This window comes from Rosa rugosa, chromosome 5 (assembly GCF_958449725.1).
Source record: "Rosa rugosa chromosome 5, drRosRugo1.1, whole genome shotgun sequence".
NCBI lineage: Eukaryota > Viridiplantae > Streptophyta > Magnoliopsida > Rosales > Rosaceae > Rosa > Rosa rugosa.
In genome coordinates this window covers 18,510,754-18,653,951 of record NC_084824.1, presented here as the reverse complement: position 1 = coordinate 18,653,951, position 143,198 = coordinate 18,510,754, and the positions used below count along the sequence as shown (strand labels likewise).

Sequence of the window (143,198 nt, the reverse complement as noted above, 5' to 3'; positions counted from 1 at the left end):
CCCGAAGTAAATGACGCTTTTGCCCTTAATTTTTTCTTAAATTACATCCCTGCCATTCAGTCTGTTATAAGCACCCGCCGACAGTAGAATGCTAGAACTCCAGAAGGTTCAGGTTTTTTCGCTCTCTCGCTTCTCCTTATCAACTTGACAGTGGTCCAGATAATAGCAACTGGAGGGTTTGATTAGATACGCGGCAAATCTACCCTAATCCCTCAGACCCAAGTCAAAATCCACATAAAAACCCAAAAATCACTACCAAAAAAGAGTAACAGAGCAAGAGAGTTGTGAGCAACAAGAACAGTGTTGACGCCATAGCTTCCAAAACAGAGCCGACCCAGAAGCTGGTCTTCTCAGACGAGTACAAAGCCACCATCTTTGCTGCAGAACCAAGCTCAGAAGCACAGCCAACAATGCAAAAATCTCAGAGGTTATAGATGGTGCGATCTGGATTTGATAATCTGTGTTTCTTTCTTTTGGTATTGTATCCAGTAGTCTGCGTGTTGAGTAATTGGGAGCATCGCAAAAGCTTGGTGAGATTTCGATTTGGTAGAATCAATATCAACAGAGTTTAAGCTGATTTCCTTGAATTTGTTATGTGCTTTTTCAGTTTTGTGGTTGTTATAATCGGCATTTGTTTCTTTTTGTTTTGTATTCAGTGTTTTGCGTTTTGATTGGATCCAGTTTGTGATGAGACGATTGGGTTTAGAACAAGTAGAACAGGTGTGGTATTTGATTGTGTTCGTGTTTCTTTAATTGATTAGTTGATAATTGTGTGTTCTGAGGTTATCAAGGTCAGTCACTGAGATCAACACTAATAAAATTATATGGTGAGGAACTATAGTATGGTATTTTATCTAAGTGATACAAAGCAGGTGTTGAAACCGAAAAAAATTCAAAAGCCCATAATGGAAAATATTTTCCGTAAAGGAAAAAGTGTAGGAGAAGCACGTTGCTTCTAGAAGTTTATTTTAACTTTATCTACTGTTGGTATACTCTAGCTTTATTCAAATTCTACAAAGGAGAGAAAGTAGAACAATACAACAATTAATGAAGCTGAGGGGTACACGTTCAGCAGATAAAGATAAAGGTAGAGTTATTGATGCCAAATTAATCACAAACTCTCAGCCTTGATATGTTTGAGTCCAGCTCCATCACGACGTGATAATCTTCGCAAACCCAAGTTGCCTATATATAAAGAGACTCTACAGCAAAAAAAAAGGGGAGGAGGACCAGAGGACGTGAGGAGCATAGCTGCGTGAGGAGGACTGTAAAGAAGCAGAGGACAGCAGCCGAGGAGAGAAAGCAAGAAAGAAGAGGGTGAGACTTTCACCGATCTGCACCTTTTTCTTTGCTGTTCTCAAATGATGCAGGCCTCCAGCGATACCGTAGGGTATCAATATCATGCTCCGACACGGCGTGCCTTAGGGTGCCGATATTGTCGTTGAGCTTCGACTCGGCGTGCCTTAGGGTGCCGAAACTACTTTCAAAGCTCCGGTGGCGGTGCCTTATGGTGCCAATACTGTTTTCAGAACTTTGAAACGGCGAGCCTTCGGGTGCCGATATCATCCTCAAGTCTCAAGTTTGGGTTAATACACCCCGAGACTGGCAGAGGACCTCACACGAATCATCATCCAGGCCATGCTTTCATAAGAGGTCTTGGTTTAAATTAAAGATGATGATAAAAATAAGGAAACTCTGTCAATTTCACTTAAACACTACACGTGATCCACCTGCATAGCCAGGGAGAGAAGTTGTCAAAATGAATCCAATTCTGCAGCAGATTATAAACTTAATGCCCACAAACAAGTTGACATCAGAACTAACACTTCAAGAAGAAGCTTACCAAAGAAAGAAAAGCTTCGAGAGGCCTTTGAAGTTTTGATAACTACTGCTGCTGTTTACACCTGCACGTCAAAACTGTTCTATCAAATACAAGTTATGTTCAGAAAAGAACCTATCCAAAGCTTAATACCAAAGGACGACAACTGTGTGTTTCTGAGGGCCACAGGTCAAGATGCAGAATAAAAAGAAAAAAAAAAAGTTGAAAGCCTAGTGGTGGAATGACAAAATGACAATTTGAGACTCTATTTAAGTACACAAGACAATTTGACACTATTTGTCAAAGATGTGTTGAAGTGCAGGGGATATGTTAAAGCCACTTTCAACTTATTCCAAGAGGCTGTAGCGAGTTTTGATGCGAGTAATCGAAGCGGTGCCGACATGAAAACTAAAGAAGTCTTTGGCGGTGGCATCTTTGTGTATAGCATGAAACCATAATCTAAGTGGGCCAACATCATCAAAACCATTCCAGAGATTGACAGAAGCACAAAGCAATATATATATAAAGAAAGAAGAAGAGGAGTGAATGTTATGGTGGTGTTGCAGACTAAGAGATTATATTAATTAAGCTATGCATAAGACAAAAGGGCTTAATTAACAAAGTTTCCAACACAATTGCAGAAGCCGACAAAGTGGCATTGTAGACCATCAATTCATGCACAAAGGCTTAATCAACATATTCAAGGAAGGTCAAAGTTCAGCAATTCAAGTCAATTAGGCATAAAGAAAAGCGAGTTTAGCCTCACCCGCAATATGTCGACCTCTTGAATTGAATAGCTTGCTGGTGCACAAAGCTCCACTTTCCAAAATCACTGTGAAATGTTATGGAAGAAGAATGGGCGTCAGTATCTGGTTTTCTGGATTATAGTACGAGCTAGAAGCAAGAAGCAAAACAGAAGAGAGTCCTTACCCAATTTCTCACAGGAAGAAGCAATACAGAAAGTTTCAAGCTTCAGGAGTTGAGAAATTCCTTCTAGTTGAGGACCCAAATCGCACTCCATCTTCAGATCCCTCTCCGATTTGACATTCCATCTTCAGACCCATCTCCGATTCGACTTGGCGGAAGCACCGAGTTCGTGTTCTGTCTGGGTTTTGGGTAAGGACAGTGAAAACAAAGAAAAGAAAGTGAAGAGGAAAAGAAAATGGAGAATGGAAAAGAAAGCAGCTGGGCCTCCGTGCCTTTTAAAAAGGCCTTGATTGATGTGGACCAAGGAAATGACTTGCAACCAAAGCCCATCTTAAATTTGGGCCCATTCAAGGAGTTCGGCGACGCTCAGCAGAACGGGTGTCTGAATCAAAAATACCCGGACGTCAAGTTCTTAAAAAAATGCTTCAAAGCCCAAAATAAAATTTATTTTGGTACAAAACCAAGAAAGCTCAAAACCTCAAATTTCAGAACTACAATAGTTTGATCCCTTTACAGGGTATGTAGGCAATCTAGCGACCCACTAGATGCAACCACAAATTCAAATCGAATCCCTGACTCCACCAGTCAAATTCAGCCAATCCGAATCTCTGACTCCACCAGTCAAATTCACCCAAACACCAGAAAAAATAAAATCATTCCCAAATTATCCAAAAGCAAATGCAAAGGGCTCTAAACCCTCACAAATATCTCAAACACAAATCCAAAAATAAATGGGTCATCTACCCATTTAAATCCCAAATGCTGGAACTACATGTGGTTTGATCCCACAAGGGTATGTAGGCAATCTGGAATCAAATAATCTAGATGCAACCGCATCCCAAACACTATTCCTATTCCAAAAATCCAAGCCTTCCACTGAGTCATTCACTCATTGGAACTCTTGAACTACGAGTGGCTTGATCCCTTCCCGGGTACGTAGGCAACCCATTCCAAAATTCGGGTGCAGCCGCAAAAACAAACAATCACACACTGGTTTCTTTATAAATGGAATCAAAGGGTGTTCCCTTGTAACAAGGGATTGTAATTAAGAGACACATTCTGTCTTGAATGGGTCGAACCCGAAATAATTAAAACTCTATTCAGTTAATGAATACGAGTGAAATTACGTTGGGTGACATTTTACACTCTGTGCAATTTTTCTCGCAACAGCAGGAAAAAAAAAAAAAACTGAAATAAAATTAGAGTTTTATGTAAGCTGCTCTTTCAGCTTCTCTCTTCTTTTCTGAGCCTGAACTTGAACTTCCTAATATCCATGATGTTATAGTACTACTTTTCCTTTTGTTTTTTCTTTTTCTTTTTTTAAGCAGTAAAATGGAGGTGGAAGACTGGAAGTTGTACATATCATATATTAATTTAAGGATTAATTGCATGGAACTAGATTCCTAGAAGTAGTCGGAAAGGCTTAAAGCTTCCCAGTTTTTATTATACATATCGTAAACCATTCCCACATGCAAAGGGATGATCCATTATGCCTTGAGAAAGTAGGCATCAACCTTTTTATTGAGAATGATGACAAAGTCTAGATACTTATTTAGTTTTGATTGAGTATTTTTTTTTTTTTTCAATTTTATGTATCTCTGATTTCTAGAAACTTTGAAATTGGAGACCTTTAGTCCACTTTCAGAATCCCAGCAACCAAAAGAAGCGTTAGTTTTTTCCTAACCAAATATTAATTGGAATGGAACAACTGAACCAGGAATTGATATTGCTTTAGCAAGGTCTGTAGTCCTTTAGACTTAAAAATTGATTTTAGAACTTAACACTGGAAAGTTTGTTATTCTAAGTAAAAATCCACATGGGTTTACAATATATTAGACTTATTCTACATCAAGGTTCCACTATTTGAATTAGATACTCCCCTCCCGCTCCTGTTCCCTAACTAATCTATATCAGATGAAATGGTCTGTTAATGTTAATTGTTGAAATGAAATCAGACGATCCACTGTTCTAGTGCAAAGGTCCAGGTGGAATTTTGGCTAAATTTCGCAACCAATTGTAATTATGGGGTTTAGATAGAAATAGGGAAAAGAGTAACCTGTGGTCAGTGTAGTGTGTATGAGTTTATGCATTGGTGATAAACGTGAAATTCTGATCTTCATATACTCTGAACACTAAATGAATCAGATATTTGTATATGTCTAACTTCTGATATCAAATCAAAACTAAGTCTCCTTTATTCATCTAAAAATTGATCTAAACTTAATTTTCCATAATTTGCAGTCTTTGCAAAATCTCAGACACTGCAACAGAAAAGAGAAGAAGGCAAATTAGTTTGATCTGCAATTTCACAAGACTTCAATCTTTTACTCTCTGTCTTTTCTAATATAAGTACCTTGCTTGCTTTCAAAAATGATCAAGTAGTTGGTCCTATGTTCACCGGATTGAGAGGCCACAAATGTGACCATTTTGTCATGGCCATTTATCTTTTTTATATTTTTTTATATTTATATTATTATTATTATCATTATTATTATTATTATTTTCTTCTTCTTCTTACAGATAGCTTACATTGAGTTTAATTTTAGTTAACTGAGTTTTGCCATTTTATAGTTTCTAACTTCTGAAATTAATTTTTCATAATTTGCAGTCCTTGCAAAACCTTGGGCACTGCAATACAGAAGAGAAGAAGCCAAATCAGTTTGATCTCCAATTTGACAAGTGAGATGCCATCAAGTTGTACCGCATCGATCAAGCTCTGAGATACAGAGGTTGGGTTGAAAATGAGTACAAAATTTCACCATCTACCGGTACCAGGGAATCTCACTGTTTTTGCTTCCTTCACTGGTCAATCTGACCAGGTAATGGTTTCCGTTCTTGATTTGGGTTCAAAATATTGGTGTTCGGTGATTGGGTTTAGGGATTTGCTTTGTGTCCTGCAAGTATAGGAACTTTGATGGGGAAAAAATTGGTCTTTTTTTTTTTTTTTTTGGTGCTTTTCGTCATATAAACTGGTATATTGTTCTCAGTGGTTTCTTACTTCCTCCTCTCTGTTCAAAGGTATTGAATCAAATACCCGGATTATTATCTTTTGAAATTGCGTTGAGAAAAGCAAGAGAGCTCCAGGTCAGATACCCTCTCCTAGATTATCTTTCTCCTGTTTTGGTTTCTGAAATTGGTTCAATTTGAGGTCTGTATGACAAATGGATGATACCAATTTTGTGTTTGAACAAGAAAAAGAATGAGTGGGAATGCTTGGATGGTTTATGTGGTGTTATAAATTAGGTGTTTTGGCTCCGGGTTTCAAGTTTTTGTTTGTGCAAAAACTGATACAAAACTTCTTCTCTTCTGTAGTGAGTGTAAATTATAATTCAAGCAGTTAAAGTTGAGGAAGTTAGGTAACAATGCTGTAAAGTTTGGGTATATATTCTGACTATTCGGTTTTGGTGTCAATATCTAAAGTTCTGTGCTGTTTTGGCCCTTTATGAATTGCACTTTCAGTTTACTTGGTTTCAAACTTGACCGATATTGTTGTGAATGATTGGAGGGTTTTATTTGGGTGTCCTTATCATTTCTTGAGTGGTGTGGTGATGATGGTTTCTCAATTTTCCTTGCCTTGATGCTTCATGGAGTTGGTGCAGGCCTATGTTGACGTGGTTGGTTCCTGTACTGGAATGGTTCATTTACATAGTTGGCGTACTTATTATGAACGGTGTGAGATTACTACTACCAAAAGTTGTGCCTTTTGAAGATTATTGCTGGTTAGTATCTTTTTTTCCATGCTGGATTTGTCAATGTCTAAATGGAATGTGATTCACAAGCAGCTGCTCCATCTTTTTCGAATCACTCACAATTGGCCTCAGCAAAACCACGCACTCTGGAGGAATCAACTTTTTGGACATCCTCCATGACTAGCTATCAATAGGCTAACACCGTTTGAGAATATACACCTGCTAATGGACATCATACAACTATTTTTTGCAAACTATTGCAGCAGCAATTGTAATTAGCTTTAAACTATGACAACCTATTTTTTGAACACACTACCACAACATATGTATTGGTGGTTATATATGTTGCTAGAACATGATCTACTTCATCTTTTGTTGTAAAACAGATAATCTTTTGTTAATATAATGATTATGTCGACTATATTTTCTATGCTTTTGGATTATGTCCTTAAATAACATTATGTTAGCTTCAAAACCTGCGGCAAAGCGCGGGCACAATTTCTAGTAACAATAATTTTAGTTCAATCCCAGTATATTTCTTCCCCCGATATATCAGGCCACCTTGCTTCGTATTGATATTAGTCACAACCGCTTGGCACCTTGAAATGTTTTTGGCGCTACTAGGGAGCTAACGTTCTTTTTGGCTACTAATGTCAATAATATAGGAAACCTGGACGTCTTTAGCCGCGTCAACTTTCCTAGTTTGGTGAAATTAGAGCTTTACTGTACTATATGGGTTTACTCAACTGCAAGGCAATGAAAATGATAGGCAAAGTGAAATTTGGTAGGGGGGCTGATGAAGCAATAAGGTCGTTTGAGCGTGAGGTTCAAGTCCGCACCAAAGTGCGACATACCAAGTTACCAACTTATATTAATTGGTATCATTTCTAGGATACTGTTGGGATGCAGAAACTATGATAGTATTATATGACTATATGGCTCAAGGGAGTCTCGGAAGACATCTTTTTAACTGAAAAGATCGATGAAAGGCCATAACCTCTTGCTTGGACCACAAGACTCAATATTGCCTTAGATGTTGCAAGAGAGGTTGAATATCTCCACCAGTTTACGAACTAGAGCTTTGTTTATAGAGACGTAAAGTCTTCCAACATTTTTATGTGCTATTTCTTTTACGTATTTCATCAATTTTTAATAATATATATTCGCTAGGTTTTTAAATAAATTCTGGAAAAATTATTACTTTAAAACATCTTTAGCAGACTCTTTGTGTTGGTTTTTTAGCTATTTTTTGGAGATCATGTTTAGATTTTTATTCATTTTAGCAACTGCACTAGACTTAGATCGATCATCTTTTAACAAACTCTGATCTAAGCTCATTAGCTATTTTGGAGAGCATGTTTAGTTTTTTGTCAAATTTAACACATGCACCAAACTCCTAAGAGCATCTCCAACAATAATAGGTATTTTTATTAGAAAATCTTTAGCCATGCCATGCAAGCAAATTTTTAGTCAAATTTTAACTAAAGTAGCTAAGAAGTCATTTTGGCTAGCCACTTTTAAAATATTTTTGTATCAATTCTCTCTATTTTAGTTAGTTTTGAATTTATAAAATGAACAAAAAATAGCATTCTAAAAAAAAAAAAAAATAGTTTATATTTATTTATAAATTACATACAATAACTTAAAAAGAATGTTTTAAGTTAACAAAAACAATAGAGAGCCTCATCTCGCTTTTTAAATTTAGGAGCGAGATAGCTAAAACCTAAAATGGAGAGACACTTATGAGTGTGGTGTAGTTGTTAAAATGGATAAAAAGCTAAACATGCTTCTAAAATTACTAAGGAGTTAAGAGCATCTCCAACAGTAGGAATTACTTTTTAGTTAAATTTAGCTAAAGATGTGAAATATAGCTATTAATTTAACAATGTTGCTCCAACAGTAGTAGCTATTGTAAATAATATACTAAATTTTATTGAATCATAAACTGACATGTGGATAAAAGAGGAGAGAGAAATATAACTTTTGCTTTAGCTATGTAAGATTCTCTAGCTAAATATAGCTAGCCATTTTAGCTAAAGCTAAATTTAACTTGGGTATAGCTAGTCTGTTGGAGTTGATTTTTGCTCTAAAAATAGTTATATATAGCTAAAAATTGAATTTAGCTAGTCTGTTGGAGATGCTCTAAGATAGAGAGTCTACTAAAGATGCTCTTAGCTAAATTGGCTAAAAGTGAAATATAGCTAGCTAGTTTTTGAGTTCTATTCTAGTAAGACAAGCAAAATTCCAAGTTAAATGAATTTGAAAGTTGAAGAATTTTAGTTTTAGTTAAATTGGCTCTCATATCTAGCTAAATATTTTGATTAGGTAGGTATTCTGCTGGAGTAAAATTTATCCTAAAATTAGCTAAATTTAGAATTTATTTTGAAATAAATAGTTTGTTGGAGATGGCTTAAGTGACTCTCTATTTTAAATTTTAACTATCTGCTTGTTCCTAATAAATATAGAGAGCGATTTTTTTTTGGATAAGACATCATTTATAGTTATAAATCATTGAGTTTACCAAATTTGACCCTCTGGAATGGCGTAATCTGTACCTTCAATGGGGCTGCTTGGGCTGTATATGGGTGGTTCACTCATGACATGTACATCTTGGTAAGTTTATAATAAATAGCTAGTTTGATAGTCAGATAGTGTGTGCTTGATGATGTGTTATTTTATCATGGGGAAGGTTTCCAATGTCCTAGGTATGATTTTGGGATGCAACGCAAGACCCCAAATAAATAGCTCATGTCTTTTTATATTTTTTTTATTTCTAATTAATTAGTTAGACGAACGAGCTAATCATATAATAACCTAATATCTTGTTACTTTTGCGTTACATTTTTTATCATAGTACTCTATCTTTATATGTCTAACAATCTAACATCATATATTAGAGATACCTGAAAGCTTTCTTATACCTAAAAATGATGCAAATTTAGAATAATACTCTTATACTCAATCAAACAAGATACAACATATCTATTTCATTTGGTATTCAAGATTATATTCCGATAGTATGTGTTATTGTTTCATCATTCTTGTTATTGTTATCCCTCGAAGCCAATTTCTCAAGAAAATAAGTAGCAATTAATCATTGTTTTTCTTGTGGTTAAAATTTTCAATGTTATATATACTATAACTTGTCAGCTTCAAGTTTTTTTTTTTTTTCTCTCCCTCTAACTAATTGATTTAGACGAACGAGGTAGTCATTTAACATGTTGCTTTGAGTTATATATATCCTTGATCAAAGATAGAGCACTATGAAACCTGATCTTTCCTCATGTATATATTGATAATCACACCAATGGTTTAGATCTTGCCACAACAACGAGTGATTTAATTTTGTAGGTTTACCGAATTTCCGTATTCGCTAATTTTGTGGTGCTTGATAGACTTCATGAAAAGGTGGGTTTGGGTTATGGTGATTTCTGTTGCATGGTTGCTGATGAACTATAGGTGTGTTCCATATATGTGGTTGCTGCGTGGTCACATATATTTGCATGGTTACTGCATGAAGCTTCTTTCCATCAGTTTGTAACTATTGCTTACTGCTCACTTTGAGTACTTTACTTCATTTTGTTCTCAGAGAGGTTTTGGTTTATGTCCCCCTCTCTCTTCTTGTAATTTCTTTTCTTTTATTAATAACATAAAATAGAGGGATGGGCGGTGGGTTCCCGGTTGCGATTGCCCCTTTTCTTTCGAGATTGTGGGTGGGTGTCAGTCACCCCAAATCGGCTATCGCAGAGGAACTAATATCGCCTAATCCTCTATTTAATTTAAAAAAAAAAAAAAAAAATTTGTAGTATAACTACAAGACTTAAATTATAGGGTCCTTGACCCAAAGCACCAAAATGAGCAAAAATTATCTCACTTACCCCAGTAACAGATTTTTGTTCCCACCTACACAATTTAACAGCAAATAACCATTTTACCCCAACCCAATTAAAGAATTACAGCCACTGCCACTCTCTCTCTATCTCATCCCTTCGGCCGAAGCCTCTCTCTCTCTCTATCTCTCTCTCTCTCTCTCACCGATGACGCTCTCGCCCACCGTCGTGCTCTTCAAGAACGTCTGCTTCATCGACTTCATCACCGATCTCCGTGTGTTTGGCAAGGTCTATCTCCACCGATCTACCGCCGGAGCTTAAATTTCAGATCGTAACATGGATAGTTCCGAAGTCTTGAAGCTCCGGCGATGTCGCAGCTCCTTGGAGACCGGAGTTCCGGATCCGGCGAGGACAACGAGCTACAGCGGAAGCAAGTCCGACGAACCGTCAGGGAAAGAAGGCATAGCCTGCAAAATGAATTTGCTGCCACTTCTCAAGCCTTTAGGAGACCTTGACAGCAATTTCTCAGCTTTGGATTGTGGAGGTGACACGTTTCTGGTTTGGTGAACCGTTGGCAGCTTTAGAAGGTTCCTTCAGTAACTCAGGGATATCATCCTCCATTCGTTTGGCCCTTGATGATGATAAATTATTGGCAGTCAAAGTCCAATTGGGCAATGGTGGATCGCATTTCATGCTTTACAACCAGACCAAACAACTTCAAGAAAATAGCAAAAGTACAGAAGGCATATTAGTATACTAAATGTAAGGCTGAGCATTAATTCTAGTTTGGTGGACCTTTGGGGGATAAAACGTTCCTTACAGTAACTCATATATATCATCATCCATCCTTTCATAACTAGCACCATTCTTTCATATATAAGTTCTCCTTTCCCATATCAATTTTTTTTTTTTGGGTAAAATTGGGGCAGAAGGCCCAGAAGGAAAGAAAAATGGAAAAAAAAAAGTCCTATTGGGGCAATAGAGGTGTGTTAAAGGTCTATTGGGGGGCAATAGACGCTTTTCAATTAATATAATCTCTTCGTTTTTTTCTTTAATCAAAGTTTTATTTGTCTAATTTTAGGAATATAAATTCTCATTTCAGCTACCCAAAGTTCTATTGGAGGGCAATAGACGTCTATTGGGGGGCAATACATGGCCAATAGTCGTCTATTGGGGGGCAATAGACGTTTTGAATTGAAGTAATTTCCTCATTTTTTTTCTTTAATCAAAGTTTTATTTGTGTAGTTTTAGGAAAATTAATTATTATTTTGGTAATCTAAACGTCTATTGGGGGGCAATACATGGCTGATAGTCGTCTATTGGAGGGCAATACATGGCTGATAGTCGTCTATTGGGGGCCAATAGACGTCTATTGGGGGGCAATAGACGTCTATTGGGGGGCAATAGACGTCTATTGGGGGGCAATAGACGTCTATTGGGGGGCAATAGACGTCTATTGGGGGGCAATAGACGTCTATTGGGGGGCAATAGATGTCTATTAGGGGCAAAAAAAACTTTCCGGTGAGATTTTCAGCAATTTCCGGTAGGCGGCAGCCGGTGACCGGAATCCGGCGACCGGTGACCGGATTCCGGCGAAAGTTGGCCGGAATCCGGTCACCGGATTCCGGCGGCCGGTGACGGGCTCCGGCGAAGTCTCCTATAGTTTCTCTCTCTCTCTAAGTAACAAAGGGATGAGGGGTAAAATGGTATTAAAAAAAAATTAAAAACAAAAAAAAAATCTTAATGGGGTATTAGGGAAGACTCCCTTAGAGTGTATTGGGTAAGAGGGAATTAAAAAAACTTAATGGGGTGAGTGAGAAAAAAATCCCTAGAAATGGGGTAAATGGACAAAACCCCTAAATTATACTTCAGCTCGCATGAAACTTTATATTGTTTCAGTGGCCATTTGTGAAAGCCACAATGGTACGTTTTCAGAGAGAGTCTTCTGTCCACCGCGGTAAACCTTTATCGTAGTCAAATTCCGCATGTGAGCAACATGGCAACCATGGTTTATAGGATGGCAGAGTTGGCCAAAGTTAGAGGGTTGCATGCACGGATTGATCTCCTTATCCCCCAATTTGATTCAGCCGAGTCAGAAGCATTTAGAAACAGAGGCTTGATTTCTCACTCTCTCTTCTTCTTGTTAATTGCATCGCTGATCTCCAATTATCGGTTAGTCTTTGATCGGACAAACTAGAAAACAAACATTTTCACCCGGTTATTGATCCCATACATCTTCTTTAGCTTTCCTTCACTACTGTTCTTTATCTTCAGGGGAGAAATTGGTAGTTGGATTGCTTTTGTTAGGGTTATCTTGCTACTTTTCTACCCTAACGATTCCCAGATAAAGTTTTTATACTCTGGGGTTCTGATTATTGGTAGTTTGATCTACTTCAGGAGAAGCAGTTTATGTTAGATTGGCTAGCTGATTCATATTGTTGATTGCATCTATGGTCATGCTAAAGCTTATTGGTTGCAGTATTTGTTGAGTTGGAACATTTTGATTATTGAAACAAATACTGCAACAAACATTTTGCTAAAAAAAAAAAAAAAAAGTTACTGGTCATTTGCCATGAGTTTAAAACCGATGTGTTCGAATGCCACGATATCAAAATAATAGCATGCACCAAGAGAGTTGAATGTGAAAATTAGTCCTATAAGCAAAAGTTAACTTTCAATTTCAAAGTGAGAATGCAACTCCATAGAAATATGAATGTTTCTTTCTAAAAATATTAATCAGAAACAAAGAAGACTGTATACTACTTTTACTCAGAAAGACCTACCTATGCTGGAAGGCATTGAAGGTTGATGAACAAATTTTACAGAAAACTAGATCACATGAAAACTTTTACCTTAAAAGTTTTATAAACAATGCTACTAAAGAGGGAAACTTCAGAAGAATAACCACTACAATATGGCGCCAATCTCTAGTCTCAAAAGTTATTACCATTCAAGTAAACAAAAATGCTCTAGACTATCTTAATTATTAAAGCCAATCATGATGAACACATGCATGTTAATACAAAAGTTGCCTAGACAAAAGTTCTTGTAAACTAAAGATTAAGGGCTTCATGATCGTAATACAAATGGATCTAAAATTAAAGCAACCAATTTCTAGTATGCTCAAACTTCGGTAAAACGGAGGGGATTAAGAACATCAAGAATGCTGAGACAGCTGAAACCACGGGATAAATGTTTTGCAATGCACGATCTAAACCAAAAAGCATTTGCTCCGGCCTCAGATAGCCCCCGAGGTGGATGTATAAGCACATTTATGATAAATTGCATGTTCTTATTGTAAAACCTCTGCAATCGTTTCTTGATCTTCTTTATTTTCTTAATGTCATTTTCAGAAGTAGAGAGAGGAATGTTTTGTCCAATCTTTAAAAGCATAGAAGGAATTTCATGGTACACAGCCATACCATAATTAAGAGCATAAAATCATGCCAATGGTTTAGATCTTGCCACAACTACAAGTGATTTAATTTTGTAGTATAATATGTCTTAAATTATACTTCCGCTCGCATGAAAACTTTATATTGTTTCAGATACTGGCCAGTTGTCCATGAGTTTAAAACTAAGTAGGCTTTATATATGTGCAGTTATAGACGATGTGCACAAATTGATTAAAATTTCTCTCAGTATAGTTGTCATAATGATAAGGAAACACATTGATTTTTTCACAATGAAACAACATCGATCTTCTGAAAAAATGTTCGAACACTGTAAAGCACCTGTATATAATTGTGCTCCATAACTTTTATTTGAATTTAAAGAACAAGAGGAGGCTGCAAGTGCTACAGCAGAAGCAGCAAGCACTCATTGTGTGGGCTAGCTATCTCCATACACTTCAGCCCGCATGAAATCTTTTCATACATTTTCATTATACTCAATTTCTATTTTACTACCAATATTAATAATTATTTTCTAATTCTTCTATAAGGTTATAAATGTTAGGGAAATTAATCCCTCCGTCATGCAATACTAGAAATAGAGATAGAAAGAAGAAATGACCAAGCCAAGAAGACAACAAGATTTAACGTACGAGGTTCGGCCAATATCCTTGCCTACGTCCTCGGAGAGTTTTAAATTCACTAATGAGAGAATTACACAAGTACAAGATTATACCGCTCAAGTTTATGCCCAACCCAAGCTTTTGTATCCAAATGGATACCCCTTGTACACCCTCTCTCAACCTAGAATCCCTCTACCCCAAGAGCTATTCACACTCTTGAACACAACTCACTTTGCTTCTATACACGAAGATCCTTAGAGTTGCTCTTGATCTCTCCATGCTTGCCTCCACACAATAAGCATTTCTATCTCGTCATGATCACTCCTCCACGAGTTGTCCACGTCAAAGTCAGTTCCAGTGGAAACCGCCTTCATTTGGATAATTCAAGATAAATATTCGATGAGACGTTCATTAAGAATTTAAGGACTAGGAGAGTGGAGTGGTGATACATGACTTTAGGGTTTAGAGTTAGAGAATGTCCCTAGGTTATTCATTACGTTAGTTTGCTGAAGTATGTGAAAGCTCCAATGGAGAGGGTTGCTATATATGGAGGTTGTTTTACGCATTAGGTATTCATTATGATCTATAATTGTTCATTTTATTGCATACATCTTGAATATATAGTCACAGCAATTTACGTACTTTTTTTTATTCTTTACAATTTTGAATATGGATGAACATGAGGCAAAAACATCATGAACAAAACAATTTTCTAGTTAAGGTATTGTCAATTTCATTTGTGATATATACCCTAGAGCAAGTATGCATGATATTGAACCATTATGAAGTCTCATAATGTTTCTCAGTTGAAGCATAATATTGAGGTAATTATATAATGAGTTGATTCATATACAAGAAAGTGTCGAGCCCCTCCTCCACCGAGTCTTAAATCCGGCCCCTCCTGAGATCTCAAGTGGACAGTGTTGCAGGGCGAGGAGCCCCTCCTCTCCTGTCGGATGAAGACATCCAAAACCACCAGCAATACTTGGAGTATTATCTCGGCGGTAGACTCTGAGATTTCGGTTTTATTGCACCCTCAAATCCCCGTTGCGCCACTCCTCACCACGATCCTCTCCTCCACCACCGACCTCACAGTCATCTCCAACACCAACCTCACACTCCTCTTTGATCTAAGGATTCCCTAGCCGTGCAGGCGTGCAGCTGCTAAAAGCTTAAAATTGATAAAAAGCTAAACATACTCTCCAAAATAGATAAAGAGTTAAGATAGAGAGTCTGCTAATGCTCTAACATGGAGAATTATGTGCTTAAAAAAGTTAGAAAATCTAAAATATACTTTTGGACAATAATTTTCTTTTAATTTCTTTTTATATTTTATGAGAATTAAATATTCATATTGAACGACTATACTAAGTCACCGCCATGAAATTACATAGATTAGAGTTTATGCCCCCAAATCAACATTTCGATCTAACCGAAGAAAAAACCACTTTGCATACTTTTTTTTTTATTGTTCAATCACACGGTGCCCTCAAAAGTTTCCTAGGCCCAGAGACTAATCCGTGCTCAGGGGATCTTGTCAAAACGCTTCCTCCCCCCTGACCACCAAGAATATATTAGGATTTAACTTGAATAAGCGTACTTATTCAAAGTACTAAATAACAACGTAAAAAACCCCTACACTTACAAATCTTAGAGATCCAAAAAAGCTTGTCGAAGCCAATGTATGATGCAGTTATTCTAGAGGCCCTACCCAAGAGGCATGGAGAAAGTCATAATGCATATTCACCATCCCAAAATCCTGTCCTATTTAAGTTAGTTGTGAGGTTGGCAATTCACTCTAATCAACATAATGGTAAGCCCAAACCAGTGGAGCAATCTAACCAATTTAAGGACCAAGCTAGCAACAATCCAACTCCTAGTGCCATAAATATTTGACTGCCTTACCTGGCGGTTGACAGCTCCAACAACCCTGTGCACCAACATCAATTGTCGTCACCGCCAACTGATCCACCCGGAACGGCAAACCAACCCATCCCAAGTCCCTATGGCCACCAAACACCTCACACTGGTCTTGAGCATTGGTCGAAATCAGAGATTGACAATACAACGCAAGAATTCGCGACAACAAGCCGCCTAAATCTCACCAATATACTTGATGGATAAAGTTGCCGGTAGAGAAGAGCCCAAGCTTGAAAAGCAATAAAACCTAGCAATTATGCACAATAAGATTTTGTAGAATATGACACATTGTCAGGGAGACACATTGTCAGCGAGACACATTGTCCTAATGAGTTACGTATTGTAGAATATGACACTTTTTGAATAGTAAACTAGAATTTGTTTACTATGGGTTAGTAAATCAATTAACATGGTCATGTTGTAAATGATAATGACTATTCATGCAACATGTATTGCTTAATGTATGCGATTGACAGACTCGTAATGTGTGCGATTGACATACTTGTAATGTGCGATTGACAGACTCGTAATGTATTCGATTGACATACTTGTAATGTGCGATTGATTAGTATAGCTATTATGTATTGCCTTTTGTATACATGATGTAACCCTATATAAACCTCATGGTGAGATGAATACAAGATATATACAATTTTTCCAATTCTCTACAACACGTTATCAGCACGAGCCCTAACCACAAGAAAAAAACCAAACCAGAAAATTCTTCAAAACCTACCACTGCCACCTTCAAGCCTCACTGCCGCACCGCACCTCCTAGCCCACGCTGGCCTCACCTGCGCACCTGCCCCTGCAGCACCAACGCACACCGACTGCATCCTTCTCCTTTCCTGTACACGTCCATCTGCTTGCAGGCTCCGAAACATCTAGTTCGGAACCTCAGATCAAAATCCTTTCTTCATCAGAGTTGTTCGTCTCTGTCTCTTCCATCTGACCTCCAAATTTCAGCTTTATCGGAGTTATTTTAAGACTGGTACAACAATCAAAGTGAAAGATGTTCAGAAGAGAATCTGCTCCGAATTTCAACACGTAAGTTTTGTAATTAAGGTTGCTGCTTTCTTGTATTTTAAATTCCTTTTATTTTTTGTACAATTTTGGAATATATGAACAAGATTTTGAGTATTTAATAAAGCGGAATTATGGGGATTCACGCTTAACGAACTAAGAGTGTTCGTATGAACTAAGAGTGTTCATAATGCTCGGACTAAGAGCGTCCGCAAGCATCAAATTGTGACCATATTAAACATCATTGTTCGGTCTAATCCAAATATTCTTGGAAATCGATTTCTTGGTAGCATTAAGGCTCGAAAATCTTATATTAGTTGTCGTGGAAGTTCTTACTCCGAAACTAATCTATTCTCCTTTGTCTTTGAATGTCGAATGCAAACGTGCAAAAACTCGACTTCACTAAACCATATTCAAATGACATTTTTTATCACCGATGGGTGAATGACGTCAAGAATCACCTCACTACTAATGAGACTCTGTGGAGAAGAGCTCACAGACTAAAGATTAATTGAGAAAAATCCTCTCAACCTTCCCCGTCTCAGCGTTAATAATTGCCAAGCAATAGGCTTGTGTGCAATGCTAGATGGATTACGAGGTTTCATCAACTTATGTCAGTTACTGAGAAAGCTAACAACATACAATGAAAAACTATAATTCAAAGGCCCGTTGAAACTAAGAGCATTCACGAGGCGAATTATAATAGGGCACCTAAAGAAGGGCGCAAGGAGCGGAACCCTAAAAAGTTAGGGGCCAACGAAATGGACGTGTGGGTTCATACAACCGCCCTACAAAGGAAGGAAAACCGCGAGATTGATAAGCGGACACGTGGCAACATTGGCCAACGTGGGAGAGGCAAAACAGGCGCCGCCGGTAGTGGTGGTGTCGCCACCAACGTCCATGGAGGATGTCCAAATGCACAAGGTGCATCTCAATTAATGGGTGAGGTAATCCTATAGATGTGGATCTTTAAAGCATTGGTTTAAGCACTAGAATGTGAGTGGAAAAACAAAGCTGCACAATACAAGTGTATAAAGATATGAGAGAGCATGAGGCTCATCTCGCAGCTGAAGGAGATGATGGAAATGACAATGACGTCAATCTCATCATTACAGACTTCAATTCTGGTGAGGAAAACAACCATGTTGATGCCGTAGATTTTGATTAAATAGTCTTTTATTTTTCCAAGAATTATGTAATGACAATTATGCCTTAATTAATAAATGACAATTTTGTATTAACTCTTTCTCAAGTGGCGCATCCAATGAAGTATGATGTCTAGGAAAGTAATTGAGATTAGTGGTACTTAAGAGAGCCTCGCTCCACTGACATCTCTCTCTACTTCCCTGGTCATATTTGATTGAAGTTACCAAACGGATTGAGTGACTACAATCTGTCTAAGTTTGACTTTTATTTTTTGGACTAGACTTTGGTTAAGAAACTTTGATGTAATCATTGGCTATTAATAAAGTGTCGATTCTTTTACTTAATGTCTTGGACATACCTTAATTCAAACTTTATTTGAAAGATATAAGAGCCAATGGTTTTCATGTGGAAACACATTTTGAGAATAGACAAGAGTTCATTTGCATCACCTCTAATGACTACGGGCATAAACGAGTATTAGAAACTTATGTGTCGCTCTAGTGGGTTGTATGCAACCACTATTCGAGTCATTGAATCCAGCCATGTCATGAGAAATGATTTATGGGATTCTGACACATATAGGCTTTGACATGAACGTTTGGGACACCCAGGTCGTGATATGATGATTCGTCTATTAAAGACTTCACACGGACATCCATTCTTCAAAACGAAGAGAAGTAAGAACCAAAAATCGGTTCGAGGAGAAGCACATACGCCTCACGGCGCCAAGACTGTGCATGACCGGCCACTTAGGGCAGGTGTCATCTACCCCCTACGGCAACAACATGGCTTTGTCGCCATGGACTCCTCTTTGACTCCTTTTTCTACTTCTAAAGTCAATTGTGACTTCGTGGCTCAACCAAATTCTTATTTGGTTGCTTCTAAAGCCCATCTTTCGTTTTGCAAAGCCTGCTCTTTAACAAAATTAGGATCGAGACCATCCTTTGCAAAGGACACTAAGGAAATAATTCCATTCTTACAAAGAATCTAAGGGAATTCTGTGGATTGGATCAACCAACTTGCGGACCGTATAGATGTTTTATGGTGTTGGTTGATACACAAACACGCTGGTCACGTGTTGTGCCATTATCCACTCGTAATGCTGCTTATACGACACTCCTAGCACATAACATATGGCTACGGGCTCACTACACAGATCATCCCCTTCAGTCAATTTGACTTGATAATGCTAGAGAGTTTACATCGAAAATTTTCGATGACTATTGCATATCATTGGGTATTGATATCATGTATCATATTCCCATGTACACACCCAATTGGTCTCGCGAAAAAGCCACAATTAAAAGACTACGACGGTAGCCCGGACTTTGGTAATGCGCACCAATATTTCCTCTTGGGTTATGCAATATCGCATGCAGCTATGCTAATTCGTCTACGACTCATAGCAGCCACTCAACTTTAATTTGCGTTACAACTAGTGACTGGGTTCGAGTTTAATATCTCGTACTTATGCATATTTGAGTGTGCGGTTTATGTACCAATTGTGCCGCCACAGCGCATCAACATGAGTCATTTCAACGAATGCATATATATATATATATATATATATATATATATATATATATATATATATATATATATATTTGTGTTGGACATGAGTCTCCAACTATAAGTCCGCTATGTAGAACCCTTGACAGGCGATCTCTTTTTTTTTTCGCTGGATTTGCGGATTGTCACTTTGATGAGACAGTCTTTCCGTCGTTAGGGGGAGATTAGAACGTCAACGTTCAACAGAAACGATAGGAATTGTCGTGATCTGTCCCCACTATGTCTCATCTTGATCCCCTAAAAGTGATGAGATCACATATACCTGCTGTAAACATGCCTACAAGGATTGATGTCCCCACAAGAGGACATGGTGCCACCCAGAGAAGATGGGTACGGCAAAACCACCATGGATGGTGGTATGGTGACGCCACAAGGTGGCATAATGGCGTCATAGGCCATGGGTTCCGCTAGAGAGCGTAGGAGATTCATAGGTTGGATGGATTCTCGCCCTAAGAAGAGAGCGAGTTTGGCACAACTTGATCCATTGATAATTGATACTCAAAATCCGTCTCATGAGAATATTTTGGATTGTGGTTATGTCCAAGAGACATCGTTGGGGGACGCCTCAATGTTAGAACCAATTCCTGAGAATATAGAGATCTCTACGAACTACACTAGTGTATATGAGGACGTGGAATTATTGAGACCAATGACATCGAACCTTACTCCGTTGAAGAATTCCAACGTAGAGAAAATTGGCCTAAATGGAAAGATGTGATCCAGGTTGAATTGGATTCACTAACGAAAAGGAAAGATTTCGGGCCTGAGATGCCAACACCTCCTAACATAAAACCTGTTGACATTAATAGGTCTTCGTTAGATAGCGTGATGAGAAAAAGAGATGATAATATCGCCTTATGGCGCAAGGCTTCTCCACATAAGCTCCAACTTCTCATTCTTAGCCTTTAGTATCGCAATTTCATCTTCCCTTTAGTATCGCAATTTCATCTTCCAAATCTGCATTTTTGAGTAATGTGGCTTTTGATGCTTTATAGAGTTGTTTGCAGCGGACAGTAGTCTCATCATCTGAGGATTCTTCATCACTTTTAGACTCGAGTGAAAGAGATGACACAAATGCTACATTTTCGATCTCTTGATGTTCATCATTACTCCATGTCGAGAGAAGGGATTTGTTGTTGCTATTTCCATGCTTCCTGTTACCACAATCAGTAGAAATATGGCCGTAGCCACCACATTCATAGCATTTTATTTTTCCAGATTTATTTGCTCTAAAATTCCCTTTAACGTTGTTATCATTGTTAACAAAATTTTTCTTGGGAGCATTGAAATTTTGAGAAGAGGACTTATTTCTAAGGAACTTTTTGAACTCTTTAGTCAGAAGAGCAAGATCAAGTGATTTATATATCTTCCTCTTCTGTCTCTTTCACAGCCTTGAAGGCCACACCTTTGGATTTCTTTTCAGGTTTTATCCTTCGTTCATAAGTTTTTAGATTTCCAATGAGTTCATCCAAAGGGTATTCATCAATGTCAAAAGAATCCTCAATACTAGTGACTTTAGAGTGAAACTTTTCGGGTAAGGCTCTAAGAATTTTCTTAACAACCTTATCTTCATCAAAAGGGGCACCTAGACTACGACATTGACCTATAATTTTTAGAATTCTACCATGGAAGTCATCCACAGTTTCATCATCTCCCATGGTCATAGTTTCAAATTCATAAATCAGACCTTGTAGCTTTTGTGCACGTACCTTTTTGTTTCCTTCATATGTAGTCTGTAGCAAATCCCAAGCTTGTTTTGCAGTGTCGCAGTGACTGATCCTCAACTTTTCACGTTCAGAGAGAGCAGTGAAAATGCTATTTTTTGCTTTGAAATCAGCTTGAAGATCGCGTACCTCCACATCAGTCCAGTCCTTCCGTGGCTTAGGAATAGAGATTGATGAGCCTTCACCTTTAGCTGGAATTATAGGCGTCTTCCAGCCATTTTCCACAATGTTCCATACATGTTCATCTTGCGCATACAAGTATGATTTCATGTATATCTTCCATTGAGTGTACTTTTCACATCCTCCATCAAACCATGGAGGACTATTAACAGATCCACCAGCAGCCCTATCTCGATATTGTTCCATCGTCCCTGCGACCTACTAGAAAATTCTAGAACCCGCTCTGATGCCAAATGAAAATACCAAATAGAACAATATTGTACTATAATCAATAGAACTGATTAACAATGAAATCACTATATCAAGAAGGACACAGAAATTTGCTAACGCAATGTAAACCTCTCCACTGAGGAAACTTCACTGCGTGGCTTTTAACGTAGCCAACATGAAAAATCAATCCAATATGAATCAATTGAGTTTACAATATACAAGTAGTGTTGTTCATAACAAACACTTTCACTTAGCAACAAATGCTAACTTGATTTATAATTGTTCTAACTCCTAACTAGATCAACACAACATTCTAGACAATCTATCTTCAACCTTCCTTGCACTCAACTGAATCACTGATCTTGAGAATGAATTATGAATGTTAAAGATCAAGCAATAGAATACATGAGACAAGTAGAGAGAGTTTTCAGAAACTGATTTGAACAAAAATGAGTAGTTCAAAAGTGAACAATTTTATGCATCACAAACTCTACCTCTAACTGCAGTTTCAAAACCTTATATAGGGGAGGAAGACTCCCCCTTAATCAAAAATCTTTTTGCACCACCGAATAAGATATGTAAGTAAGGTTTTTTAAAACTGAAATCAATTCTTCCTATCTTTGTGTAAATCTGATCTCTACTTGATATGCATGCCGAAAACTTTTTAATGAAGATAAGCATATCAGATCAATTTATCCAATAGGCAAATCAATTTAATTTATGCACAATGATATGAAATGAATCCTACCATTAATTCAAGATCAGTGAGAGTGATTCTCCTTGATTTTCTCTTGGTGATCCGATCTTGCAGATTTCTTCGATTCTCTTAAGACTCCGAATCATGTAGGAGAGATACTCTCCTAGTGCTTTGCATTTTCTGATTTCCTTGTGGCTTTGGAAAAGTCATGTGTCGAATAGGGATAGACCAATATACTTACACCAACCAAACCGTTCCATGAATTGAACATAACCGAGCTCCAATTCCAGTTCTAGGACGAGAATTGTTGTTGGGAATGAACCCAAAAACACAAGAAAGCCGCCGTGAACAGTGAACTCCAACGACACCAAAAAACACAAATCATCAATCCGTCAATACCCAACCGAAATCGAAAACTAATTATACAGACATGTAGAGCTTGAAGAGCAGGTCACACTTCATACCTCATGCACGACAAACTCATGCTGCGGAACCGCCAGAAAGTTAGAAACTTTCGAGCCTCGATTTTCTCTCCTCGCTCCTTGCATGGACGATTCGTGATAAGAGGCACGTCGGCGTCGTCAAGACGAACCGAACGGTACCGGTGCGCCGTTCTATCGTCGCCGAATGGAGAGGTCCTGGTCGATCACTACGCAGTTTGTCAGGTCGTGTAAACGGGTCGAGAGCTCTGGGCTTCTTTCTACTTTTTCGAATTGTCGATCTAGTCTAGGCTATATATATGGTCCTTCCTTGAATGATTTTCAATAGCTCTGATTAAACAAATAAGACACAGATGGCCAAGATTGCATTGGAACATTTTCCTTTTCCTTTAATAATTTTCTAAATTTCAGAAATTCGTAATAAATAGCTCCCATATCCAAAAATTTCCAGAAAATTATCACGAACTCGTCGTGAAGCGTGCTTTAATATCAAACCTTTAAATCGAAAGCTTCACCTCAAGAAGAATTTAGAAAATATTCTCAAAGGTCCTTAGCAATTACCGAGACTACAGATCAAATATCGAACTGTTTCACTTTAGCTCCTTGAATATTTCCGGGGCTCACATTATTGCTCTACATGAAGCCGTGCGAGAATGCATATGGCTAAGGTCTGTGATTAGACATATTCGAGGAACTTGTGGTTTGAAGTCTACCACAGATGAACCTACTTGCATTTATGAAGATAATGCAGCTTGTATTGAGCAAATGAAATTAGGTTTCATCAAGGGCAACAACACCAAACATATATCGCCTAAGTTCTTTTACAATCAGCAACAACATTGATCACTTCTAAAGATTGAAGTGAATCAAATCCGATCTGAGGATAATGTAGCGGACTTATTTACTAAGTCGTTACCAAAATCCACCTTCGAGAAACATGTGAAGAGCCTCGCATTGAGAAAGTTATCCGAACTCCCATGATTGTAGCAATCAGGGGGAGACGTCGACATCAGGGGGAGGCATGATGTCTACATGTTCGATCTCGAAGAGTGAAGGACGTGTTGTGCTCTTTTTGTCCTTCGACCAAGGTTATTTTTGTTCCACTGGGTTTTTGTTACCTAGCAAGGTTTTTAACGAGGCAACAATCAAAGCGTCATCACCAAGTTTGAGCGGCACAAGGGGGAGTGTTGAAGGATATTCACGAGCGTTGTGCTCTTTTTCTCCTTCGACCAAGGTTGTTTTTTCCCACAGGGTTTTTATTACTTGACAAGGTTTTTGACGAGACAACTTAGAAGCACATAGCAGAGGCAACACTATTGACATGGAATATCCAAGGGGGAGTGTTGTAAATGATAATGATTATTCATGCAATAGGTATTGCTTAATGTATGTGATTGACAGACTCGTAATGTGTGCGATTGACATACTTGTAATGTGCGATTGACAGACTCGTAATGTATGCGACATACTTGTAATGTGCGATTGATTAGTATAGCTATTATGTATTGCCTTTTGTATACATGATGTAACTCTATATAAACCTCATGGTGAGATGAATACAAGATATATACAATTTTTCCAATTCTCTACAACAGGTCAGTAATTAACAGTGGCTGAACTCATTTCCATCCATCAGATTATTAACAATCATTCAAGAGTTCAGAACACACATTATTGCAAGGAAAAAAAAAAAAAAGTAAATAAGAAGAATTATCATAGCAAAAGCATAGGGGGCTTTGTGTTTGTGTCCCTCGCTTCATATCCACATATCAGTTTCTTGCCTCACAAAGCCACAAGCTTCTCCTGCTTCTCGGACTTGAAGGACTCAGAAAATGTCCCTGTGCTTCTCCTCCGCCGCATTCAATCTTCACTCAGCAAAAAACCAGAGCTTCTTAACGCGTTTCTCTTCTCACTTCACCAACCCAACTAAGGTAACCTCTTCTCTCTTTACTGGGTTCCCATCATCTCCGTTAAGCTTATCTGAAGTCGTTAAGTTCAGCAAAGACAGACTAAAACCCATTTCGGCTTCAACGACCCCAACTGTTGAAACGACCGTTACACCTTCATTCAGGAACAAAAGTCCCAAAGACATTAACGTTTTGGTTGTGGGTGCAACTGGGTACATTGGAAAGTTTGTGGTTAAGGAGTTAGTGGATAGAGAGTTCAATGTTATAGCTATTGCTAGGGAGAAGAGTGGGATTAGAGGTAAGTTTAGCAAGGATGAGACTTTAAACCAGTTGAAAGGAGCCAATGTGTGCTTTTCAGATGTGACCAATTTGGATAGTTTGGAGAAATCTATGGAAGAATTGGGTGTTTCAATTGATGTAGTGGTTTCTTGCCTTGCTAGCCGTAGTGGTGGTGTGAAGGATTCTTGGAAGATAGACTATGAGGCAACAAAGAACAGTCTTGTTGCCGGTAGGAATCGTGGGGCTTCGCATTTTGTGTTGCTTTCTGCAATATGTGTGCAGAAGCCTCTTCTTGAATTCCAGCGCGCAAAGCTGAAGTTCGAGGATGAGTTGATCAAGGAAGCTATGGAGGACAGTGGTTTCAGTTATAGTATTGTGAGGCCAACTGCATTCTTTAAGAGCTTGGGAGGTCAGGTTGAGTTGGTGAAAGATGGGAAGCCGTATGTGATGTTTGGGGATGGGAAGTTGTGTGCTTGCAAGCCGATTAGTGAAGCGGACTTGGCTTCGTTTATTGCTGATTGTGTGTTGAGTGAAAATAAGATTAACCAGGTTTTGCCTATTGGTGGACCGGGGAAGGCATTGACACCAATGGAGCAAGGGGAGTTGCTGTTTAGACTTGTGGGGAGGGAACCCAAGTTCTTGAAAGTGCCGATTGAGATAATGGACTTTGCTATTGGGTTGCTTGATTTCCTTGTAAAGATATTTCCTTCAATGGAAGACACAGCCGAGTTCGGAAAGATTGGAAGGTATTATGCGGCTGAGAGTATGTTGGTTTTGGATCCTGAGACCGGAGAATATAGTGCTGAGAAAACACCAAGTTATGGCAAAGACACGTTGGAAGACTTCTTCCAGACTGTGCTGAGAGAGGGGATGGCTGGCCAGGAATTGGGGGAGCAAACAATTTTCTGAGATTGTGCTCTGGTGACAAGTGTGTACATTCAATTTCTCAATTGGTTCAGCCAATTTTGTACTATAGTCTGCTTCAAGGTATGCAGTTCCTTATCTGTCCACCGATATTTGTATAAGTCACAAGCGAGTGATTGTGATTATTGTTGTTACATGCTTCACTGATTCATCAATGCAAGTCATTACATTGTCGAATCTGTTTACTTATACCTATTATGCAATCAATTATTAAATTTCAATGTCTTGCAAATTGCAACCTTTTCGGCTTGCCTATGAATGCATATATGAATGCCTTCCTGGCAAAGGGGGCAGACTTTCTCTGACATGCCTATGATCGAAAGCCATTGTTTAGTGGTTCTTTATTTAGGAGTTTTAAACGTAACATGTCTGATTGATTTGGGTTTTCTTAGTTTCATCTCTATCAACATGATGTGTCTAATATTATTCTTGGCAACCTACGGAAAAACATGAGCTGAAACTTCATTACTTCAAGTACACCACACCAATCTGAATATTTTACTAAGACAAATCATCTGCACTTGCATATAGAAAACCCAAGAGTCCATAATGACCATGGGTGTTTACTAACAAGTTATCTATGTAGAGAGCATTTAGTCTTTAGAATGATGTATAAGCATACCTGAGAAAAGCCATTAATCGATTTATCTATACAATCCCAAACACTAAGATTCTTTATCACCCGGAAGGGAGGTGGAGAGGACTTGATAAATGCATGGTCTTCCTGACAAAAGCCATTATCTATCTATATATACAAACCCAAGCACTAAGATTCTACATCACTGGCAAGGGGGGTGGAGAGGATTTAATAAATGCATGGTCTTCTTCACAAATTCCTATTTGAGTTTTCCTGTAGAGTGAGGAAGTGCTGAGCCAGACCAGAAGGACCAGAAAAACTGAGGCAAACAATGACGTATCGAGGGCACCTGCTAATGTTTACACTTTACAATACTAGCAAACCAGAACTCACCATCTGCCACTCCACATGTACATTGATCCAATCTAGGCAATGTCCTGTGCACTACTGGTGGCGACCGCAACCAGACCTAATGTCAGCTGCATCATCAGAATTGCACATATATAATCTGTCAACCATATATACCATAACAGGAATAAACAAACCATTCTAAGCTGTTTGGGTTTTAGGTATATTTCTAGAAGTATCAGCATGTTAAGTAATATCAAGGTTTATTCTTCTGTGTCAGATGTCTCAGTTATTAGAGAATATAGTAGAGCTTTCCACATCCTAAAATGCAAAATGCAGCAAGAACTTTGTTGGGCACTCTAGCTTCCAGATTGACAGGAAGAGCTGCCAGCATGTTCAAATACTGTAGACAGCTGCAACAAATAGTGCATCCACAAAGTCTGAAACATTATAGAGCCACTTAAGATTGTGAATAACTTACAGATCTAAATATGATACAGTATATATGTTGAACAAATTTTAAAAGACAAAAGGAATCCTTGCTTATTATTAAGGCAGTTTAGGATTTTTTTTTAATTTTCCCCCTCGTTTCGTAAGACCATGCTTGTTCTTTACATCACATTTCTGGCACCTGCTTGGTGCTCTTGTGGTAGAAAAATCTTCTATCCTACATCATTCTTATATCTAGTCCGTTCCTCACAGGTGGTGTGAGAGGTAACATTATATATATGTTTTTCTCCTTGTGGGAATAACAAATGATTGTGACATTAGTAGCCCCAGTTTTATGTGCAAATTTTTTCAATTGTAGGTCCTTTCTATCTCTAAGGGTTGTTAGAAAATTATGTTGTGGGTGAGTTGGTGATATTCATAAGTTTCATCCTTGATGCCAACTAATTTGTTTTCATGTTGTTATATCATATTATGGCTATGCTTCAACGCGAAGGGGGGATGGAGGGAGGTGGAATTAGCTTGCTTCCTCACAACCTTCTCGCCCAGTGAGTGAAGTTTGTCCCCAGTCAAGTTATAAAGGTTTTGGTGGTCTTAAGAATGGTGGTAGAACTCATTCGAAAAGGCTTGGTCGTCTTAAGAATGGTTCTGGTTGGGGTTCCCTTTTGATGTACTCTCTATTCCTGAAATACTGCTATGTAGGCAGTTGGATCCCAAAACTGAGAAATTAATCAAAAGACTTGAAACATTCCATTTCTGCACCACCAATTATAGTTCCAAAGTGTCCTTATTCTCACTGCAGCCTGGCAAAAATGCTGAGACTAAACAGATACTTTGTTTTAAGTTTAGTTTAAGGATATATGATATACATGTAGATAGCATTGACAGAGATTCTTTGACAGTGAAGAAACAAAAAACTCAGGATTCAGAGAGGTAGACAGGAAATGGGGTCTTACCTTTGGTGTCTCGGTTCCGGCCCTTGGATAGATTCCATGTTAAAGAAAACTACTTTATATTTTACAGTAACTTGATTAGAAACTTAGAAGAGGGAACTGTCTTTTCGTTATATCACTTTTGATTCCGGTGCAGCCGGATGGTTGGTGGTTGAATAAATTTCTCCTTTTTGCATAGAAAAACATCTGGATTCAATACAGATTCACATGCCTTGCTTGCCAAACTAAAAACCTGAAAAATATTAACACGTTTAATCTTATTCTGTTAGCAATATTATGGCTACCATAAGATAAGTAAGTGTCCCTCAGGTCTGATAATTAGGAAGATTAAAACAAGATGAAAGTGTATTTTTTAAAAGCATCAAGATTGTGTCTCTGTGAAGTGTGATGGTGACAAAGAGGGCAAAGGAATGGTGGTTTGTTTCAGAGGGCTAGAACATTGCTTCAAAAAGGGGTTCTATATGCCAAAGGGAGTCCAAGAAATCATGGTTTGTCAAAAAGGGCTATAATAATCTTCAAAGTTATTAGTAGAGACTTATTGAGTTGTGTGAGAATTATGTTTTGTCTCTAATCTTTATTGTATTAAAAACCTTAAGAGTAGTAGAATGCATTGGTGCTTTTGGTATTGATGAGGCTTATAATTGTTGGTTGATTATTTTGGTGGATTATCTATTTTTCTCTCATCTGAACGTAAATAAGTTTGTGAAGTAAATATATATATTTGACAGAGTTTTCTGTCTCTTTCTTTCTATCTTTATTATAAGATCTCTGCTGCATGTTTTATGTGATTTGTGTATAACAATGACAATGTTGATCATCAGTAGACAATTTAGGTGTCTTCAAGTCTGGAAATATGATCCAAGAAAGGTCCTGTCTGCCGGTTGAACAATCAAACACCTTGAAATTTTTTGTTTATTAACTAACTATTATACTAATAATTTGTGCAAAATTAAGAAGACCTTAGAGCGATTAATCTTGGCCTCAAATTGGATAGGACCTTGGAATATGGTTTACTTGCTAGTTACTTGTTAGTGATATTGAAAACAACTAAGATCCTAATAAGAGTGGCGGAACATGCTTGCTAGTTTTCAGCCGGCTGATCTGTGAATCCGTGTATCCCATGGAAGCTGCTGGGATATATTTGCTCAAGTAGGTTTAGTTAGCAGGCAAAAGTATCTTAGTGTAGTTGCACTTGTAGACAGTGGATATATCAAAGGTGCATAATGGTATTGTATATATAATGTTTAGGGAATAGGGGAGAGTACTATACTATATGGTTTCAGCACTCTGAGTCAATTCATTTGAAAAGTGTGGGTCTTTCACATGTTGAAGAACAGATCTTTCTTACAATGTGGGTCTTTCACATGTAATGTCTTGCATGGTGATCACAGATTAGACTGATTATAATAAGATGATCTTTTTCCACTGTAAAGAGCAAGAGCATAATTAAGTTCCCATCGTGAAAATCTAGAACTACGTCTTAAGTCAGTCATCAGTCAAGATCCTTGAATACTTCTCATTCTGAAAGTTCAGCCACTTTTCAATTTTGTAACACCCAGGTCCCAAGTATATAATTTTTGTTCTTTTGTTTCGGTTGGAGGCTTCCCATTTTTTCAATTGTTGGCATGAAATCAAGATCATTTTCATTTGGTCAGAGCTGTGTTTATTCTGATTTTGATAATCTCTGATAAATGATTATGCTTTTCTTAGTTTTTCAACAGTTCAGCATACATGATCTTATTCTAATCGTGCCATAAAAGAATGAGCTGAAGTTTCAGGCAAAGCATATCATCAATGCCTGTATATTTGCACTTGCACTTAGAATACCCAGGATACCTCTAGTATATATATTTACTGTACAATTACAGAATATTTAGAATCTAAAATAGCCTGTAAATTTAGTAATTTACACAAACTAAAACACCAAAACCTCACCATGAGTCTTAGAAATAGTAAAGACAAATCCGAATCAAGATAAATATACCCTATTTGGTGGCTGCTGTTTTTTGAGTTTGGAATGAGGGTGGTAGTGTGAAAGGCTCCAGTCATACTTAGTTGGCTATGATCCCCAAGAAGGCTAAACCCACTTTTGGGATGAAGTATAGGTTGAAGTTAGTGGCTAAGACATTGGCAAACAGGTTGAAGTTAATTGTGTTTCAAATTATTTGAGTACCAACTTGCATGCCTTTGTTATGAAGGGGCTTATCATGGACAATATTATTATAGCCTTTGAGTTCATCTATGCACTCAAGAAGAGAAGGAGGAATGTGAGAAAGAAAATGATTCTAGAGATTGAGATGGCCAAAGGATACAATGCTGTGGAGTGGGGTAATGCTTTCCTACTTCTTTGATGGCATGGTTGTGGTTTGATGCGAGGTGGGTTTCCTTCATCTCACACTGTATCTGAACTATCACCTATGAAGTCATCCATCTGGAGGACTTCCTGAAGTGGGTTTCCCCATACATTTTCCTTATTTGTGCTGATTACTAGATTCTCTTCTACGTGCAGAAGTGAAAGAGAGGGTTCATGGAGTTGAAGTAGCAGATATGAAGCCCCACACATATATGATGAACTTTTATTGGCCATCTCAATCTCTAGAATCATTTTCTTTCTCAAGAATAAGGCGGTTGAAGGAGATTTTGTTGCATCCATTTCATCCGCCTTATTCTTGTGTATGAGAAGCCTCTGGCAAAATATTTATTATGATAAATCAGCAATGTCTTTTACTGCAAGTACTGAGTCTGATTGCAAGATTTCTGAATTCAGGATGCCTATTGTGTTGTGCCAGGAATGTTACTAGGGCTACGAAGACAGAAGGTATAATAATAAGATCTCCAGGACAGTGAGGGACTGTGTGGTTATAAGAGTAGAGGGATGAAATGGAAGGTTGCTGTCAAGGACAGGTAATGAAATACTTATAAAAGCAGTTCTCAAGCATTTCTGACATACTCCTTCAGTTTGTTACTAACCAAAATGGATTGTCTCAAGTACTGAACTCTATGTTGGCCAAAAATTGGTGGGGGAGGGATGCCGGTCGTGGTTGGCATTGGAAGAAATGGAGCTTTATATGTCTATGGAGGAGTCTTTAATCCATGATCTATGGGGTGAATGCAAGCATAGCTTTGCGTATCTTTTTGTTAGAGCTCTGTACACCTGCTGAAGAGATTTGTGTCTCTCTGATGGTTCTTTGAAGAGAGCATATTCTGTTGTTACATGGTTGGGTGGAAGGCAAGGAGCCTGATAGTTTGGTTATGAAGGTTGTTGAGTTGTATGAGGTGTTTAGGGTAGCGAACTAAAAGGCACCAGAGCAAAGTGGTGGTGTTTAGTAGCCAAAAGATGATGTCCTCTGCAATCTGGGTTGCATGATGAATACTTTGCTACAGTGGATGTGACAAGTGGACAGTGAGGGCTTGGGGGAGTAGTGATGACTGGGAGCGATGAAGGTGAGCTCATGGGTGCAATGGGGCTGATTCTATCCTTGCTTCTAAATCAGTTTTGGCTGCTGAGTTGATAGCTTTACAGATTGGTTTTCAGTTCGTTATTGATGCTAGCATCTTTCCTCTGATGATCGGTGCTGGGTCTGAAGTATCCAATGTTGATCATCTCTAACGTGGTGATCAAATTACAGATTGGATACTTTTTGACAAGATAATTTGAAAGTCTAAACTTATATCTCAAGTACTTCTCATTCTGATTTCACTCTCAAGTATACGTGTCTTTAAGTTGTTGAGATAGCATCGAAGATCAAGATGGTTTGCTGAATCTGCAATTGTTTCTTTATGATTTTGGAGTTTTGGTCATCTCTAATTGATTATGCTTTTGTTAGTTGATTCTGCAATTGTGTCGTTATGATTATGGTAATTTTAATTGTTTTGTCATCTGATGCTCTTTCATTCATCAGTGGGAGTAAAGCCTCAAAACAACTCTTGTTTTTTCTTGAGAGATATGCTAAACTTCGAGTGGAAGACCTCTATGCAGAAAATTCAGAAAGTACCGAAAGCATTGACAGTATATGCAATGTATTAAAACTCTTAGGGACCATTTTTCTGTAGCTGGATTTTATATTCCCGATGAAGATATAGTGACTTTGATCTTGAATGGATTCCCTGTTGACTTGTCAACCATAAGGATTTGTCATTAAAGATTGTAAGATGCCGATCTCTGTGATCGAGCTTCGAACGATATTACTGGATGTTGAATCTGATACCTCTCATGAATTGCTCCTGTGACTGCACTTGTTTCCAATCATGAGAAGCATTCAAGATCTGAGGTCGAAAACTTTGAAGGAGATTCTTATGGTACATATCCAGTTGCTCATCCAATTGAGTCTTTCAAGAACAATTTTGATAATTACAAACGCTTCAATCAAAGAGGAAGAGGCTCTCACGCCTCATTCCAACTCCCAGAGGTATAGATCCTCAAGTGGGTTTAACAACTCATGTTCTCCGAATAGTCTAGACTTAAAACTGTTTTTCAATTAGCCACTATAATTAACTTATGCAGTCTCTGCTCCATATCTCAACATCGAAGATGAAGGCGCTTGTATTGTAGATGGTTACATTGGTCCTCATGGTACCTTCACATCTGAACTCTGAAGCTTGTCAAATCTACTATAATTTTGGCCACACTGCTCACACATGTTCTCAGAGATCTGCTCCAAGGCAAGTTATTGCTTATGGATCTTATATGCATTGTCAGATTTGCATGAAGACAGGTTACAATGCCACTGAATGCTTGCATTGACGCACAACAATAATATTCAGCTAATTAATAACTTTGTCGCACCTCAAGATATGACTGCTTCATTTTCCTCTCCTCCATTGCCACTCTCAAATACTACTTGAAGTCTTCCCTTACCTATTGACAATGCAACTTCAGTTCCTTCTGCTTTCTTGACTTCTAAGCCACCAACTTCCAGGGTTATTGCACCCACATTAGAATGTCAACAAGCTATGGTTCATGCAATTGAACATTGCAGGCACCAGGCACTTAAAGCTCCCTTCCTCTCCTCCGGACAGTATTGCGTGATATAGTTTCTGCTGCAGTTGTTAGCCACTTTTGTGCTGCAACCTGATGATTTGGTCCCCAACCATTAGGTTGGGCGGGATGTTAAGAGTACTATAGCTTGGACAAATGTCCTCAATTCATTGGTTCATCAATAAGTTAGAGAGGTTAAGCTTGCTCTTAATCCTCTGTTAGTATAAATCCGGTCTTCCCTTCTTGTATATTCACTATTCAGTTAGTCACAATCAAAGAAATACCAAAATTCATAGTGATTAGTTTCTGTCTGCTATATTTCATTGCTTTTAACCTTTAATTAGAAACTTGGTCAAAATCCTAGCAGTTGCACCCAGTCTCATTATTGGCATGCCATGGAACTAAAAATGAGCTGAAGCTAAAGCACGTCATGAATTTCCATATATACAAAATAACAAAAAAGATATATATATTATGTACTCGGAAAACTGATAAGTACTCTAGCATATATTACAGAAATCCACACGCTAACTCTCCACTATGAGTGTTACAAATAATACAAGACAATTTAGAATCAATAGTTCAATACCCTACTATAGACAACATTTACATAACATATAGAGAACTGTTAACTATATATTTCACCCAAATCCAATACTAAGATTCAATATGAGACACGCTCACAAGTCACAACACACAATTTGAAGCGATATATATATTTCACCGGCCAACTCTATTTGGGAATTTTCTTGTGGAGTGAGAAAGTTGACAGCCACACCAGAAGGACCAGCAAAACCGAAGCAAACAACGACGTAGCGAGGGAGCCTGCTAGATGTTTGCAGTACTTGTCAAAAATAGAGCAAACCTTGTTCCACTGCACATGTTCATTGCCCTTGTATCCAATATACGCAACTCCCCCGGCGGTACCCGTGGCAGAGGCCACTAGACCCAGTATCAGCTGCATCATATACAAAAGAAGGGTATCATAGTACCGTCCAGTTTGTTTGTGTTGTTGGTACAAATATACTATATACAGAAAGAATGCAGCTGAGCTTGCTTACCACATCCCAAAATGCAAAGTGGAGCAAGAACTTGGTTGAGAATATTGGCTTCCAGATGACTGAAAGGGATGCTAGTGAAGTAAGAATACCATAGAGGCCTGCAACTGATAGTGCCACTACAAAGTATCTGAAACATGAACCAACAGTAAACCAAGTCTTATTATTAAATAGTCCTCGTTTTTAGACTAATTTCTTTTTATACCATTTTATTCAAAGTTTTCCAATTAGGAAGTCATAAATGATTGGGTGACTAGGATTAGATTGAATGGAGAAAAAAGAAATAATAAGGTGCTTTCCAAGTCCACTGTAACATACAGGTAGCTGGTGGTAGGAGAATACCTACTTTTTGGTAGGAAAGCGTCATAATCTGTATTAATTGTTGTTCATAGCTAGGGGAACATCAATCAGAAATAAAACTAGGCTTAAGAACGAGAGAAGTTTTAAATACACACCCCTAATTACTTAATACACACTCCTTACTCAATACACCTATCATTTAATTACTCATTCTAATATTTTACTAAATACACAACCCAAATTACCTAAAATATCTTTAACCTAAAAGACCATGAAATACACTATTATTTAACTACATTAAGGCTACTATTCAATTTGATTAGTATATATTAACATATTAGTATTTTATAATTGACCATATTAATTACTTCTGTTAGTTATTGAGAAATCCATAAGGAATTATTATTGTTCCCTTCAAATAGATGCTTAGAAATAGGTTTTGTATTATTTAAGTTCTCATCCACCAAACACCATATTGATCAAGTATAAAATTTTGAGTCGAACATTCAACCAAGAATGTATCAGTAGTTTCTCCACAATGGTGGAACTACGAAATTGTCATTGGATGGTCAAACAAATTAACAATTACAAAGTCTTATACCTGTGATTTTTTATATTAGATAATAAATTGACTAAGAGAAATTTTAAATACACACCCCAAACTACTTAATACACATCTCTATTATTTTATATTTCAAATCAGATTTTATAGGTAGGTTAAATGACTAAAATAGACATCTATGTATTAGAAGAAAAATAAAAATAATCATATCTTCCTTATATTATTCTATAATTATAAACGCAATGAATTTCTATACATAACATCATCATTTAAAACAAGAATAAAGTTAGAAACCATATAATTTAAATTTTCCTTAAATAAATTGTAATTAAATAGGGCGAGAGACCATATAATTTAGAATTTCGAAATCAATGACATTAAATGTTTTTAAAACATATCGCTTTACTCCCACTTTTTAAGTTTTTAGTTTTTTTTTTTTCTTTCTAAAAGTTATGATTAGTCAATTTATTATCTAATATAAAACAGCACAAGTATAAAACTTTGTAATTGTTAATTTGTTTAACCATCCAATGACATGACAACTTCGTAGTCCGCCATTATAGAGGAATTACTGATATAGTTTTGATTGAATGTTCAACTCAAAATTTTATACTTGATCAATAGGGTGTTTGGTGGATGAGAACTCAAATAATACAAAACCTATTTCTAAGCATCTATTTGAACTTTGAAGGGAACAATAATGAATCCTTATGGATTTCCCAATAACTAACTTAAGTAATTAATATGGTCAATTATATATACTAATAAAATTAAATAGTAGCCTTAATGTAGTTAAATAATGTATTTCATGGTTTTTTTAGCTTAAGGATATTATAGGTAATTTGGGTTGTGTATTTAGTAAAATGTTATAATGAGAAATTAAATGGTAGGTGTATTGAGTAAGGAGTGTGTATTAAGTAATTAGGGGTGTGTATTTAAAACTTCTCATTGACTAATCATAACTTTTAGGAAAAAAAAAAACTAAAAGTGGGAGTAAAGCGATTTGTGTTAAAAACATTTAATGCTATTGAATTTGAAATTCTAAATTATATGGTTTCTCACCCCATTTAATTACAATTTATTTAAGGAAAATTTAAATTAGATGGTTTCTAACTTTATTCTTGTTTTAAATGAGGATGCATATATAGAAATTTATTGTGTTTATAATTATAGAATCATATAAGGAAGATATGATTATTATAAGGCCTGCTCACCTAAGGGACAGTTTTTAAGGGACTGTGAGGGACAAGTGAATCTGACGGCTGAAAATAAATGCACAGTTTTAAGTTGTTATAATTTTTGTTTTTATATTTAATACATGTGGTTGAGATGCATTTGTCCCTCACAGTCCCTTAAAACTGTCCCTTAGGTGATTATTATTATTTTTCTTCTAATATATAGATGTCTATTTTGGTCATTTAATCTACCTATAAAATCTTATTTGAAATATAAAATAATAGGGATGTGTATTAAGTAGTTTGGGATGTGTATTTAAAATTTCTCTAAGAACGATGACCAAATCAAGGAAAAAAAAAAATAGTGTTATTGCTACAAGCATGTAGATGGAAGTCTATATTTGTCGAAATTAATGACTAGATTGAGGCTCATTGTACCATATCAATAGTGATATTTCTCTTTAGTTGTTATAATAATATCTCAAGTTCAACTCAGATTTATTCGAATAAAAATAAAATAAAAGATGATAAGCTCTTAAGAATCGTAGATCATATAGTCAGTCCAACAAGAGATTGAGTATAGTATGCTATATTTTGTTTTGTTTTCGAAAACAAGAAACTATTAAAGTAAATTATTTGGTTATTATATTCTTTGTCCTAGTGATATTTCTCTTTAGTTGTTATGATAATATCTCAAGTTCGATTCAGATTCGTTCAAATAAAAAAAAGAAAAGAGAATTGTAGATCATATTGTCAGTCCTACAAGAGAGTAAAACTATATAATGATATATTTTGTTTTGTTTTCGAAAACAAGAAACTATTAAATTAAATTTGGTTATTATATTCCTTATCCATCAAGACTCCCATTTTGTGCAACTAATCTAAAAAGTTTAGTGATCGTAAATTATAAGAGATTAGTGATTGAACTCTTGATGAAAAACAGATATATATATTAGAACTATGTGCAAAGGTATGGAAAGAAACTAAAAGAACTATGTGAGAAGACCAACTCTTTGCTAACTAGTAGTATGTGCCTTCTTGTGTAACCGATACATCTAATTCATGTACTTGGGACAGTTCAAATAATAGTTAACTTTGTGGATATATGTATGTAAGAGACTCACATGAAGGCAGGAGAGTGATCAAACTTGGCTTTTAACGGGATAGGGCCTCGGAATACTGTCTGCTTGCTAGTTACCATGATCAATACACTTGTTAGTGATGCTGCAAACACCAAGAACCTAAGTGCCACATCGACTGCAAACAAGTCAACTGCTTTTGGAGGAGGAGGAGGAGGAGGAGGCGTGTCTCCGTACGAGGCCTTTGGTGGTGGAACTTCCTTACCGGTTTCCGGGTTAGCTGGCTTATCCGTCGATGCCATGGAGGCAGCTGCAGGGATATATGATGTTGGTTAATTTGATGGCAGAAGTGTTGGTTGTAGTGCTACTTGAAAATGGTGGAGGATAAGTATCTGCATTCTATATTTATATATGATGTTCGGGCCACACTAAACAGTCTAAACACAGTATATAGTTGGAGTTTCCTGCACGCCAACTGAATTGGTTTGGAAAGAGTTTAGTTGCTTATGTATATGATGATCATAATAATAACACAATTGATCATTATCCTATAATTAACTTCGTTTTCAAAAAAGATAATTCTTGATACTAGATGATTAGGTAGAACCGGAACCAGAGAAAGTTGATACGAATTTCTATATAATTGTAAGCACCAAAGAAAATTGATTCCTGTCTTGTCCAACTCAGCTCCCCAAGCTAGAAAGCAAAGATGCTCGGGCTGAGACTTTTACCGTATGCGTAGGCAAAAGTTTGGCATTCATCAAACTTTAACTGGTTTTCTATTATACTTACTCTCTAAATTAAACATTTAGTTGTGATAACGTTCTAAATTTGAATTTTTTTGGGTCAATGTTTCCCATCCTTCTCTCTTCAACTAATTCATCAATTATCCATCATTATTTATGAGTGAGATTTGGGCAATTGAGCTGTTAAATTTTGCAAGAAATTTAGTAGGAATATGTTGGAGAGGGACAACTAGGTCAAAATGGGTGAAATTTGATCATGGACAGTTAATTAGTATAAACCCAAACAAGGGTGGTCTTAAGCATGTTCGAGTGGTGCGGTCGCACGAAGCCTCTGAAAACAAGTCTCTGGTTTTCAGAGGCTTCTAAATTTTGATTATAGATTGTGAAGTTCACTGTTGTCATGAATGTATTAGGAGTTATAATATCGTGTTTAACATTATTTCAAACTTTCTTAGTTATTGTGGTTAGTTGTTCGAGGATAACTTTCACATACTGTTAAATGATTTTGTCATGACATTTGCTTTATTATATCAATTCAAACTTTTTAGGTCATTTAACAATTGGTGATTCTAGTTGGACCTCCATTTTTGCTATGTAGACCTCAACTTCATTATTTTCCCCTTTAAACTGACAATTTTGCCCCTTTATCATTATTATAGTTGTTATTTTATTTCTTTTCTTTTCTTTTTTTCTATCTCTTGCCTCTCCTTCTCTCTTACATCGTCTCTCTCTCTCATCTCCATAAGAAAATGGTGGGCAACGAGTTTATGCAAAAGAATAGCTCCCAAACGTGTAGATGCATCTTCCATCATAGAAGAGCCTTTCAACGAAGAAAATAGCGTCGGTGGCGATCACCACCACCATCATCACCCATCATCTTCGCAAAATTGATCATAATATATAGCCTTTGATCTAATTTGAACATGCTGACCAAATGAACTATTGAAGAGTGATAAAATTTATAATTTTGGATATGTGATAATAATGGTCAAATGAATTACGTAGGATATGTGAAAATCATAAAGCATAATTGTTGGTGCTATGCATAATGTGATGTTGATGTTGAATTTTTCTTTTTCTTTTATGGGATGCAAATGTTGAATATCGATCGAATATAGAAGATTCATTTAGTAATAATAATGAAAAAAAAAGAGAAAGATGAAAAGAAGAAAAAGGATCAGATGGATGCAGAGGGTGATGACTGGAAAAATTGCAATGCAAGGTTAGATTCATTAAGTTGGATTTTTTTTTTGTGCTGTTTTTTGGAGGGCCATTATAGTAATTAAATTTTTACAAAATTTCATGGAGGTCTATATAGCAAATATGGAGGTCTGAATAGAGCCACCCTTTTGCAATCAACATAAGAAAAATACTTTTTTAATTAGGTTATTCTTTGATTGCTATCTAAACCTTTATTATGTTCCAGGTCAATCATTATTTGGACCCCTTTCAAAAAAACAAAAAAAAAAGGCCTTTAGTTATCATGAATCATATGCATAACGTACCTTGGCAAATGGGGACTATAAACCCAAGCCAAGTTTTATACATGGTTACAATACCTACAAGTCACAATCGAATAGATAATTTGCGTGTGGTATGGTTCCAGCCTCTAGAACGTTCCCTTATCAGAAAATCAGTTCCTTTGGCATCTGGCCCAGATCTTAGCTCATCATATTTGCACTACTGTCAGTATTATGTATGAATAAACATATAGATATTGGGCTATAAGCATATGAATGCTAATCCTGCTTTGTTTCTTTTCCACTTTCTGATCAACCAATTAGCAATTTAGATGAATACGATATCAAGTTATATACTATTCTCGGCTTCTGTAAAAGAAAAGCAGGCAAATGTCTTTTTCTTTATCGGTCTTTTATCAAACTCAAATGATTGCCTGCAATTACGTACCAACTTTCTCGATGTAGTACATATATACCTACCATTTAACTAGTATATAACTATATACGTATTCTTTCAAATGGACTAATTATAGAGTAAAACTGAGCCTCTTGATTCTTCAATCTGTGTGCGGCAGTTTTGTCAGAAAGAACCTTCAAGAGATTCGATGATGAAATTGATTATATACTCAGACGTGTACGTCACTTCTGAAATAAATTCATCGAGCTTATCCCATTAGTTGAAGAAAATCTGGATCCGTGTAGATTATGGTTTACGTAATTAACTATCATTTAGGTCAATTCTGCTGTCGCTATCTCAACTACAACTTTGTTTTCTTTCTCTTTTGGTTATGGATATATAATGTTGCATAATATTCCTGCAATATGATGAATAAGTACTAGGTTTTGAAAGTAATTAATTGTTGTAATAAGAGGCGTACAAGACAAAAGAAAGGCGATCGGTTCATTGAACTCTTCCTGATGTAGTCTTGTTTTTTTGGCTTAACATACATGATGCTTCCTAGCTAGCTAGAGCTTCCACATTATTACCATAGTACAAGATACACATGTACAGGTCCCCTTATTCTATGAATCCACAAAGCAAGGATTAACAAAAATTAATTTTTGGAAAGCTAGATTGGTTAAGTATGTAATGATACTTCAACGTTAATTGCTATAGTAAGGTTTCTTGTTGGACATTGACGTCCTTCAAAACCGACTTTCTTCGACCAACTTGGTCATCACTAGATGTACATGCATTTGCCGACGACCAAGGTTAGGGTTTCTTGTTGGATTCGACATATTTCACTTATTAATTATGATGAGAAAGTTATTAGAAAATGAACGTCCGTAAATAAATTTTAGTGATCAAATGGGGCGAATAAAGTCGGTTTTGAAGCAAATTTATGTTTTCAGACCCAACCAAGTACATTTGCCAACGAAAACTTTCACCAACTTGGTCACCGGCAAATAAAGCACGGACATTTGGTGGAAATGGCTTCATTTTCTCTATAAACTAAAAAATATTGTCCGCTAGATTGGAAAAAAAATAGAGAAAATTAGAAAAAAAAAATTCAAAAAATGAAGCTCCTATTAGGAAAAACTCATTCCTATATTTTATTTTAATCTACACTCATTCACATAATTAAACCTTCTTTATAGGTTTTAATCTAAACCCATTCACATATTCAGGCTTTGGCTTGCTTGCGGCGGCGTGAAGTTGGCGGCGAGTTTTGGTGTGTACAGCGGTGCTGCACAGGGAAGGGATGATTGGAATTGGTTGGGCCACGGGTGGACCTTGGGTTAGGGTTTTCTTTTGGGCTTTAGGGTTTTTTTTTAAGGTTTTTTTTTTTATAATTCCAATAACTCCCTAGTTTGTTCGGGGAAAGTAGTGGGTTTTGGCCCAGTTTAGGCTTGCTTTATTCGTGGGCTTTAGTCTATATTGCTATGGTTTCTTCTTACACCAAGTTAATGAATCTCCTGGAGTACCACAATTGAGTGCATTGACGAATGGAGATTCAAAATAATTTTCTTAGTGTACGCTGAGATTTATAGTTGTGTAGGCTCGTAAAATTCAAATGAGCATCATTGTACTAGTGGATGGTACCCGTATTCCCTTACCTGCTTGACCACTGATTTAGGGTACAAGCATATAGGGTTTATTTGTATGTGCCGTTCTGGCTTTGGGATTAAATAAAATCTCTATTACTCTGTCAAAAAAAAATCTAATTATTATTTTTCACGTTTTTTTTAGTTTGATTATTTTACCCTTCTGATTGAATAGGTAAAATATTCCTCAAATATAGCTGTTGACTTTTTAGTAAAATATTTATTTCACCTCACTTACCGGAAATGAAATAGAATAATCCAACACCACCCTTGTCATTAACTTTCACTTGCTAATTTTGATATTTCTAGATGAACCATAGGTATAGCTGTATAATTTTTCCTATCGTACAGGTGTTAAATATCATGTGAGTTTTAATATAAGCAAATGATTTAGGTACCTATCATTTAGGAGTTTACAATTTGTACCTATCAATCAGGGAATAACTTAGATAGAATGAACCATAGGTAAAACTGCATAATTTTGTCTATCGTTCAGGTGTTAAACATTGTGTGGGTTTTAACATAAACAAATGATTTAGGTACCTATCATTCAGGGAGTTCACAATTTGTACCTAAATCATTCAGAGAATGACTTAGGCACCTATAATTCCAGCTTTTGAATGTGGAGATTATATAACCTCTAACCCAGGTATTGATTTAGATTAGGCTTTTGAATGTGGAGATTACATAACCTCCAACCCAGGTATTGATTTCAATTGCTGGAATCAAGAGTTGATTAAGTCTGGGCGATGTCTTTGCGCAACTGTTTCAAGACTTGCATCTGCAGAAAGTTTGGGGATGATGGCAGCTTTAGTAATTCTTAACAATAATGAGTTTTAATATTTATCCTATTTAATAGGTTTTTTTAGATAAACCTAATTAATAGGTTTGGGTGTATAAAACAATCTTATAGATGGGTTTAATCTAAAAGGTGTGTGAATTTGGGTGTAGAATCAAATTCCCAAAAAAAATATATACATATAATTTTTACATGGAAAAGTATTTACGCATTCTTTTCTCTTTATCGATTTCTTTATGAAATGTTAATTAATTCATTGATAGAATGGTAAGCAAGGTCCAAGTGAACATCTTTCCTTCAACCCTAGAATTACCATGGATACATTTGCCGACGAATACTTTCACCAACTAGCTCACCGGCAAATAAAGCATGGACATTTGGTGGAAATGGCTTAATTTTCTCTATATACTAAAAAATATTGTCCGCTAGATGGAAAAAAAAAAAAAAAAAAGTTATAATTTGTACATGGAAAAGTATCTACGCACTCTTACAACTAGTCTTTTTACTCACAACCTCCCACTTACAAATGAGAGACTTATGCCACTAGACCAAAGGGGAGACTTACATCTGCAGAAAGTAACTCTTTTCTCTTAATCGTTTTCTTTTTGAAAGGTTAATTCATTGATAGAATGGTAAGCAAGGTCCAATTAATGGAGCATCTATCCTTCAACCCTAGAATCATCACATCCATGGTAAAATAAGTTACTCGTTACAATCACTTGAAGACCCTAACATACAAACAAAAATCTCAATGCCTATTAGCTAACTGCTAACATATATCATCACTGCTACAGTGCTACCTCATTCGAGTTACGAATGGCCGAATTGACCTGCCCCAGTAAGGAGTTCACGAAACTGGAGAGGTCCAAGCTTCCATGCAATTGGCTAGGCTCTGAGAAGAGAATCCTGAACTTGCTAAGTCGTCACAGAGTATGGCAAGCCAAGAAACTCTCCACAAAACTCGTCACTTGGGGAAACTAACTACTCAGTTGACCCTGAAATTATGTATGTAATGTACAATGGCATATTAGCTTGGTACGTACCCGATGGATAAACATATGTATTTACATTTACAAGAAAGCTTCATTACGTATGAGCCAATAATCAATTTATTTTAGCTCGCACATTTCATCACATGAACCTAGAAAACCAACAAAACAAACGGGGAATTTGAATTCAAACCCACGACTTTTTAACACCCAAAGCTTCGACGATGATACCACATGTAGACAATCATCAATCCCAAATTTTTAAGCGGATAGAGAGTATGTCAAGCTAGACACACGATAGTTGTTTTTGGCCGGAGCACAAGTAAGGCAAGGCGTTAATATGCATATGTTTTAGTTCCTTCTTGTGCCTGTGGTGGAGTCTGTAAGGTCTGCGCTTGTGGTGGGGTTTGTAACGGAGACTGTGCAAGTGGTTGTGGTGTCTCAAAGGTTTGTTTGGGGATCCTTTTGTAGAGACTAATTAGGGAGGTCCATAGAAGAACGACAAGCAAAACTGAGGCAAATAAGGCGAACCCCAAGGCGACTCCTAGATGTCGACAGTAGCGGTTGTAAGTAGAGCAAAGATCACCCTTGAGTATGCTATATGCAACACTACCGGCACTCCCAGTTGCTGAGGCTACCACTCCCAATATCAACTGCATATATATCACCAAATTTGTTTACCAAAAAAAAATTGAATCATGTAGTGCGTACTAATACGAGCTTCACAACTAAAACTAATTGACAATAGATAGAGTTGATCCAAATTCTTTATAAACCTATATGCAAGGTCCTCCATTTTTTCATGTAGGATTCATATTCTCAACACATACTGTTTCATCTTTAAAAGATATAAACATGCAGAACAACCCTATTACAACTAGAGCAAGTAACCTAGAGTTTGGGCTAGACACATACTCTGGATTTACTTGAACACTCCCCTTGTGTCACCCAAACGTGGTGCTTCTCTCGTTGCCTCATTAAAAAAAACATTCCAGAGTAACAAAAACCTAGTGAGACAAAAAAACAACACACCCTTCATATTTTGAGATCAACATGTAGACATCTCCCCCTGATGTCTGCGTCTCCCCTTGATGACTACGATCATGAGACTTCGGATAACTTCCGCAAGCCAATGCTTGCAACATGTTTCTCGAACGTGGATTTGGGCAATGACTTGGTAAACAAATCTGCCATATTGTCCTCAGATCGAACTTGGTTCACTCTGATCTTGAGGAGCTTCTGTTGTTGCTGATTGTAGAAGAACTTAGGCGATATATGCTTGGTGTTGTCGCCTTTGATGTAGCTTTGCTTCATTTGTTCAATGCAAGCAACATTATCCTCATAAATGTTGGTAGGCTTATATGTGGTAGACTTCAAACCACAATTGCTTCAAACATGTGTAACTATGGATCTAAGCCATATACATTCACGAACCGCTTCGTGAAGAGCAATAATTTCTGCATGGTTCGAAGAAGTAGCAACAAGGGTCTATTTTGTAGACCTCCAAGATATCGCGTTCTTACCCATGGTGAACACACAACCAGTTTGGGAACGACCTTTGTGTGGGTCGGAGAGGTACCCAACATCAGCAAAACCTTCCAAAACACTTATGTCATTTTGGGATGGGGAGAGGAAACGCAGACCACTGTTGGTGGCGTTCCTGATATATGATGGGTCCGAATCCATCATCTCTCTGTAGGGATAGAACAAGCTCATATCAATCGTACCACATAGGTATCGAAAGATATCTTTAACACCAGTCCAATGGCGTCGTGTTGGCGCAGAACTATATCTGGCTAACAAGTTCACGACGAAAGAGATGTCCGGTCTTGTGCATTGAGCTAAGTACAATAATGCACCTATTGCACTTAGGTAGGGCACTTCTGCCTCTAGCACATCTTCGTCGACATCTTTTGGACGGAATTGATCCTTTTTTAGATCAAGACTACGGACGACCATTGGGTACTTGAAGGCTTAACTTTATCAGCATTGAAAACGCCTAAGCATCTTTTGGGTATAAGCTGATTGATGAATCAGGATACCATCTTCACGGTGCTCAAGTTCCAAGCCGAGGCAAAACCGTGTTCTCCCAAGGTCTTTCATCTCAAACTTGGATTTCAAATGTTCAGCGGTTTCTCTTAACTCTTTAAAGGTGCCAATTATGTTCATGTCATCAACATAAATCGCTACTATTGCAAATCTGGAACTTGTTTTCTTTATGAAAACACATGGGCATAGTTCATTGTTCACATATCCCTTCCCAGTCAAGTATTCACTTAGACGGCTATACCACATTCGTCTGGATTGTTTCAATCCATAGAGTGAGCGTTTCAACCTTATTGCAAACGCGCTCCGTGGTTTAGAGCTACTTGACTTGGGTAACTGAAGTCCATCCGGAACCTTCATGTAAATCTCTGTATCTAGATCCCCATATAGATACGCAGTAAACACATCCATAAGTTGCATGTCCAGTTTTTCAAAAACTACCAAACTGAAAAGGTAGCGGAACGTAATAACATCCATTACGGGAGAATATATATGTCTCCTCATAGTCGATTCCAAGGAGTTGTGAGAAGCCTTGAGCCACAAGACGAGCTTTGTATCTTACAATCTCGTTTCTCTCATTACGCTTTCTAACAAATACCCATTTATGACCAACTGGTTTGGTGTCGGGCGGTATTGGCACAACTGGCTCGAATACGTACCTTTCTCTTCTCTAGAGAATTAAGTTCTGCATGGATCGCTTCTTTCCATTTTGACCAATCAGCTTTACGTTGGCATTCATCAATGGAGCGTGGTTCTATGTCATCGGTCTCAATAATCTCACGCGCTACAGAATATGCAAATACATCATCAATGATGATGGAGTTTCTTTCCCACGTCCCAAAGACGTCTCTTGGACATAACCATAATCCAGAATTGTCATGGAATGGATTTTGAGTATCGATGACCAAAGGATTTGTGTGTGCCTCATTCACTCTCTTTCTAGGGCGAGTATCCTTAGAACCAATCAGTCTACCGCGCTTCCTCGCGGGACCTGTGGCCATAGGCGCCACATCACTGCCAATATGGGTAGTGGCGCCATCTCCTGGTACCTCAGGAGCGGCGTTATGTCCAGTATTTGGGACGTCAATCCTTGCAGGTACATTTGCAGTAGGTGTATGTGATCTTATCAATTTGGCAACATCAGAAAACGCATCAAGCAGAGTATCTGCTATGTTCTGGAGCTCGATAATTCGTCGCACTTCAAGTTCAGACTGTGCGGTACGGGGATCGAGATGAGACAGTGGGGACAGACCACGACAATTTCTGTCGTTCTTGTTGAACATCTGTGTTATTATCTCCCCCTAACGACGGGAAGATTGTCTCATCAAAGTGACAATCTGCAAATCTAGCAGTAAAGAGATCGCCTGTCAAGGGTTCCAGGTAGAGGATGATAGTTGGAGCCTCATATCCAATATATATGCCCATTCGTTTCTATGGACCCATCTTAGTACGCTGTGGCGGCGTAATAGGCACATAAATGGCACACCCACAAATGCTTAAGTGTGAGATATCAGGCTCGTACCCAGTCACTAGCTATAACGCAGAATAAGGTTGGGTGGCAGTGGATCATAGACGAATTAGCGTCGCTGCATGTGGTATTGCATATCCCCAAGCGGAAATAGGGAGATTGGTGCACATAACCAATGTCTGTGCTATCATTTGTAGGCGCTTAATAGCGGCTTCAGCCAGACCATTTTGGGTATGAACATGGAGAACTGGATGTTGTACATCAATCTTCAGTGACATGCAATATTCATCGAACATTTTCGATGTAAACTCCCTAGCATTATCAAGTCGAATTGACTTAATTGGGTGGTCCGGGTAGTGAGCCCGTAGACGGATAATCTGGCCTAGGAGTTTAGCATAAGCAGCATTTCGAGTGGACAACAACGCGACATGTGACCAGCGTGTCGACGCATCAACCAATAACATAAAGTATTTAAAAGGTCCGCAAGATGGTTGAATTGGTCCACAGATATCCCTTTGGATTCTCTGTAAGAACAGAATGAGTATTTTTGGATCCTTTGCGTAGGACGGTCTCGGTTCTAGTTTCCCTAAGGAACACGCTTTGCAAAATGAGCGAGGGGACTTAGAAGCAACCAATGAGGATTTTGGTTGCTCTTGAGCGTCTGAAGCGCTATTCGAAGCAAAATTGGTGACTACATCACCCATCATAGCGTTAGAACCATAGGAAGTGGCATTCATGGCACCACGGCCATGGGAATTAACATCCATGGCGTCATGGCCATGTGTGACGCCATCTATGGTGTTATCAAAGGGGACAGAGGCGGCCCTAGGGTGGCGGCGGCGCTAGAGGCGGCTGCAGTGGCGATCATACTAAGTCCGGGAATCAATCTTTGATTCTTGCTTTGTTTCACTCGAAAGAATGGATGTCTGTGTGAAGTCTTTAGTATAGGGATCATCAAATCACGACCAGGATGTCCTAGTTGGTCATGCCAAAGCCAAAATGTGTCAGAATCCAAGAGATCTTCTCTTATTACATTATTGGATTCAATAGGTCGAATTGTAGTGACATAAAGTCCACTTGATTGACACATAAGCTTCTCTAAGATGCGCTTTCATCCACAATCATTAAAGGTAATGCAAATGAACTCTTTTCTGTTCTCAGTATGCGTTTCCGCATGGAATCCGTTGGCTCTAATATCTTTAAAGCTCAATGAAGTTTGATTTGCCTTAGGAGTGTAGAGAGCTTCTGTGATATTTATCAAGGTGCCATTTGGCAAAAGGAATTGGGTCATTCCGTGTCCTTGAACTAAACCTGATGGCCCAGCCACGTATTCACAGAGGAATATGTATGCAACATCTCTAAGATAATTGCCTATGACGGAGAATGGTGTATGTAGTCGCGCTATCCGCAAGACATTACAGTTCTCTATAATCCATTCCTAAAAGAAAAAGCTCGTATTAAAAAGGAGTCATAATGAAAAGAACTCAACTTTTATTAATAACCCAAACGGAATTACATCATTGTCTCTTTAACTAAAGAAAATCTAATCCAATGAACTAGCTAATGCAAAACAATGGCAGTCGTCTAACTTCTTTCGGTAACTCCAAAATAAATGTGACCAGGTGAGTAGAGAGATGTCGGTGCAGCAAGGCTCGCTTAAGTACTACTAATCTCAAAACCTTCCTAGACATCACACTTACTTTGGATGAGCCTACTTTGAAGAAAGACTAAATCATTGGCATCTACTATAAAAATAATATGGCAATTGCCTACATCTCTTGGAAAATATAAAGACTTAATCAAAATCGCCAGCAAGGCCTTTGAAGTCTTCAACCCTTAGAGCGAGATCGTCATCTTGATCTTCTTGCTCCATGTAATATGCTTCCCTTGCTTCATGGTGCTGCTTGTAAGCCTTTGCAACATTCTGGGATGTTTTACATGCTTTGGCCCAATGTTCGGATGCTCCACACCGAAGACAAGCATCATTATGGTCAGGATCCCTTGATCGAGGCGCTTTAGGGTGCGCGTTGGGGACGACTTCTTTCCTTGGTGGCGTCACCACCATAGCCGGAGGCTTGGCCTCTCTCTCTCTTCACTCATTGACCTCCGCGGTTCTGTGTACGCCTATCTAGGCGGTTTCCTTCCTCTTTAGGGCGAGAACATGGACCAAAACATCCAGAATTATCCCTAACTTTAGGGTTTCGCTCCTTGCGTCCTCCCTTGGGGGCTCGATTATAGTTAGACTCCAAAATAGACTTGGTTCCCTTGGGTCTAGAGTTATAGTTCTTCACAAGGATGTTGTCGTGCTTTTCAGCAACGTTCATGGCCCCAATAAGCTCATGAAACCTTGTGATGCGTCCTGCATTGACATCAATCCGATAATTCTTTGCAATCATCAATGTAGAGACGGGGAAGGTAGAGAGAGTCTTCTCGATCAACATCATATCAGTGATGTTCTTTTCATAGAACTCCATCAATGACTTGATACGAAGGGCTTCCGAGTTATAGTCAAGTACAGACTTGAAATCACAGAAACGAAGACTATGCCGTCTCACTTCTAAGTCAGGAAGTAGGGAGTCACGAACGTTGCCAAATCGCTGCTCGAGTTCTACCCATAGCTTTCTAGGGTCCTCTTCATTGAGGTACTCATTCTAGAGCAAGTCATTCATGTGTCTTGTCATGAGAATGATGGCTTTCGCTTGATTCGCTTCCAAAGCGGCAGCTTGCTCAACCGTGAGCACGTTCTGACTTGACTCGAGGATCGTATTCAGAATTCCTCCAGCCTTAAGATGCTGGCGCACATCACAGACCCATTTATGGTATCCTGCGCCTGTTGTCTCCAGTGGAGCAAAATTCAACTTGTTCAGGTTACTCATCCTGAAAACAACAAGAAATTAGGGTTAGTTTCAAAGCGAAAAAGGCTACCACGAAAACATATAAAATTTCTGAGCGTAGTCGCTCCCAAGAAATTATGAATTTCCGAGCGTTATCGCTTCTAAGAAAATAGGGATTTCTGAGCGTAGTCGCTTCCAAGAAATCTGATTCCAAGAGGTATTGGATTAGATCGAAACAAAGATTTGTTTGTGGTCGATCATAACTTCTTAACAAACTCTAAGTTTGGAGGACTCTACAAGCTGCAAGCTTGGAGTGAGCACGAACCCTCATAGTTAGGCTTTTGGTCTCCCCTATGAAGAAGAAATGGGGGTAGAAGAAGGGAGATTGCAAGTCCCCGAGAAAAAGAAAAGAAATTGATATTACGAAAGCAAAAGGGCGAAATAAAAGAAAAATACCTTTTTTTCTTTGACTTTGACAAAATGTGTGGGCATTTTTTTTCTCTTTTTTCGTCTTTTTCCGGCAGTGGGTCGCAAGCCTCTTTCTTTTTTTCTTTTTTTTTTTTTTTCTCTTCTCTTCTTCTTCTACCAACAGGTGGGCCGCGTCTCCTTTTGTTTTTTTTTTCCTTCTTTCTGGGCCCGCTCTCTTTTCCTTCTCTTTCTTTCTTCTTTTTTCTGGGCCCCGTCACTTCTCCTTTGTCTGGGCCGCGTCTTTTTTTTCTTTCTTTTTTCTGGGCGTCTGACAGTTCAAGGGTGTGCAGCGGTTCTGCAGGCCGGTCCAGTAACTTTACCGCCGGTTCTGGGAGTTATTTTTCCGATTCCCGGATTCTAGAGTTAAGGCGCCGGTGGTGACAAAATTTGACAGTAGAAAGCGGTCTGGAAAGGTGTGAACCGTGTAGGAAACATTTTTCTCTTCTGGGGACCGATTCGGTACTTTTCTGGCCAGTTCCGGTGACTCCGCCGCGGGTTCTGGGCTCCTGGGATTGGAGGCTTCAAGGTGTGCGGCGGTGGTTGCTGGGATTTGAGGGCTACGAAATTAGGGTTTCAGGGTTAAGGCTTCGTACTGATAACGTGTTTTAGAGAATCGATATTTGGGAGAGAATTTGTTGTGCTTTCATTGATAATAGGGGCCTCTTTATATAGATGATTACAAGCAGTTGTGCATGGAAACATAATCGTATATTGATTGGATATCTACTAAGATTCTCCGAGATTATCTCTAATACAAACCCTATTACAACTAGAGCAAGTAACCTAGAGTTTGGGCCAGACACATATTCTAGATTTACTTGAAGAATAAATTTTCTTTTTCTATTATATTAATTAAATTGGTCAACTTCGAAGAAATGAATTTTCCTTTTCAAAAGAAATAACCCTTTTTCATTGAAAGAGTAATTATCCCTTTTATTTGGCAATAACGAAAGGATTACTAGTAATCCAGGTCATTCTCATTAAAGCACATACCCATATGGGTATCAATATATCACTCATGGCTCTGTTACAACACGCTAATTTGAATCTAAATTCTAAATTGAAAGGGTTAGAATAAAATCATAAAAATATGTATACATAATAAACCCAATCTTGAGCAAAATAATTACCGCTGCTTCGGTCTTTTTCAATATAATCATCACGTAGTTAACAAATATCATGTCCTTCTACTAAAATGGGCTGGAACGCTTGTATGCCTAATCTATGCAGAGTAGGTGCCCTATTCAGCAATACGGGATGCCCTTGCATAACTTCCTGAAGTATTTCCCATACAACCGGCTCTTTTTCCCGAATTTTACTTTTAGCCACTCCTATATTCGAGGCAAAATGCTGTCTAATTAAACCACGAATTAAAAATGTCTGAAAAAGCTCTATTGCTATTTCGCGAGGCAATCCACATAGATGTAATGAAAGTGAAGGACCTACAACAATGACAGAATGCCCCGAATAATCGACTTGTTTGCCAAGCAAAGTCTCACAAAATCTTCCCTTATTACATCTAAAAACGACTTGTAAACCTTATTATGATCATCTCTCATTGGTTGTCCACGGATTCCCTTATCAAGAAGTGCATCCACAACTTCTTGTACCAATTTCTCCTGACACATTACTAATTCTCCTCCACATTTTTTCAAGTGGTCATGCTAGAGACATAAACAACCATAGATAATTATGAGATGATATCTTTCCGAATGGGCTAAGATAATTCCTACTATATATTTTTAGTATTTATTATTATTTTTTAATTAAAGAAATAATTAGAAAATAAAACAGCAAGTAAAAAAATGAGTAATAACCCCAATAGAGACTGGTACGAGACAAAATGAATAAAGGAAAATTCTTACAAATGAGTCCTTTGCATTTGGTATCAACCCCCTTACCATTGTATATTGTTACTTATCGGGTGTAGAATAGGTCTGCTTCTTTTTGTTCCTACGAACAAAATAATTTCGTTATTACTAAAAGTAATTATTACGAAAAGCATCAACAAATATTAATCCTTTTCCCGAGACTAAAAAAGGTGTCTATAGCATAGCTTTTTCCAATGCAATAAAGTTGCATTGTGTCTATTTTTCCTTGATAAAGGGGTATTTCCATGGGTTTGCCTTTCTTTAAGAGGCTTATCTAAAAGATTCGCTATATAACTAGGAAAACGTTTCAAATACCATATGTGGGTTACTGGATATTAAAAGATATTTAATAAAAGATATTTTTGGCTAGTAAAAAATAATTAATACTTTTGTCATTAAAAGATATTTTTGACTAGTAAGAGCATCTTTAGTAAACTCTCTATTTTAGCTCCTTAGCTATTTTAGAGAGCATGTTTAACTTTTTATCTATTTTAGCAGCTGCACCAGACTCCTAAGTGTCTCTCCATTATAACTTTTAGCTATCTCGCTCCTAAATATAGAGAGCGAGATGAGGCTCTCTATAATTTAAAACATTCTTTTTGAGTTATTTTATATAAATTATAAATACATTTAAACTATTTAATCTTCATTTAAAAAGTAATATAAATTCAAAATTAGCTACAATAGAGAGCACTACTACAGACGTATTTCTAAAGTGGCTAGCTAAAATGACTTTTTAGCTACTTTGGCTAAAATTTGACTGAAAAATGGCTAGCATTGCTAAAGATGCTCTAAGTATTCAAAAAAAAAAACTATCAATTCGGCAACAAAACCGCTCATGCCCAGTAATGCAAGCGAAGCCATTGATAAGATATTGAAAGTCGTGAATATTTTTGGAATTGTGATAGGTAATGGCCCTTGGATTTCAAATTAATGGATATAATTATAAATGAAGAACAATCAAGGATGGTAAGCACTCAAGGGGAAAGGCTTTGTTTTTTTCTTCGATCGTCTTCTTCATTGCCTCGGTTATTTTAAGTGGCACAAGAAAAAACCGACAAAAATATATATATCTAAACTTTTAACTAATAATTGCGGCATCTGTATATTTCATAAAACTAAATGACGTTCAAAACAAGTCGATGACACACTATTTATAGTTATTGAGCTACAATATTGTAAAATGTTGCAGCATTGCTCTTTTCCCAAATAAGTACGTACGACTCCAGAGTCTCCAGTTGTTACATTAATGATTGAGATTCATTTAGAGATGGAAATGTATGAAAAGGAGAACTGACCAAAATACAATATCAAAAAATAGAGGATGGTGATCAAAATTCTGATCGAGAACCCTGTATTACAGGACATGAGCTGTAACATGGGGCCTTTTGTATATTCGTCATTAAATTTTGACAGAGCAGGAGGTTGGCTTGTTAAATTCCAAACAACCACTTGTTTGTTTCTTGTTCCTTTGCTCAACAGGTATGGCAATGGTTGGCATGTTGCTTTGGTTGCTCTTTGCCATCTCATGGTACAATTGTTGATTTATGGAATACAATCAAGGGTAAAACATTCTCACCTCAACTGAAGAATCTTTGGATAGCCGGATGTCTTTATGCACTCATGGCAATTTGGAAAGCGCGTAACAAGCTTCGCTTTGACAATAAGATTCCTTCTTTATTACGTGTTTTTCGCTCCATTAGAGCATGGCTTCGATTTATTGCACCTCATACACCAGGACACACTATTGGTTTGGTGGATTCTCAGTTGCTTGTGGGTTTGGGTATTCAACCGATTTCACGAAGACGAGTAGCTCCTCGCTGGGTTTTGTGGCATCCACCAATTACTCCATGGATCAAACTCAACACAGATGGCTTAGCTAAGGGTAACCCTGGACCAGCTGCATGTGGTGGAGTTTTTAGGGATGAGAAGGGTCGTTATCTTGGTGGTTTTTGTCAAGGACTTGGTCATCAGACAGCTTTTTTCGCTGAACTAATGGGTGTCATTATTGGAATTGAATTCGCGTTTCAATTTGGATGGAATAACATATGGCTTGAAAGCGACTCCACTAGTGTTCTTGCTTGCATTGTCTCTTCTTCATTTGTCCCTCCTTGGCCTCTACGGATTGCTTGGTCGACTTGTTTAGCGCGTATCCGTTCGCTGACCTTTCATTGCTCTCATGTGCTCCGTGAAGGGAATACAGTTGCTGATAGGTTGACAAACATGGGTTTGGCATCCACTGCATTAGTTTGGTACTCAACCGCACCATCTACTCTGTCTCCTTTCTTGCTTAGGGATGATATGAGCATTCCTTATCAACGTAATGCTTGATTAGAGTTGTGCTTTATTTACTTCTCTGGTTTTCTGGGGTAAGGTTTATGTCCCCCCCCCCCCCCCCCTTCTTTTTGTATTTTTCCTTTTTTTGTTTTATTAATAAAATATGAATAGGGGGACGGGCGGTGGGTTCCCAGAGTGTGGCAGACCCTTCTCCTTCGAGATTGAGGGTGGGACTTGCTCCCTACATCGTCTGTTTCCGAGGAACTAATATCGCCTAATCCCTTATTTGTTTTAAAAAAAAAAAAAAAAAACAACACTTCTAACCAGCTACATTTAAGGTGGTGTTCACTGCATGTGGTGTGCCAATTTGATATTTTCTCTAACTTGTTCATATTTTTGTATTCATGACTAAATTATCACCTTATATGAATGAATATTAAGTTCAAAATTTAGTGAAATGACATAGCCAAATCAACTTGTTCTCACCTAATTATTTCAGTTTACACAATTGCACGATATCTTTGTCAACTTTGCAAAACTGATAGCTTTCGATTAATTTACAATTATTCTCCTTTTATCTAATCAGACGTGGGTGCATATGACACGCATTTATGAAAACCCATATTTCATTACTATAATTACGGTTTAAACAATCTGCATCATAAAATATATGCTTGATTGGTCCATATGTGAATGGCGGAAGCAGAATAGTTTAGAAAGCTCCATAATATGTAAATATATAAGAAACTTAAAGGATTTCTACACAATTTATATAAAAGTTTCATAACGTCACTCGGTCTATAGCACAAGGGAGCCACCCACCGGCTCCGCCCTTGATATTATATATCTTGAGTTAGCCAAAGAATTGAATGCAATTAGCTAGTTTATAAGGGCTTAGGCCAATAGAATTAGCTAAAGTTGTTAGCAGTAGTGCAGTACGTTGTGCTTGTAAGAAAAGATTGCTGGTACATGGATATGAGCAACCAATGAGCTTGATTATTCATTCCCCTAGGTCCTAACCGTACCCTTGTAATCCATTGATTCATATATATAGAGCTTTCAGTTCCCTTCCTTCTCTTTCAATTTTCTGGCCGAGTTTTATGGTCTAAGCACATCCCTGATGCCAACCCAGTGTTATGGTCTAAGCAAGATAGCCTAATATATGAATCTGAAAGAAAAGAAAAGGAGAATTTCTGATATTGATGATGGACTTGTGGTATGTTAGCTAATACCAAAACTGGACCATCCATTTAGGTATACAGATCGAATTGGAAAGTTAGTACAGCCACATCAATCAATTCTTTAGTAGCGGCTCTTCAACCCATTAATGAATTACAATCATTATCACAAATATTGAAACTGTTAACCTATTTGGTGTAGCAATTAATTGTATTTGATTTTCCAGTCACTTGTCAATGAAGCATAGTGACCAAACTATCTAATTAAGCAACCACCACAAGTGGTGAATTTGGTAAGAATATTTAGGTGTGGAACCTCTATATCCCGGTTCGATGATCCGCCGACACTGATTGTAGTTTAAATCTCAATCTATTTTTGGTGGTCAGGGAGAAGGAAGCGTTTTGACATGACCCCCCATGCACGGATTAGTCTTTAGGCCTAGAAAGCATTTGAGGATACCATGTAATTTCAATAAAATAAAAAAATAAAATAAAAACTATCTAATTAAGCAAATCTTATCATCTTCATGTTGTTCTTGCATACCTGTCAAAAAGAATGGTTTTAATACAGTTGATCATATCGGATGTGGAGATCCATATTTATTTCCATAAAAATAAATACGATTAAAAAAATTTCGACAAAGCCATGAATAATGTTGCAGCATTACTCTTTTCCGAAATGAGTCGACTCCATTATGTACAATTTATAATTAATATGAACTAAGAAATTTCTCTTGTATTTCATTTTATTCATTAATAACTAAAAATTAAATAGAGAGATGAGAGGTCCCGGATATAATATCCCCCATTTATTTGGGAATGTAGATAGGGCTTCCACGCTCTAAATCGATTACTGCAGAAGAATGAATATCAATTGATTTAAAAAATAATAATAATAATTCAGACATCTATTCGGTATAAGGAGATGGATCGAAAGTGACAAAAAACAAAACATAGATTGTGAGGCGATGATTGTTTTAACTGGCAGTTCGGAGTTGGTCGGGGGTTGTATGATACATACATGATACGTACATTTTCATTCATTAGTGATAACATTTTGAGAGAAGCAGTTGGTTGGCATATTGAACTTCAATCAACCACTTCACCAATGAGTCGAGCAGGAGTCGGGACCAAGAATTATGATTTACCACTAGATAACGAGTTACTAATTAATGATCGAGTTCAACATTTTTATTTATAATACTAATATTGAATGAGGTTTTGAGTTTAAATATTTTCTTTTGACAATGTATAGTTAAATTCTGTTGATATAATGTAATGATGACTTCAAGCATATAAACAAAAGTCAAAAGCTCGAAAAGAGGCATAATATGCATGGTATGAGTAAAAGGAATGGGCAAAATGTTTTCTTTGAACCGTCAACAATCATATGATCTTTAAGCCAAACTAATCAATGGAATGAAGCCCTAGTAATGTAGACAAGTTTAGCCCGGTCCTAACAAGTAGACAATATAGCTTCCTTTATATTTAAGTCATTGCTTAATTTCATTAAAAAGTGACTCTGTTTAGTGAATGTAAAGGTTGGTTCACTTGGTTGGGATGCCATGGATAAGAAGCAAACCAAAAGCCAATGCTAAGACATGATATTATAGTTTACCTAACTGCATTGCACAATGCTAACAAGAACTCTATGCAACCAACTTAAGAGACTAATAATCAATTGAATGATGTATAGGCTTCTACTCAACTTGAATTCAGCCTCCCTATGGTCCCCTTATTTTAGAGAATATGGAGCATTTTCTCTTATTTGAGGGAAAGTCATGAAGCCATGAACTTTGGAGTTTTGAGTTTTTCAAGATTGCTATCAAAACCCCCTAAATCATCCAATGATACAATCTGCCAGGGGACTAGATATAATGATAAAAACGATGTAAGTGAGATATAAATCCTATTACTGTAAGAGATCGATTGTGATTTTATTACTCTAGTCATATAATGGTATACAACTACTTTGATTATAATGCATGTGCAATTCACTGTAGGACGAGTTGGGGAATATATAGACCAACTTTGTTTGTACTTTATCCTTTCAAAAGTACGTTATTGAGTGGTAAAAGCAAGTTCACCCGTAGTCAAGAAAAGGCAAAGTCGAGAAGTCAAGAATTCGACCAGTCAAGATACTGTTCACTGCCACTGGACATGGGTTTACACCCGTTGTTTTTCTTGACCGGTCAAGACTGTTCATCTTTCACTGTTCATCAATTTTAACTATTCACACTGTTCATTTAGTGTTTTAACTGCTCATTTTTATTGTTCATTAATTTTTTTTTTGGATGATGAGAGCTATATGAAGAGGAGGAATGTGTAACTATGAACTCTAATTTTTTGGTTGTGAGATGTAAAGAAAATGCTAGGTATTTATAGAGAAATTTTTTACAATTTTTTTTCTTACCGTTTCTTAACGTTACAACCCTATACATAGCTATTAATTCCATTACCGTCGGATCCACCCATTTAATTGAAAACAACGGCCCAGATCAAAGGACCGTTGCTTTCAAATTTGCTATTAATTCCATTACCTTCGGATCCACCCATTTAATTGAAAACAACAGCCCAGATCAAAGGACCGTTGCTTTCAAATTTGGTGATATCCAACGGCAACAATCCATGCGTCAACTGCCTGCGTCCCACTTGTTGTCGCTAGGCGACAAAACTGCTCTGCCTCCACGCTGTCAGCTGCTGATTCGTGTGTGCCCACCACTCTAGCTCTCCTCCGCGTCTCTCTCTGCGTCTCTGACGCTGACGTCCACAATAAATGCTTCTCCACCGAGCTGGCAGCTGGGCAAGAAGGGTCAAACGAAATGTCATGGGCTTGCCTTTTATTTTGACTAGGGTCATCAAAAGCCAAAACATGGTTAGACAAATCTAGGCCGGTGGAGTTGCAAAAACTGTCTTGCCCGGTCACCACATCAACATTCCATCCTTTTGCCCGGTCAAACACATACCGGTGGACTTGCTCTAACAATGGATGAATCTCAATACTGGTATTGGAGGCCAATTAATGCCAAGACAAGGGTCAAAATCTGCCAAAATACAGAGAAATGAAAATTTTCATAACACAAAAAAAAAAAAAAAAAAAAAAAAAAAAATTGTAGATAGTGACATAGTGTAAAAGCCAATCTTGCATTCCTTGACTACCAAAAAAGGACTCGGAAACATGCATGGTGGGTGTGTATGTGTATGAATTCGATGTCCAACACGCACAACCTTGAGCGGATAATATTGCAGATTCCTCGATCAGCTGATTGATCGACTCTGTCTGCAAATTGCAATGGGCAGCTGGATCTCGATCTAGTGTATCACTAATTGTCTAATTGTCACTATCAATGACCTAGCTAGCAAATTAGCAATCAATGGAGGAACTACCCAAGTGACCAAGCGACACTATCAATGACCTGGCAATAGTGAATTTGATGAACCATATTGAAAATGAAATACTCTGCAGATCGATCTGATTATTTTGAGAAATGTATTTGGAAATGAGCGTTGATTCCTCATTAAACTACTTCTAACACAACTCATAAATCATAGTAATCGAGTATCTATACTCTTGACTACAAACCTCTTTCGACTTTTGACTCCTTAAAATTCTCTAAAATTTCTTGTATTTGACAAGTGGTTGCCTAATAGCATGTTATTATTGTTATATCATTTTCGCCAAAGATATAGAGTTTAGCTTTTAGGTTTTGAATGTTGCATTCAAAATGGAAGGAATACCAAATTCAAAATTTAAATATATATCTCAATGTTCTAAAACTCGGCCGCCTAGGCGGTGTCTCTCCACCTTGACTAATGAAGAATCGGTGACTCTGGGCGACTAGATTTTAGGTGGGCGCCTAGGCGGGCTCCCAGGCAACCTAGGCGGATTAGGCGAGTGCCCAGGCGGATTAGGTGGCTAAGCGCTAGGCTCTAGGCGGGCTCCCATGCAACCTAGGCAGATTAGGCAGGTGCCCAGGCGGCCTAGGCGGATTAGGCGGCTAGGCGCTAGGCGGACTCCCAGGCAACCTAGGCAGATTAGGCGGGCTCCCAGGCAACCTAGGCTGATTAGGCGGGTGCCCAAGCGGCCTAGGCGGTAGGGGCTGCGCTTGGGCTTTTTTTATTATTTGTTTTTTTAAAAAAAAAATTATGAGATTTGTATAATTCTATATTTTAATACATGAGGGTATGAAAGGAATCTTAATATGATTTAATTTACTTTCCTTGCACAAATCAAACACTAAAATGGAAACACACATACATATTTTTTTTGTACTCCATTCTCTCCTCTTCCTCGAGAAACCCTAACACCCAAGACCGGTTCCTTTCCGATTGATAACTCGAGCTCGTCCGGCGGCGACCCGACCAGTGTGGGCCTCCGGCCTCGCCGGTGTTGGGATCTGCTGCCGGACGGGTCTTCGACCCGATTTGTTTCATGAGGGCTCCATGGGTGGTTGAGCTCGAGGTAGGTCCAGGCGGCTTGCGGCTTGTGCTTTGTGACCGGCGGCGTGACTGTGCTAATCAAAACCGGTGTCTGGTTCTGAATCGGTGGTGGTGCAGACAGGGGGATGCTAGACCGACGCGATTCGGAGTTGGGCCTTCACGACGGCGTGCGCTGGGATGGCGTGGTGCGCAGCAGTTCGGGTCACAACGGCGGATGGTCGCGGTGGAAGGTCGTGGCGGGTGGTCGTGGTGGCCTAAATCGAGGCGGCAAGGGCCATGGCAGTGCAGGTCGGGTGGAGTCGCCGGGCGGGTGACGTACGACATGTCGTCCGGGATGATGGGCTGGGGCCAAGGCTGCTTAATGGGCTCTGGAGTTGGATTACCATTTTGGATGCTCTTGGGCCTACAAATTAGGGCTGGGGTGTTTTCCCTAGGCCCATCTATATGTTTGTAGTTTATCTATTTACAATAATTCCTTGTATTAGGAAACTAGGCATTTTTATGCTCTATGTCTCTCTAGCGTCTCTGGAGTAGTACTGAAGGAGGTTATTCGCTATTTCTACGTCTTAGAATGTATAATGAGTAGGACTATATGTATGTACCACCTGTGGGTACTACCACTAGCTTCTTGTCTGTCTATCAGCAGAAGGGTATGTAACGGTCTATTCTGACTTGTGAGGAATATAAATGTTGAATTTCATTCAAAAAAAAAAAAAACATTTCCAAACAGCGGAAAGGAAAACAAATTTCTCACTAATTTTCATTTTCATTTTCCATGGAAAATACAAAGGAATTGATTTAATTTTCGTGAACCAAACGAGACATTAAGAGAAGAAGATAATGATAATCGCCCCGCATTAGATTTTTGTAATTAAGTGAATATGTGATGGTCTTCTATCTCTCTTCTAGAGAAGATAATTCTGTAGTTATATATGGACATATTCAAAAGAAATGTGTCACGTATATATATAGAGATATCGCCATCAGTAGCATGGCCGTAGACGTGTACCTTTCACCCACTCGCCACATTCCCCTCTTGGTTTCCTACACTTACCCATTGTCCGAGTTCCCCTACTATTGTAACCTATTCCCACCTCTCCTACAACTCCCAACAATGTCAAAAATTCCAAGCCTCTCTTTCCCACAAACGTTCAAGGTACTTCACCCTCCTATTTAAAGCTTCACACTACACTATACTCTCAGCTCTCTCTCTCTCTCTCTCTCTCTCTCTCTCTCTCTCTCTCTCTCTCTCTCTAATAGTATACTAGCTAAGATGGAGAGCCAGTACATAGGAGGCAGAAGCAATACCGATGGCGGTGGGATGCCGGAGAAGGAAGTGAGGGTAGCAAACCGGAGAAGAGTTGGGAGTTGTGAGTCACTTGTGAGGGTTTTGGCCGTATTACTAACTCTGGCCGCTGCTATAGTTCAAGGGTTGAATAAGCAGACCAAAGTTGCTCCAATTAAGGTGGTTCCAACCTTGCCAGCCATTTATATTCCACTCACAGCCAAATGGCAAGACTTATCTGCTTTTGCGTAAGCTCTCTCTCTCTCTCTCTATAACCCAAATCACAAATATATATGGCTTCAACGCCATAATTAATTGCATCATGAATTTGCTTGAAGTTTTGCATAACAATATTATGCTAGCTAAGTGATGAACTTGCACTAGGTCAGATTCTTGCTAACACTTTCCGTCCAAATTGCTTTTACCTATCAAATACATGATAGAGAGACTTGATACTAGTGTGTGTTCTACTTGAAGTGATGAAACATCCATCACGAAATCTACCCAGTATGAGAAGAGAGAAGTTGTCAAGTAGTGTAATTTGGATGGAAAACATTAGAATTATTGATTTTGACAAAAAAAAAATGTTAGAATTATTTGACATGCTGAAATTGACATGTATGTTAAGTAAGAAACTGGTTCAAATTGGCTATTTAGCCAAGTCAGGGTGCAGATTGACATTCTCATAGGCAAAGTGGCAATTTAACCAAATATTAGATCCTATATGATCCTTAGCACACTGCAATTTCTAGTGACTAATTTACAAACACTGCTGACTGTGTGCTAGGTACTTGCTGGTTGCAAATGTCATAGCAAGTGTATACGCAGCATTTTCCCTAGTCCTTTCCTTTGCAAACCGGGGCACAAAGAAGAGCTCACTAGGGCTCTTCATCATTGTCCTAGATATATTGATCGTGGGGGTGCTTTTCTCAGCCATCGGAGCCGCCGTGGCTATCGGTCTGATCGGGTACCATGGGAATTCACATGTGCAGTGGAACAAGGTCTGCAATGTGTTTGACAGATTTTGTCACCAGGTGATCGCATCAGTGGTCCTGACTCAGTTTGCAGCTCTTGCATTTATCTTCCTAGTTGTGCTTGCTATCTTACGCCTTAACAGAGGTCCACTTAAGTAGGCAAACCTAGCTACAATGGACTATATATATCGTTTGTGAACCATAGTAGAGATTAAATATAGTAGAGGTAGTAGAGGTAGAGGTACCCTTCTCCTCAAAATGTCGAAGACTGTACCTTCTACCTGGTATGTGCGTATTAAGAAATTTGATTCCTTCAGTACACCAATTAATATTGTTCTTGATGTACTAGCATTATAGTTTGATGTCAATTGAGTTGAACAATATTTTCAATTTCAAGCATTGTCTTGAAGGAGTTCCGATCCTCAATAATGGCATCCGTTGATTTGCTCAAGTCTTTACTTAAGCCTTTGTATTACTTGATAACAAATGCAATCGACTTTAATCTCGAAGTCAAAGTGAGGGTACAATCATCTTAAAATACTTTCAATCTCATCAACACGGAGATCATTGTTGAAATAAAATAAAGCAACGGAAAACATTTCTCAAAACTGTATAGAATCACTAAGATGATGTATTGTTAGCTAAATGTTAGCAAAAAGAAGCATGATAAAATTTCAAAAGCCATTGCAGACAAGCAAGCAGATAAACAGAAGCTAAATGAACCAAAAAATGCACACCAATTTACTATCACAAGGCAATTGGCAGAGCCATAACAAAGGGAAAGCCTGGGGTTTAAAGGACCAAAATGTGAATGAAAACCGGTTTTGCACATATGCAAAGGGTGTAAAAGGAAAACTTCTTTTGTGTGTTTTGGTCTATATATCTACATCTGTTACCCTCCTCCTTCATATTTACTCTTTCCTGCCTACCAATATGTTGCAAAAGCATTTGGAACTGAAACCGATCAATTGGCGTTGCTGAAAATCATAGAATCCGTAACCACTGAAATGACTCCTTAATTCACCTCTGCAACTCATATGGGATTATATCACCTTACATTTGTTCCCTCTATTTTTCAAGGCTCATCAACCTTCAAAATATATAGCGCTTCTCTGGCAATGTTCCATGCAAGTGATCATTTGTTCCAATTCAGAATCTTAATCTAAGTTGCTACATGTTGGAGAGGAAACTTCTGGTGAATCTCACCTTCTGCTATGAACTTAGCATCATAAGGAGGCATATTGATTAAGCTTTTGCAACTTAATAACGAGAAAAACAATCTGACAGGATGTGCCACCAAGATGATCTATTGTTATATAAATGTCAGCAAAAAGAAGCATGAAAATACTTCAAAAATGTTTTTGCGCGCAGTTTGCACACAGGCAAGTGAATAGACAGAAGGAAAATAAGGAATTAAAGGTAAACTCACTGGAAAACAGTTGAAGGAGAATGTCTTGACTCTTCTGGTTGCAACTCATTACCATATCTGCTGCTCTCAGAAGGCTTATCAAAGTCCTTGGCGAAAATCCGGCAGCTTGTGAAACAGCAAAGAGCAATGTACCTTAGCATCATGGAATATGGTTATAACTAAACTGATATTGTAAGCTAAAACGTGTGGACTTGCTGAATGAGCAAGCTAGAAACATTCAAGGAAAATTGGAGAAAATAAGGTAAGCAGCAATGGATTATAAACATTTAAAAGCTCGAGTAATATGATTTGACAAGTTAACCTATCTACATCACGGAAGGTCTAGTTATCAATGAAACTCTTCGTAGACCCACTATTTTGCCTTGGTTTGCAAGACAAGGGTGCCCAGAATTTTGAGTTTTATGGGTACAGCACCTTCTCCAAAAGAAGAAATGATTAATTGTAATTCTCTTCAACGAGCTCTTCAAATTACATGCATGTGAGAGTATGCTTTATACTGATGACAATACTTTCAATCCCGTCAATATGCAGATGATTATTCAATAAAATAAAGCAAGAACAGAACACTTTAGCAGAGAGAAGCATGAAAAGAAATAAACTTCCAAAATGCTTTTGCACAAAAGCAAGCAAACAAGCAGAAGGGAAATAAACTAAAATTCATACCAACTATCAGAAGCAAATGGCAGAGCGAAAACAATTAGGTATGACTGAAGTTTAAAAGAGTTCGTTTTGCACAGATGCAAGGTTGTACAAGAGAATTGCTTCTGTGCGTTTTGGTCTATATACCTTCATGTGCTTAACTGATCGATTACCCTTTTCCTGCTTTATATGAAGGTACCTCTTAGCTACCAATGTTGCAAATGCATTTGAAAACGAAACCAATTTGCATTGATCAAAATCACAGAAATCATATCCACTGATCCACATGGGTTCTCAAACTCAAGAAATGACTCCTTAGTTCACTTGGATAACTAGTATGGGGATTATATCACCTTACATTCGCGTCCTCTCTTTTCTAAGGTTCATCAATCTTCAACATAACATCTTTCTCAGGCAATTCTCCACACAAGTTGATCATTTGTTCCAATAATTCAGAATCTTAATCCAAGTTACAAGAAGTTGGAGGGGAAAATTTTAGTGAGCCTCACCTCTCTGAGAACTTAGCATCATACGGAGGCATATTGATCAATCTTCTGCAACTTGATAACGAGAAAAACAATCTGACAGGAGCATTCCACCTTCCTTGCAAAATTAATTAAACCACAGCCTTTCTTAGCTGGTGGCGAGGCTCGAAACGCTTATCCTTTTTTGTTTTCTTTTTTCACTTGGACCATGCTAATCATATATCTGGTATGATCCTACCACATCCAATTTAACATATTATCTACAAACAGCTTCATACTCTTAACTACATGCCTAAGCTTTTTGTCCTAAGCTGGCATAGATGCATGTGTATCGGAATCATCAGTTTTAGGAATACACATGTGGCATATATCTATATAGCTTTATCTTATTACTCCGAAGTCCACACCCAAAAAGTAGCAGAAAATCGCAGGTATATGGCAACCCTGCAAGAATTTGGTCAATTTACCATATGGAAAATTACTTCAAGTATACATTTAGATCTATATCAGTTATATTACAAAGTAAAAGGATATCAAAACAATAAGAGAACAACTTTGTTATCAAAGGAAACCCCACTCTGATTGTCATGTTCCAATCGAGCACCTCTTCTTCTAAAAGACGTTTAACAGAGCTTCCGGGCACCATCCACCGTAACCTCCTGGAACAGTATCGAAGTCAGTCACCCAACTCACCCACAATGAATAATGAACAGAGCATCTAATAGTCGACATAGTAGAATTGACACGCACCAGAAAATAAGGTAATCAAGTTATGATGTTTCTTAGGTATCACAATATTTTTGCATGAGCAACCGGGTTATTCAAGGAAACTCTGGTTGGATTTCTCACATCTAATTTCTCCAACCCACCCTGCATACCAACGACATGTATGAGGACGTATAAAACACCAGGGTGTGAATAAATCAACCACTATTATGGAAAGTAATTGCAAGGGAAGTAAGCAAACAGCAAGGATGATTCATTGAATTTATGCATATAGCTAGATAGAACCTTTAAGCTTCTGAATAAACTTTTTGAATTTAAATGATGTTGAAACACTGATATGACACCGAAGCGTGTCCAAGCTCCTGGTCATGGCTTTGTAACTGATATCATATGGAAGTACTCAGACATCAGGCATGTATAACACATATTCACCAATAAGGAGATCCACTAGCAAAATACCCCCATCCAAACGTGCAGTTTACAGACACTAGAAGTGATCTTATTCGCCAGTTATTCACCTATTACCAATTAGATTTAGGCACAACAAAGTACAAACACAATGGTTTTAAGCAGAGACAAGAAGACAATCACTTTGGAAAAGGATATGACTTTTTCTAAAAAGATTCACATAAACTTACAATTATTGTAGGTATTCAACAAGATAGGCTTAAACTTTCAAAACGAACATTGTACAAGCATAGAGATTAAATTCCAGACAAAAAAAAAAAAAAAAAAAAAAAAAGCTGCACTTGAAAATAAAATGGAATACCTTCTTCACTTTTCTCTTCATTTTGGCGCTTGATACTCTTAAGGGCAACTCACCTCACCAACTTTTGAACTTCAACCACGATGTTGGACTTCTCTGCATCAGGTAAATTCTGGAATACATAAACCATAAACCTCAATGCACATGTAAAATGAGACCATAATATGGAAAGAACTAGCTAGTTGACCATAGTTATATTACACAAGGAAATTATGAAAAGAAACTCATTCAGATGCAACTTGAAATGCTTTGAACAATAGATCGGACACCATCATAAGGAATATTAACTGCTGTGGGTTGTCTATATATAAAAAGAACATATCAAGTGTACATAATACAAGAGAACTAAGAATATGTAGAGACATACTTTAGCAGAAGAATGCCAGATCAGTGATAAAATGCAGTTTGCCGTAGCTTTACTCAACTCCAGACTCGACAAACCTCTGAGTACTTAAATATCAACTGCCAATTACCAATACTATAACAAGTTTCTACATGTATTTTATGGCCAAGTTTGGGGGAATCTTTCTTTCAGGTACCCTTTTTTTCCTGATTCATGGTACTAAGAGTATTATTTTTGGAATAAACCCCAAAAATAAAAGCAGCCTTTCCATATATTCATCTGCTACTTTCCTTCTAATCCAAAGCTCTTCTTTTTGATGCAATTTGTTTGGTGTTTGATAACATGGACGGTCTTATATATGTCCTCTTTCTAAGCTTCCTAATCCTGCTCACCCTACTCGGGTCAACAATTCCCCTCTTTCTCATTTTTTCTAACTTCTCTTTCCTCCCCTCAATATCAGCTTGAATAACCCTTTCTCTTTTTTCATCAGATAGCAAAGCCAGTCTTGCAAATTTCTTGGGCCTCACTAATCCAAGCTTCTCATTTATTTCTTTAAATGCAGGAACAAGACCACGTCTTAAGAAGCATCCATCAATGAGCTGCATTGAGTTTGATTCAGGGAGTGCTGGGGCATCTTTCAACTCAAGGTCCAAACAAAACGGGGAGTCCTTTAACCACATTCTGAGGGAGTGTGCTTTTGCTACAAGTAGACCACTTCGTGTTTTACACGGCAGAAAAGGTGAACCAATTTCCCAAAGGCATGCCTTTAATGTACTATTAAGTGAAACCATGTTGTACTCAGATGTCCCTGTTATCAGAACGACTGACTTGGGAGACTCTGGATAACCCTCCAAGGATGCATCCTGCCACAGAACAAGAACCTCTATGTCAGACTCACAAATTAACGACGTTGAACTTTGTATTATGCTTTTTGTTTAGTCAACAAAAAGCTATTTCTTTTCAAATAGAAAAAACTGAAACGAAACTACGGAGGAGAAAGAGAGTTGCCTGCATCTGATCAAGCCATAAAGTAAGACCAACAAGAGCAGAACCAGCTGACAACTTCCTAAAATCAGCACCCCAGTCCTTGTCAGCGACTCTGCATTTACAAGATTCTGAGGTATAAGCAAAAACGATAGGGGGGGGGGGGGGGGGGGTAATCCTTAATAAGGAAAACAACAATTTCTTTTGGCTACCACCAGATGGTTAATAATTACCAACCCATACCTGAACACATCATGGTTATAGATGCCTCTCTTTACTGCCAGTTGGAAAACCCATGAAGCAGTAGCCCGGAGTTCATATGCCCACAAGAGGTCCTCCAGAGCATTGACAAAATTGAAGGCTGCATTGTCTTCTAAGGGTTCTAGGTTCTCTAGACAGTGGTCTACATCTGGAATGAGTGACTCAGATTTTTCCTTCAAAAGCCTACAAGAAGAGATATGATTATAAATGGATTACCCAAAAGAAAACATGGTGTTTGTGATGCCTCTCTAACTTGAGAAACTAGTAGAATACCTAATTGGGAGATCAAATCCAGCATCACGTAGTGCATTTAGAAGAACAAAGGCTTCACTTGTCTGCTGGGACAAACTTGCAGCCCTTATGAAGCATGTCCATATTCTATGATCTGGCTCCAGACCACCTTTCTTCATCTCATTGAGCTTTTGAATTCCAGTGTTATAATCTCCATTCCTTAGATAAGCATCAATAACTGAACTATAGGGTAATGTATCCAGATCTAAACCAGTTACTTTCAAATTGTCGAGCACTTTTTCTGCTTCCTGAGGCTGTCCAGAGCTGCCATAAGAAACCATAAGCAAGTGCATTGTGGCAAAGTTGGGTTCTATTCCAGCCTCCTTCATCACAGACAGCAGCATTTCAGCTTTGGCATGGTTTCCAGAATTTCTATATAGTTTCATCATCGTATGATAAAATGACCGATCCAATTTACATCCATTAGACCTTAACTCTTCAAAAAGTTCCTCAGCTTGATCCAACAACTTCTGCTTACCAAATGCTGAAATTAAGCTTTTGTAAGTGTTCAGCTTCGGTTCCAGGCCCTGCCTTCTCATTTCATGCATCAGAGTCAAACCTTCTTCTGGTCTACGATCTCTGCAGTACAATATAATTAATGTATTGTAAGTATCTTCATCTGGTTGAAGTTCAGCTTCTTTAATCCGCTGGTATACATTAACTGTCTTTTTGAAATCCTCAATTCCTGCATATAATTTAAGCAAGGAATTCCATATTGAAAGATCAGGCTTGAAACCCGCCTCTTCCATCTCAGAAACCATTGCTTCAACATCCCTTACTCGTTTCCCCCTGCACAATAACTTGATCATAATTCTGAAACTATCCATTTTAGGAAAATAACCGGCAGCCTTCATTCCATGATATATTTTCTTCACCTCAAATATGTTACCAGCTCGAGCATATGCTTCAAGCATCAACAGAATTGAACTCTTGCTTATTTTAAAACCCATATCTTGCAACTCCTGGATAAGAACATAAAGTTCGTCCAACCTCCCATCAACAATTAAAGCCTGCAAAAGACCATTAACAGACTCTACCGTTGGGGAAGGACCATCTCTTGTCATTGTGTTAAAGATCACTCTAGCCCGCTCATAGCAACCACTTGCAGCATAAGCTTGTATCAAGGCATTCCAGACCTTCCTATCCACCGTTTTACATCTTTGTTTAAGACTTCCCACCAAACTTTCAGCTTTCTGCCATAGCTTCAATTTCCCATATACTTCAATAACATCAACATATATGGAGATACTGTCAAAAAGAATGCCTTTCATGTCTGCCTGCTCAATCAAATGGTGAGCTGTCTCGGGGAAACCCATTTTACAATATATCAGCACCATAATTTGGTAAAGATGCTCTGATGGTTCAATACCGTAGAATCTCATGTCAGAATAAACCTGTGAAGCTTCACCAAAGAGTTCATTCTTCTCACAGCCTTGAATCAAGATTTCATACATAGTACAACTTCTGCTAAAAGAATGGAAACCCTTGGAATTACTATATTCTGCCAAGGCAGCATTAAATTCACCAGCCTTGCATTGTATGACAACCATTGCCTCAGTTATCAGTTGGTTGGAACCGGGAGCATGTTCTTTCAAAAATGCAAGCAACTCACATGCCTCTGAGTGTCTACCACAAGAACTATATGAACTGAGAATAGAAAAAAGACTTTCCCGGTCCAGTTCATAACCACTGGTGATGGCTAATCTTAACATTTTAGCAGCATGATCATAGCATTCTCCCTTAACAAGAATTGAAGAGATGACCTGTGCATTCATACCACCGACCTTTTCCATGTCTCTAATCACTTTTTCAATAGTTTCCAATTTGTTTTCAGTTCCAAGCACCCGCAACATTACCTCGTAAAGGGCATTATCTGGCATGAAACCATCATGCAGCATTTCCTGGTACAATGTCATTGCCTTCTTTGTCTCGTTGGACCTGAGAAAGATATCAAGCATAACTGAGTATGCTAGATGATCTGGTCTAATCCCAGACTTAATCATGCAATCAAATGTTTCTTGAGCCTCCACCTGTTTGCCAGCCTTCGCATATCCACACATTAAAGCACTATAAGTCCGAAGAGTGGGTTTTACTCCACTGTCCAACATTTCTGACATCACATTTGCGGCCTCTGTAATCTTATTTTCTTTCCCAAGGGAATCTATCAAAACAGTGTACGTAACAGCATCAGGAATTCGACCCAACATTTTCATGTCCCGGTAAATCTGCTGTGCTTGATCATGCTTGCCCTGCTTGCCATACATGTGGATAATAGTATTGTATGTCATCTCATCTTTAGCAAACCCCATTTTCACCATCTCTTCACCAATATCCCTGACTTTTTCTATATTAAGTTCTCTTGCAAAAGCATACAACAAAGAATTATATGTCACTGCATCTGGGAAAAACCCTTTTGACTCCAATTCCTTAAAGAGCTGCTCAGCTTTGCTCGACTGCCCACATCTGCCATATACCGAAATCATGGCATTATAAGTCCAAAGATCAGGTTGACAGTTATGTGCTTCCATGTCAGCATATACCTTCACCGCCTCCTCCAAATTGGATTCACGAGCACAGCCGCTTATAAGAGTATTGTAAGTGATTATATCTGGCCTAAGACCCGACCTCCTCACCTCATTCAAAAGTTCAATAGCCAAATTTGGTACCATGGCACCTGACCTAAGACGAGCATTAATCAAAGTGTTGAGACTCACAAGGTCTGGCTCACACCCCCGCTCACGCATTAAGTTGAGCAGTTCTTGCACCCTCTTAAACCGACCACTTCGTGCATACACACCCATCATTGCATTGTACACTTGGACTGTATTACCAATTTCAGGCTCAGCCCTGGTGTATATCTCCACAGCCAAAGCTTCCTGATTAGCCTTTCCAAGAACAGCCAAGATAGTTGCAAGCATTCGTGCATTCGGGGCATACCAGTGGCGCAAATTCAGCCACTCGTACACCTCCAACGCCCGCTGCCAGCTCTTCTGCCCCACCCATTTCACCACAAAGCAAAAATCAGTGGGGGTCATCTGTACTTTCCTATCATCCAGCACATCAGCAACAAACTCATCAGATTTCAACCCCAAAATCCTATCAGTAAAGAACTTGACTCTCTCCCTCCAATCCTTGGCTCTCTTAAGAGCCAATTTGGTCATTTTCTTTGCCTTGGTCTTGCTGGGCCTCCCCAACACTAACTGGGTTTCATCATTCTTATCCAAAGATGATGCTGCTGCAAAACCCACATCCCCATTATCTTCCTCTTTGCCCTCAGACTCAGACTCAGAATCAGAGAGCTGGGTCGAAAACCCGGCATCCTCCACAAGAGGGGTGAATTGGGTCTGAGGAGGTGAAGGGTAAGTTTCTGAGAGCTTCAAATGAGGCCATCTGACTGAGGGTGAAGCTCTGCTATAGCTAAATTTCTTGTTGTTGTTAATTTGACTAGTATTACTATCATTAGGCTGCTCAGAACTAGAAGTACTAGAAGGTAGTTGAGTTAGAGAGCAAGAAAGACAAGTGCTTTTGCATACCTTATTTGAAGAAGAAGATGAGAGTGGGGACTCTGAATGGAATAAGGGTGAGGTGGCCAGGGACAGCACTCCTGTAAATGTCATGGTTTAGATTGTCTTCGTGAAATATGAGAGATGTTTGAGAAAGACAAAGTCTTTGTATCAAACACACACAGGGGTTGAGGTTTTGGGAAGATACATGAGATTATATTTTTGTTTGGAACCCAGTTCGTGTTTTATGCCACTAGTGGGGAAAATCTCAATTTCCTCTGTTTTTTTTTTTTTTTTTTGACAAGGAATAACAATATTTGTTAATCATAGAGATATTTGCGTCTTAAATCAATAGACGTCTATTGCCCCCCAATAGACGACTATCAGCCATGTATTGCCCCCCAATAGACGTCTATTGCCCTCCAATAGGACTTTCAATCGCCAGAATGAGAATTAATCTCCCTAAATTTAGACAAATAAAACTTTGATTATAGAAAAAAAAAAAAAATTACATCAATTCAAAACGTCTATTGCCCTCCAATAGATGTCTATTGGGGGGCAATAGATGTCTATTGCCCCCCAATAGACATTCAAAACTTTTTTTTTCGTTCACTGTCCCGTTACTTAAAAAAAAAAAAAAAAAAAAAATGGTTGGGCACCCATAAATGATCTGGGCACCCATGTCATCTTCTCCCATCTTTTCGACTGCAGACCCGGGATCGGAAGTAGTGTTCCGGCGACGCAAAGATCGTGGATGATGTCGCTGACGTCCTCAGTGGATGATGGCCGTCTGCTTCACCGTGACGGGATCGGCCTGGTCCAAATCAGTTCTCTCTTCGTTCTCTGTGACCTAAATTTCAATGCTGAGAGGTCAATTTCGAACAACAGTGAGTAATTGATTAACAGAGCTTGGATTACTTCACTTACTTTGAATTGAGCTTGCTTCATGTCTCTGGAGAGATCGACGATTTTTTTGTGGAGATCGGGGAGGTCCTCGAGGAGGGCGAGCCAGCCGGAGACGGTGACTGTGTTTTCGTTGAGGGATTTGCAGAGGGAGAGACAGTGGATGAGGACGAAGATTTTGCCTTTGGAGTAAGACGACATAGGGCGGCGATGCCCCTGAGGGCGGTGAGGACGGAAGGCGACACCACATGAAACCGGAAACGAAGCCGGTATATTCCTCCGGCGACGACGCAGCTGGAGGAGAGAGGGAGATGGCATGGGTCGAACGTTGGAGCTGGAGGGGAGAGAGAGAGAGGGTCGAGTCGAGGCCGGAGCCGGAGGAGAGAGAGGGCTGGGTCGATCGCCGGAGCTAGAGGAGAGAAAGTCGGAGGTCAGTTGGGAGAGATGGGGGAGAGAGGAGAGAGAGAGAGAGAGAGAGTCAGAGAGATTGATATTGAGTGGTGAAGCTGTAATTTGTTAATTGTGCTTAGGGCAAAATAGTCATTTATTGTTAAATTGTGTTGGTGGGAAGAAAAAACTGTTGCCGAGGTAAGTGAGATAATTTTTTGTTATTTTGGTGCTTTTGGTCAAGGACCCTTTTTTTTTTTGACAAGGAATAACAAATATCATTAATCATAGAGATATTTGCGTCTTAAATCAATAGTCAAGTGATTAAGAAAAAATTAGTCAGATCTAGTGGTACAGTAAAGCCCACTTATTCAATAAGCCGTCAACACTAATGCTCTTAACAGCTGACCATCTCTTTATTACATTTGGAAAGTCTCTTTAACTTTATGTAAATAGAACAACATAAAATGTAAACGAGAAATTTTAAATACACATCTCTAATTACTTAATACATTAATACACCACCAATTTAATTTCTCATTCTAATAATTTACTAAATACACAACCCATCCAAGCCCAGATCTCGGGGAGTCTGACGAAGGAGGTGGACGTGGGACTACCTTCGCATTGGTCGGCATGGATGCTTGGCCGGCCGGTGCCAATATTGTTGTCGGAGGCAGGAACAACTTGGGAACAGCTAGGTTTTGTCCTTGATGGGCTTTGCTGGTTGATGATTGGGCCTAGGGCTCTAAAATGGATGTTGGGCCTGCTCTCTCTTGGGTCCACAATAACAAATGGGTTTCTATACCCATTTTTTACTTAGTATTTTTTCAAATTTACTTGCCTATTACTATGCATTACTGTCCATAGTTAAATAGGCTTTCTTGAATAAGTGAGCATGGGTACCGTCAAATGATCGGACCTAATCTATGTATCGCTGTGGTTTCACCACAAACTCTTTATCTGCCCAAAGTCGGTAGAGGGAGGATATGTAATGGTCCTTTCTGGCCTGAGAATTATTAATATATCGACATGATATTCTTCAAAAAAAATACACAACCCAAAGTACTTAAAATATCCTTAATGTTAGAGAGATTTGTGTAACTGAAGATCTGTGCAATCAAAACTGATCATCAGTTTTGACTCTTTGTATTTATATCATTGAATAGTGTTTATAGCTGATTGTAACAGTAGTGTAACAGTCAATTAGCTTAGCTATATAATTGTACATTGTAATCAGATTGATTCAATACAGAAAACACATTTTCTACATGGTATCATAGTTTAGGTTGCTTACCTCTTTCGATCCGATTCCTCTTCCTTCAGTCCTTCTTCCTAATCAGCGCCTCCCCTCCCTCATGGCCACCACTGCTTCTTCCTCCTCTCCCAACACTTCCAGCTTTATCAAACTCACTGAAACCAACTATCTAGTTTGGCTTCGGCAAATCAAACCTTACCTCAATGGCAATGATCTCTGGTGCTATGTTGACGGTTCCAAACCTGCTCCCCCATCTACAATCATGTCCACCCCCTCTGATGGCCAACCTGCTGTCTCTATCCCCAACCCAGCCTACACCAAATGGTTCAAAGAAGACCAAATCATCGTCAGCACCCTCACCACCACTCTCACTGAAAATATTGCTCAGCTGACCATTGGTTTCGAAACATCCAAGGACATCTGGGATTGTCTTCAGCGCCATTTTTCCCAAAAATCTGTTGCCAGTGCCTCTACCCTCAAAATGCAGCTTCTGGATCTCCAGAAAGGCAACCAATCCGTTGATGCATATCTCCGTCAAGCCAAGACCATTGCTGATTCTTTAATCTCCATCAACAAGCCTGTCTCTGATGAGGACTTGGTTATTGCTACTCTCCACGGCCTTGGACCTGATTATGGCATGCTCCGCACTGCACTCACCCAAATCTCAAAAATCATGAAATATCCTACTTTTTTACTATATTAAGGTTACTATTTAATATGATTAGTATATTCTAGACAGTATATTGGCATTTTGTAAATGACCATATTGATTATTTGTGTTAGTTATTGTTGAGATATGCCAGCACTAGGTTCCCTTCTTTGACCCAAACTATGAGTGTTAAATGTAACAGGCATGGGCAATAATCCAAGCAAGCAATACAATTTGGGAAGCAAGTTAACCTTCCCAATATGATTGCAAGCTGGACTACAAGAATGACAGATTGTAACATATAACCTTAAAGTATGATTTACATGAAAATACATCAGAAAAGTCCACTTTCCACCACCTAGAATCTTGTCTTGAGGCAAAAGTTGGATCTCTTCTGACACTGGTAACCATGATTCTGTATCAAACTAACCACTGCAAGTGGCCTAGTGGTTCTTGCCTAGTTGGGTGTGCTCCCCAACCTAGGTTCGAACCCCAAAGCTGTCAAAGTGGCCAGGCACTGTGCTGCAATGCACAGTTGGAGCATTTTACATGCGCCGAAGGGGTTTATCTTGGGCCTAGGAAACCTTTGGGCTCCCCTTGACAAAGTCAAAAAAAAGTCAAAAAAAAAATGATTCTGTATCAAACTTGTGTGTGAACTAATATGCACACACCTAAATGCGCATTCGCAATAGCTTGCACCTATCTAACGGAGAAAATTTTGGATGCATGAAAGTTTCAAGTGTTGTTCAAAAGCAATCCCTGTTCTTCTCAACGCCACTAATTATCTAAAAAATATAGCTGTTAAATCTTGCAAAATCCTATAATATTTGCTAAATTCAATGATCCAAGGTCACAAATCATTGGCAACACCCACATTGTGTTACTTACACCACTGAACTTTTTGAAATGGTAATGAATATGTCCGTAAATTATCAAGCTCTTAACAGTGATTCAATGCACACACTTTATATAACATCACCTTCTGACCTTATGTAGAATGCACACATGATACAATATGAAATCAAAAGTTGTGTAACCAAATTCGCTAAATGCATGTGATTGTATGATTGATTCCTGATTAGGCCTTTTTCATGAAGTCAATAATGAAGTCTTACACTCAAGTGTTAAGGAAACATAGGAACTAACCAAAAGCAAATGAAACACCCCCAGAGTGTTTGTCCCAGAAGCCTCAACATGTTGCACACCTCCAATAAGTGTCAAAGCAACTAATTTGAACTAAGAAAATGTGAATGTATGTCACTTCTGAAAAAGAAAAAAACATTATAAGTTACTCACTCACCTATGTCCCTTACTGTAGCTCACCTAATTGGTGATCTGAGCTAGACTCGACATAACGAAAAACTGAACCAGTCTTGCAAATTTCCATTATGCATTCTTTAGATACAGAGCCCACCTCTGTAATTCTGCAGCCCGGATAGCATTCATAGCATGAGTTAACAAGACGATCTTGATAAATATAGATCTCAGAATAGAAGTACACTCTAATTCATTCAGAAGACTTGCTAGCTAAACTGATAATTTTAAGGATTATGAACAAAGCTGGCTTCATTGCACAAATGTACTTGGAAAATGGAACTTATCCAAAAATCATAAAAGGGCATACACAAAGCCTGATTGATAGAAATGAAAATTCCATAGTATTGCAAGACCATATATACATGGAGAAGTGACAAGCCACAGGACTAACAAAAGAGAGGTTGCAAATGTAAGGTGATATAATCCCATACGAGTTTCAGAAGTGAATTAAAGAGTACTCATTTCATGAGTTCAGGAAGCCATGGATCAGTGGTTATATATTCTATGATTTTCAGCAATGCCAACCAATCAGTTTCAGTTCCAAATGCATTAATTTACAATATTTGGAGGAGGGAAAAAGTTCATATAAAGTAGAAGGGTATCAGATGAAGATATATAAACCAAATCACAAAGAAGCAGCTCTCTTTTTATACCCTACATCCGTGCAAAACCAGTCCTCGTTTTACACTTTGGTCATTTAAAATTTTAAACTCTAGGCTTTCCCTTTGTTATGGCCCTTCCAATTGCCTTGTGATGGTATGAATTTTGGTTTATTTAGCTTCTGTTTATCTGCTTGCTTGTCTGCAAAGCCTTTTGGAATTTTATCATGCATGCTTCTTTTGGCTAGCATTAAGATAACAATAAATCATCTTGATGATTCTATTCACTTATTCAGCTTCAGTAAATGTTTACCGTTGCTCTATTTTATTTCTGTTGAAGGATATTGACACTTAGTGTGCCTAGTCAAACTAGGACAAGTTCTATAGTTGTAATAGGAGAGGTTTCCTACTCCAAGTTAGATAAGGAATCCTTGTATTCTTAGATTATGCACTTTGTAATCCCTATATATAGGGCTCCTATTCTCTATAATGATACACACTTCTCTCTACAATTCTCTCTCAATACCAATATACTTAAACACGTTATCAGCACGACTCTAGCCACAAAGCAAAAACCAAAAACAAAAACCCAATCAATCCTCTTCACCAAAATATGTCGAAGCCACCTAGCCCGAGCTAGCCCTACCACATCGCAGCAGCCCCTGCTGCCCTGCGCGCTGCACCTGCAGCCACACGCCCCTGCGTCGCTGCCCTGCAGCCTCGCGCCCGTGCGTCCACCCCACGCTGCTCCTGCAGCGTCCCTGCAACTCTGCTGCTCATCTGCGCGCCCGTGCGCCCACTGCTGCCCCGCGCACACCTGCGCACCCTGCTTCCCCGCGCACACCTGCGCACGCTGCTGCCCCTGCAGTTTGCCTCCGCTGCTTCTGCACCACTACTACCACCGCAGCCCCTGTTGCCCCGCATTCGCTGCACGCCTCTACTCAGATTGCTTCGCTCCATCACGCCTGCATCGACACGCGCGTGATCCAAAACCAACAAGTAAGTATCCAAAAGAGTAAGTTTTGAAGTTCCTAAAATTTGAAATTTAAATATTTCTTCTTTTTCTCGGGGACTTGAAAACCTCCCTTCTTCTACATCCCACCTTTCTTCTACATCCCACGGATGTTGAGAACCATCTCACTTCAAAAGGGATCCTACCCGTAATTCAAGCACCAAATCCCGACCTCATATTTGAGCGTACGGCTACAAATAATGCCACCGCTCTCATCTTGATGAGACGCCACATGGATAAATCACTCCGATTGGAGTACATGGCAATCAAGGATGCTAGAGAATTATGGGTTGCGCTAGAAGAGCGGTTTGGTAATGTAAAGGATACCCTCCTCCCTGACTTGAAAGTTCAATGGAACAATCTACGATTTGCTGACTTCAAGTCTGTAGCTGAATATAATTCAGAAGTTCTTCGCCTCAAGACCATGTTGGGGTTCTGTGGACAACCTGTCACAGAGCAAGAACTAATTGAGAAAACTCTCTCCACCTTCCCCGTCGCAGCTATTTTGCTATCAAAGCAATACCGAACTGAATTCAATACTGGACGGCTCACGAGGTTTCATCAGCTAATTAATATTATGTCTGTAGCTGAAAAACATGATAATATCCTCGTGAAAAATTATAATTCAAGGCCCATCGGAACTAAGAGCGTTCATGAGGCAAATTATAATAATGCACCCAAAGGAGGGCGCAAGGAGCGGAACCCTAAAAATCAGGGACACAACGGACGTTCTGGTCCATATAACCGCCCTACAAAGGAAGGTATTCGTCAGAATGAAGGACGATCACGTGGCAATATATGGCAACGTGGGAGAGGAGGCCGTGGGGCTCCAGGACGTGGAGGAGCCACCCAAGGCCGTGGGAATGGCGCCAACTCCTATAAGGGACGCCACCCAAGTGCAAACAATGCACCTCAATTAAAGGGAGGAAATCACAATGACATGTGTCATCGATGTGGATCTAGTGAGCATTGGTTCAAACAATGCAAAGCAAGCAAACAATTAGCTGCGCATTACAAGGCATTTAGAGACTTCAGAGAGCTTGAAGCAAATCTTGCCGAAAATATACAAGAAGAAGATGGTGATGATGCCAACGTCAATCTCACCATAGCGGACTTCAAATCTGACAAGGAATTGCACAAGGATGCTGCAGATTTTGATTAGTATAGTCCCTTATTTTTCCAAGAATTATGTAATGGCTATTATGCCTTAAATCAATAAAATGACTTATTGTATTAACTTTTTCCCTCTAGGCGTACTCAAGAGTACTTGTGATGTCTAGGCAAGGTTTGATCTGAGAGAACGGTTTTAAAAGTGAGCAACGCTCCACCAAAATCTCGCCTTACCTTACCTGGTCACAACTAAATTGAAATTACCGAACGAATTGAGTGACTACGATTTGTCTACGGTTTGATTTTTATGTTGGATTAGATTTTGGTCAAGAAACTTTGATGTAATCATTGGCTATTATTAATAAAGTATCGATTTATTTTTCATGTCATGGACATATTTTTCGAACTTTATTACTTAAAAGATATAAGAGCCAATGGTTTTCATGTGGAAACACATTGTGAGAATGGACAAGAGTTCCTTTGCATCACCTCTAATGACTACGGACATAAACGAGTCTTAGAGAAACTTATGTGTCGCTCTAGTGGGTTGTATGCAACCACTATTCGAGTCATTGAATCCAACCATGTCATGAGAGATGATTTATGGGATTCCGACACATATAGGCTTTGGCACGACCGTTTGGGACACCCAGGTCGTGACATGATGATCCGTATATTAAAGACTTCACACGGACATCCCTTTTTCAGAACGAAAAGAAGTAAAACTCGGTTTTTGGACACCGAAGGAGCCCATGCGCCTCACGGCGCCGTTCACCCCCAAATCCAGCCATCCTTGGCCGGCGCCGCCTTCCCCCTGCGGCCTCAGGGTGGCATTGACGCCACCAGGGCTCCTTTGTCTCCAACTTTTACTTCTAAAGTCACTTGTGATTTTGTGGCTCAACCAAAATCCTCATTGGTTGTTTCTAAAGCCCATCATTCGTTCTGCAAAGCCTGCTCTTTAGCAAAGTTAGGATCGAGACCATCCTATGCAAAGGACACCAAAGAAAATATACAATTCTTGCAAAGAATCCAAGGTGATATTTGTGGACCTATTCAACCATCATGCGGACCATTTCGATATTTTATGGTATTGGTTGATGCATCGACACGCTGGTCACATGTCATACTATTGTCCACAAGGAACGCTGCATTTGCTAAACTCCTAGCACAAATAATTAAGTTAAGGGCTCACCACCCTGATCATCCTATTAAGTCTATAAGATTAGACAATGCTGGACAGTTTACATCAAAGACTTTTGATGATTATTGCATGTCCATTGGGATTGATGTTGAACATCCTAATCCTCATGTTCACACCCAAAATGGTCTCGCAGAAGCCGCCATTAAACGACTACAAATGGTCGCTAGGGCATTGGTAATGCGCACCAATCTCCCTATTTCTGCTTGGGGCTATGCAATATTGCATGCAGCTGTGCTTATTCGTCTGAGGCCCACTGCCACTCAACCCTTTTCTGCATCCCAGATGGTGACTAGGTATGAGCCTAATGTCTCACACTTACGCATATTTGGGTGTGCAGTTTATGTGTCAATTGCGCCACCACAGCGCACCAAAATGGGTCCTCAAAGACGATTAGGTATTTATGTTGGATATGATTCTCCAACGATTATCCACTACATAGAACCCTTGACAGGCGATCTCTTTACCGCTAGATTTGCGGATTGTCACTTCGATGAGACAGTCTTCCCGTCGTTAGGGGGAGATAAGAACATCAATGTTCAACAGGAACGACAGGAATTGTCGTGGTCTGTCCCCACTCTGTCTCATCTTGATCCCCGAACCGCACAGTCCGAAATTGAAGTGCGGAGAATTCTCGATCTTCAGAACGTAGCAGAATCGATGCCTGATGCGTTTTCTGATATCGCTAAAGTGACGAGATCACACATACCTGCTGCAAACGTGCCTGCAAGGATTGATGTCCCTAAAAGTAGAGGACATGACGCCAACTCAAGAATGCATGAGCATGGCGCCAACGTCCCATCTCTCAATGATGGTGACGTTATGGCTAGGCCCACGGCTCCTGCCAGGAAGCGCGGGAGGCCCATAGGTTCGATGGATTCTCGCCCAAGAAAGAAAGCGAGTTTGGCACAAAATAATCCATTAATCATCGATGTGAATAATCCATCTCATGAGAATATTCCGGATTATGGTTATGTCCAAGAGACATCATTGGGGGACGCTCCAATGTCAGAACCAACTCCAGAGAATAGAGAGATCTCCATAAATTACACTAGTGTACATGAGATGATGGATAGAAATTCTATGGCGATTGATGATGCATTTGCATATCATATTGCGAAAGGGATTATAGAATATGATGATATCGAACCTCGCTCTGTTGAAGAATGTCAACGAAGAGCAAATTGGCCTAAATGGAAAGATGCGATCCAGGTTGAATTGGATTCACTAACAAAGAGACAGGTATTTGGGCCTGTAACGCAGACACCCCCAAGTGTAAAGCCTGTTGGCCATAAATGGGTCTTTGTTAGAAAGCGTAATGAGAAAAATGAGGTGGTAAGATATAAAGCCCGCCTTGTGGCGCAAGGTTTCTCACAACGCCCTGGAATCGACTACGAGGAGACATATTCTCCCGTAATGGACGTTATAACGTTCCGCTACCTTGTCAGTTTGGTAGTTTCCGAAAAACTTGACATGCAGCTTATGGATGTGGTTACAGCATATCTCTATGGGGATCTAGATTCAGAGATATATATGAAGGTTCCAGATGGACTTCAATTACCCAAATCAAGTGGCTCTAAACCACGGAGCGCGTTTTCAATAAGGTTAAAACGCTCACTATATGGATTAAAACAATCCGGACGGATGTGGTATAACCGTCTAAGTGACTACTTGATTGGGAAGGGATATATTAACAATGAAATATGCACATGCGTGTTCATTAAAAGAACAAGTTCCGGATTTGCAATCGTAGCAGTTTATGTCGATGACATGAACCTAATTGGAACTCTAGATGAGTTGAAGGAAACTGCTAAATACTTGAAATCCGAATTTGAGATGAAAGATCTTGGGAAAACACGGTTTTGTCTCGGTTTAGAACTCGAGCACCGTAGTGATGGGATTTTGATCCATCAGTCTGCATATACTCAGAAGGTCCTAAGGCGCTTTAATGAAGATAAAGCAAAGCCTGCGAGTACTCCCATGATCGGCCGTAGTCTTGAGCCCGGAAAAGATCCGTTTCGTCCAAGGGATGAGGACGAAGAACCATTAGAGGCCGAAGTGCCCTATTTGAGTGCAATAGGCGCATTATTGTACTTAGCTCAATGCACAAGACCGAACATCTCATTCGCAGTGAACTTGTTAGCTCGACATAGCTCTGCGCCAACACGCCGCCATTGGATTGGTGTAAAGACCATCTTTCGATACCTAAGAGGTACGATTGATATGGGCCTATTCTATCCCTACAGAGAGAAAAGGAATGACGGAAAGTTGGGATCGGACCCCAAAAGGCAAAACGCCCCCGTCCATGGAATGGCCGCCGGCCATGTTGCCGCCGCCGCCGCCGCCGCCGCTCATGGTGGCCGGCGTCCTCCTATCTCCCTCCATCAAAACGACAATGATGTCTTGATGGGTTTTGCTGATGCAGGGTACCTCTCTGACCCTCACAAAGGTCGCTCCCAAACAGGTTATGTCTTTACCATGGGAAGCACTGCGATATCTTGGAGGTCTACGACACAGACCCTTGTTGCTACTTCCTCAAAATCATGCAGAGATTATTGCTCTACATGAAGCTGTACGTGAATGTGTATGGCTAAGGTCTGTAATTCGACACATTCAAGGAAGTTGTGGTTTGAAGTCTACCACAGATGAACCTACATGCATTTATGAGGATAATGCAGCTTGTATTGAACAAATGAAGTTAGGTTTCATCAAGGGTGACAACACCAAGCATATATCGCCTAAGTTCTTTTATAATCAGCAACAACAATCACTTCTAAAGATTGAAGTGAATCAAATCCGATCAGAGGATAATGTAGCGGACTTATTCACTAAGTCGTTACCTAAATCCACCTTCGAGAAACATGTGAAGAGTATCGGATTAAGAAGGTTATCCGAACTCCCATGATTGTAGCAATCAGGGGGAGATTTCGACATCAGGGGGAGTTACTCAGTCTCGAAGGATCAAGGACGTGTTGCACTCCTTTCTCCTCCTCGAGTTCATTTTTATCCCACAGGGTTTTTCACTTGAGCAAGGTTTTTAACGAGGCAACGGATGAAGCGTCACCACCAAGTTTGAGCGGCACAAGGGGGAGTGTTGAAGGATATTGACACTTAGTGTGCCTAGTCAAACTAGGACAAGTTCTATAGTTGTAATAGGAGAGGTTTCCTACTCCAAGTTAGATAAGGAATCCTTGTATTCTTAGATTATGCACTTTGTAATCCCTATATATAGGGCTCCTATTCTCTATAATGATACACACTTCTCTCTACAATTCTCTCTCAATACCAATATACTTAAACAATTTCAACAATGATCTATTTGTAGACGAAAATGAAAGCATTGAATGCATTTTGAGATGATGGTACCCTCACTTTGACTTCAAGATTAATTAAAGTCGATCAATTGCATTTGTTAGCTGCTTTTGAAGTCAAAGTGAGGTACCATCATCTCAAAATTCTGTGCAGCTTGTCTTGAAAACCAAGGAAAAATAATGGCTCGACATAGAACTTCATTGATAACCTAACCTTTAGTGATGTAGAAAAGTTAACTTGTTGGATCGATTATCAACGATTTGCTGCTTACCTTGGATTTTCTCCAATGTCTCGTTTTGCTTGAATTTTTCTGTGCTCAATCAGCAAGTCCAATAGTGTCATTCAGTATCAGAAGTTAAAGTCATGCCAAGATACTAAGATACATTCCTCATGGCTGTTTCAGAAAAGAGAAGGATTTTCTCCATGGATATGTGAGAGCTCGAACAACAGTCATGGTATACCTGCAACAACTAGAGTCAAGACTATCTTTATCACCTTAATGTCTGCAGCTACTTTCCTTTGTTTGATTATCAGAGAATCCAAGAAATCTTGTTCAAAGCCTCTTAATCCATTCCTCCTCTTGGAAATAAATTGGCGATGCCTGAATAAATGGAACAGCAGATACTATGCCAGTATGGTTTCTGGAAGAAAAATTGTGTACATTGTTTTAGGATAGTGCTTACTTTTGTCATGTGACTATGTGAGTAAATTAACGTCAAGTTATACACTTGCTTTCAGGGAGGTATATGACAGGGATTTTAAATGAAAAGGATGCAAAGGAGAGGTTGAGTTAATAATTGGTTTGAAATGTCTCCTATTCTTTAGCGCAGCGGAAGCGTGGTGGGCCCATAACCCACAGGTCCCAGGATCAAAACCTGGCTCTAATACCATGTTAGCTTTAGCATAAGAAATATATAGAGACGTAGAGAGAATTGAAGAAGCAACGAACTGGTATTAAGTATTTTTGCAACTTGTTACAGAAATAGGAGTTGTTGCAGCTATTTATACCTGTAGCTAGAGATGTAGTACAGCTGTAAAAAAGTCTCCTAACTAACAAATAAAACTATACTAAATTTTTACTATTTTACTAATAATTATCCTTAACACCAAGCTCATTATCATGTTGCCAATCACTTTGGTAATGATCCACAGGAACAAATACAAGACTAGTAAGTTGTTTCTGCGAATAGTACTTGAAAAAAAAATTGTTTCTTTGACTTGGTAACCAAAACTAAATCTGGAGAAGCCTCTTCCAGAACCATGCAAGCCACTGTTCTGATGTTTCAATTTTATGAGAGTACTTCTCTGGCTGTAACCTTAATCATATATAGTTCTTATTTTGTATTTTCAGGTTTAAGCTTAAATAGAGCATCGGTCAACTTTGCTCAGGGAACTAGATGCCCCATAAGACAACCAAAATGAACAACGTACAGCTCCAATTTAAGGCTTCTTTCACCTAGCATTACAACCATATACACCCTCATCAGGCGCATCTAATTTTGAAGAGCCTTTTGAGGTCAATAGCCTTAATTATTTGGTTCTGGAGACAAAGTGTCATACCCTCAATCTCTACATTCTGGGCAGCTTGTCTTGCAAACCAAGGAAAAGTAATCCTTCTACAAAGTTTCACTAGGCTGAATCCCTCGGCAGCTTGTCCCAGATAATCCTATTTTAGTAAAGGGAATGCAGAGGTGGGGTTTGACTTCCTAAAAATGATCCTAGCTACGAGCAGATGAATAATTCACATTGCCTGTAGCATCTTTGGACATGAAAACCCTTGCAAGACTAAATTTGGCCAACTTAACAGCCATGAAAAAGGATCTTGGATTAGCAAATTTAGCTGTTAACTTTGATATAGAAGCATATCCTCTCTATGTATACTTTTTTTTTTTTCCTAATGTTTGCATGATTATAAGCACCACATCCTTCTACAATCAATGTGATTAAGGTGTGCAACATTGATATTTGTCTTTACCTCGCCATTAGTTTTGTCATAATATAAGTCGGCACATTAATTATAAAGTATCTGATCTCGCGAGGTAGATAAAAGTTGTCATGCATCTCTCTGATTGCATAAGAATACTTCTTTGGCTTTGACCTCAAGCATTGTTCTTATTTTGTATGCTCAATCTGTCAGTTTAATCAGCTCAGGCTTTCAGATTCTGCTCAGGGAACTAGATGCCCGATAAGATACCCAAAATAAAAAACAGATCCAATTTAAATTGAGGATTTTTTTAGCTTGTTGGTAGGTGGTAATTTGTAACATGGTGTTGGTAGTGATTCTGGGAATGAATTGCTAGCTAGATTATGTACAGAGTATGATAATGGTACATTGATAATTATTTTATATCTATATGGAGTGCCATCTTTGAAAGTAATGCAGAAATGCATCTAATGTTGCAAACCATTACAACAACATAGCTGCTATTTACATTTTCAATTATGTACATGTTACCACTTCCTTTCAAGGCTTGAGCCAAAGAGTCGCCGGCATTATCCTTTGGTTCTTCTGCATTGCTTCCTATTTGTTTGTGGTCCCATTGATTGTTAATCAAAAGCCACAGTAGGAATGGGTGGGGGTGATGATGTTGACAAAACCCAGAAAACCAGTCCTGTTAATTAACGAATTTACATATTATATGTCACAATTCACAGCAGCAAAAAGGGCTTTTCATGAACTATATGAATAGTGAAATCTACAATGCAATAAACCTACGATCCCAACAAGTAGTTACTGAATATATTCTATGCAGCTATATACATGCATCACCATGCAATTTGTGGTTTCTCTCACGAGACATGATGCTTAAGCTTAACCTGAAATTATGTGCATCTGTTACCACTTGGTTCAAGCTCATGTGAAGTGTGTAAAATTTCTCATCTTCATGTTTAATAATTTAGATTTCATCGACATGTCAAAAGATGCTCTGGTGCTTATCCTTCAATGCCTTTTCTGTTAATCACCAGCCCTGATGGCATACTGTTATTCTTTCACAATAGTTGTGATATTTGTGACGCTAATGTTATCACCATGGTTACTGGAAACCGCTTGTGTTATGGTGTTATCCCAATCCATCCTCAATGATACAATTATCAGATCACTGTGAATAAGTCCGAAGCATTAAAAGAATTTATTGGTTTTATACTTTTATATGGTAGTGGCGATGTAGTGGAATACTCAGTGAGGGCTTCCATGGTTCTCTTTCTCCTAGCTAATACTGTAATTTAAAGTTTTATTGAAGTTTTGGCTCAAGCTAATAACAGTACTGTTGCTGCTATCAAACCTTTGAAGTGAAGTCCTTGGTTAATCTCCTTCTCTCCTCTGACTTTGTTAGAGTTAATATTGACCGATCGATCTAGAATCACTCCCGGTTGGCATACTGCAGCTCGATCAGGGATAGTCTGATATTTCCATGGTAAAGTTTTGCTGCAAATCTTTATGCTACATAAGATAGTGATAGGTTCAAAACCTAAACCCTAAACAAAAGTATTTATGACTTTTACTATATAAGTAATAATAAATTAATAACTAATATTATATCCATGCGACGCATGTTATTGGTGAGTGGAGGAAAACCCTAGAAGGGGGAGTGAAGGATGTTGACATTTGTGTGCCTTATCAAACTAGGATTAGTTCTATGATTGTAATAGGAGAGAAGGTTCTAGAATTCCTAGTTTTATTCGGAATAGTTTTCCTTGTTTCATTAGAACATGCACTTTGTAATCCCTATATATAGGGCTCCTATTCTCAATAATGGAACACACAATTCTCTCATCAATCTCTCTCAATTCTCTCATTCTTAAACACAAAGGAGATTTTTCAAAAAAAAAAAAAATCTGCGAGACCAAGACGGTGACAAAGCCATGATCCGCATGAAACCTGGGAAGCTGAAACCAAAAGTGCTGGTCCGTGATCCGTTAAAGAATTGGGAGGAAAAATGGGTAACGACGGTGGAGAACCCGGAAAAACCAGGACAAATCATATGGGTGAAATACATGGAAGGGCTGTCGGAGGGCGATTTAGATGTACCTCCGTTGAGTAAGCTTTTGATTTTTTTCTTTTTTTTTCTTTTTTGATAAATATTTAGTAGAGTTATCGTAGTTTTGTTTCGTGTTGAAGAAATATATTTTATTGTTGTGTTATTTGTGGCTTCATCGATCTGGTTATCTCATCATCGATCTGTTGAAGAAATATATGTTATTGTTGTGTTATTTGTGGCTTCATCGATCTCATCAAACAATATTCTGGTCAATTTTGTCTCTTGAAATTCATGAGAGTTTTTAAGTAGGTGGCATGCCTTTGTTATTGGAACGAATTAAGCTATAGTTGAATTGTATTTTTATTTTTGAATAAAAATGGTTAGTGGCACTTTTATTAATTCATGTGTCTGGTAATCAAACAGGTGAGAAGTTCAAAGAAACGAGAAAAGCCGCTGATCGGTTCCTTTCAACTCGTGGGACCAAAACCGACCAGTGGATGTGTGGGGTTTGTTATCAGTGGGATGACCACTGGCCTCCAACGTGCCCATACACGGATGATCCTACACGACCACGACCCCACTCCAAAACAGCAAAACTCATACAGTCTAAGATGCAGGCTCAAGGTATGCTTTTGAACTTTGTTTAGGTTGGTTATGAAGATATGTTTTGCTTGTACGTGTTTCTTTAGTACGACAACTTAATTCTGTACAGTACACACCTTTTTGTTTTTATTTTGGATTACAAGTTCGATTTGAAAATTTCTACATAGCCCATGCATCATCCTGCACAAACCAGATAATTGACAAACTTCTACAAAGGCCTTGCATCATCCTGCATAAACTAAAATGACTTGGCTAGAGGAATAGTGAACTTCAGATACTGAATATTTCTTTCCACTATCATATGTATAACTGTAGCAAGCTAGTTGAATTCTGACTACTGTGTGGTCCTCGCGATTCTCCTGCATCCCCAAACACCACTATTTGAGATTGTCTCTGGATTTTGGTTTGCCCAGAGGTTATACGTTTGTTATAGAGTTAGGTTAAGAGAAGAGGCATAACAATTTATGGCTACTCTTATTTTTTTTTTCTTTTTGCTTTTTTGTGGTCTCATGACTGCTACCTTCTTAGAGGTCAAGTTGAGTACTTCTCCAGCAAACTCATTTTTGGACTGTGCATGGTGATGCTTAGAATAATATTCAGTAACTATTTGTTGATGGGATCGTAAGTTTATTGCATCCGCAAATTTGCTGTTCATATAGTTCATCAAAGCCATTTTTGCTGTTGTGACATTGTCTGTAAATTTCCTACAGTACTGGTTTTCTAGTTTTTTGTAAACTACACCACCCCAATACATTCTGACTGTGCTTTTGTTTAACAATGGGACCACAAACAAACAGGTAGCAATGCAGAAGAACCAAAGGATAATGCTGCAGACTGTTTGGCTCAAGCCTCGAAAAAAAGTGGTAACGTGTATAGCCATTGGCAATGTAGGATTTGTGGTAAGATAGATGACCACTGGCCTCCAATGTGCCCGTACAAGTGTATCTATCCCGAATTTGCTGAATACAGTGATAGCGCGTCTGCTACTGGCAAGAGTACAGTCCAAATGCCTGAAAGCTTTACCAAAGGAGGTGATGTTATGTTTTGTGGGATTTGTGGTGCGAGAGACCACATCCCTAAAATATGCTACTTCAGGCGTTTTGTCAAATTATTCACTGGTACACCTCCACCTGTCAAGACTATTGATGTTCGTCCAAGCTCACCAGAAAGGAAATTCACTTGGTCGACGGACTTCCTTGTTGTGCCAGAGCAGTTTTTACGTACGTACCAATGGGTGAAGCCTAGCGGTGAAGTGGATGAGGAATTCTTTGCTTCCCCGGCGGAGATGGTTGAATATATCATGCAGACAAACAGGAAGAATAAACCAACAGGTCGTATGGATGAAAAACCAGTGGTTATTGGAGGTGCGTTTACTTCTCCACGGCATCCTCTTGAGTACTGTAGGATTTGTTGCAAGTACATTGACCACTCATATTTAACTTGTCCGTACCTGGAATATGTCCCACCTGGTGCACCTGTTGGCCCTGGCTGTCTAGTAGTTTGTAGTCTGTGTGGTTCCGAGAAATGTGACGAATGTCGGGCCCAACGTGTTGCTTCCGTGTCTTGTCTGAAGTGTGGTACTAAGTTTGACCACCTCGCGAGAGATTGCCCACTCAAGAACAGCTGCCCACCTTTCTTCTCCAATCTTGGTCCCATCCCATTTCAAACATCATGACTTTATACCTCAGCTGATCCCCACCATGGCTCTCTCCCTCCCCTCTTATAACAACACCAACGCCTTGTTCTTCAGACTAAGCTTGAATTCAGTCAACTTCCCAAAGCTCATTACAACAAAGGCGGCGTCGTCTTTGGGCGAGAGTGAAAGTGCTAATGGGATTGCAGAGGACTCTGTTTCTGAGCTTTTGGACGAGGACTTGTTAAGTACAGTTTCCGCCTTTTCGGGTGCTGAAGATGCCCAAGAAGTACTGAAGATATTTGATGAAATGGCAGAGAGAAAAAATGGAGGTGTAGTGAGTGTTTCTGATTGTTGTGCTATTATCTCTGCCGCCCTCAAAAGGAACAACCCTGAATTGGCTCTCTCTGTTTTTTACGAAATGCGGGCCAGTTTTGATCAAGGTAGTTGTTTGCTTTGGCTCTGAAGTGTTAGCAGTATGGTAACCTTGTGAACTGGGTATAGGTTCCCAGATAACAATCAATTAAACTAAAACTGGGTACTATTTATATTTTGTTGTTCTTGATAAGGAGACTGGTGTATAACAAGGAAGGTGCGCGCTATCAGATTATCAAAGAAGTGTCACTGCCAAAAAATGTAGAGAGTATCAAAAAAGTGATGGCCCCTTCTCTGTAGTTTGTGGTTTTGATTACTTGTTTACCAATTGTAGTAGAGGATTTGCTCTTCATCCTTGTATCTTTATCTCTCCTTTGTTGTTTTAGTCTTTAAGATATTTACTTTGTTTTATAAGTGTAGTGCTAGTAGAGGTCTCCCAAATGTTCCGATGGTACTTACTTCATAATTTGTTTTTTTCTTTTTTAGCAATTTATGATTCATGATTTTGCTGATAGAATTCTAAGAGGGATAAGAGAGACCAAGGATTTCCTCCCATATTAGGCACTTAAATGGCTTGTTTGAAGTCCAAAAACCAAGTTGATTTATTGTCTCACTCAAAATTCTAAAGTTCGTTAGAAGTCAGAAAACCAAGTTTGTGTCTGAATGTTTGATTTATACAAAGGCTTCATCTACAGCCGCTACAAACATTTTAAGGGTTTATGTCTCTTGCAAGTAAGAGTCTTCTTAAAAATGTTTGCAAACACTTGAATTTTCCAAGTTATATCAGTGGTAAACATAGCAAGTTTAGTTAAGAAGCCCCCCAACTATTGGAAGCACAACCATGCAAGTTATCATGCAAAAGCCATATATATAGCTTGAAAATTTAAGTTACTTGTACACACAGGATACGGTTTGGCAAGATGCAGTGCAAAGAATAATCAATTAGAAGATTTCTATTTGTTGGGTACATAGAGGCGAACAGGCCCAGAACAAGAAAAACACAATTACAACTCAGAAATTGCCTTACTAAAAATTGGTAACAATCGATAATACATAGTTTGTGAGGGATGCAAGTTATCCATACCTTGCAAGACAGCAAGAGGCAACGGTTACTTTCAACCAAAATGTGATGACAATGGTTAGAGTTAGAGGAGTCGGGGAGTCGGGTTGCAGTGGGATGGAAGAGAGAGTGAGTAAATTCATTTGCAGTTCTCTGATGTACTCAGAACTAAACCATAGTTAACCATGGTTGTCTAGATCCATATATTAGAAACAAGTATAACAATTTAATCAATCAACTCAAATAAATGAACTACATCAGGACAAAATTTAAAAAAGGCAGTAGGATTCTAGTCCAATGCATAACCGAGAGAACCAGAAGTGTCTTTCTAACGAAGGCATTTATTGAAGTGCTCATCAACCAAACACATGGTTATCTCTTTTATTTTTCTCTTCTCTAGGTCTGAACACCGGTTCTTCTTCTTTTACAAGATACGAACAACAGCTGAGCTACAAATTTTTAGTCAGACCGCCAAGGACTTCAACAGAGAATGCCTTCTTTGCTGGTTAGGTCCTCCATATTTACACTCACCTCTAATCCAGTCTTTGATAGCATCACTGGAATATCAGAGTTTAAAGATACAGCTAATGCCTAGACAATATTCCAAACAAGGAGAACCATGTAAGCTTAAATTCGCAGACAGACTATTGAACTAGCATACTATTCTTTTTCTTAACTGTAACTGCATATGAAAGACAAAATGGTATACCTTCCTATCCTCTTCTTTTTGGCGCTTGATAACCTCTAATGACCACTCACTAACCAACTTTTGAAGTTCAACCGCAATCTTGGACTTCTTTGCATCAGTTAAATTCTGGAATGGAAAAACCTCAATGCTCTCAGCAAATAAGAACAGATGAAGTGACATAATGTAATAGAAACAATAAGTTAGACTGTAGTTAACTAGTTACAACCCCAAGGCATTTTTGAAATGAAAAGATCCATTTTGAAGACTACCGATACAAACGAAAATAGAAAATAAAAGAAAAATAAAAACAAGGACATAAAAAGAAAAACAGGATAAACTATTATGCCTCTTTGCAAGAAGTAATGTTCTTATGTTTTGTATATCAACAGGGTGGACACAATTCCAATGTGGCCATCCATTTCTTCAGATATAATAAACAAAGGAGATTAAAGAAGGTTGCTTCATTCATTCAATAGAGAGAGATTTTGTCATGATTTTTTATGCGTAAACATATCTGCTACGACTCTTAGATTCTAAATTAGCTTCATAATGCAAATTATGCTCTGGACGGCATCATAATATAAAGTGATGAAAACAATAACTGAACCTGGTTTAGTAGTATTTGAATGACGGCGGCAGCTTCCTCAGGCTTATGCTCTAATAGTAAACCCTGCAAAGAGTTTTTTTTAATTTTTTTTTTTTAAAAGGAAAAGAACAGGAAAAAGAAAAAGGCAAGGGGTGAATTGATTGAAAATAATACCTCAATGAACCAAATTATCCCACAAAAAAGTAAATGTAACTATATACGATTCACTACCAATACACATGTCAATCCACTCACAACAGCGTGCACTTGAGATGCTAAGCAATTTAACCAGATGTACAAGACATGTCAAGTAACAGGAGTTATCTTGTACTTTGGAAAGTATAATTCTACATCTCCAGTCCATTGCTTAAGGACCCCATTTATAAGTCAGTTTGGTTTTAACAATGAGAATGGAAGATGGGAAGGAAAATGTAACTATAGATGATTTATTACCTTTGCACATGAAAATCCACTCACAACAGTGTGCTGCTTCTGAGACTCAGATCTCAACTTCTCAATTTCCCATAAGGATTCAACATCTCCTGCAAATGAGAAAATTGAAATGCTTTAACAAGACATTAGAAATCATCTTATGCGACTATCAATTTGAAAAAGGAAAAAAAAAAAAAAAAAAGGTAAGTGGTACTTGGTTCGCAGATGAGTGGATGACTAGAAAATGAACATTATATGATGCAACACATTCAAGAGATCTGAGAATTTGTAGAGACCTATTTTAGCAGCGAATTCCATCCAGACATCAAATGCAGATCTTCGTAGCTTTACTCCAGCCTCGACAAACCTCTTTGAGTACTTAGACATCAACTTCCAGTTATCAGTATTGTAACAAATGCTGCAAATGAAAATACAAATTAGAACCAAACAAAATGTGTGACATTTTTTATTATTCTAATGATTATCTTGTTTCTTTGCAATCAAACCGCTACAGAGACTATTGTTCCCGCATTCTGAGTTTATCTCACAAAAAATTGTAAAATTTCAAAAGTAAAAGCTTTACTGCCCAAGTCTTTGCTTATAAACATAGATAGATACCTGAAAACAATATCTGCTGTACCAGATTGCAAAGGTAAGTTATTCTCCTTCAAAAGTGTCATTACATCCATCATAAGTTTAACATCATTGTGCTCTTTAGCATATGTCTGCAGTCAATTTACAGCAAGTATTAGATAAATGAATCAGAAGACAACCCTCAATAGTAAAGAGCCAACTGTCATTAGTACCAGTAAATGGTGAGCAGATCCGATACTAGGGGTCAATCCATACACATTGTGTTTCCACAAGCCCTTCTTTCCTGGAACATCGGACATATTATATCTGATAATACCACATACAACTAGACTAAATAGCATTTCAGGGTATATAAAAAAAAGGGAAAATGCTCATTTACCCAATTTTAGCTTAAAATGTGCCCACTTGCCCGACTAAGAGTTTTTAAACCCCATTTACCCAAAACACTCTAAGGGATTATTTCCCCTTTACCCAATTAATTCTTTTTATTAATTTTTGGGACTTTTTTGCCCTCTCCTTCAATCTCTCTACTCTCAGTTTCTCTCTCTCTCTCTCTCTCCCCCTCACTCTCTCTCTCTCTCTCTCTCTCTCTCTCTCTCTCTCTCTCTCTCTCTCTCTCTCTCTCTCTCTCTCTCTCTCTCTCTCTCTCTCTCTCTCTCTCTCTCTCTCTCTCTCTCTCTCTCTCTCTCTCTCTCTCTCTCTCTCTCTCTCTCTCTCTCTCTCTCCAGAAGACGTCGGATCTCTCTCTCTCTCCCTCCCTCCATCCCTCCGGCAGGTCGCCCACGACGCCTGCTCTAGCCATCGCCGCGCCGAAACTCGTCGTCGTGCTCTCCGCTGCCAGGCTCAACGCCAAGCCGACGGTCCTCGTCGCTGAGAAGCTCGGCGAGGCCGGGGTTGACCTTCTGAAGGAATCGACGACGGACTGAAAATGGCTATCTGCTATTGTGCAGTCATAACCATAAAAGTTGTAACATTAGTGCCCCCCAGTAGACTTTGTATTGGGGGCCAATGATGACTGCTTTATTTATTGACGGACTGAAAACTGCTATTCCAAAGTAAATGTAGTGTTAAATTGCAGTAGTTGATAAATGAAAAAAATTGTGTTGTTTGTGTCAGTCTAGTGGGGGGCAGTAGACAAAATATTGACCCTCATAATGTGGGTTTTTAGACATTATCTGTTGTTTTGAGTGTGAATAACTTGTATAATCTGCGAAACATAGGAAGCGGTGTAATGTTTGATGGTCTATTGGGGGGCAGTAGACACATTAGTGCCACCCAATAATGTCTTTCTTAGGAGACAATAATCATCTCTTGTTGATTTGTTTGTGATAAAGTGCAATACACTGTGAATCCTTGAAACTGGTGCAAGTTTTAATGGTTTAGTGGGGGGCAGTAGACACATTACTGCCCCCAAATAATGTCTTCATACGAAGTCAGAACCCTTCACTTAACTGGTGCAAGTTTTAATGGTTTAGTGGGGGGCAGTAGACACATTACTGCCCCCAAATAATGTCTTCATACGAAGTCAGAACCCTTCACAAAACTGGGGCAAGTTTTAATGGTTTAGTGGGGGGCAGTAATAATGGTTTAGTGGGGGGCAGTAGACACATTACTGCCCCCAAATAATGTCTTCGTGTTAAGTTTAGGGTTTAGGGGCAGCGTTAGGGGCAGTAGACACATTGCCGATGAACTGCGAAGAGGACGTTGGAGTGGCTGGATCGCCGATCAATCGAACGGCGACGAGAACGTTGGATCGCCGACTGGAGCTTCATCGTCGTGTTCAGATTTGGACTGCATCTCCGGCGCGGCGATCAGAGAGAGAGAGACAGACCGGAGGTGGAGATCATGGGGAGGAGAGAGAGAGAGAGAGAGAGAGAGTGGAGGTGGAGATCGGGGGGAGAGAGAGAGAGTTTGGGAAGGAGAGAGAGACTGATAAGAGATGGATGGGTTTTAATTTAATTAACAGGGGCTAAAATGTCAATAGATGTAAGATTGGGTAAATGGGGTTAAAAAACTCTTGGTGGAGTAAGTGGGCATTTTTTGGGCTAAAAATGGGTAACTGGTCACAGCCCCTAAAAAAAAATTAAAAAAAATAATAAAAAAAAAGTCTAGAACTCCAAACACCTAGCCATTTACATGCATGGGTTTTCCTAAAGTCTATTTTGCATATTAACAGTGGGGAAAAAAAAAAAAAAAACTTCAGTCATAAACAGCATATTGGTATGGTGTACCAAAGTTGAGGGCCCCCACGCGAGCGCATGCCTTAGCAACCTCTTGGCAGAGATTGCAATTAAAATTTGAATGGATGCGTAGATTTGACAGTCTCTACAATTAAAACCAAAGCACACAGCTGTGAACATAAAAGCCTTAAAACTTCACTTAGAAGATGTGAATTGAAAAAGGATTACCCAATCAAAAGCTGTGAGATTAGTAACTTACAAATCGTCGCAGGTTCTGCAAGATGTCAAATAAAAGCTTAATATCATCCTGATTTTTGCAATTCTCAATCAAGGACCACAACCAAGCATTAGGGGGCATCGAGCGTTTAACATTCACAGATTCCAGCATTTTATCATACAGCTCCTTCACAGCCTCTGCACTTAACAAGCAGAGACATTACTTCCACACAAACATAAAACAAAAATGTTGTGGCAATTTACACCAATTCAAAGCTACAACCTGTGGGAATAGCTTCAACCGTACTCGCCTCAGATGAAAAGGCTGCCCTAAATGCCATCATCATCGAGTGTTGCTCCGTCGGTGAAAGACAACAACCTCGAGTAATGCCTACATAATTCAGCATCCTAGTGTTACGAAACGGTTCATTCAAATTTCAAATCATATAGAATCAGTAAGGTTCGTATCAAATTAGTTCAGGTTAAAACCTATTCAATTCTCAATTTCCGGAAACCTCAAAACATCAACAAACAAACAAACAAAGGTGAATTTCTTAGTCTAGTGTTTAATTCATTCGACAATCATTTCCTCACTGTCTGAGATTGCAACTTTCATAAATTACACTTACAAAATAGAGAGACCAGAAAAAGAATTTGAGACTTGGAAACGAAAACCTAGAATCTGAGCAATGGTGAGATTACCAGAGGGTTGGGGAGAGAGAGTGGTGAGCTTCCGCCATTGGAGACAAGCACGTGGAGCTTCTGCGAGGGGCGCGTCGGGAGCGACGAGTCGTTCGGAGAAGATGAAGATTGGAGACTTGAGGACTCTCGAGAGCCTGCGAGTGTTGGAGAGCACTTGCATGGCTTCGGGACGACCGAGTCGGAGGCCGGTTTTGGGGTCCGAGTCGACTCGGCGAGTTCTGTCTGTGGTTTTGGAAGAGAGAAAGCTAAAGCCCCGGTCTTCTGAAGGATCAGGGTTTAGAGAAGAGAGAGAGGGACGTGTTTATGCGCAACGCCAGTCCATGGTTTGTCCCTGTGGAGCTTCATGTTTTTTTTTTACCCTCTTTTGGTTAAGAAAAAGTCATTGCTCTGTTTTTTATCTAGTTATTTGAGAAAAACTTAAGTTACCCTAGTCCCCCGAACTTTAAGTCATTCGACACTTTGATATCTTAAGTTTGTAAACCATCACTTTAATACTTTAATTAACTTTTATCTTAATTAACCTTAATCAACGTGTACATGTCTAAGTTAAGTCAATTTGTCGCTACAAGGAGATGATAAGCCATCTAAGTGGAAGTTTCATTAGAACCATGGCACAGCTTCTCTATAATTTCTGTATAATAGGGAAGCAAAAGTCAAAGCTTTAGCATCTTTTTCTTTTCCAACTCCAACACATTCCCTATTTTATAGCAATCTCTAAAATCTTCATATTCTTCCTTAAAATTTTAGAGATTGCTGTAAATATAGAGAATTTGGTTTTCTCTTTCCTCACTTTCCCTAAAATAGGGATAGTTATAGGGAATCTGTTGGAGCAAAAGATACTCATTTTTCTCTACTTTTTTCACCTAAAGTAGAGAAAAATCCAAATATGGAGAACCTGTTGGAGTTGCTCTAAACCAACAATTATAGGGTGGCTCAAAGGTCTAATAAGGGTAAATTTTACGAGCGATGTGATTATTGTTTTGGATATTTGAAAAAGTAAGTCGGAGGTTTAAGTGGTCATATCACCAGTTATTTTGATGGAAAATTGTCCTATTATGATCGGTCATACCATTAGTAACTTTTCAAATATTGTGGTTTACATCAGGTGCGTCATGCCGTCATCAGATGCATTAATGCATCCAATCGTATCCTTGCTAGATCTTATTTTTGATGCCTCATGATATCTTGTTTTATTCTTGTATTTCTTAATTTTGATGTAGTTTCTTTATCTACCCATTGTGATCGTTTTTTTTTTTTTTTTTTTTTTTTTTTGAAAGGGTGATCATTCTTTTTTTTTTTTTTTTTTGAATAAAGGGTGATCATTCTTATTATTAATAGAATTATCATTTTTAATAAAAAAAAAGAGGAGAAATATTTTGGATGTATAAATAGAAGTACTCGATTAAAAAATTTAGTGCAACAAATGTGAAAAGAAAATTGAAATATCTGATTTCTTTGGTTTCAGGCTTTCAGCATAGAAATGTGTTTGATAATAATGTACTGAACATCATCTCACAAAATAAAAAATTTAAACTGTTAGGGATTAGAATACACTAAGTTTTAAACAAATATCGCACATGCGCTAAGATAATATTTGTATTTGTTATTCATTTGACATGATTAGCAGTTAGGTTTACGTTCGGTGTAGTAGATCTACATAAATTTCTTCTAGCATTAACGCTGTGTCTCTCTCGAGAAGTTTTAAATACACACCCCTAATTACTTAATACACATTCCTTACTCAATACACTTACCATTTAATTTCTCATTCTAATATTTTACTAAATACACAACCCAAATTACCCAAAATATCCTTAAACTAAAAAACCTTGAAATACTCTATTATTTAACTACATTAAGGCTACTATTTAATTTGATTGGTATATATAATTGACCATATTAATTACTTGTGTTAGTTATCGAGAAATCCATAAGGATTCATTATTGTTCCTTCAAATAGATGCTTAGAAATATGTTTTGTATTATTTGAGTTCTTATCCACCAAACACCCTTTTTTTTTTAAAAGACCAAACACCCTATTAATCAAGTATAAAATTTTGAGTCAAACATTCAACCAAAATTGTATCAATAGTTTCTCTACAATGGCGGAGCTATGAAGTTGTCATTGGATGGTCAAACAAATTAACAATTACAAAGTTTTATACTTGTGATGTTTTATATTAAATAATAAATTGACTAATCATAACTTTTAGAAAGAAAAAAAAAAGAACTAAAAAGTGGGAGTAAAGCGATATGTTTTAAAAACCAATGACATTAAATATTTTGAAATTCTAAATTATATGGTATCTCACCCCATTTAATTACAATTTATTTAAGGAAAATTTAAATTAGATGGTTTCTAACTTTATTCTTGTTTTGAATGAGGATGTCATGTATAGAAATTCATTGTGTTTTATAATTATAGAATAATATATGGAAGATATGATTATTATTATTTTTTTTCTAGTACATAGATGTCTATTTTTGTCATTTAATCTACCTATAAAATCTGATTTAAAATATAAAATAATAAGGATGTGTATTGGGGTGTGTATTTAAAATTTCTCGTCTCTCTCCGGTTATTTTTTTAGACAGATTCTATTAATACCTCTTCATGCTACTAAGCAGAGTCATTCCACAAACGTCCATTTTTGTTCGTGCGTATGATAACATTACCCATCATCTTCAACAAATGCCGAGTTCTTATTTTACTCATGCTTATCATCAACCCAATACTGCATCTCACAAGTTAACTCACTATTTCAATCTTTGGAATGGGGAACTACGCGTCCTGCTTTTATTTCTGATGTAATCGCTAAAGAGTTCAGCTCCTAGTTCTAATAAGAGTTATCATTCATTAATTAGGACTTGGGAGGATGTTACATTCTGCATTGATGGTCTAGCAAGATAAAATTTTCTCAATACACGGGAACTTTAGTTCAAGAATCAACTTTCATTAGTCCAGAACAGAATTACAGTATATATAATGTTTACATCAACCCCAAGACTGATTACATGGGTTTTGGAGGAAAAATAGCCTGGAAAAAGTCTGATGCACACATAAAACATTACAATCATTTTAAATCAACCGTAATGCAATGGTACATGATTAATTGAGGATAAAAATTGAATCAATCAATTTCCCCTTTCCAGGGCACATTTGAGGGTACAAGCTTTCACTGCACCTACCGGACTGGACATATTCGTGGGAAACATCTTCTGATCATTGAGGAAGAACTGGAGGGGCAATTGTGCGGGTGTTGTATGATTTGCAGTGGTTGCATTTCTGGCCAATAATGTGGAAGTAAACTTCGGTTGTGTCATTGCAGTCATTGCACAGGATCCAAACCTACAAATTACCATTGCTTCTTAGACTTGTACAGGTATACGGTATAAAACAGAAAAGACACTTATTCCTCGAGACTCAAAAGTCTAAACCAATGCAAAAAGCAGTGTCCTGGGATTAGAACCACAGTGACCTTGTTTTTCTATAGGGAGACCTGAACAAGGATGAAAACAAGTACCTTCTTATTCCGATAATCCTCGGGCATAACAGTTGCTTCTATCTGGATAGTGTGCAAATGCTCAGATTAGTACGGAATCATCATTAATATCATGTAACCGGGAAAATTCAAATGACACAAGAAATATTTGATCCAATCTATAAGTTAACTGCAATTTTCCACAATATTATGCAGTTAAATTCGATAAGCCTACCTCTTCATCTATTCTCTTCCACGTTCTAGACATGTCAATCACTGACTTGGAGCATATTGGACAACAATATCTGAAAAATTAAAAAAGAATTCAGGTCAGGGAGAAAATGATCATTTTTAAACTTGTAAGCTGATGAAATTAAAAGAGCTGCCACTTACTTGTCCCGCTTTATCATTTCGTTGTAACATTCACAATGCATTGTGTGCCCACATTTCAATACAGTAGTGTCTTTCAGCGAGTCAAAAAGGAACTAAAGAAGACAAGTTTACTCAGTTAAGTTTGGACATGACAAGGTTTCCTATTCGTAACACTACTAGGGATATCTGCATACAAACCTCGTAACAAATGGGGCAGTGGTGCCGCATGGAGTTCTCTACACACAGGTGATTATCACGCAAGCCAATCGAATAGCAAGACCCTAAAAAGTTATAAATTAAAATGTGAATGTATGCTCAACAAAACTTAACATCATTGAGAGAAGTTTGTTTAGAAAAGAAAGATCCAGCATGGCATACGAAGTATGATATAAAATTATCGATTGACAAACTAAAACAGATGCAATCCCATTATTAGTATTTCCATGGAAGATAATGAGAAATATACACAATTGAAAAGCTTTAGCATCATCAATGACCGATCAAAAAGCATACATGTAGTTTCATAATCCCTAAATCAGAGTGATATAAAATCTTGCTTTACCACTCTTTCCATGTACAGGGTATTGCAGACAGAGGCTTATCACATCCATTATATTCCACAATTCAATTCCCAAAAATCAGAACTCGTCAAAACAATTGGAAAGACGTTTGATCAAGGACTGGTAGCACAAAACTCAACTAGTTTTCTAAAACTTAAAATGAGAAGTTTCTTAAGAAGACACATATAAAATTCTAAAACTTAAAATGTGTTTTCCAAAACTCATTGGTCCTAAGGATAGATGTAATAAATTCAAAGAAACGAAGCAATTGCAAGAAGTTCATTGAGAACACATATACAATATCAGAAACCATATTTGTCATAATCGTTGCAGGTACATACCACACTTCTTGCAGTGATAAAAATGTTCACGACCACCGATTCTGTTTTCCACATTATAAGTTAGTTAGAACACAGAAAATCCTTAAAATCTCAAACATATTACTGACAAATCAGCCATATAAAAACAGTAAGTAGATACTGAAACAGGACTAACCTGCAGATCCCACAATCATGACAGTGAAATTGCCCTTTCTCTGTCTGCAAGTCATATATGAAAAAGCTTACTTTAAATAATGGCCAAACCACTAGTCACGTACAAAGATCACACACCAATATCAAATCCGAATCCAGTAGACTCTAGATTAGAGACGGACAAGTCAATAACATGAAAGACAAAAACTTTCACTGGGATTGACAGTAATCAAAAATTCAAACTTACATCATCATCATAGAACTTGCAAATATCACAGAAATATTCCCCCATACTAACGCCGCAGTTGGTACAAACTTGAGCCACCTAAAACCAATTCAGACATTGAACAAAAATCAGAACCCAAAAGGCTTCTTCTTTTTCTCTTTTCATGGATCAAAATCAACACAAGAACACACACATACCGGCTGCTCTGTGTCACAGACTGAACAAATAACCTGAAACAGCATCACAATCACCACAATGAGACCAGAAAACCATAAATTACAAAACAGAGAGCTCAAAGTCATGAAATGAGTTCACATACTTGTTTAACATCGTGGCGAACGAGCTCATGGCGATCAAAGGGGTTGCTCAACATGCTCTGAAGAAATCAAATATGACCCGGATAAGATTGGACAAGACCAAAGCTAAGAATTGAAACAATGGTTCAGTAAATATATAAATTTACCGTGGCTTCATTGTGACAATGGCGACATGGGTAGATCTCGTTACAACACGGAGCTCGAATCTGGCATCTCCTTCTGTAATGCTTGCATCTACAAAGACAGAAAACCCAGAAAGATTAAGCAAAAACAAATCAAGCCAATTTGACAAAAAGCAACAATCTTTGAGAGAATGAAGAGGAAAGGATTAATGGGTAGATAGACGCACCCGTAACCCATCTTCCCAAAACTGGGACGTTCATTGCCTGAGCCTTCCATGAGAGTTGGAGGAAGGGAAGGGGAATTGCAGACAAAGCAAAGAAGAAGTTTCCCGATTTGGGAAGGATGGGAGTTTGGCTTCTCTGTTTGTCTGAATCCCCTCAATTACAAAGAGACAGAGACAGAGACAGCCACCCCCATCAACCTTGGGGGGGGGACTACTTCCCCCATTAAAATTTGTCCTTTTTATTTTTTATTTTTCATGAAAATATTAAAAAACTAAATAAATCGGTTATTTACTATTTGGGCAATGGCTGCATATGCCCACTTGGAATGAGGATAAGGTGAGGAGGGAGAAAGGGATAGGCGCCGTTTTTTGGGCGAATCAGAAAGCAGAGGAATGAGAGGCAGGGTAACCAAATGAAGCAAACACTTGCAGAAGCAAACCCTTGCAGAGGCACTATTATTTGCTTTTTCCCTTTTTCATGGAAAAGGGGGAGTGAACCCAAGAAGAAATGGCATCACTGACCAAAGTTTTAGCAACATTTAGGTTTCTGCTATACAGAGCTCAACATGATTCACCATTTTAATGCCATTGTGACAGTGGGGTCATTAATTTTTTGGGCTATTAGAGCAAAGGTTGATGAGCATTAAATTCAGAAAATAGAAGGGTTGGTCCAACCAGAAGGTACATGTTGATGCAGTAAGAAGGGTAGTGTGGCCACTCATTCTCTAATTCTACTATTGACTTTTCTTTCTATTTTGCTGTTTTTGTGTTAGGAACTTTTTGAGGCTCTGGAGGGTTTGAGAGTTTCAGCTAGGGATAGGATTGGGGTCCTTGGGGAACTTGGTAGGTGACTATGGTTATGAGAAGTTAATGCCTTCTTTGATGGACTTTTAATTAGAGTTATAGATGGAGATTCATGGAGCACCTCTGTGTCTTTTGTAAACTTTATCCTTGCAACTTTGTGTGATCAAAAACTTGAGGGGCCTAAGTGAGTTGAAGGGTTTTAACTTTCCATTCTAAGAGCGACTCCACCGGTTTGTTTTTGACCGGTCACCAGCTAGGAAAAGCTGAGGTGGTGACCAAAGAGGGAAAAGTCCAGTTTCCACCGGTTGCTTCTTAACCAGCTAAAGGATGGACTTTCTTGACCGAAGCCAAGAAAAAAAGGCAACTCCCTGACATTTTCCTTGACCCAGCCAAGGCCTCTGCCAGCTCGGCCCACACCCAAACGTGGGTGACGTCTGCGGAGAGAGAAGAGAAGGCGACGCGCTGATGAAGAGACTGAAGGAGGAGACGCTGACGCGTGGCGCCGCAGCAAGCATAAACTTAAGCCCAGTCGCTTGTCGCGTAGCGATAGAGAGGGGGCCGGCCTTTGCCACGTGGAAGAGAGCCGTTGGTCCACTTTGAATTCTGATTGCAACGGTCAATTAATCTCAGCCCTTCGTTTCAATTAAATGGGCGATCCTATGGCAAACAATTAACATGCATTATATATGTTTGTAACGTTAATAAACGGTAACAAAATGAACAGGTTTTAATGATAATCATGAAATTGTCAACAGAGGATATTCACCAAACGGTACCTATCATTAAAACTTGTTCATTTTTCATGGACCAAATAGGTACCGTTTGACTATCCAGCAATTGGTGAGTAAGGCAGCAATTATTAACTAATTGTTAATATGATCACATATTTGGTTTCCTTGACGAAGTGGTGTTAGCTCAGTGGTTAGAGCACCCACTACCTAAGATCAAGGTCCTAGGTTCGAGTCATCATGGGGGTAGGAGTGAAATCCTTTGATCATCTTTAAAAAAGATAAAAATATATATATATATTTGGTTTCCTCTGTTTGGTTCTAACATATGGTTCATTTTTTTTTTGTTGATCTGGAATATATGTTTCATATATATATATATATATATCTGAAATATATGGTTCATTTTAACAATTGGTTTCCTCTATTTGCTGCATATTTGGTTTCCTCTATTGACATCTTTTTGCTATATCCTCTGCATTTGTGTTAGAACCAAATAGTTGTGATCAGGTTTCTCGATTGGTTGCATATTGACTTCCAAACCTACTAAAAGTTGACTAAAGCATTAGATTAGACTAGTGACTTACCGGTTCATTTGTTGTTTTCCTGGTACTGATCTAGTCCATGATCTGAGATGCATTGCATTGACCACGGCTTCCCTCTATGTATTGAAGCAAAGAAGGGAGTGAAGAAGCTGGTGGACTTGAATACTGATTTCTTGAAGAACATATATCCTAAGATCGAGTTGGAAGGCCCTCATCTTTGCTTCTTGTATAATGGGTTTTGCGGAGCTCCCTGAGGAGGTCGATCCTTTAAGCTTGATTATGAGGATTTCCTACATTCTAAAAAAAAAAAAAAGAGCATGCATGTAGGGTGAACAAAGCAAACTTGAAACTAAAAAAACATATGTAGGGTGAGAAGAGCATGTAGGGAAAATGATATTTTCGGTACTATAAATGGGTGAACAAGGTAAACTTGAAACTAAAAAAAAGTATGTATTGTGGGAAGAGCATGTAGTGTGAATAAAGTGGTTCGTAGGGTGGCAATAGCCGCACCCTTAACAAAATCTCTTCCTATCAAAGCCTGATTTTGGGGAAAACGTGAACTTTAGTTAACTTTTTCTTTGGAGGATAAGAATTTATATATAGTATTTGATTATCATTATCAACATTCAACTTTTATTGGTTTATATGCACAGTATAGTTTTGAGGACTAAATCGCTTCTAATTAATTAGAATAATATTGGACGAGACATGTGTCAGTTTAGGAAACAAATAAGAGGAAAAAAAAAAAAATTAGTGGCACAAAATCAAGATAAGTGATTGGCAGATTGGTAATTCAAGCTAACTATTGGAATATTCAAAAAATAGTTGTTTAGGATACTTTGAGTGACTTGTGCAGAAAAATTAGTTTAGACTACGAATTCCAATAAAAAATAGCTGCAATGCCCGTTTAGCAGGTTAGGTATGAAACGTTCCTGCGTCAGGGTACTTTCGAGTTTCGGCGATGGCCTTTGTTTGGTGGGAATTTATGGATGGTCCTTCCCTACTACATTTTTGATATGGTGGAAATGGTAAAGATGGTCGGTTGCTATCGAGGATGTCTTGGTTCTCTATAGAGTGAGTTTTGTAGTTTGGAAGAATTGTTGGTGGTTGGAACTTCCAACTTGGAAGTGTTTTGAGTCTCTACTCTCTAGTGGTGGCTCGCAGAATGGGCGGTTATTAGTCAGAATCTATTAGGTCTTAGTGGTGATGGAGGCAACATCTGGTGGAGCTAAGGATAGACGATGGTTCCTCTTCTACACACCAGGTTGGTGGTAGGTATCTAGTTTCGTTAGGCCAGTCCGATCATTTGGAGGGGCTTTTGCTCTTGGGGTGGAGCCAAATGAAGTGATTATTAGGGTAGGCCAACTGGAATCTGTCTACATTATCCTCGACTACTACTTTTATTCTTCAAATTTAATTAAGTTGCTCCACCACCATGATTATAGTGTTTGACCTGACCTTACGTTCATGAATCACTTACTCAAGTTTAGGTTTCAGATCGCATATCTGTAGAGGCGTCATATGAATTTATCTGTAGGGAGGGTAACACAGTAGCGGATGTGTTAGCTAATCATGATACACTTAATGTTGGTTCTAGCTAGTAGGATTCTCTACCTGCCTTTATTGCTGGTCTGTATGGGCGTGATATGTCTTCTGCAAATGCTTATAGGTTTCATTAGATTTTTGTTTTATCCAACTTTTTGGTTGGAGGTGGTTTGTTTGGTTTTTGTTGTTTTCGATAGTGTATTTATATCCATTTTATTCTTAGAAATTATTCTATGCACCGACTGTGCAAATGTTCCAACACTTATAAGATGATCTCAACCTTTAATATTTATAATTAATATTTTTATTAATAACCTAAGAATGTATTTAATATAATTTAACCATCTATTTATGTCGGTACAAGTGCACGTCGGTGCACTGAATCCTCCCCCATCTATTCTTAATAGGGTTTTGGTTTGGCTCCCCAACCTTTTATAATTACATTTTTTTTATTATTATAATAAAATAAGGGGATGGGGGGTGAGTTTCCGGAGTGTAGCAGATTTTTCTCCTTCGAGATTGAAAGTGAGACTTGTTCACTACATTGTCTACCTCTGAGAAACTAATATCACCTAATCTTTTATTTAAAGTGATTATTACGTGTAATTTTGCTCGCTTATAATAAAATTAACGTCCACGTTTTTTTAAGAAAATATTTATTGAATAATTAAAAAGAAAACTTTAGATTTGATTGATTTCTTTAGAAATTAAATAAACATAAACAGTTCCCACCGCAGAGAAACTAACCACCACTTAATAATAATTCTGAAACACATAAAATAAGTTGAAACGAGATCTAGACAGAGGGAATATAGAGATCTACAAGAGAAAAAAGGTCTTTTTTACATTCTGAAAAATCTGAAGGTGGAGTAATGGGTAACATGACACCACATGCCTCTAGAGGTGTATGGGAACTGTTTCTTTCTTGTACATTTCCAACTTCGTCTGGATGGTGCTGGATTATTCATTGCCATATATTTAATCTCTCTGTTCAACGCTACCTCCTAGAGTCCTAGAGGTCTGTGCAATCGGATGTGATGCTGGACCCTGAGATAAATACAATTTCCACTGCTTGTGCTGCACGCTTTCATTGGTGCTTGTTTCCTTTCCCATCTGCCATCTTGAGGTCCCCAAAAATTGCAGAGTAGCTTTGGTGTACTTCAACTGATTTCAACACTTGGTAATTTCTCAAAATAGAAAAAGAAACCAAGGGGATGGTGATGATCTCAGAGTCTGGACTTCTGGTTTCCTTTGCATTACTCTATGACATTGGTGGATCTCTACTTTAATTTCTTCTTCTACCATATATCATATATAGCGGAACAAAGTCTTGCTCTATCACAGCTTTAGCTTCTGGCTTTGTCTCTGCCTGGCTATATAGTATATATGGTAATCACCCTATATGACAACTACTGCATTTATTTGCATGCATGTGACCAGCTTACAAGTATATGACATTCAATTCTATGGGTTTGGCCTTTGCAGGCTGGGTCAAAAGACATAACATGCCACAGGTACAATATTGCGGATTTGAGACATATGATGACTTATTTGACAACCCAATAGACTCTCATATTCAACACTAGGAAATAAAAGAATGGCTTTAAAAGAATAGTTTATCAAATTTTTAGAGATTATCTTTGCAGACATTAACAACTCGAAAATGGTCAATATTAGGTTTCTATTGAGACTGCAGTCCTGCACCGTGACATATGCCAAGGAGAGAGAAAATGTTTGGTGAGGAAGGTTGAAACTTGAAAGGATAGCTTTGATCAACATTATTCAGAAGTCTTCCATGTGCAGCATTATTAGAACGAGTTACTGAGTTACATATGAATATTGAGTCATTAATCCTGATCACACAACAAAGATTAAACAGATAAATAAAAGGTTGGGAAAGATTTGGTTCTACAAGGGTGTTTCTAAATTATGTACCCAGCAAAAATCTTTATACACCCGGCCCTAGCAAATATTTATCTAATTTCCAGATTTGCCCTTTTTATTAAACAACTAATAGTAACTGGAAAAAAGAAAGAAAAAAAAGAACTTGCAACATGCATCGTCTTCCCTTTCCCCCAATACGAGCCATCTGTTTTCTCTTCCAATATGAGAACTAGAATTAATTTCCAGGAACTAGATGTTTATGCATTCCAAAGAAGAATGGAGGAATATGTAAATATTGATGATGTACTCATTGGTAGATATAAATTACAGAGACAAGATGCCCAACCAAATCTTCTCTTATATAGAATAATAGGAGTAGAAACTGAAAATTGAATAAATAAACCTTCATCTGGTTTCTTGTTTAACAGAACAATTCTGAAATTCAGCGATGAAGTGCAGGCTGTGCAGCAAACCTTTTTTTTTTTTTTTTTCAAATAAAGGATAATATTGAAATAATTGGGTTAATTTTGTTAGGGCTGGGTGCAAAAAGATTTTTGCTGTGTACATTTAGAAAGACCGTTCTACAATCATTGATGGGGATACATACCATCTGTGTATAATTTGCCAACTCTCTCATTCTTCTCTCTCCCTATCATTTTGACTGTATAACTTTAGTATGTATTGACCACAAAAACTAACATCGATCAGTACCCTAAACATTTCTCTTGGAGTACTCCAGGGGATAGGGATAGTTATCCCCTTTTGCAAGCTATCGCGGATTCGCGGTTGATGATTAAATAGTGTTGGATGATACCATGAAGGTATATATTCTAAATGCTCCATTTTGATGTACTCATCTTGTAGCCAAGTTATAATTTATTACATGAACAGATTTGTTTTCACAAACCAATTATATTTGGTGATCAAATATTAAATATATAGGAGCTGCATTCAACTAGAGGAGACTGAGCAAGGGAATTCCAGCTACAGGTATGTGTAAATCTAACGATTACTAAAAAGACGCTAATTGTTATGCTCTTTGTACATTTTGTGCTGATAACGTTTTTCTACAGATCATTAAGGGTTCTTGACCTAAGTTTTTCCATTCCTATCCCCAGGTCATTGTGTCCCAGGGACCCTTCTTTCGGGGTTGTCCATAGTAAACTGTCTAATATATTTTCACTGGTTCATAGTTCATTAATATTATTCCTTCAATGAAAGCTAAAAGTTCATCTTCATTAGTTCATCAACTTTGGTTATAAGTATGACCACTACGCAACAGAATAGATTATTGTCTTGGTGAAATGCGGATATACAACCCGAAAACAAAGGAAAGACTGAGAGCCTAGCTCGATCTAATAGCTGGAATTGATCTTCCTAACTCTAGTAAAGCCACCCATGTCATAAAAGAGAGCGGAAATTAAAAACGGAGGAGGACCTGAATCTGTAATTTGTGGTTTGATGGAAGTGATCTTCCTAACTCTAGTAAAGCCACCCATGTCAAATGATGAGTGCTTCAAACCACCTAAGGTACCACCCATGTCAAAAGCATGAGGTCCAATGTGATAGGTCGACAAAATCACAAGTCGAATTTTGTCTCACATTGGAAATTTGGAAAGAAAGAAAAAAATCAGCGAGCAAAATGTTTCCTAAATTAATCCTAAGGGTGAATTCCACAAATGGTCACTCAACTATGACTCATTCGACACTTTGGTTACTAAGTTTCAAATATATCACTTTGGTCACTCAACTATTACACTGTCAATCACTTTAGTCACCCAAGGGGCATTTTATCTCACTTTGTTCACTTCTCCCAATCATTTTAATACATATTTCTCAATTTTTCACAATTAGTTGGACGAAAATATCATTAATATTGTGGCAAATAATTTTTTTTTAATGAAAAAAATTAATGAAGTGACTAAAGTGAATAACAAAGTTAAAGTTGAGTGACCAAAGTGATATATTTAAAAGGTGAGTGACCAAAGTGTCAAATAAGTAAAAATTGATCATTTGTGATATTCTCTCTAATCCTAATCAACCTACCATGCCACATTGATGTTGAGGTACCAATGTTAGACCATTGAAAACACGAAGAAACCGGTGCTATTTATATACTTTCATGACACCAAATTACATCCATGCAAGTTACAGCTCCAACACAAACAACTAACAAAATCAAACAATCAACATCTCTCCCCCATAATAAAGGGAGAGAGATTAATATTTCTCTGTAACATTCCTTCTCTCTAATTATATCTCTACCTCTCTGACCTCAAATTTCAAATTGATTATGGGCTGTGGGGATTCAAAGCTCGCCGTTGCCACCAGCAACGCCCTCGTGCGCCGCAAGAAATCCAATGCCGAGGAGACCACCAAGAACAGCAAAGACATCGAAATCAACCCCAAAACAATCACAGACTGCAACAACAGCATAGCAAACTCAACGCAACAACAACAACATGAGCAAGAAGCTGCAGCAGGCCGTGGTGAACAAGTTGTTAATAAGAACAATGTGGATGGTATGGTGGCTGATGAGGTGAAGGACATTAATGAAAACAAAAAGGAAAATGGAGATGACAAAGAAATAATAGACAAAGGTGACAACCAGGTTTTAGTGGTTTCGGAGCATGAAGCCGGGAGATTTATAACATCTGAAGACTCACCAAGGGATTTCTTTTCGTCAAGGAAATTAGATGAGGAAGCGATTGATGGGATCATTTCTGAGGGAAGATCTGGAGCGTCCGATTATTACACTCCACGCCATGGACCTGGAAGTAAGGGAAACTCGTTCTTCAAGGTGGATGAGGAAAGCAAAGTTGTAGAGGAGGACAAAGAATTGTTGCCTGCTGCTGAAGAAACAAAACTAGCTGTTGAGACGACGTCCTCAACAGAAAATAAAGGTTTGTGATCTTGACCTAAAGGTTAATTTATTTCATTACTGCATAATAAGTCATGCATTCACATATAGGTTTCACCTAATCATTGGTAAAGAGTAAAGACACAAATTTGGTATTGGCGAACGAGGGACGCGTTCCTCTTAGCTCATGAACTTTTGCTTTGAGGCATTTCCATCAAACACCTTTTCCAAACTCCTGTTTAGAAAAATTCAAGAAGAAGTTATTTAATGAGGTCAATTGAACCCAAACAGCATCATGTGGTTGCAAGAGCACCTACTTAATGGTGGAAAGTAGTGGATGATCAACATAACATATCAAACTCTCTAGGACGAAAGTCTTTTTCTTACATTGCAATGCTTATGATATCTCTTACCAGTGATTGGCTGGTCGTTTGCTAATTTAATTATCAGATTAATGAGTAATCAGTTGCTAATATTTCCTTTGCTTACATATATGTATGAAACTATGAATGTACAGGAGAGCCAGCAGTACTAGTGGAGGAGAAATTGGTAAAGGAAACTGCAGAAGTGGAAATCAAAACTGCTACTGTTGAAGCCAAAGTTTCTAGCCCTGCTGCTGAGGAAGAGAAGAAAGAAGAGAAGAAAGTAGAGAAGAAAGAAGAGAAGAGTTAATGTGAATGTATTTCTACATACAGGTTGTGGTTTAGTGGCTGATTTACCAGACGGATTTGAAAACAAGCTATGCATCTAACTAACATGTCGGGAATTGTATACTAACATAGTACTGTATGTCTTGTGCTTGGCATCACTTACGAGTTTCAGAATTTGTGAAATTTCAATCATATGTGACACATGTACGTAACAAGCAGCTAACCTCTTAATGAAAGTCTTTTTAGTCAGATTTGAAGAAACCTAGGGATTGATTTGTCTTATATATATGCTTGTTCACTATGACAAGAAGGAATTGTGTGTGTGTGTTTGTGTTTGTGTACTGATCAAGACCCTGTAAGAGCTCTCACTCCAGGAACATTGGAGTAAGGTGAGAAAGGCTGAAACTTAAACTCGACCAAGATGTATTAATCTACTTATAATTAATAATATTTCTATAAAGTGACAAGGCTCCAATCAGAAATGAACCATCTTATGATCTTTGTATGTATATGAGGATAGTATGAATGAAGCCTCACCGCAAGACAACGAGGAAGAAAACTTAACCAGAACGCAATTGTATGGAATTGTACAGAACAAGATATGACATGAAGCACCAATTTATTTGGTTAATTGATAGGATTCGATTGCAATGAGAAGGAAATGTAGTATCATATAGAGGTTCCATATATTTTTTGTTATAGATGAAGAAACCACAAGGAACAGTATAAGAAATTCATCAGAGTTTATGGTGGTGACCCTTTAATCATAGTACAACGTAACAGTATTAAGAAACTCATGTGTCGATTATTTACAGCAGTAACACGGCATCAGCATTATATTACAAAGAATGAACATGTACACGTACAGATTACTATACACAGTATGCAGCCCTGGCCCTCATATTCATCAGCTAAGGTGCTATGGCTTTTCTGAACACGAAAATGCTTCAAGCATAAAACTGGCACAGCTGTTTCAGGACAAAAAACTAGAACTGATCTCCATGTTTTCAATTTGATAACATGTATATACATTGGACAGAACAAAGTTAACTTCCAAATATGGTCTTTCATGCCTAGTAAACCAGCAGCCGTCACAATTTTGCACGGTCTTCATGTATTGGCCATTCATTCGAGACCAAAATAAACTAAATGGTCCAAAATGCTGTACCTGTTCCCTGACCTGCACAAGCATCTTAGAACTCATAAATATATAAACTGAGGTTGGCTGTTGTTGATGAAAAGAAAACTGAAACATCATAGATTTTCCCAACCTTATGAACAAGACTTCCTCGTCCAATGTTATAATGCCACACCTACAATATGAATGAGGCTCTCTCAATGGTCTAAAAGAAATGAACTTCCATAAAATGGTCGTAACACATGTTTGGGATCCAAAAAATGAGGTGAAGATGCCTTTGATTATCTTCCATGTGCAATTGTAAATCTATGTCATATTCATTAATCCTCCGGAAAAAAAAAAAAAAAAAAAAAAAGGTAAAATTAACATATAGAGATGAAGTACTGATAGACACAAATGAGATCTATGCAACACGGTTAGAAGTAATAGCTAGGCTATCTTGTAAATCAGAACTATTTCTTCTCTTGAACTGCGCAGCTGGGGCATCAGACAAACACAACATTAAAACAACACATAAGTACTATTGTACTAAACAAACTCATCTTAAAAGGGTCAACACAGCACAGTACAGGTATAGTGTGACCACCGTTTGTTTTCTGGAGGCAGCAACTGCGCTTCAAAAGCGGGAGAATTCGAACAAGAAAGAGACAATCAGATAAAACAGAATTGTGTTCTCTTACTAGGCAAAACCCACCCTTACTTTTACCATCTAAGTGCGATTGTGATTCTGATATTGTTGTTCTTTCTTTTCCTTTCTTTTTGTCTAACATGCTTTAAGTCAAAACTGAAACTGGCAACAGACCAAAGACGTTTGGCCAGAAAAATACTATGGCACTGAATCATCAATTTAGTTGGTTGATTGTAATCGTAGAAAAAGGAGAAACCTTTGTTGGTTAAATGATCAAACCCATTTTAAGTGAGTGTCATTTAGAGGTTCCTTATAGCATTGGGGCTGTCTATGAATTTGGAGTCACAACGGAAATTGACCCTTTTAAATTATAGTAGACATAATAGTATAAAGAAGTTCACACGTATCAGATTATTCATTATTTACACAAGTAAACACAGCCTCAGCCTCGGCCTCAGCATTGATATTCCAAAGAATGAAGATGTACACGTACAGATTAATATGTACACTAGCATCATTAAAGCCTCCATCTTCATTGCTACGGCTTTTCTTAAAACATAAAGGCTCTAAGCATAAAAATGGCACAGCTTCTCTTTCAGGACACATCTCTCACAGTTAACATTCTACAGAGGCTTTCCCCCGGCATCTGGCTGTGTTTTCAATTTGAGAACAGGAGTTGCAAGATCTCTGGACAGTACAAAATTTCCTTCCAGATCTGTTCTTCCATGCTCCAGTAAACCAGGACCCATCACAATTTTGCACGGTCTCCATGTCTTGGCCATTAAATCGACACCAAAATAAACTAAATGGTCTGAAATACTATTCCCTTTCACTGACCTGCACCAATGTCTCAAAAACTTGTAACATCTAAACCGACAATAACATTGTAATTTCCAACTTTTGTATATTTGTCTTCCAAGACTGTTCAAGCTAGCCATTATGTATCAGAATATGAAGAAAAAGAAAACTGAGACAATATCTCTCAATGATATCACACAGCAAAAGATGGATTACCTGCTGCATGTTGGGTCCTCGCCAGAGGCATCACATATTTTCTCAACCTTATAAACAAGACTTCCCAATCCAATGTTATAAAGCCACACCTACAATAAGACCAAGGCTCTCTCAAGGGTCCAAAAAGACAGAAACTTTCCACAATATGATCATAAACATGCATGTTTAAAGTTCCAAGATTGAGATTTCAAGGGGTACAGATAAAAGAAGGATTCAATTACAAGTGCCCATGTGCATATGTATGTTTGGGAGTCATATTCATTAATCCTCTCCCCCCATTCAAAAATTTTACAGAGATGATATACTGAGAATGTGCAATCACAACAGCAGTTAATGTAGCATGGTTAAAAGGTATAATCTATTCTGTTAACCAGAACTATTTCTTCTCTTGACTTGTAGAGGAATGCACCATATATAACATTGGGTGCACCAGGCATGTACAACAGTCCATCAACATATCAACTAAACTCATCTTTAAAGTGTCAACCTGACACAACACAGGTATAATGTAACCCCTGTTGATTCTGGAGGACACATGCAGACTAATGAGAACTGTGTGAAAAGTATGTTTGAAAAGGTAGACTAGGGAGTATTCAGAAACAAACAGGAAGAGAGCTTGAAAAAGATTAGCATGCCAGCAATTACCAGTCCAGAAACAAATTAACTAAAAGCAAAGTGGAAGATAAGCAATGTAATGAAGGGGGAACAAAGCATAAATTGTTATTATTGGTTTACTTATAACGTAAAATTATTCAGAAATAACTGATAGGATATGATTAAGGAGTCCAAAACATTAACAGCTCAAAGAGATATCGAAAGTTCAAAAGTAAATACAGAAGTAATCCACCAGTGTGGGCTAAAAGAATACCTCTCTTGCGAAGTGGTGGTATGTCTTCTGAGGAAAGTGAGTATAGTATGGAGGCAAATGAGGCACAACATCATTTCCATTTGTTATTCGTATAGTTTTTGGCACAAGTTTGCTATAGTAAGTAGCAAAGATTGCATTACCGATACGAGGTTGTCCAAATGTCATAACTTGAACATTGTTCTCTTTTTGATTGACCTGGGAATTCAAAATACAAAAAGAAAAGAGAAAAATTATCCTTCATTACTATGTCACTGCCTTGAAGAACATGCTTCCGGTCCAAATTACAATTATTCAATAAAATAACATGAGTATCAGTAACAACAAAACCAACAAGCACTAAAATGCAAATTACACATTCAAACTTCAAGTCAGGTAGGCTTCTGTTATAAGTTCACTCTTGTACACCATTCAAGAAATTTGTTTGACACATGGAAATATCTTGATCAGTAAAACCGAAAAACACAGAGTATATTTTCATTGAGGCCTATAGTAATAACACATTGACATAACATATGACTGGCACTGGCAGGATAAGATAACTATACTACTCAAGCGTTACTACAGCTATTGCATACTACGCCTAACAGGTCTTCAGTATACCTGCCAACTAAAATATGATAACTTAACTTTTGTCTGATGAACTGTCACAAGTTATCATAGTATATACCATCAGGTTGTGCCCACAAACTACTCCAGCAAAGACATCTGACACCCAGTCCACTCCCCTCCCAGAAAACCAAGACAAATTGAGCCCGATTCCCCAATCAATAGTTATGCAAAACCTCATGACATCATGCATTGAAGAATGAAAAGAAAATGGACTAACACTAAAAAATATACACAAGATGAAATATGATGGAGACTGGCTTAGTTATGATTACCCTTAAATCAAGAGCACAAAATGAAGCCATTGCCCCTCCCATTGAATGCCCTGTCACTATGATCCCAATATCTCCATAAAACTCTTTGGCTCTTGCAACAGCATTTAGAATTCCAGGGCGTATGGTGGTGTTGTGGTAAGCGCTGTAAAACCCATGGTGCACCTGAAACAATGCAAAAAGAATGAGAACCGAAACCTCACATTCCAGCAGGCAAAGAGGAGAAACTTCACTGCAATTAGTACCATTGCATCAGGCATGCCGGGGTAATCTATATCAAGTTGCTTCCAAAATAAGTCTTCAATCCAATTCTGTATGCTGCACGCATAAAATCAAGTATTAATCAACAAACAACTCTAGTAAAAGAACAGTTTAGATAGATTGCCCATGGAGATGCATATAATTAGAGGAAAACCCCACAACGAATAGAAATGTAAAATTGCCGCTAAGTTCTATAGAAGACAGATAAAATGTAGTTTGACTGCACAATTGACCAGCACAGAACTAATCAGGATGCCCACTTCTACTGGCCAGACAATAATTAGGGCTCAACAATAATGAAATTAAAAAAATAAAAAGATTAAAATAAAAATCAAGCAAGGGAAAGACATAAGAGTAGCCTACCTGTGTTCCTGAGTTCCTCTAAAGGCAATTATAATAGCATTAGGATCTGTTGCGACTCCAACATATGCCTGGATAAGTAATGATAATGTCAAAATGTGGCAGCTAAGATATGAACAATAACAATATAAACAAGAGGGAAGTGTGAAATTGCACCTGTAAGCAATGCTGGATGTCAACAATCAGCTCTATCATTTGAAAATCCTGTTTCCATTTAAAGAAGGATTAAGGTCCACAACTTTTAGATATAAGAACTCTATATTATAATCTAAATCTGAGTACCTTAATCAAGCCATTACATTCGTCGCATGTCCAAGAAAACAGCTCTGTCAAATCTGACAAATACACCTACAAGATAGAAGAATAATTACAATTGCTACTGAACATATAGCGGCTACATACTAGTGAATCAAATCTTAACATCCAATCCAGCAAATGTCTTTAGTTTCATTCCCATGTAAGAAGACAGATTAAATATTCCCCAAAACTAGCCTTTCTAAGTGTCACGTATACAGCACTCCAGGAAAATGTGAAATTACAAATGAAAAAGAATATCATATGCATTTACAATGAACATGGTGATACGCATATAAACAAAATACCCGTAAACAGTCCCAAAAACAGAAATTCAATGAAACTTACCGTAGAAGCATACCGAACCAATATTGTAGCAAGAGTGTGATTGTAGACGGGGCTATGGCTATGAATCTTGTGCTTGAATCTCAGTTCTGCATTAAGAAATAAAACTTCCCTGTTAAACATGCGTCCAAAAGTTCAACAACAACAAATCCTTGTCCCAAATGCTTGAATCTATATATTCACACCGCTACTAACTCAACCACATCCAAAGCCATTCTGCTCAGAAGCTCATAAAGAGCAATTGCCCTAAAAAATTTACATTGCTATAATTCTCAACCCTGACACCTCTCTACCAAACTAATATCAACACCACCCTTCAAGCAAATCATAGTAAGGTAGACCCAACAACCACATCCATCTTGCAGTCACTAGTTACTACCATACCTACTGTCCCATTTACTCAATTACAGTATCACTTCAACCAAATTTTCTCCAACAAATTACAATTCCAAATGTAAATTTATCCCAAATTTGACTCCCTCAACTTAACTATATTCTTAATTCAATTGAAAAGTAAGAAACTTTTACTGCAGGAAATTGAAGTTTTACCTCTCCCGGCAGAACAACCAAACAGGCACGCAAGTACTGCCAGCACTAGCAACCATCTCCTTCTCTCCATGATCTGCCCCAAATTCTCAAATTCTTGCAGCAAAGATTGAAACTTTAGGGCACAATTCACCACTAATTAGTGAAAACAACCGGACCCACTCGCCCGGCGGGCTTCGGGGCTCCGACAACTGCGCGACGGGTGTGACCGGAAACGCACCGTTTTGGGGGCTCTAGCGGCGGAATGAGACCGCGACCGTCCTATAAGGAGGAAAGAAAGAAAAGGAGAGTTAGTTGGGTCGGAATGGGAAGAAGGAGCCTTAGTTTTTGCGGAGTTCCGAAACTACCCTCTTTCCCGCTGTTCGTTTACCGTTAAATTGTAGCGTTGTGGATGAGGTGTCGGGTAAGTGGGGGTTGGGGGTATTATGGTAAGTTTGCCTACGTGGCGGGTCCGGCTGACGTGCTGATGTGTTGTTTATTCTAAATTGGATTGGGTTTGGGTCGCGGTCAGATGTGTCCATTACTATCTTTTCTTCATAAGCTCGTATTCCTGGAACGGCGTCGTGTGGTGCCAAAAAAGTGGAATATTTTCTTGGGATATTCTGTAATTCTCTAATACTAAGTCCCTCTCATTGGAACTTTATTAAAACTTGAACCATGAGGCAGAAGAACGTGTGAGAATAGTAAATTATGGGGGGCGAAAATATGAGTTAAGTCATGCCAACGACCAAGCACCAACTATAGACTTTTAAGTTTACTTATTGGGGTTATTTATACAAATGGGAAGAGTTATTCTTTTTTAGTTCTCGATTGATGTAAATGAAATCGAACTTAACTCTTAAAATTGAGAATGTGAGTATCGACTATCGAGCCTGGAGTTAATTAGCAACTAGGTGAATTGGCTCCGGTATTAATTGTATGTCGTAAAGCAAGACTTGTCACTTGTTAGGTATGAACGATATAACTTATATGGATAGGTAATGTGAAGTGAAGATATTACATGTCAATTAGACAATGTCTAAAAGTTACATATATATACTTTGTCAAACAAAGCCTCTTTTATTCATATACTTTGCCAACGCCAACATATTGCTGAGGCAAGGTAACATTCCGAATCAATCCGAAAGCGCTGCAGGGCGGGCCGTGCTCGTTCAACTGGGACTGTCATCAAGGATGTTCTTGCATATGCCTCCTGTTTTCGGGTCGGGTGGTGCGTTGGTAGTTGTCTTACGGATTGCTGAAAACCCTAAGTACATGCACACATCGAAAACTTAATTAGTGATCACGAGGAATCGGCGATCAATCAATCGCTGGCTAATTAGCTCCAGCTAGTCTGTTGGATTAATCCAATAAAGAGGATGGATGGTCGTTTCTTCTGTATAGCTGCATGTAATTGTATGATCATGTTGTACTAGCCTGCCTTGCTTCTTCTGCTAGTTTCTATGTCTAGTAGAAGCTAGCTAGCAAGATATGTATGTAATAATCCAACGACCCCTTCTTCGATGATCAACTCTTTTTTTTTATGATTTGTGCTGTTGTAGTTAATCTTGTTTGTGTAAGCTACGAGATATCCATCCTTGTAATTCTAAGAATAAAAATGATTCGAAGCGTTTAATTGAAGCAAGATGTTCATGTGTTTTGGGGCATCCTTAGCAAGTCGGAACATATATAGGCAACTTTGGTGAACCGAGCATTAAGATTCTAAACTTAAAAACACATACCAAATGTACCTCTATGCATATGAGTACGTATCCATGATATTCAAATGCCACCATCCTCAAGTCACCCCTGCCATTTGATGTCATCCCTACATCGATCAATCGAGAAACATATATTTCCATAGCTGCTTTAAGCCAAGTGACCTCCAAGACTTCCATGATTTATTTACTTTTTTCTTTCTCTGAATTACTACATTCAAAACCCTCCTTTAGATCAAGACCCTTCAATTGATGAGAACTTAAAACATTTATTATAAGGCAGCGAAGACAAATCATGAAACCAGATTTTATTGTACATCTTGGACACCTAGCTAGTTAGACTGTGTTGGTAGTATCCATGAAATATATGGTTCGTGTCACTTCGGCTACATATATAAGCTACATGTACAAATGCTACGTACATTCTACAAGCCGACACACTAATAATATAAATCTTGAGGAAGGAGATACTGCTGCGTTAGTAAAGGAAGGAATCAGAACGAGTCAATATTGAGTTAATTTGGTTGATTTGTGTAATCTGTCATAATTGTTTAGATACATTAGTGCTTGATTGTAGGCCTAGAATTGTGGATCGTGTAGTTGTGCACTTTGTATAAAGTCTGTATCTTCATACTGTGAATGATAAGAAAACATTCTTCAAATATTCTTCAAATATTGTTTCTCTTGATGGTATCAGAGCAAGATCTGAGACCTAAAACATGAGATCAACAACCACACCATATCAGAATTTTCAAATCAAAGCCTTCATGCCAAGGGACGAAGAACGATAAGTCATTGAACACGGCAAAACTTTGACTACGTTGAAGATGTCAGAACCATGGGAAAATTCCAATCACCCCTTGTTCATTCATCACTCAGATCAGCCTGGAGCAGTTCTCGTGGCACAGCCCTTAGTGGAAGACAATTACACCACCTGGGCTCAGTCTATGAGCATGACTCTTATGATTAAAAACAAAAAGGGCTTCATCGATGGAACCATTCAAAGATCAACCCAGAGAGTTGAAGAACAGTTACAATGGGACCGTTGCAACACATTGGTTAAAACTTGGTTGTTGGGTTCTATGTCGAAGGAAATATCCAACAGCATCATCCACTGCAAGACTGCAAGAGGTATGTGGCAAGAGTTACAGGAGAGATTTTCTCACACTAACACAGTGCAACTATTCCATATCGAAAATGCCATTCATGATTGTAAGCAGGGTACGAGTTCTGTCACTTCTTTCTTTACCAAACTCAAAAGCTTATGGAATGAGAAGGATGTGCTATGCGAAATTCCTCCTTGCATTTGTGAAGTTTCTAAGGAAATTAAGGCTTACATGGACACGCAGAAGACGATGAAATTCTTAATGGGCCTCAACGACAACTATGCAACAATCCGGAGCAGCATAGTGAACATGGAGTCTTTTCCCATAGTAAACCAGGCTTATTCAATGGCACTCCGCCAAGAGAAGCAAGCTGAGTTGTCCACCGGAAAAGCCATGGCACAGCCAGAAGCCACTGCATTTGCCATGAGGAGAGGCAACCGTGAAAATGAAGATGGAGAAGGAGCAGTAAGGTGTGAGAAGTGTAACAAGACAAATCATTCTACCAAGAATTGTCGTGCACATCTCAAATGCACTTTCTGCAATAGTAGACACCATACCTTTGAATATTGTCGAAGAAGGAAGGCTATCATGGGAGATGGTCAAGGAAGCTCTAAGGCAAACAATGCGGTCTCATTCAATGACAAGAAGGAGACTGCCATGAATTTCCCTTTCTAGCTCTCAAGAAGATTGCCAACAATTGTTGGGTATCCGTATCACTACTGTTAATCAAGTTGGTAATGTTCCCAATTATGAGGAACTCTCAGGTAAAGCATTTCACCTCTCTCAAAGTGGTAAAGAAACCATATGGATACTAGATAGTGGAGCTAGCGATCACATAGTCTGTCACACCAGTCTCCTTACATCATTTAAACCTGTTGCCAATCATTTCGTTAAATTGCCACATGGAACTACCACACAAGTCACACATATTGGCAAAGTCATCTTCTCTCCTCATTTTATTCTCCATAATGTTCTTTGTGTCCCATTCTTTTATTTGAATCTGATCTCTATTAGTAAATTGGCTTATGACTCCTTTTACATTACCATATTTCTCAGCTAAATTTGTTTCATACAGGACCTACGATCGGGGAAGATGATTGGGACGGAACATGAGAGGGAATGACTCTACTGCCTCGACTTGATCAAGAAAGGAACATGTCATGTCGTTCATGGTCACACTCAAAGTTTTTGGCACCAAAGGCTCGGTCACCCTTCGAGCAAAGTCTCTATATTATTTCCCTTTCCTGCAAATAAGGCTTGTGATACAAGCAACTGTTCTGTATGTCCTCTGGCTAAACAAACCAGAATGCCTTTTCCTTTGCATGTTAATTCTAGTGAATCTCCTTTTGAATTAATTCATGTCGATATTTAGGGTGGGTACCATGTTCCTACATACACTGGTGCACAATATTTCATCACCATGGTTGACGATCACACTAGGTGCACTTGGGTGTATTTAATGAAACACAAGTCAGAAGCACGCAGTCTCCTAGTCAACTTCATTCAACTAGTTGAAAATCAATTTGGTAAAAGAGTCAAGATTGTGCGTAGTGACAATGGTCCCGAGTTTAAAATAGAACACTTTTATGCGTCAAAATGGATAATCCACCAAACCAGTTGTGTCAACACACCACAGCAAAATGGTGTGGCAAAGCGTAAGCATAGACACTTGCTCAATGTTGCTCGCGCTCTTCTTTTCCAAGCTCATTTACCAAATTTTTTTGGGAGATGCTATTCTTACTTCTGCTTATCTCATAAATTGGACACCCACACCAATTCTCAAAGGCAAAACACCTTTCGAAATGTTGTTTCACAAGGTACCTAACTACTTACATCTACGGGTTTTTGGGTGTTTGTGTTTTACGTCCACACATCCTCACAAACGATCAAAATTTGATGCCCGTTCCACAAAGTGTATTTTCTTGGGTTATCCCCACGGTCAAAAGGGATTTAGAGTTTATGATTTAGAGAAACAAAAGATCTTGGTTTCACGTGATGTAGTGTTTTATGAGAATTCTTTTCCTTTTCAATCTGCTTCTCATTCACACTCTACAAATCATGATCCCATTTTCTTGCCACAAACAACTCCATCATCTTTTGATCATGAGACCTCACCAGACACTCAAGATTTTCTTCCTATAAATCCTCCAACTGACCAAACATCCAGTCCAAACACATCATCCGAGTCAATCATTCCTTTGAATACGAAATCATCATCAGAGTCTGTCATTCCTTCATCACCGCCCACTAATTCTGCTCCCGTGCCTCCTTCACAATCACCACCACTACGTCGCTCTAGCAGACCTACCAAAACACCATCCTTTCTTCAAGATTTCCACGTCGAAGCTACTCTTCCCTCTCGGCCTGCACAATCGTCTTCAACGAACGAGGCTCCTCAAGGTACTGCCCACTCTCTTTCTAATGTATTGTCTTATAATAAACTTTCCCCTAACCATCAAGCTTTTACCACTAAACTCACCATACAAAAAGAACCAACCTCGTTTTCGTAGGCAGTCAAATGTCCACAATGGAGAGAGGCGATGCATAAAGAGATTCAATCTCTTCAGTCTAATCATACCTGGAGTTTGGTCTCACTTCCACCGAACAAACGACCAATCGGTTGCAAGTGGGTTTACAAGATTAAACTCAACCCGATTGGGTCTATTGAAAGATATAAGGCTCGGCTGGTCGCTAAGGGATACAGTCAGATAGATGGCGTGGACTATAGGGAAACATTTGCCCCTGTTGCTAAGTTAACAACAGTATGAGTTCTTCTCAGCCTTGAAGCTATGAAGGGTAGGCACTTACACCAACTCGACGTGAACAATGCGTTTTTGAATGGTGATCTTTATGAAGAAGTCTATATGCAGCTTCCTCCTGGTTTGGACGAAAAGGGGAGACAAGAGTGTGCAAATTACACAAATCAATTTATGGCCTAAAACAGGCCTCATGGCAATGGTTCATCAAACTTTCAAGTGCACTCAAATCTGCCGGGTTTCACCAATCATGGTTGGATTTCTCTTTGTTCGTCCGAAACTGTTAAGGAAGGTTTACCGCTTTATTGGTTTATGTGGATGATGTGATACTGGCAGGGAACAGCTTGACATTTTGAAAACTAAACAATTCCTTGCGAGTTGTTTTAAGTTGAAAGACATGGGGCAACTTAAATACTTTATGGGAATAGAAGTGGCGAGATCAAAGAAAGGAATTGCATTATGTCAGAGAAAATATGTTTTGGAGATCCTTGAAGACACTGGTTTCCTTGGTGCCAAGTCCTCACGTTTCCCAATTGAGCAAGGTTTATCACTCACTCAAGCAGATGGAAGTTTGTTAAGTGATCCTTCTCAATGTCGCAGGCTTGTAGGGCGGCTCATATATCTGGCCATTATAAGACCAGATCTTGTTTACGATGTCCATATATTGAGTCAATTTATGGACAAACCACGGCAGCCACACCTTGAGGCAGCACACAAGGTTCTGAGGTATGTCAAGCAAACGCCAGGTCAAGGAATTCTATTGCCTTCCACGGGTTCATTAGAGTTGAAAGCGTTTTGCGACGTTGATTGGGCTCAATGCAGAGACACGAGGAGGTCCGTGTCAGATTATTACGTGCTCTTTGGAAATGCACTTGTTTCATGGAAGACGAAGAAACAAAGCACTGTGGCACGCTCTAGAGCCGAGGCAGAATATCGATCAATGGCGACAGCGTGTTGTGAAATAACTTGGCTGCGTAGCATATTGCGTGATTTGAACATACATCACAAGCAACCAGTTAAGTTATATTGTGACAATCTTGCTGCAATTCATATAGCTTCGAACCCGGTGTTTCATCAGCGCACGAAGCACATATAGATTGACTGTCATGTGGTGTGTGAGAAAGTGCAAAGAGGAGTGATCAAAACAGCTCACATTAGAACCAAGGAGCAGTCGGCCGATTTGTTTACTAAACCGGTGAGTGCAGCACAGTTTAAAGCTTTACTTGGCAAGTTGAGTGTAATTAACATACACTCCAACTTGAGGGGGAGTCTTGAGGAAGGAGATACTGCTGCGTCAGTAAAGGAAGGAATCAGAACGAGTCAATGAGTTAATTTGGTTGATTTGTGTAATCTGTCATAATTGTTTAGATACATTAGTGCTTGATTGTAGGCCTAGCATTGTGGATCGTGTAGTTGTGCACTTTGTTTTAGGCCTGGGCATTTTAACCCGAAAACCCCTACTGGACCGTCTGGTTCGAGCCGGCCTTTTAAAAAAAAAACTAAAAAATGAGAGGCTCGGACCGTTTATGAAAAAAAACGGGCATGTCCCGGGCTTGGGAATCCACCAATCAGAAAACCCGAAAAATCCGAATATATATATATATATATATATATATATATATATATATATATATATATATATATTCCACATGTCGTTCATTTATAGGTTGTCTGAACAAGAATTGTACACCTTACCACATGTAATTCCTTACCCCAATATAAATATTCTTCTATCCTCAGCCGCACGATTGTTCTCTCCTTCTGTCTTCTTCTTTCTCTTTTTCTTCTCTCTTCTTCTTCTTCTTCTCTCTCCTCTGCCAGTCAACCACTTTGCTCCTCTCTTCTTCTTTCTTCTTCTTCTTCTTCCTCCTCAGCCAGTCAACCACTCAACCCCGACGAATATGTTTTTGGACGGATTTCTTCGTCAAATTCCTCGACCTCCTCAAATTCCTTAGGTTCCTTCATCAGCTGATCTGTTTCTAGCCGGATCGGTGATAGATCTTCACCGGATATTCCAAATCTAGAGATGGTGCAAAAGGCCTGAAAACCCGGCCCAGAAAACTTCGGTCCGGGCTCTCTCCGGTCCCGACTTCCCGAAAACTTCATCTGAGACCGACCCGAAAACTTCGGGCTCGGTCCCGGGCTCAACATATTGACCCTCGGGCTGGGACCGTGCCCAGGCCTACTTTGTATAAAGTCTGTATCTTCATACTGTGAATGATAAGAAAACATTCTTCAAATATTGTTTCTCTTGAAATGCAAGCTAGTTGGAAATATGGTATAGTGATGACGTGTGTAAAGGAGGATAGACTAGTGGTGAATTTTCTTATGACGGCAGTGGCGATGGCGATGGTGCTTGTATTTATAGCCTGCTCAAGCTTAAGCTTTGCTCCATCGGTCTTCGTCGGCCATCCTCCGACCATGAGTAGTAGGACTAGTTATGATCCGCTGATGAAATCAATTGGCATAATTACTGATTTGGCCAGGGAAATTTGCAGGGGATGTATGCTGACTATGCTCAAGCATATCCGAGAAGTGTCGTCCCTGTTGTCGTTGTCAACCTATCCGTCAAGGAATCCCTATCGGGCTTTGCCTCGGCTCTTGTGGTTGCTAAGTCTACCCCACCCACGCATATACGAATACATGTAGTTATGTCGGGATGACGTAAAATAGGATTTTAGGATTTCGACTGTTACTGTGGATTTCCTTTAGTGTTAATAACGTATTTATATCAAAAGATTATTCGTCTTTAAAGTAAAACAGTTATTTTTTTTTCATTTTTTTTTGTCAATCTCTATTTACTCTTGTATTATGTTTCTGTAAAATAATAGTAGCTTTCCTGCAAGTGCGTATCAGCGTGCGAATTTTACTTTGTTTGTAAAACGCATTTTATATGTATGTGTAAATTGTTCTTCCTTTCTTGATATGTCGATCATGCGTGCAATATAATTATCTTGTTGTACATAACATAACTCTTGCCACGTGCAAACATTATGAACTGGGTGTATATACGTTTAGCAATCGTTGATATATAGAAATATATCAAAATTTAATGGCTAGAATTCAGTGGAAAGCTACACCATCACGCCTTTTAGTCTACTTATTGTGCAATTTCTTAAATAACAGAAAACAAAAACTTAACTTCTATACATGTGTATATACATTATGTACAATCAGAGATGTTTCCCTGGTCACTAGCTGACCAAGGATTATATGGTCAGTGACCGTCCGATTGAAATCGGACGGTTGACAGTTTTTATCTTTTAAAAAGTTAGAGAACTGTCAACCGTCCGATTTCAATCGGATGGTCACTGACTATATAATCCCTGGTCAGCTAGTGACCAGGTGAACGGGACCGTATGTACAATAAAGCTCACGTGCTTCTAGTCAACACTCATTGCCCAAACTACAAATTAAGAATAGAAAAAAAAAAAGAATAATATATAAGGTAGCATTTTTGGTTTTCACTTTAAAGTTAAAGGTGTCTATTAAGTGAAGTACGTGCCATCAAGTTAGAATTATCGCAAGAATCTGCAACACCCCTACTCCAATTATGGAAGTTGAAGCTACCAAGTAAAACTCTTTCTTTGGAGAGCGTGTAATGGGTTTCTACCTTGTGCTTGGGCTCTGGCTAATTGTAAGATTATTCATGAAGCTAGGTGTCAGAATTAATTGTGGACATAGGGAGGAGTCAATTATCTATTGTTTATGGGAATGCAATGAGGCCAGAGAGGTACAAAAGCTTACTTTTCTAACAGATGTGTGCAAGGGATGGAAGGAAAGGAGTTTTTCAGATTTGTTTTGTCATGTTGCTTCTGTGGTCAAAGAAGAAGAATTGGAATGGTTTGGAGTGGTGGCGTGGAATTTGTGGCATAATAGAAACAAAAAGGTACATGGTCAGAGGGGGATGCAAGCTGTTGAAATATTGGATAAAGCTACTCCTTGGTTGGAATTTTATAAGGCAGGAACAAGGACAAGTGGAAACAAATTGGAAGCTGGAGTTGGGTTGGAATATACAGGTGACAATCAACGCTGGGTTGCTCCACCTGCTGGGTATTGGAAGTTGAATTTCGACGCGGCAATTGACGCTTTGAATGGTTGCTTCGGGACGGGGCGGTGTGTAGGAATGAGATTGAGGAGTGTGTTGGTGTGTTAGCAGTTTTTGGAATTGGTACACCAACACCTCATGCTTGTGAGATAATGGCTTTAATAAATGGATTTCAGTTCTGTGTCCAAGCAGGGGCTACTCATTTGGTGGTGGAAGGTTTTGCAAAAAACGTCATTACAGCACTCTCAGAACAAGCTAGGAGGAGATCTCAGTCATGATGGGGCTTTGCTTGATGAAGCAAGACATCTTGTTAGTCAGTTTACCTCTTGTAGTTGGACTTATGTTCCTAGAATTTGTAATAAGCCCGGCCATTGTGTGGCGAAGGCAGCTTTAAAGTTATTGTTTGCTAATTATTGGTAGCAAATGACGCCAGATTGGCTCATGTCAACAATTGCAAATGATAGATAGTCTTAAGTTTGGAGTGTGGTACTCTTCCCGGGGACTTGTTTAGCTTGGGTTTAATGAGGCTACTAGAAACTCCTTGTTTGTAAGTTATTGCCAAAAGTTAAATGAATATTTTCTCTGATTAAAAAAAACACACACACACCCACAAATTAACTCATTCTGTAATCACCTCAATATTATGCTATTAATATGGTTGATGTAAAACCGTTACCAAAATTGGCAAAATCACATAATTAATTTGATACCAGGTATCCATGATGATTTTTTTTTTTTTTTTAATAAAGGGCTGGTGCGGCTGCCCTCAAGCCTAGATTAATAAAACTGTTGAATACAAAAGGGGGAGGGGGACATAGAGCCTAAACCCTTGATTACAATAAGCATCTAGAGTATTTCCCGAAATGATATCATGAATCTCTACAAAGTACATGTATTATAACTAGTACCAATTAGTAAAGAGTGCTCTATTGGCTACTCCATTTGCTTTGATATAGCGGTGACATAACGGAAAGATAACAAGTATACATAATGATTATTATAAATGAAATTTACAATACCTTAACTAAAAAGCTGTTATGTTAACGGTGTTTTCGCCTCCTAGCTCATATTTCAAATTGTAAAAAAAAATAAAAAATAAAAAATAAAGTAAATTGCTGTGATTATTGAAAATGCATGCAATAAAATGAACACAAACATTGTAGATCATAATGAATACCTTATGCACAAAATCTTTCTCCAAGTTCGTTTAATGTGACAACCAGTGTGTGTCATCAACTCTCTACGTGCATTTTGTAACGCCAATTTAAAGAATTACAAATAGTGACATTCAAGTCAATTACTATACTTAAAGAAAGAAAGAAAAAAAAGTTTAAGATTACATATTGTTAATGCTCAAAGTCTGGCGGTAGCCAAACCTCCGTTTAACGCAGGTCCGGTAGGCGGACCGCTACTCTGTCTACTTGATGATCTTTGCTGGCTACCAAATGAAAGACAGGGCGTCAGAGGGAGACCGCGTTGGGCGGTCTTCACTTCTCCGATGCCTAAGTCAGTTGACACATATAGGCAGCACAATAATAAATGAGTAGTTAATGCGTAAAAATGAAGAGAGAAGAGAGGACCTATTTATAGTTGAGGAGAGGTCTGATCTTCTCTTTGTTTTCGATGTGGGACTGATATGCTTCAGTTCTTAGTTTCAGTAGCTTCTGACGCTGTCTTGGCGCAGCGCGTGGCGGCGCGCCAGCGGTGATCCCGGGGTAATCTTGTGCTCAGGCTGTAGCCCGCCTGGCTGCCTATCCGTGGGTCACTCCTTTGGCGGTAGTTGGTACCTCTGGCGGTACAATGAGCGTGGCTCATTATAGCTAATTATGCTTTGCAAATGTACATGTAGGTACAAGTCCCCCAAGTCCCCAGTCAAGGAGGGCAATCTTGGTTGGGGAGTTGATCGGCGGTTCGAAGCGTTTTCTTCCGCTAGACTTTGCAAAAGCATAATTAGCGTCAGTGCGTTGTCAGCCATGGATTTTACTGAGCAAACGCTTTATACCCTTTTGGGCGGGCCCCTGCTAGGCCCCCCAGGGAGTCCCCCACTCCCCGGCTAAGATGGACCTTCGGATGGTCGCAAAATTGTTTGGTGAGGGGGAGCTGCACGGAGCAGAGGGTGTTGGGTAGCGAGCCCAATCTTTAGTACCCGAGTGACGGGGGTCAACGTACCTGATCAGGGCCGTCGTACTGTTGACTAGTCCCCGTGTCCCGTAGGGACAATCTGACTGTAACACCGCGTGGCGGTCAGTTGTCAGAATGAGGCGTGGCCTCGGGATCCGCCGCTGGCGGGTGTCCCCCCGCTGGTTATAGCAGTAAACAGCGTCCAGTAGACGTGCTTGGCGGTACTTTATTGAGCGGTACCGCGCTGAATAAAGTACGCGACTTGCCAGATAAAAGAGGGTTCCGCTAGAGGTGTGTAGCGGAAGGCGCCCCGTTTGCATGATGACAAGGGAGAAGTTCCGCTGTTGGGTGACTTCGAGAATGACAACTAGTAAAAAGTTCCGCTGGTGGGGTTTCGCTCAGCGGAGACCGTTACTTGGAGAGGACAAGTGAGAAGTTCCGCTGGCGGGGTTTCGCTCAGCGGAGACAGTCACTCAGAGAGGACAAGTGAAAAGTTCCGCTGGCGGGGTTTCGCTCAGCGGAGACCGTCACTTGGAGAGGACAAGTGAGAAGTTCCGCTGGCGGGGTTTCGCTCAGCGGAGACAGTCACTCAGAGGACAAGTGAGAAGTTCCGCTGGCGGGGTTTCGCTCAGCGGAGACCGTCACTTGGAGAGGACAAGTGAGAAGTTCCGCTGGCGGGGTTTCGCTCAACGGAGACAGTCACTCAGAGAGGACAAGTGAGAAGTTCCGCTGGCGGGGTTTCGCTCAGCGGAGACAGTCACTTGGAGAAGGGTGTACTTGTGATTGCTTCCATGACACGCCTCGTCTGACGGCGGTTGACACGTGGCAAATAACTAGAGGGTTAGCGTGTGGAGACGCGTCTCCTCAGTCTGGCCGTCTTCTCGCCATTAATGCGAGTAATGATGGATTTCGTAACCGAGGCGACGCCTCGGTTAATCCGGAGGGTTAGTGCGAGCAGGGGACACGTGTACGGCTGGGGTGTGATGTCGTTTTCTAGCGGACGGCCCAAAAGCCTCTGATGTGGACATAAAAGGGGGGGGAACGCATCGAGAATGGACACTGCGAAAACCATTCGAACCTTAGTCGTCTTCAAGCGCTGCCCATCCCAGATTGAAGAGAGAGAGTGCCGTGCGTTGGTGGGGTTCTCGTGGTCGGAGAGACGAAAACTTCTGTCGTCGGAGAATAGCGAGCATCACCACGCCAGAGAGGTCACGACTGAGGTTAGTGTTCTGGTTATCCTTCTTGTCGCATTCATTTTTGTCGATTTATGGGTTTGGTTGCTATTTCTGGGATTGGTGTGTGAACTCGGTATCTTGGTGTTCGTCGGGGGTGTAGGGTGAGATTTGGGGGTAGGTTATGGTGTTTGACAGAGGGTTGACACTTAGGGTTTTGCTAGATGGTGGAATCTGGGTTGAGGGGGTGTGTTCATATTTTGGTATTTTCTGGGTAGCTGTTCTTGGTGTTCTTTGGTATACCTGATGTAGGGATAGGTTAGATCCTTCTGTGGGCTAACTGATTTGGGTTTTAGGGTTTGGGATGGCCAACGTCGTAGAGATCTCGAGCAGTGAGGACTCCGGGTCTGACGTGTCAATCAGTGCGGCGGATAGGGTTTTTATTGACTCGTTGCGTTCGTCTGCCCGTGCAGGAACCTCACTGCCAGAGCCGCTAGACATCGAGCCGCTACAAACCATACCCTGGGAAGTAGTCATGGGCCGTACGTCGCGTCCGGAGAGTTCTAGGGCGGGTGAGGATGCTGCTGCGCGGAATAGGCGTGAGGAGCGGCTAGCAAGTAACAGCGCCGCCAGTGGTTCCGCTGACGGGGGAAATGTGACGGGGGAGGAAACAGAGTCGGCATGGGTTCTCCAGGATGGGACCCCCATTGACGAGGCGGGAGGGCGGATGACTGCCGCCGCTGTCAACCGGATGAAGCGGATATACCGGCTGCCGGGAGTGGTGAAACTTCGTCAACCGACGGCGGACGAGAAGGCCTCAATTCTTCCAGCGGGGTTCGCCGCTGTTCACGAGGCAATATTCCGCCAAGGAGTGACGTTCCCGCTTGTACCCAACCTTCAGATCTTGGTGTGCGAGTTCGGCGTCGCCTTTGGGCAGATCTGTCCCAACATGTGGCGGTTGATGCTGGCGATGAACTCACTGTGGCGGCTATCCGGGTGTTAGGGGCCGACTGTGGCGGAGGTACTGCACTTCTACGAACTGGTGTACGTGAATCGCCAAGGTTGCAGAGGGCAAGTAAATTTGAGCCGCCGGCAGGGAGCGCCCAAACTGATAGAGAATTTGAGGGATTCGATGTCCTACTGGCGGGGGACGTTTTGCGTGGCAATGACGGGGTGGGAGTATCAAGCGGAGTCCAACGAGGGGGAGCCGACGTTTAGGATTAAGTCGGAGTTTCAGCCAATCCGAGGTTGTCCGTCGATCTCCGCTGAACATAGCTGGCGGTTTATTGTATATGTATTACAACCGTTTTACTGACGCCTCTCTTCTTGTTTTGTAGCGGGACTGCGTTATAACCTGACACGTGAGGAAGAGTGTCGTGTTGCGCGTATCAAAGGCTGTTGGAGGAATCACAATTTGCTGGACTTCCGTCTCCTCACCGGCTGGGAGTTGTTGGTCGATCAACAACTAACGCGCGCTATTGGTAAGAGATCTCCGCCACATTGTATCTCTCGATAACTTGGTTAAAGCTGACGGGTGTTTGCATATTCTCAGATACTCCGCCAGGCAACAAAGCGAGCCGCGACGCTTTTGACAAAGCCATGGACCGCGCTGAGATCGACAATTTCTTGGAGGCGATGTATGCCTTAGGGGAGGCGGCCCAAATGACGGTTGTGAACCCGGAGACTCTGGCGGTGAGCGCATCCGAGGTTCCGGTGGTGCTGCCCATGCCGCACCACTCCCACCTAGCGGCCGACGGTCTGCCCACCGTGCAGGCGGGTGGAAATGCGGGCGGGGGTAAAAAGGGGTCCTCTACCGTGCCGCAGAAAGAAAGAGTGGTCGCCACTCGACGTGGGCCACAGAAAGAAAGAGTTGTGGAGCCGGGGGGGGCTGCCGCTACTGCGGTGGAGAGACAACCGCACAAGGGGCCCAGGCCTGCGCCCACCGGAGACACAAGGGGGATCCTGCGGAAGTGGCGCCAATGTGACTCGGCCGGGGAGGAGGATGATGACGAGACCCTCGGGGTCCATATGCAGAAGAAGGCCCGACAAGACCCGTTGAAGGCCCCCGTGACGGCCGAGAGAGAGATGCCTGTGAGCGATCTGGACTCCTTCGCCGCCTTCACCGAGTTCATGACCGACAGTGAGCAGGAGTTTCTCTATCATCTGTGCGAGCGGTTGGGGTTCGGCGGTCTAGCAGGGATGACGCGGCCAACGACGATCGAGCAGTCGCCCTTTAGCTCAGCCTTTGGGCACCTGGCGGTTGGGCTAAACGAAATGTTCTTGGCAGCCTCCAAGCAACCCCGGATTGAGGTACAGCTCCGGGAGGAGGTTAAGAGACTTGAGAGGGAGCTGGTGGATGCCAAGGACAGGCTGGCGGGTGTGGAGCGACGCCTGATGAAGGCGGACTGCGATGCTGCGGACGCTCGTGGCAAGCTAGAAGTGGCCATCCAGCGGGACGTAGAACGAAATGACCATGTCTCCAAGCTGGAGCAGGACATGGCCTTGCTGCAAGAGCGGGTGGCCGCCAAGGATAAGAAAATTGATATCCTGCAGCGGAAGTCTGCCGCTAGGCAAGGGGAGGTGAAGAGACTGGAGGGTGAGGTGACCCGGCTGAGGGACGAGGGAAGCCGAGCCGCCGCCGCCGCTGTGGAAAAATTCAAACAGTTGGCGGAGTACAAAAAGGCGATGAATGACTCGGCGAAGGCCGGCGCCCTAGCGAACGTGGAGATGCTGAAAGCGAAGGGTGCCATCGACTGGGCGAAGGCGTCCCTGCCCAAGGCGCCGCAAGCAAAGAATGTAGCGCCGACGAAGAAAATCCCGCCAGTACCCAGTCCCTCAGCAGGAGGCGGCAGCTCAGGCAGTGGGTATCATACTCCGGCGGATGGGACCATAGAGACGCCAAGTCCTACCGCTCGAGGGACTGACCAAGTAAGTTGCGTACAGCCGCCGCAGTCCGAAGGAGGCGATGTCGAGGCCAACCCCTGAGATGCCGGACTTGCTCTCTTATGATTTTGTGTAGCCGTTGAGGCTGAATATATATATATATATATATATATATTTTTTTTTTTTTTTTTTGAATGTAACGAATATTTTTGGGTGGGGAGTCCCAGCCCTGAATATATGAATTATGGAATTTTTGATGTTTTGTGATGACATGTCTATACCGCTAGAGTTTTGACTTAGGATTTTCTTTTGCAATCAATGAAACAGTAAAGGAATTAAGATTGGTCCAAGTGCACAACGTAGCGGACGTGGTCCGCTGACGATTACTGGCGTTGCCAGCTGCCCTCAGTGCTAGACTTGGTAACAATGGTTTGAATAATTCCTCGTTTCATTGATAACTGACTGGTCAGTGTTTACAAAAGTGGGGATGTACCCGTTGGGTAGCTTCCCTTAGCTAAATATTGAACAAAAATTTAGCTAAGTCGAGATGCTCCTGGGTAGCGACATGACTATTTGTAGTAATACCGAAGGTGTTCGGTATTTCAAGGGTGGGTCGTAGTGACGCCATCCTTGTCCATTAAGTAGAAGGTGCTTGGGCCAACGACTTCTACTATTTTGTATGGACCTTCCCAAGTTGGGCGGAGTTTTGTTGGCGGTGGAATGACTTCCTTCATTACCCAGTCCCCCAGTTGGAGGTTCCGGGCTTTGACTCTGGCGTTGTAGAAACGTGATACTCGTTGCTTGTTTTGCAGGTTTTGCAAATGGGCCTTGTGTCGTTTTTCCTCTAGGAGGTCCAAGTCCAGGTTGATGCCATCGCCGTTAGTCTCTGGGCGGTAGCACTCGACCCGAGCGGTAGGTTGAGTTACCTCCACAGGCAGAACGGCCTCAGTTCCGAACGTCATACAAAAAGGGGTTTCACCAGTGGCGGAGGATGGAGTCGTCCTGATGGCCCATAGCACTTCTGGAAGCTTTTCCGCCCACAAACCCTTGGCAGTGTCGAGTTTCTTTTTTAGCAGCTTCTTGATTATCTTGTTTGCTGCTTCGACCTGGCCGTTGGTTTGGGGGTGGGCGACAGATGCGAAGCTCATCTTGGTGCCCAGATTTGCGGTGAATGAAATGAGCTCCTCGTTGTTGAACTGTGTGCCGTTGTCTGTAATGATTGTATGTGGGACACCATAGCGGCAGTAAATGTTTTTCCAGAGGAAGTGAATGACCTTGGCGGTAGTGATGGTCGTCAGTGGCTCTGCCTCTATCCACTTGCTGTTGTAGTCGATAGCAACAATGATGTACTTGAACTGTCCTTTGGCGGTTGGGAATTTTCCCATCAAATCGAGGCCCCATGTAGAGTGAACCCATGGACCGATGATGATTGAAAGTGGTTCCGCCGGTGCATGTGGGAGATCAGCGAACTGCTGGCATTTGTGGCAAGATCTTGACACCTGCCGGGCGTCCTCACCAAGCGTAGGCCAAAAGTAGCCCTGTCGCATTGTGCGATTGGCCAGGGATCTGGCGCCCGAGTGGTTTCCACACTCCCCGCCGTGGATTCCTGCCAATACGACCTTTCCCTCCTCTGGGGTTAAACAGCGGAGGTTGGGGTGAGTGAACCCCTGGCGGTAAAGCTTGCCATTCTGAATATTGTAGCGGGTTGCTCTCCGCTAAAGTTGGCGTGCCTTGACCTTATCCTCTGGTAATGTGCCGCTGCGCTTGTATGCAGTGATCTCGTCCATCCAGCTGGGGTTGATTTCAATGTTGAAGATCTCCGCCAGGGTCTTTGTGATGCTTGGCTTGTCGAGGCATTCCACCTTTGTGTCCGCCGGACTTTGATGCGGCTGGGCGGTTGCCAGTCTCGCCAGTGAATCAGCCTTGGCGTTCTTTTCCCTGGGGATTTGTGTGATGGTGTGAAATTTGAACTTTTTTAGCAACGTTTTGACGTATCCCAAGTATGCCGCTAACTGCTGGTCCTTGGCTTGGAAGCTGTCGTTGACCTGGTTAACGACTAATTGAGAGTCGCTGAATATGTTGACGCTGTCAGCCCCTGAGTCAATGGCGAGGAGCAGACCGGCGATAAGTGCCTCGTACTCCGCCGTGTTGTTTGAAGCTTTGAAGTTGAATTTCAACGCGTACTCCGCGTTCAGTCCCCCGGGTCCTGCTAAAATGACTCCGGCGCCGCTGGCCTTGGCGCTGGCGGAGCCGTCCACATGCAGGTTCCACTCTGACTGTAGGGGAGTTGCCCCCTCAACGGTTACCATTTCTGGTCCGGGTTCTGGCTCAGTACCGTGTTCTGGCTGACGGTTGGTGAGTTCAGCGATGAAATCTGCCACTGCCTGGCCCTTCATGGCGGTTCTTGGCTTATATTCTATGTCGAACTCGCTGAGCTCAATGGCCCACTTGCTGAGGCGCCCCGAATGTTCGAGGTTTTGCATCACTTGCCTCAGCGGCTGATTGGTTAACACATGGATCGTATGAGCCTGGAAGTATTGGCGGAGGCGTCTGGCGGCAACGATAAGTGCGAGGGCCAGTTGCTCCAAGGGAGGATATCTTGTTTCTGCTCCGTTCATGCCTCTGCCGGCGTAGAAAACTAGGAGCTCATCTTGGCCTTCCCTTCGGACAATTGCGCAACTTACCGCCGATGCGGATACCGCTAGGTATATGAATAGGGTTTCTCCTTGCACAGGGACAGAAAGGAGAGGGATTGCCGCCAGGTATTCCTTCAGGCCCAGGAACGCCGCCTGACATTCTGGATTCCAGTCGATGACCTTCTTGTGCGTTGTTTTGAGGAGTTTGAAGAATGGGGCACACTTATCAGTGAGTCGAGAGATGAATCGAGAAAGGGCGGTTAACTTGCCCTGGAGGCACTGGACGTCCTTCTTATACTCGGGGTCCGCCAGGTTAAGGATGGCCTGCACCTTGTCTGGGTTAGCCTCGATGCCCTGCTCGCTGACGATGTATCCCAGGAATTTGCTAGTGGTGACCGCAAAGAAACATTTTTCCGGGTTGAGGCGCATACCATAGGCCAAGAGAATGGTTACTATGATCCTGAGGTTTGTCACATGTCCGCTGGCCTTTATGCTCTTAACTAGCATGTCGTCCACGTAGACCTCGATGATTTTTCCCAGATGCTCAGCGAACATGGCGTTCATCAACCGCTGGTAAGTTGCACCGGCGTTCTTCAGGCCGAAAGGCATGACATTGTAGCAGTAGAGGCCCTTGTCGGTGGTGAAGGTGGTGCATTCCTGGTCGCTGGGGTGCATTTTGATCTGATTGTATCCGGAGAAGGCGTCCATCATGCTGAGGAGCTCATGTCTAGCGGTTGAATCGACCAACTGATCGATACGAGGTAGCGGGAAACTATCCTTTGGGCATGCCTTGTTGAGATTTTTGAAGTCAACACACATCCGCCACTTGCCGCTGGGCTTTTTGACCATTACCAAATTTGAGATCCACTGAGGATAGATGACTTGGCGGATGAATCCAATGTCCTGGAGTTTGGTGACCTCCTCTCCGATTGCCCGGTATTTTTCCTCATCGAAGGCCCTCCGCTTCTGCTTGATGGGATAAAAGGAGGGTTTGATGGTCAGTTTATGAGTGATAATTTCAGGGGAGATACCTGGCATGTCCGCATAGGACCATGCAAAGACAGCGGCGTTATGACGTAGGAAGTGAATGAGTTCTGCCTCCACTTCTGGGTCTAGTTGGGCGCCTATGCGGACTGTCCGCTCAGGGTGCTCGTCTGAGATGCAGACAACTTTCAAGGATGTGTCCGGGTTGACCGGCTCCTTCCTTACATACTTCTCCTCCTCATCCCTAGGGTCCTCGAAGATATTTGGTGGCGGTGCCTGGTTTCCCACTGTCAGGATATCATGGCGGCGTGTTGACCGCGCTATAGTCGTTGAATAACACTCGCGTGCCACCTGCTGGCTTCCCCTCACACTGCCCATGCCATTAGGTGTGGGGAACTTCATGAGAAGCATGTATCCGGCGATGATGCACTTAAGCTTGTTGAGCGCCGGTCGTCCGAGGATGGCATTATACGAGCTGAGACAATCAACGATTATGAATTCTGTATATACCTCCGCCATACATGGACTAGCGCCAATAGTCAACCGCATGTAGTCAGAACCGAGCGGTTGTGTGACGTCACCGGAGAAGCTGAGCAGTGGCTCATGGTCCTGGAGCAATTTGTTATTCCGCTTGAGGTGGCTGTAGCAACCGCTAAAGATGACGTTGACAGCGGACCCGCTATCTACCAATATTCTCCCCACTGAGAATCTGCCAAGAATGGCGTCGACCAAGAAGGGGTCATCATGGGGTAGATGCACCCCGCGCTCCTCCTCCTCTGAGAATGTAATAGGTTCCCAACCCGCCTTTGGGATTTTGGCGGATCTCTCGTAGCGGATATGGCAGACTTCCTTTGGGTGATTAGCGCGTGCATAACGCTTCCTTGCTCTGTGAGACATGCCCGTGATTGGAGCACCGCCGTCGATGGTGTTAATGCGGCCCAAGGTCTCTACGTTGGCGATCACGGGTGGCGGTTGGCGCACCTTGAACTGCTCCATCTTGCCTTCACGGTACAAGGTCTCAATGGTCGTTTTCAGTGCGTTGCAGCTGTTGGTATTGTGGCCGCTGTCTTCATGGTACTTGCACCACCTGCCGGTGTTTCTAGGTTTGCCCGTCTTTGGGTATTTTGCTGGGGGCGGTGGCGGGATTTGATCCTTGCACTGATTGTATATTTCCTCGTACGAGGTCGTGAAGACCGTGAACACTGCATACCGCTGAGAAGACTCCGTTTGCCTGTTGCGGTTATCCTCCTGGGTTGGGCGGTTGCCCTTGTGGTATTGGTCCTTCTGCCTCTTGTTCTGGTAGTGGCCCTGTTGCCATTCCCTTTTCTTGTCAGTTGGCGGTGCGGTGGGTGCTTTATTAACGGTCTCATGCTGACTGGAGGTGGGTTGTGTTGTCTTTGCTGGCGTTGCCGGAGGCGGTGGGGCTTCTCCATATGTAATGAATTCCGCCTGGGCGTGAATGACCGCCTCACTCATGATATGGTCATATGCCGCGTTTGGATGGTTGTAGTTGAGGTGATAGAGGAACGGTCCCTTGAGGAGTCCCTGCTTGAAGGCCGCCGATGCCATCGATTTGTCTAGATCGCGGCACTGAGATGCTGCCACCCGCCACCTTGTGACGAATGCCTTTAGTGATTCGTTTTCTCCATGCTAGACGCTGAACAGCTGACTTGTGTTATGATGTCCGGCGGACAATAAGATGAACCGGGAGAGGAAGGTATGTGATAGTGCGTGGAATGAGTCAATGGATCCCGGCGGACATTCGAAGAACCAATTCATTGCCTCTCCGTCCAATGTTTCGCTGAACAAGTGGCACAGGGTGGGGTCGTCAAATCCCTTGTTGTTGGTGACCTTCTTGAAGGTGTCCATGTGGACGAAGGGGTCGGACGTACCGCTGTAGTGTGACATCTTTGGAGTTTTTGCGTACGCAGGTCTGATAGCTTGCAGAATTGCTGCGGTGAAGGGCCCTGGTCTGGACGTGAAAAGTGGACTTTGAGTTGGCGCCGGGGCGCCCGACTCCGCCCGTACCAACCTCTGTTCCAACTGTTGCATCCTCTCCAGAATTTGGGCTGTTGCGTTGCCGGCGGATTCGGCATATGTACTCCGCTGGGCTTGCCTACGCCTTGGCGCGGGCGGATTGCCCTCAGTTCTTGCCCTAGCTTCCGAGCGGTTGGTGCGCGGCACTGACTCTGCCTCCTGCTCCAACATGAGTTGGGGGATGGGCGGTGGTCCCATCCCCAATAGTTCAGGTGGGTCCAGCGGAACCTGCATCTGTATGACTGGTCCTGGTGCTAATGTGCCAGTGTTGGGCTGACTACGCATGGTGCTGTGTGAATGCTCGCTTTGCGCTGGATTGGCAGTTCTTTCCAACGTCCTTTTCAGGCCATCAAAACGTGACATCAGCGTAGCCACCTGTTTTTGGGCCTCAGTCTTCTCTCTGCGCTACTCTTCACGCTCTCTGTTTGCCTTGTGAAGGTCTGCCAGTGCCAGCTCGTACATGGCGGCGAGGTCCTGGCCTGGTGGGCGGCTGCTGCTTGGATTTGCCTCACCGCTGGGGTTGGCCGGGGTGGTGAATAGCGCGCGGTTAACACCTACCGCTGGATTAGAGGGTTGGGGGATGGCGGATTGGTCTGCCTGCTCCTCAGCGTTTCCCCCACTACCGCTAGTCATGGTAGTTGTGATGGGATGACCTTTTGTTCAAGGGTTCCCACAGACGGCGCCAATGTTAATGCTCAAAGTCTGGCGGTAGCCAAACCTCCGTTTAACGCAGGTCCGGTAGGCGGACCGCTACTCTGTCTACTTGATGATCTTTGCTGGCTACCAAATGAAAGACAGGGCGTCAGAGGGAGACCGCGTTGGGTGGTCTTCACTTCTCCGATGCCTAAGTCAGTTGACACATATAGGCAGCACAATAATAAATGAGTAGTTAATGCGTAAAAATGAAGAGAGAAGAGAGGACCTATTTATAGTTGAGGAGAGGTCTGATCTTCTCTTTGTTCTCGATGTGGGACTGATATGCTTCAGTTCTTAGTTTCAGTAGCTTCTGACGCTGTCTTGGCGCAGCGCGTGGCGGCGCGCCAGCGGTGATCCCGGGGTAATCTTGTGCTCAGGCTGTAGCCCGCCTGGCTGCCTATCCGTGGGTCACTCCTTTGGTAGTAGTTGGTACCTCTGGCGGTACAATGAGCGTGTCTCATTATAGCTAATTATGCTTTGCAAATGTACATGTAGGTACACATATTTTGCATGCTTCTTTTTCTTTCACTTTTTCAAAATTAACTCACTAAGATAATCAGTATTCATTTTTACAGATTTTTCCATGCACACCAACCAGCTGAAAACGCGGAAACACGTCTTCTAAGACCTTCATCCCTCTGAAAAATTTTCTTTTGTTAATGGCGCCAATCTCATACCGTTCCTACAAACAGAAAGAATGACACAAAATCAAAAGTTGTAATAAATAAAGAAAATAGCAACCATATATGTGTGTGAGTGTATTTATATATGTGGACTAAATTTAGTTTATGTACCGCAACTTATGACCGAAAATTATGTTAGTCCCTGATTTTCCAATTTAATCAAGTACACTCCTATACTTATCAGTATGATCAGTCCAGATCAAACGTTAACCACTCTGTCAATTTTGATTGTTATGTGCTATCGTAACACAAATGGGACCCACTATTTTATGACTTAGCAATGATATGGAGTAGCCTGGTCACCTCTGCATGTTGAGGTGGCCAAAGAGGACCCACTTCCATGACGTGGTGTATTCTAATTAAAGGAGCGAGTGAGACCTAGCCACCCACCAATTGCTAACAAAAATAAACTCGGAAAGCCATAAACCTAGCTCCAACCTCTTGGTTGGGGGATTTGCCCTCAATCACATAGCTTCTTCTCCTTGCTTCAATTCTTTACATTTCAAGCCTCAAATGATCATTTTTTTCTCAATGCATGGTTTCCTAAAAAGAAAAGGAAATTGATTAAAGAGGGTAAAATAGCATGGAAAATAAATCAATTTATATAATTTTGGGATAAAAATGCATAAGTAATTTGTGACTCAACACCCATCATAAATGAGTTATTGCTAAGAGCCTTAGAACCTAGAACCCTACTTAAAAATGCCTTTGGTAGCAATCGAAAACCAAATACCAGGAGAACCTGACACTATCAGGAGGGGAACCGGACCATGCCAAATTCACAATCTAATTTATTCTTAAAACTTTCAGGACCACCGCACGCAGAAGAAGGCACAAGATGAGAAATAGGAGAATTACTTCTATTTATGTCGTTTATGTTGCTGTTGTCTTGGTTTCTTCTCTTTCTAGTTGCACTAGGACTCAACAATTCTTACTAGCTCAGAGAACTACTTTTCTTTTCTGCAGTTGAATCACGCCTTTTTAATGAAAAACCGGCGCTACCTTGCAGATCAAACAAAATCTCCCAAAATCACACTGCTTGTCGTCGTTAATCTGAAGCTGCTCAACAACAACAAAATTTTTACTACATTGGGATTGATGGCTGTCTAGGGAAAGTAAAAAAACTGACTGTGGAATCTCGGCCCGCCATGCAGTAAAGCCTATAAGTAGGCAAATAAAAAGTACAAACCTTATGTCTCTGAGGTAGGAGTAGATAAGGTGCAGCGGTAGAAAAAGACACTTTATGAGGGCGAGCAAGTCATGAGATCAGCATTATAACGGTTGTTTATGCATCACTTCGAGTCTCAACAGGCTCCTTTGCAACTCACTTAAACATCTGTCAATAGTAGATATGATAAATAATTTGTCTGGTTTGTAATTTAATGGAGTAGCAACCAAGGTACTCTTTTCTTGATCATATGTGGTATTCGCCAATATCTTGGTCATCTGACCAAGGAGCATCACGTTGGCTTTGAAGTAGTTACATGGTACTGGCATTTTGTAGTGGTTCGGTTATTCTCATTTGTCTCTATCTATTGGTCGCTTGTGGCAATGTCAGTGTTGGCGGTTTTCTTTTTTAGTGGGCCAAATGAAGAAAGAGGTCCAGACGAGCTTCTTTCTCTTGCAGGCCAGAATTTATAGTTCTCTAGTGGAGGCTAGCCAGAGCTAGTGATAGTGCCGGGGGAATAGAAAGATTTTAAGTCCCTTTTTTTGAATTCCCTTTAGTAAGCGTCCTCATATAAGCGAGTATGAAGTAAGCCTTGAACCTTGAGAGTCATTTTGAAAGTATCCCCTAAAGTCTTACGACTCAATATGATAAAGCCTATAAAACGGAGAAAAGTTGTTTGGTACCACATAGGTTTGGGATGCTCAGGATAGCAATCATGGTGGATGCTACAGTCGCCTGCATGCTTGAGATTGAAGGAAGGATTCCTTTTTGGCTGGAAATGGCCCCGTGTAGGTGTCTGAGCATGTTCTATGAGCTGGGTCTGGATCAGTGGAAGTCGATCTATATACATCTTTATGAGTTAAAGTGGACTAGCCATATTCTACGAATTGGGCTATTTCTCCACCCGGATGGAGCTTCTTTTATGGCACGTCCTTGTACTTGAAAAACTTTCACAATATCCGTTTTGGGAGGCAAAAAGCTTGCAATGTCATTAAAAGATCTGACATCTCCAATTATTCTTTTGATAGAGCAAATCCAGGTTGAATGACTTACTCAAAACTTGATTCAACAAACCAGGAATCGCTCTCTATTGAACAAGGGCCATAGCTAATCTTGATTCTCAGGATGATTCTCCACCTTCTGGAAGCGCGTTGGTGCATCAGGCCAACGAGACATGTCCAAAATGTTTTAGGATGAACTCTAGTTTTA

The 143,198-nt window shown here is 39.7% G+C and overlaps 10 protein-coding genes and 2 long non-coding RNA genes across 19 annotated transcripts in view; 7 read left to right on the top strand and 5 right to left on the bottom strand.

Moving 5' to 3' along the window:
* Positions 1-5,063, top strand: part of LOC133713090 (uncharacterized) — a 5,131-nt gene extending 68 nt beyond the window's left edge. The window contains exons 1-3 of the long non-coding RNA XR_009847770.1: positions 1-530; positions 657-720; positions 4,988-5,063. The exon at positions 1-530 is cut by the window's left edge and continues 68 nt beyond it. This is a non-coding gene — a long non-coding RNA (uncharacterized LOC133713090). The remainder of the gene's footprint in view (positions 531-656; positions 721-4,987) is intronic.
* Positions 5,064-5,337: 274 nt separating this feature from the next.
* LOC133712727 (uncharacterized) lies at positions 5,338-6,764 on the top strand. Its single transcript, XR_009847573.1, has 3 exons — positions 5,338-5,565; positions 5,765-5,830; positions 6,346-6,764. It is a non-coding gene; the product is annotated as an uncharacterized LOC133712727 (long non-coding RNA).
* Positions 6,765-24,916: 18,152 nt separating this feature from the next.
* LOC133709949 (divinyl chlorophyllide a 8-vinyl-reductase, chloroplastic) lies at positions 24,917-32,455 on the top strand. 3 transcript variants are annotated; one of them, XM_062135912.1, is made up of 3 exons: positions 24,917-26,362; positions 31,414-31,528; positions 31,614-32,455. In XM_062135912.1, exon 1 carries the CDS (start codon positions 25,022-25,024, stop codon positions 26,282-26,284), a length of 1,263 nt encoding a protein of 420 aa, XP_061991896.1. In that variant the 5' UTR covers positions 24,917-25,021; the 3' UTR covers positions 26,285-26,362; positions 31,414-31,528; positions 31,614-32,455. The 3 variants fall into 3 exon arrangements, with proteins under 3 accessions (XP_061991896.1, XP_061991894.1, XP_061991895.1); XM_062135910.1 differs by having other exon boundaries at positions 31,414-32,455; XM_062135911.1 differs by having other exon boundaries at positions 31,392-32,455.
* A 1,599-nt stretch (positions 32,456-34,054) lies between these two features.
* LOC133712667 (CASP-like protein 1D1) lies at positions 34,055-38,210 on the bottom strand. The gene is made up of 3 exons (XM_062138778.1): positions 37,822-38,210; positions 34,664-34,790; positions 34,055-34,560 (listed from the first exon to the last, which is right to left on the bottom strand). The coding sequence occupies exons 1-3, from the start codon at positions 38,076-38,078 to the stop codon at positions 34,336-34,338; spliced, it is 609 nt and encodes a 202-aa protein (XP_061994762.1). The 5' UTR covers positions 38,079-38,210; the 3' UTR covers positions 34,055-34,335.
* Positions 38,211-61,493: 23,283 nt separating this feature from the next.
* LOC133712344 (CASP-like protein 1E1) lies at positions 61,494-63,053 on the top strand. Its single transcript, XM_062138453.1, has 2 exons — positions 61,494-61,931; positions 62,471-63,053. Exons 1-2 carry the CDS (start codon positions 61,672-61,674, stop codon positions 62,814-62,816), a joined length of 606 nt encoding a protein of 201 aa, XP_061994437.1. The 5' UTR covers positions 61,494-61,671; the 3' UTR covers positions 62,817-63,053.
* A 2,569-nt stretch (positions 63,054-65,622) lies between these two features.
* LOC133712342 (pentatricopeptide repeat-containing protein At3g18110, chloroplastic) lies at positions 65,623-72,308 on the bottom strand. Of its 6 annotated transcripts, XM_062138447.1 has the most exons (8): positions 68,564-72,308; positions 68,273-68,473; positions 68,054-68,144; positions 67,070-67,908; positions 66,706-66,814; positions 65,961-66,080; positions 65,788-65,869; positions 65,623-65,654 (listed from the first exon to the last, which is right to left on the bottom strand). In XM_062138447.1, the coding sequence occupies exons 1-4, from the start codon at positions 72,196-72,198 to the stop codon at positions 67,339-67,341; spliced, it is 4,497 nt and encodes a 1,498-aa protein (XP_061994431.1). In that variant the 5' UTR covers positions 72,199-72,308; the 3' UTR covers positions 65,623-65,654; positions 65,788-65,869; positions 65,961-66,080; positions 66,706-66,814; positions 67,070-67,338. The 6 variants fall into 6 exon arrangements, with proteins under 6 accessions (XP_061994431.1, XP_061994430.1, XP_061994434.1 ...); XM_062138446.1 differs by having other exon boundaries at positions 65,623-65,869; XM_062138450.1 differs by lacking the exon at positions 65,961-66,080.
* A 15,328-nt stretch (positions 72,309-87,636) lies between these two features.
* Positions 87,637-90,772, top strand: LOC133710128 (uncharacterized). The gene is made up of 3 exons (XM_062136123.1): positions 87,637-87,868; positions 88,233-88,433; positions 89,210-90,772. Exons 1-3 carry the CDS (start codon positions 87,694-87,696, stop codon positions 90,085-90,087), a joined length of 1,254 nt encoding a protein of 417 aa, XP_061992107.1. The 5' UTR covers positions 87,637-87,693; the 3' UTR covers positions 90,088-90,772.
* An 867-nt stretch (positions 90,773-91,639) lies between these two features.
* On the bottom strand, positions 91,640-97,190 carry LOC133712045 (uncharacterized). Its single transcript, XM_062138124.1, has 11 exons — positions 96,879-97,190; positions 96,460-96,567; positions 96,220-96,374; positions 96,012-96,105; positions 93,993-94,063; positions 93,805-93,911; positions 93,483-93,604; positions 93,208-93,296; positions 92,776-92,838; positions 92,190-92,294; positions 91,640-92,071 (listed from the first exon to the last, which is right to left on the bottom strand). Exons 1-11 carry the CDS (start codon positions 97,036-97,038, stop codon positions 91,961-91,963), a joined length of 1,185 nt encoding a protein of 394 aa, XP_061994108.1. The 5' UTR covers positions 97,039-97,190; the 3' UTR covers positions 91,640-91,960.
* Positions 97,191-99,811: 2,621 nt separating this feature from the next.
* LOC133711029 (E3 ubiquitin-protein ligase MIEL1) lies at positions 99,812-102,851 on the bottom strand. The gene is made up of 12 exons (XM_062137193.1): positions 102,658-102,851; positions 102,455-102,542; positions 102,311-102,367; positions 102,189-102,221; positions 102,013-102,090; positions 101,788-101,831; positions 101,634-101,674; positions 100,931-101,013; positions 100,754-100,845; positions 100,596-100,665; positions 100,403-100,444; positions 99,812-100,227 (listed from the first exon to the last, which is right to left on the bottom strand). Exons 1-12 carry the CDS (start codon positions 102,705-102,707, stop codon positions 100,102-100,104), a joined length of 804 nt encoding a protein of 267 aa, XP_061993177.1. The 5' UTR covers positions 102,708-102,851; the 3' UTR covers positions 99,812-100,101.
* Positions 102,852-110,324: 7,473 nt separating this feature from the next.
* On the top strand, positions 110,325-112,045 carry LOC133712453 (uncharacterized). Its single transcript, XM_062138560.1, has 2 exons — positions 110,325-111,063; positions 111,538-112,045. Exons 1-2 carry the CDS (start codon positions 110,454-110,456, stop codon positions 111,690-111,692), a joined length of 765 nt encoding a protein of 254 aa, XP_061994544.1. The 5' UTR covers positions 110,325-110,453; the 3' UTR covers positions 111,693-112,045.
* Positions 112,046-113,822: 1,777 nt separating this feature from the next.
* Positions 113,823-118,334, bottom strand: LOC133710303 (lipase). Its single transcript, XM_062136343.1, has 10 exons — positions 118,006-118,334; positions 117,460-117,545; positions 117,100-117,165; positions 116,974-117,021; positions 116,821-116,888; positions 116,442-116,514; positions 116,200-116,361; positions 115,319-115,513; positions 114,451-114,539; positions 113,823-114,273 (listed from the first exon to the last, which is right to left on the bottom strand). The coding sequence occupies exons 1-10, from the start codon at positions 118,073-118,075 to the stop codon at positions 114,060-114,062; spliced, it is 1,071 nt and encodes a 356-aa protein (XP_061992327.1). The 5' UTR covers positions 118,076-118,334; the 3' UTR covers positions 113,823-114,059.
* A 2,176-nt stretch (positions 118,335-120,510) lies between these two features.
* Positions 120,511-122,079, top strand: LOC133708658 (uncharacterized). Its single transcript, XM_062134130.1, has 2 exons — positions 120,511-121,569; positions 121,881-122,079. Exon 1 carries the CDS (start codon positions 120,527-120,529, stop codon positions 121,478-121,480), a length of 954 nt encoding a protein of 317 aa, XP_061990114.1. The 5' UTR covers positions 120,511-120,526; the 3' UTR covers positions 121,481-121,569; positions 121,881-122,079.
* Positions 122,080-143,198: the final 21,119 nt, after the last annotated feature.

Excerpts from the sequence above, each read along its gene's own strand:
- LOC133709949 (XM_062135912.1), top strand. The coding sequence starts at position 25,022 with ATGTCCCTGTGCTTCTCCTCCGCCGCATTCAATCTTCACTCAGCAAAA.
- LOC133712667 (XM_062138778.1), bottom strand. The coding sequence starts at position 38,078 with ATGGCATCGACGGATAAGCCAGCTAACCCGGAAACCGGTAAGGAAGTT. Across the intron at positions 34,791-37,821 it reads GATCACTCTCCTGCCTTCAT|ATACTTTGTAGTGGCACTAT; the intron begins GTGAGTCTCTTA and ends TTCATGTTTCAG. Across the intron at positions 34,561-34,663 it reads ACTTTGCATTTTGGGATGTG|CTGATACTGGGTCTAGTGGC; the intron begins GTAAGCAAGCTC and ends TATATGATGCAG.
- LOC133712344 (XM_062138453.1), top strand. The coding sequence starts at position 61,672 with ATGGAGAGCCAGTACATAGGAGGCAGAAGCAATACCGATGGCGGTGGG. Across the intron at positions 61,932-62,470 it reads CAAGACTTATCTGCTTTTGC|GTACTTGCTGGTTGCAAATG; the intron begins GTAAGCTCTCTC and ends ACTGTGTGCTAG.
- LOC133712342 (XM_062138446.1), bottom strand. The coding sequence starts at position 72,198 with ATGACATTTACAGGAGTGCTGTCCCTGGCCACCTCACCCTTATTCCAT. Across the intron at positions 68,145-68,272 it reads TATAACCATGATGTGTTCAG|AGTCGCTGACAAGGACTGGG; the intron begins GTATGGGTTGGT and ends TTGTAAATGCAG. Across the intron at positions 67,909-68,053 it reads TATGGCTTGATCAGATGCAG|GATGCATCCTTGGAGGGTTA; the intron begins GCAACTCTCTTT and ends GTTCTGTGGCAG.
- LOC133710128 (XM_062136123.1), top strand. The coding sequence starts at position 87,694 with ATGATCCGCATGAAACCTGGGAAGCTGAAACCAAAAGTGCTGGTCCGT. Across the intron at positions 87,869-88,232 it reads TTTAGATGTACCTCCGTTGA|GTGAGAAGTTCAAAGAAACG; the intron begins GTAAGCTTTTGA and ends GTAATCAAACAG. Across the intron at positions 88,434-89,209 it reads GTCTAAGATGCAGGCTCAAG|GTAGCAATGCAGAAGAACCA; the intron begins GTATGCTTTTGA and ends ACAAACAAACAG.
- LOC133712045 (XM_062138124.1), bottom strand. The coding sequence starts at position 97,038 with ATGCAAGTGCTCTCCAACACTCGCAGGCTCTCGAGAGTCCTCAAGTCT. Across the intron at positions 96,568-96,878 it reads TCTCTCTCCCCAACCCTCTG|GCATTACTCGAGGTTGTTGT; the intron begins GTAATCTCACCA and ends TGAATTATGTAG. Across the intron at positions 93,912-93,992 it reads GATCTGCTCACCATTTACTG|ACATATGCTAAAGAGCACAA; the intron begins GTACTAATGACA and ends AATTGACTGCAG.
- LOC133711029 (XM_062137193.1), bottom strand. The coding sequence starts at position 102,707 with ATGGAAGGCTCAGGCAATGAACGTCCCAGTTTTGGGAAGATGGGTTAC. Across the intron at positions 102,368-102,454 it reads ATTGTCACAATGAAGCCACG|AGCATGTTGAGCAACCCCTT; the intron begins GTAAATTTATAT and ends TGATTTCTTCAG. Across the intron at positions 100,445-100,595 it reads GGAAGAGAATAGATGAAGAG|ATAGAAGCAACTGTTATGCC; the intron begins GTAGGCTTATCG and ends CACACTATCCAG.
- LOC133712453 (XM_062138560.1), top strand. The coding sequence starts at position 110,454 with ATGGGCTGTGGGGATTCAAAGCTCGCCGTTGCCACCAGCAACGCCCTC. Across the intron at positions 111,064-111,537 it reads GTCCTCAACAGAAAATAAAG|GAGAGCCAGCAGTACTAGTG; the intron begins GTTTGTGATCTT and ends ATGAATGTACAG.
- LOC133710303 (XM_062136343.1), bottom strand. The coding sequence starts at position 118,075 with ATGGAGAGAAGGAGATGGTTGCTAGTGCTGGCAGTACTTGCGTGCCTG. Across the intron at positions 117,166-117,459 it reads TGGTTCGGTATGCTTCTACG|GTGTATTTGTCAGATTTGAC; the intron begins GTAAGTTTCATT and ends TCTATCTTGTAG. Across the intron at positions 115,514-116,199 it reads TTTGTGCTCTTGATTTAAGG|GTCAATCAAAAAGAGAACAA; the intron begins GTAATCATAACT and ends TTGAATTCCCAG.
- LOC133708658 (XM_062134130.1), top strand. The coding sequence starts at position 120,527 with ATGTCAGAACCATGGGAAAATTCCAATCACCCCTTGTTCATTCATCAC.